This window comes from Seriola aureovittata, chromosome 2 (assembly GCF_021018895.1).
Source record: "Seriola aureovittata isolate HTS-2021-v1 ecotype China chromosome 2, ASM2101889v1, whole genome shotgun sequence".
Taxonomy (NCBI): domain Eukaryota; kingdom Metazoa; phylum Chordata; class Actinopteri; order Carangiformes; family Carangidae; genus Seriola; species Seriola aureovittata.
The window spans coordinates 13,403,616-13,544,195 of NC_079365.1; the positions used below are offsets into that span (position 1 = coordinate 13,403,616).

Sequence of the window (140,580 nt, forward strand, 5' to 3'; positions counted from 1 at the left end):
ATGAATCAGAGCGACGAGGAGGGGTGGGCGTGAGGAGACATCTTTAGTTATCAAAGCAGCAATGTGGAAGACAGTCTGGCCTCCTGCCAAGTGCTCTGGTTAAAAGGGTGGAACTGTCGAGACAGAGAGTAAGACAGAGCGCTGGTGAAAGCACACAGAGGGGCAGAGTGTGTCTCTGAAGGGTAGGGAGTGGCTTGTATGCTGATGAGTGATTGAGAAAGGAAGGGTTCATGTGGGTGGGGTGAGGAGAAAAGAGGGAGGGGGGAGGCGCGAGGATGATGGGATAGCCAGATTGAGTGCATAAAAACCCCCAGCAGTCTTCAGTCGGATGTCCTGTTGCTTCACGAGCATCACCAAGCTCTCTAGCTCTCCATCTTTCCACAGCGACAGAGAACAGAATAAGACCGACCATGAGCCACTCTTCCATGCATTCCTCCACGTCTTACAGGCGCACTTTTGGAAGCCCACACCCCATCTCCATGTCCTCCTACGCCTCTGTGTCCTCCCGTATGCCCGTTTCTGGGGGACGCTATATGCGCTCAGTGTCACCTGCTGTGACATCCCGGGCCACCACCTACCACCAACAGCGTTCCCGCCCCAGCGCTCAGCCACCTCGCCTCTCCTATGACAAGGTGGACTTCACCCTGGCTGAAGCCATCAACCAGGAGTTCCTGACCACCCGCAGCAACGAGAAGGCCGAGCTGCAGGAGCTCAACGACCGCTTTGCCAGCTTCATCGAGAAGGTGCGCTACCTGGAGCAGCAGAATGGTGCACTGCAGCAGGAGCTCAACCAGTTCAAGGGTCAGCAGCAGCACGGCCAGCCCAACCGCGCCACTGAGATCTTCCAGGAGGAGCTGAGGGAGATGAGGCGCCAGATGGACGCCATCGGCAAGGAGAGAGACCAGTACCAGCTGGAGAGGGACAACTTGGCTGAGGACCTGTCCCTGATCAAGCAGAGGTTGGTAACGGCATGATGAGATAAAAAACAAAAGTGTACCATGAAGACATTAAGATTAGTTACATGATTGAAGCTTCGGTCTGAGATAGATACATCCATGATATGACTTTGACTGGAATATGGATTGGGATGGACAGATAAACACAAATAGATAAAGAGACTGTTTGTGTATGGGTGGTAACGTAAGATATTTTGGCTGAAGGATAGGGTAAAGAATAGTGTGAGGAATTCTTTGCCCTTGTCTCGATAAGATCAGAGAATCATTACAATACGACCAGCAACCTTTCCAACACCAAACCATCTTGATTGTTCTCATTATTCGCCTGTTGATTCCATATCGCCCTGTTGTGGGTTTGTCAGTCAATACAAAGGCGTGGGCTTACTGCACTTACCACCAACGCCACCACCACATCCTTCATTGACGTGGTTGTGATATACTGTACACAGTGCACTTTAAGCACAGCGCAGGTAAAGAGTCCCGAGGGGTCTCCCACATAATCAACTAAAGATGGTGGTATAGGGTGTGGCACATCAGCAGACTGGACACCAGAGAGCGGCGGCACGATACAGGACACCGCACTGCATCCGGTGTAACAGACTGCTTCCATGCATGAGTGTACATGTTTATTGAATGTTTTTTGTGAGCCATATTCAACATAAAACAAGGTGTTGACCATGACAGGAAAGTGATAGAAATAGAAAAACATAACACTACTACTTGCAACCAAATTAGATAAGGAAGGTGATGAATGATTTCCTTAAATAACATTAATGTATAGATTTAGAAACATGCACTATTATGTATGTGCAAAGGGAGATGAGATGGGAGAGGAGGAGGATGGACAGACCAGACACAGGGTGGGGCCAGCTGAGGAGTGGGGTGGGGAGTGAGAGAGGAAATGGGACCAGAGGAAGAGAGGTTGGATATCAGGCGTGGTGAGAACAGCGTCAGGAAAAATCAATGCGATTCGATGACTCCATTAGGTGTGTTTTTGAATGTGCTTCTGTGCTGATGGGATGGTGCCAGAGACCCCATTAGAACAAAAGGTTCCCCGTGTAACACAACATGAATTAAAAATGAGGCAGCAGGCCCCACTATATGTGATGCTTTTCCCCACTAATCTACTTTATGTCCAGTCTGGGCATGACTTCTGCCTCACAGGACAAATGGAGCTGGATTCAAGCTGCACATCCGGACTCTGACCACACAGACAGCCAATCAGTCAGAATAAAGTTAGCAGAATAATAGTGAGAATGAGCAAAGTCATGTATCGTACATTGTGATATAATTTGCGATGAGTCATCCGGGTGACTCATGAATTGTAACTGAATTTGCCAAATATAATTTTTTAATTTTAATTTCTTTTACAGACCACTATCATAACGACTATTTAAAATCTTTAAAGAGGGGAAGTGTGTGTACATAACCTTATTGAGTGTGTGTAGATGACCTTATTGACCTGTGGGGGGAACCACATTAGTTGAAAGGATCAGCTGCTGATCCCACTGGGCGCACTCCCAAAACCCTTTTTACAGGAGAGTGAATTAACAAATTGATCCAGAAAGCTTTTTGCCAGCTGATGCCCTGGCGCAACCTTAGACAGAAAGGGTGTTCTTGGTAAAATTTCAATATGTTGTTCTCTCTTTCCATTTGGATAAAAGGAGATTCTGGGTGCTGAAGAAAATCTGTTAATTGAAATATTTTGTCTCACTCTTTGTCCTCAAGGTTGGATGAAGAAACCCAAAAGAGGGCAGATGCTGAGAATAACCTGGTTGCCTTCCGCAAGGTAAACACCCACTGGACCATGATTATCATATTGATTACAGTGTCCTCGGGCACATGTAACAGCTCAAAAGCAACAGCTTTGTTCTATCTTCAACATCTTTAACAATGTAATATGACAGAGCAGATTTCTAAAAAATGGTTTATACAATTATAAACCAGATGTATCCTAGTTGTTGTTGCTGATTTTGGCAACTTATGACATTTCTCTTGCCTTAAAATAGATGGAACTCACAATAATGTGTAAATTGGTTCTTATATAACACACTCTCATAATCATTTCAGCATAATGAAATGTAGTCTCAGTTATCAAAGTATAAAAGAAAACAAACCCATTGATGAGGTGTTTTAGAAATGGATGACATACTGCAATATTTGTGACACACAGTAATTTATGTTTGTCTCATATAAACAACTAGGATGTGGATGATGCCACATTGTCCCGTCTGGAGCTGGAAAGGAAGATTGAGTCTCTGATGGATGAGATTGAATTCCTTAAGAAGCTCCATGATGAAGTAAGTGATGCTACCTCCTGTGCACTTCACTTTTATTGTGTAAATGCAAAAGTCATTTCTTTCAGGAGTCACCTATCACAATATGCTATGGAGAACACACTCTTTTTAAACACTAAAGGCATGTCAGTTCAGATACACTTTTAAAATGTGTGATTTTCTGTACCAGGAGCTTGTCTGCGAAAGCAGGAAGTAATATCTGCAAGGCAAGCAGTAGTTTGAGATGGTGGAGAAGATTGTGTGAGTGCCATCAGCATATACAGTGGCTTCAGGAAGTAATCAGACCCCTCCATGTTTTGCACACTTTGTTGTGTTGTAAACTAACTGAACCCTGTAGGAGATCAGGATTGGTGGTGAAATGCAGAGGGCTGAGTTGCATCATTACACCTAAATAAATGTTTCTGTTTAAGCACAGTTTTGCCAAGTTTTTGCTTTGAGCATTTTGATTTTCTGCCAGTTTCTCTTATGCTTTTTGTCCATTTGCATCCATTTCTTTATTATCAGGAAATCCAGGATGTACAAGTGAGTGTCCAGACCCAGCAGCTGAAGATGGAGGTGGACAGCAGCGCAAGACCCGATTTAACTGGTGCCCTGAGGGACATCAGGGCTCAATATGAGAACATCGCCTTAAAGAACATGCAGGAATCTGAGGACTGGTACAAGTCCAAGGTAGGCAGAGAGACAAACAGAGATGTATTCAGACTGGAACACACAAACACATATTCATTCTTGTTGGCTTCATCTTTTGTTCCTACAGTTTGCCGATTTGACTGAGTCTGCAAAGCGCAACACTGATGCTCTGAGGCAGGCCAAGCAGGAGGCCAATGAGTCCAGGAGGCAGATTCAGTCTCTCAACTGTGAAGTTGATGCAATGAAGAATACGGTGAGGCCAAGTACCACCTGTCATTTTTCTATATTCATCTATTATGCAGTATTCCCTCTGAGAAAACTATTTCACATTTGTTACTGTGCTGTATGTGCTATTGTGGCTTTCAGAATGAAGCTCTGCTGAGGCAGATGCGTGAAATGGAGGACCAGTTTGGCAATGAGATTGGAAACTACCAGGACAATGTGGGCAGACTGGAGGACGAGATCCGCCATCTGAAGGACGAGATGGCTCGCCACCTTCGGGAGTACCAGGACCTCCTCAATGTTAAAATGGCTCTGGACATTGAGATTGCCACTTACCGTAAACTGCTGGAGGGCGAGGAGAGCAGGTGAGGCAGAACATTGTGTGTCTCAGGTCCAGGTTTTTCCTAGAAATTTTGAATTATCAAGTTAGATTTCCCCCTTTTCATTTAAATCATACAAGATGTGATAAAATACAGTTCATTCATCAGCCTTCTCTGTGTGGAGTTCAAGTTAGGTTCCTCTAGATGACCCAGTTTTGTGTCAAATTAAAAACAAAACATGCATGACAGGTGGATTGGAGACTAAATTGCTCGTAGATGTAAATGTGAGTATCCTTTTTCATAACAGGTTGTAAATAACACCAACATTTCATATTCCTGTTTAGGATTACTGTTCCCATCTTAAATATCGGCATGAGCAATCACCTTGGAGAGCGAGGTAAGCTATTTTTTTTTTTTAGATCAAATATAAGATAATGATGAGCTCCATTTTGCTTTTCAATTACATGTTAAATCAATGTCCACTAACAACTGTTGATGTGATTGATAAGTGATGACTCAACTTTTGGAGTGAATCTTAAAAACTGTATCTGAATGTAAAAATCCTTAATCTGACTTTTCATAGACTTTGAACACACTCAAGACAGCGTGAGCAAGAGGACTGTGGTGATAAAGACAGTTGAGACTAGAGATGGAGAGGTACAATGATTTATACAAAAATGACAAGACATAATGCAAAAATAACTAGTTTGATATTATTTGCATTATGGAAATTGTAAGGAACATAAGAGCTAAAGTTACTTACAGATATGAAAATGAATATGAGCTTATCTGACTGTTTCTGTTCCATCAGGTGGTGAAGGAATCCAGGAGGGAGACGGAGAGAGATTCAAGCCGCACTGATAGAACCGACAAGGACGACAAGGACGAGTAAAGGAAAAGTGATTAGAAAATGTAAAGGCCAGTGCCATGGTAGAAAAAAAAAAACATGACAAAAGAGAGAAAAAAACTAAAAAAAAAGAAAAAAAAAAAGAAAACTTATCTATATAGCCCTCATTCCCATTAGTTATGTGTTTATCTGTCTAGCAAAGAGTCTCTCAGTATTGGTGCAATGATGAATGAAGCCCTTTAGACAGTGTCACTTTGGTGCTATTCAAGCCACCCAACTTTTGCTTAACACGTGTCATCTGTAGGGCCAGGCAAAACCACTTTATTAACGTACCACCTGAGGCCTTGATTTACAGTGCAATCCCGTGGAATCCTTAGACGACCACACATTTGTAGCAGAGTATTAAACTACAGGCTTAAATAGCTAGTTTAAATGCAGGATTTTAGAAGTTTGTGTCGTAGATATGACTTACTAACAAACTTGCAGACACTGCCCTTTGGTCAACACACCTTAAAAGACAGACTGAGAATACATTAACATGTTTGCATTTGTTTTAGAAGCTTTGCTATCCTCTTATTGTGCAAACGACCAAGTCACCTAAGACATGGATCATTAACAAACATGTAACACACAGGAAATGCTGACAGTGAAAATATGACAGTTACCAACTGAAAAGGCTTGTGCTGAATGTGCTTCGCAATGCTGTGTGTATCCGGCACGACTGAAGAATGAATATGTAAGTGCAAATAAAGTCAATTGGAGCTAATCTGTGTTGTTTTGTCTGTCCACCTGACTACTTCTGAATTGACAACAATTGCTGTTGTCTTCAATAGTGAGCTACTTTTTCCAGTGGTTTTCATACAAGCCAATGTCAACATAACCTGCACTTTTGTCCAAGAGAACACCCTGTGCTTGTGAGGAGATTGTAGTGCCAAATTACTTCAGACACTGGGTGTGTTCCCCCTGCACAGGCTTGTGCACATACTATTTCTTAGAATTATTTCTAATCATGTATTTAAAGCATGAATTGTCAGTCACATACAATTTCGCGATGGTTCATTCATAAAGCTGTTTTAAAGTTAGACAGCTGTAAAGTGGTGTTTATGGTCCAAAAACTTTAAACATGACCTTACTTCTCTTATCTTTCACCCAAGGCCTGCCTGATTTCTTAAAACCTGGTTGTTCAACGCACTGCCCAAAAGTTCTTCACCTTCAGCAGCTCTCTCTTTTCCACGCTCATGCACCACCTGTTGCTTATCAGGGGAATGACTTCTGCTTAAGGTGGCATCACCAGAGGCAGACGCTCTACCTGGATTAAAAATTGATTGTTGATTCACGCCCCCCTCCCCATAAATCGAATTAGAAAAACGTAAAGTGTCGCACAATCAAAATATCAAGATTAGGAAATAGAGACAGTCCAAACAAACTACACTGAACAATTACAGTAGTAGGACTTTTTTCTTCCTAATACCTCTTTCTGTTGCCCAGAGTGAAACCTCTCAGGCGACACCTTAGCTCAAACTGCAGGTAAATTCCACTGACTTCGCTGAACCCTGGTACACCCAGTCGTCAAACATGGCCTCGGTCCCAATCTCAACCCTGTTCATCTAAACCTAACACACTCATGTCATCGAAAAAGTTTCTTCTGTCGATACACCGCCCGTCAAGGTGTTGCCTGAAATGCAAAACTGAGGGTTGAAACGAGGGGACGTGACGACATTCTACGTCCGCTGTATTGGCGCGAGACTTGTCCAAAACTATCGTTGTACTGATGAGAAAGGACCAAACGCTGTACACGACCGCCTGCTGAACACGGCACCTGTAGAATAACAACATTTAAACTGTCTGGTAACCTACTATGTGTTGTTTTTATTTCTCTAAACCAAGGCAGAAGTCACAGCGCTGTCAGGCTGCTGGAAACAGAAGCTAACGTTAACTAATGGCTACATAACATTAGCGAGCGGAGCTATTGCTAACATAAACTGATATAACATAAACATCGTATCTTATATTATTGGACTATTATTATTGATGCAGTTATGTGTACACCTCTGGCGTTGTAGCTGGCTAAAGAGAAGCTAATTTTAACTACTTTATATCCCGCTGGAGTCAGTACAGTCCTATGATAATATATCATACATCATTACTCATTAATTATACTTAGTATTATTAATCTGAATCTGCAAACTAACTAGAGGAGTAAAAGGAGTAATGTTTGCCTATGAAATGTGGTGTAATAGAAGTATAAACTTAGAAAATTGGAATACTGAGGTAAAGTGCATTTACCTAAAAAATGCACAGTAGTTGAGGAAATGTACTTAGTTATTTTCCACCACTGGGACGTCACTTAACAGTTAAATGTCTAAACAAATGTAGGTAAGCTGTAGACAACTATACACCAAACTCATTTAAAATACTCAAACTTAACAGAGTCAACAAACCTAAGCTGAACAGAACTGAGGATACATAAGGAAAAGTTTGAGATTGCCTCTACTAGGTGTCAGTAAATGACGCGCCAGGGTAAGATGCTTTAACTGCTTACTTACATGTCTTGTTGACCATGTACATTCACTCCTCCTCCTTAGAAATTATTAATTAGATTCTCCTTGAACAACACACAGAAAACTGAAGTTTGTAGTGCAGACAGTTTTTTTGTGATGCTCTCTTGACGTTCATGGAATAGTTAGCTCATCTTTGTCTGAGAAGTAATGTAGTGCCATAAATTTGTGTGTGTCGTTCTTACCATTTCCCTCTTTTTATATCCTAGTGTGTGGCAGATTAGCCTTCATGCTGGCTGATCGTGAATGGACTTACTCAGGATGAATTGTGAACTTCTCGCAACTTGCAGTGCTCTTGGCTATCTGGAGGGAGACACCTATCACAAGGAAATAGACTGTTTGGGTGAGTGTTTTTGAAGTGGTAAAAATGTTTAGATATAATGAATAAGTTATTTATGTTGTTTATTTATGCATTTGTATCTTTTAACTGTGTCCTGTCTCTACATTGCAGAGAGTGTGAAAGACTTGATCAGGTATTTACGCCATGAAGATGACACCCGTGATGTCCGTCAGCAGCTGGGTGCAGGCCAGATTGTACAGAATGACCTTCTACCTATTATCATTCAACATGGACAAGATAAAGGCTTATTTGATGCCTGCATCAGGTAAAAACCCTCATAATACAGTCGTATTGGCTGCATTATTGATACACCAATGCTAGTTTTGCGATAAATTATTGTTACACTGGCACAAAATATTGTTTTAGTATATATGTTGTCATTAGATTTACATAGAAATTTGCCATTTTTCTTTTTCATTTTTGTTATGAAGCTGTACAAGTTGGTAAATGACAAAAATGTTGCTCGTATGACGCTGATATCTGCTTTTTCTCAGGCTCATGGTCAATCTCACCCAGCCTGCCATGCTCTGCTTTGGTAAGGTCCCTGATGACCCAGTGTTTAGACATCACTTTTTGCAAGTGACATCTCATTTACAAGCCTATAAAGAGGTATTGTCTCCTTTAATTGTAAAACCACAATTCATTTTACATGTTTTAATGTATGATAATGTTGGTACAGTGAACATTGTGGAGTTGGATTGTTTTTAGCATGAAAATGTTTTGAAATGAAATGATTATTTATCTGTGTGTCTTTTTATTTCTAGGCATTTGCCAGCGAAAGTGTGTTTGGCATTTTAAGTGAGACATTGTATAACCTTCTGCAACTGGTGAGTGTTTTACTGATAAACATCTTTGCCTCCATCCTTACCTGTTTGTTAGATGATATCAGTAAAATGGTTTCTGTTCCTACCTATCTCTACCCACTTGCCTTCATCTCTTTCAGGACTGGGAGCAGAGACAGGAGGAAGATAACCTGCTAATAGAGAGGATCCTGCTGCTGGTCAGGAATGTACTTCATGTACCTGCAGACCCCTGTGAAGAGAAGGTCTGACTTTGACATGAATGCCAATGTAAAATGTATTGTCAGAAAGACAAGCCCTTTCATTTATCTTTCATCTGAGATAGATGTTATTCCAATCTCTGTCTCTCCCTCTTTCTGTAGAAAGTGGATGATGATGCCAGCATCCATGACAGGCTGCTGTGGGCCATTCACATGAGCGGTTTTGATGACCTGGTCAAGTTCCTGGCGTCGGCCCAGAGTGAGCAGCAGTGGAGTATGCACGTGTTGGAAATTATCTCCCTCATGTTCAGAGATCAGGTTAGACTGAATAATGTATCAGAGGCACACACTGAGATTGTCAGCTGTTTTCTGTGTTTGACCTCTTCTTCTTTTCCCTACAGACGCCAGAGGCTTTGGTGAGCGCTGGTCAGGCTCGTTCAGCAGAGGAGAAGCAGAGAGACTCTCAGGAGCTGGAGGCACTGAGGCAGAGGGAGCAGGCAGCGAAACGTTCTCGCACATTACAAAGAGGAACCAGGTGACTATACAAGCTGATGTTCTCCAGTGTCAAGGTTACAAGATGGCACAGTGGATGTAAAAGATTGTTGTTCACCACCGCTTTAAATGCTCAATTATACTGCAAACCAGGGATAAGAGGTATGCCTACATGACCCAATCAGTCAGTGGGAAGGGAAGCTCTTACAGCACTCAAACCCAAATGACACCTTAGATCAGTAACATGAGTAATCCGCTGCATTTACTTGCACTCTTTTTTTGATATAGAACTCTTCCATGTTAGTTACAGAAATCTTATGTTTGTAATCCTTCTTTTACAGAAAGGCAGGTGAAATACTCCTCAGTCATTATAAAACTTGTTAGAAGTACATGAGTGTGACAAATACCAGTAGACAGAAAAAAATATATGTGTATATTCTATTCTGTTTCACAGTTGATGTTTTTCTTTCAGGCACTCTCGCTTCGGAGGGTCGTATGTAGTCCAAGGTCTCAAGTCAATCGGAGACAAAGATGTGATCTATCACAGAAATCTTCATAATGTAAGTAGTGCAACTCCAGTCATCTGTAATATGAACTTGATCTAACTTGATCTGATCATATGACCTTAAAAAAAAAAAATTTTTAATGCAAGTGTCACGTTTTTTTTTGTAGTTCAAAAATTACACTCATGACACAGGCAAAACAGTGAGACGTGTTCCCAAGAGGAACCGACAGGCCAAGGAATGTAAGGACAAACGCCGTTCAGCCTTAAATGTGCGACTCTTCCTGCGAGAGTTTTGTTTGGACTTCTTGGAGAACTGCTACAATCATCTCATGTACCTGGTCAAGGTAAGTCACTGTAACGTGGATTACTTATTGTATAGTAAATACTTTTTGTAGCAAATGGCACACAGCAATAACATGCTACTCGCACACAAAAGCCTTGTTGGAGTTCTCACATGATTTTAACTGTATACATGTTTGCCTGCAAGTCTTGGATAGATCTATTTCTAAATCTGTCTCTGATATTGTATCTGCTTTTTTTTTTTTTTTTTTTTTTTTTTTTACAATGTCGTTGTGTCGTCTACAGGAAAGTCTGATTCGAGAGCATACTCAGGAACATGATGAAAGCTATTACCTCTGGGCGCTCAGCTTTTTCATGGCCTTCAACCGTGGCAACGGTTTCCGTGCTGACTTAGTTTCTGAGACCATGTCCATCCGTGCTTTTCATTTCATTGAGCGCAACATCACCAACTACTACGAGATGATGCTTACTGACCGCAAAGAGGCAACGTCCTGGTCCCGAAGGTAAGAAGATCATTCAGAAGCAGGTTTTAAGAAAAATGTCAAGTCGATAAATTTGCCTCAGGCTGATGGCACTTGTTTTTCTCTAGGATGCACTTGGCTCTAAAGGCATATCAAGAGCTTCTGCTCACTGTGAATGAGATGGACCGTTCACAGGACGAAAGCATCCGTCAGAGTTGTAACGTAATTAAAAGTAAGATGCTGGGAAGCTCTAGTTCAGATAGAGTCTTAATGTTGTTTTTAAAATGTGAAATATACTATACTCATAATAGTCAATTTAGGTTCTTGTTCCACTTTATCTGAAATATGAGAACGTTTGTGTCATCTATTTATTGTCACCTTCTAGGCAACATATTCTACCTGATGGAATACAGGGAGATTTTCCTGACGTTGCTGAGGAAATTTGACGAAACCAGGCAGCCTCACTCTTACCTCAAAGACTTGGTGGAGTCAACTCATCTCTTCTTGCGCATGTTAGAACGCTTCTGCAAAGGTCGCAAAAACTTGATGGTTCAGGTAAGCTCTTCTAATAAATTTGTAGTGCGTGTGTAAATGTTTGCCATTAGTGCCTGCTCAAAATATTGACATCTAGCTCTGGTCGTTCTGCAGAGGAGGAAGGTGAGACGGAAGAAGTCACGAGGTGAAAAAAATCCACCATCTGTAGAAACTAGTCCCGAAGCCCTGGCGGAGACCTGGAAGATTGTGGAGGAAGATCTGAAGACTTCAGGGTTTCAGGTCAGTGTGAGAATCAACCTCAAGGGGGAGCAGAGAGCACGTATCAGACACTATTCAAGAGCATGTCACATCAAAGAGTTCTTCTAAATTTTGTTTAATAAGGACACTCATAAAGTATCCCAAAAACATATCAGTCCGACATTAATGAATTGATTGAAAAGGGTCAAATTTACCAACACTAAACGCCACTTGTCCGTCTTCTTCGTGCAGTTGTCAGAGTCTTTAACTGAAAGCATCGTGCCATTCGATGCCACATCTGAAACTCCTCTTGAGGAGCAGCGGACTGAGGCTATGGTGCGAGTGCAGGATGCCCTGCAGGCTCGACTGGGACCAGAAGCCCTGGGACTGCTGCGTGCTGCCAGGTCAGTGAGGCTCAACATTATTTTCACTATCAGTTAATCTTTATTTATTTATTTTTTTTTTTTGATTGATTTTGTTCTTGTATCATCTTGAGATGACTTGTTTTGTCCGACCAACACTCCAAACCATTCATTTGGTTTAAAATAACACAAAACTCAAAAAGCAGGGAATCTTAACATTTGTGAAACTGGAACCAGGAAATATCGACAAACCATAACAACTGATCCATTTTCAGAATTGTTGCGGATTAATTTAATTGATTATCAGTTTCGCCTGTAATCCCATCAGTCCCTGAAACTAAACACATGTCTACATCTTTCTTTCTGTTGTTCTCAGGGAGGTGTGGCCAGAAGGAGATGTGTTTGGTTCAGCTGATGTGGAACCTGAGGAGGAACTGGAACTCCTCAAGCAGATCCTGCACGCCAACCTGCCAAGTATGTTTTAAAAATGATCCTAGGGGCCCTTTTCACTAGGACTGCATTCAGTGATTATTTTGAGTATTGATTAATCTGCCAGTTGTTCTCTGCTTGATAACTTGTCAGAATAGTTGGTGATTAATGTTCTTTTGATCAACTACTTGATTAATTGACTAATTGTTGTGGCTCCGCTATATATACTGTACCACTGCATATTTATGACATTCAAACCTTACATTTTAATTTCAGGGTCCTCTCCTCCTGAGCCTGTGGTTGAGGAGGATGATGACGGATTAGAGTTAGAAGAAGAAGAGTTGGAGTCTGTCCAGGTTTCTGAAACGGAGTTCAACTTCCTAGACTTTGTCAAGAGGTGAGGAAAACAGTTAAAGTAACCTTCAGTATATCCAGTCTGAAGTCAGTAGCCTCTTCCGCATCTTCAAACATTTTGTGACCTTACCCTTTTCTTACCCCTCACAGGTTTGCCAGCCCCAATATTGTGCATCCCTACCTCCTCCTATTAAAGTCATACTCAAAAAACACACCTCACACAAACCATTGTATCGCTCGAATGCTGCACCGCCTGGCTGTCGACCTCAAAATGGATGCCCTGCTTTTCCAGCTGTCAGTCTTCAACCTTTTCAACAAAATCCTGAGTGATCCCGCTGCAGCTGCTTACAGGGTACAGTAATAACACGAGAGAAAGAAAGGTTCAGTGTGGCCAAGCAAGCTTTTGGTGACATGAAGTCTACTGTTGATTAGACACAAGAGCTAACTTTTCATACTCTCCTTCACAGGAACTAGTGACGTTTGCCAAGTATGTGCTGAACCGTTTCTTTTCACTGGCAGCACAAAACAACAAGGCATATGTTGAACTGCTGTTCTGGAAAAATGTGGGAGCTGTACGTGAGATGACAGAGGGCTACAGCAAAGAAGGGTTGGTTTCTCTCTGTCTGTGTCTCTGTGTTAAATTTACCATTGTTATCAAGTTATAGGTAAAAGATGCATTTTAATAAACATGTATTACAAAGTAGCAAGTCTTTGGTTCTGTTGTTTTAAATATTGTCTCTCGTCAATAATATGTCAGAGAGGGAAAGAAACCAGCATGGACCGAAGAGGAGGAGGAGGAGTTGCGCAAGCTCTATGAGGAGCACCGCAATTCTGAAGGTTTACTTCCTTTTTGTTTGTTTTTTTGCGCATCTTTTCTGTCTGTCGTGTTAAATGATATGCTCTAGTTGCACACTATGTACTTGACTAAATACTCTGTTACTGACTGTTGATTCCTATGCTTAGTGCCAGATATAGTGGAGACTTTGCTGCCATTACTCAGCAACAGCACCCGCACTCGGCGCCATGTAGTTACACAGCTGGTGCATATGGGTCTGGTGGACAACGCTAAGGAACTGAAGAAACAGAAGTACGTACTAATAGTAAATGTAGTATGTCTGTCACGTTCTTGTGAACGTGATATTTCAGTAAAGCCTTGAGGGAATCACTTGGAATCACAGATGTCTGGACTCAATGATGAGCTGATTAGATTTTGTTGGTCAAAGGTCACTGTGATCTCACAAGACACATTTTCTGCCATAACTCACAAATTTATATGCTACTTATTACACAATTTAACGCAAATGTCTGATAGGATAAAAAAATGAAGTGATGACATTTTATATCCAAATGGTCAAAGGTCAACTTCACTGTGACATCATAATGTACTGCAAAAACACTTCTGGACAGTATTCAACGCTGTAACTCACGAAGGGGCAGTGGCATGCAACTGCGAGGCAGTAATTCTAGTGTTGTTGTTTTTTCTTTTTCTTTTTCAAAGGAAAGGTACCGGGATTGTACTTTGGAAGGAGGAGCAAGAGCAGGAGCTGCGGATGCTGTTTGAGGAGTACAGAGATTCTGACGGTACCAGACTCATTTTGTAGTGCATGAGAAAATGTAGTGGCTGTTTCACTATGCCTCTGTCAGTTTCAGGGATACTTCATGGTTTGTGTGGTGACTGTCTTTATTTGATGAAAAGTAATTGTACTCTTACAGATGTGCTGGGTAATATCCTGAAGAAGCTCACAGCCAAGCGGTCCCGTGCACGTGTGGTGGACAAGTTGCTCAGCATGGGCATGGTGTCTGAGAGAAGAGAACTTTATAAGAAGAGAAGTCGTAAGGCTCAAGGGAAGAGCGCTGGAAAAGGAATGGTAAAGTTACTGTAGATGTACAGCACATAAGTCTTTTTAAAATAGACTATAGAATAGAAGGTGCTTTTGAATGTGATCAAAATATAATGTTCCTATTTATAAAGAATATTGAAAGATGTGGTGTTTCTACATGAGCTGTAATATATTTTCTGCCACAGACTGAAGAAGAGTTCCTAGTAGGACTAACACAAGGTTCCCCAGATGATTCCATGGACAGAGATGATGAAGAGGATGGAGAGGATGAGTCCGAAGAGAATGATGAAGAGGAAGACGAAGAGCACGAGAGGGAAGAATCGCAAAATAGCGCAAGGAGGAGCCAAAGCATGAACTCCACAGTGGAGAGGAGAGCTGATGTTGGCACCATGGTGAATGCTCTGCAACAGGAAGGTGCGACAAAGGCCAAACTACTTGCTGTAGTTTTTAGTAGTTTCAGTTTTTACAGTTTGTGCTCTGTTTTCTCCTGTAAAATATTTGATATGATGGATTACATTTATTTTTCAAGGTAATGCTATAGCCTTGCTGAATGCTAGAGTTTTATTTATTATTTTGTTATGAACTTTCTTAGACAGCAGGAATGAAATACAAGTTTCATGTTGTTGTTGTTATTATATTATTTTATAACAGGCAGGTCTGGACCCCTGTTGTGGCTGCAGAATTGTCTCAACAGAACGGCAAATGATCGTGAAGAAGATGGTAAGTGCTACTGTCCAAAACCCTCAAAAGTATTCATAGCAAACTGTTTTGCACTCGGTTTTATTTCTTAATTGAAAGTTGTTTTAGTTCTTGCGGGAGTGATGTGTGAGTAAATGAAATCGTTGTGGTCCATTCCCACAGGTTTGTCCCAGCCTGTGCCACTGGTCCCCCTGACAGAGGCAAATGAAGACGCCATGGACAACAAGAGCTTCCAGAGGCTGCTACGCAAACTGGGGATGCGAGCACCTGCAAATGAACAGGTGTGTGTGTGGGTTTTTTTCCCCATGATATTTCCCTACCAAATCAGTCATTTCACGTCACTTCCTTTGATCTGCACTTTTTTTTCTCTAAGACAGTTTTGTTGTTTCAGTGTTTGATTGCAAAATAAACTTTAAATAAAGTTGTTGTTGACTGTTTGTTTATCAGGAGTCTTTCTGGAGAATCCCAGCAAAGATCAGCGCATCCCAACTCCGGAGTGCAGCTGCAGCTCTTAGTCCGAGAGAGGATGAACCTAAAGGTGGCGAGGAGCAAGACGGGCCCAGGAGTCCAACTGGAGAACCACAGGAGGAGGCGGAGGAGGAGGAGGAGGGGGAGGTCTCAGGTGAACAGAGGGCTCAGGCTCTTAGAGCTCTGCTGCTCTCACGCAAGAGGAAACACCACGCCTCTGAGCATACAGGTAAGTGTGGGAATTTCATGCTTGATGCTTTGCTGTATCAGATGACAACAGTTAATTACAGCTTTCCCACATAGATAAGTGTTAAGTTGCATACTCAACATAAAACTTGCCTCTTGTATAGCCTGCTTTAGTTAGTCCAGTAGCCAAGAATAAGGAATTAAAAGTGATTATATTCAAGTGTAAAAAGTTGAGGTTCATGCTTCGATTTCCTGAGACTACAGTCACATAGTTCTCACAGTCCGGTGTTGTTTTGGCTTGGAATTAAAAAAGCAATTTTGATTGTAAATAATTGTTCACCCATGGTTAGCATTTCAAAATGCTGAACATTAAAAAGAAGCAAAACACACCCACAAGGTTAAAAATGGAAAGTGTAAAATCACACATAGTAATAAGATTCCTCTGGTGTGTCAGTTTAAAAAATAGTTCAGCTGCCTTAGCAAGATGGGAAACCACCACAACATTGGCTAAAACCTGTGGGATATCTTCTTTTTAGGTGTTTGTAGAGCATTTAAGATGCAGCACCACAGCTTCACACCATTTGAAATCTGTTGTTAGATCTGCTGCTAAATTAAGGAATTAAGGACAGGTCATGGATTAAGATGATGTTTGTTTTTCTGTTTTGTTTTGTTTTAAGCTCCTGTGTCAGATTTCACCCCCGCTGAGGATACAGAAAGTACAGCTGAGAGGTGAGAAATCACCCTATGTTTTTGTTAAACAGTTAAGCCAAACCACAGCTGAGAAATGTCTATTTTTAATACTAAATCTCCTTAATTCGTAATCTATTTCTGCACACATCAGGTCCCAAGGTCCCAAGACTTCAGCTAAAAGAAGCAGAAGCAGAGTGTTGGACGATGATGAGGAGGATGGTATTGTACTCACATTGTTGGAAATCAATCTAGCCACCAGTCTTTTAATATGTTTAAACTTTTAAAACTAAAGGTTCAAAGAGAGACAACGTTAAGTTGCTATTCCTTATATCACGCTAAGTTTAACATCTGTGCCACAGCAGTGTGGGACCAGTAATGAGCCTCTGACAGCAGTGGAGTTCATAACTGAACTGAAGTTCTTGTCTATTTACAGAAGATGACTCCACCATTGCGATGGATATGGACGGTGATGCAGATTCAGACAGGGAGGATCCCTCTGCTCCTGTGAAGCGTCGACGGAAGATGGTCTTAATTGATGAAGAGGAAGATGAGGATTAGTGATGGCCTTTAATGGACTGTAAAAACTACGATCAGGGGAGACATAGAAGCAGCTCTCTGGAGGGTCTGCAGTCCAGACAATGGAAATGCTATTAATGGAATACCAAACAGCCCAAAGGAATAGGCCCTTAGACCTGCCCCAATGTGTGCATAGATCCTATTAAACAATTTAATTTTGTTATCTCTTACTAAGCAATTGATTGGTGCCTTTATGAAGTTCTGGTAAATGAGTTCTGAGTGGTCTTCTCTTTTGTAAGTTCTTTTTCTCTATTGTTGTCTGAGAAAGTTTTGTAACACAGGATTTCATTTATAACTCAACAATTTTATCTTATATCTAAAAGTTGTTGAATGTGTACAAATACTTTTGTACTTGTTAGTCATTTCCACTTTTGACTTTGGATTTCACAGTAAAATACAGACCTAGTTAAAAAAAAAAATTAAAAAGAAAACACTTGTCAAAATAGTGGCTCACTGGGCGCTTTCGTTATCTCACTTTCTTTTCTCCTGCACTGCGTCGTTTTAAACACTAGAGGGCACTTAAATGTTGAATGGTCAGCTTAAATGATTACTGGAGCAATTAACTGGTATGTGTCATGTAGAATATCCCATTAGAGCTCTTGGATATGCTGTATATCACATTAAAATTGAGTTTTGAACAAAGCTTTTATCAGTGTTCCTCTGCAGTGAGTGAGGAAAGGCTTGGGACAGATCACACCACAGTCTTACATTTGATGTGCAATACTGCAAAAATGACGTGAATAAATGTTTTTTTTTGATGGAGCTTTCTTCAACACAGGGATCCTGTATCCTGTGTATGTCTGCAGTCGCTGCCTGTAATTGTCCACGTTTTCCAGCTGTGTCGGCGGTGGTCTCTTGTCCTCACATCTGGACCACGTTAGTAACTTCCTGTCACAGCATCTGCTCTGCCCCCATCCCACAGAGCCAGAGGCAGACCTGACAGTCTTCAGATAGTGCTGTGAGTAAAGCATGTGTGCACAATGGTGTGTGGGTGCTGTTCACTATATAAACTATAGTGAACTTAATCAAAACTATATACTATATTAAAATGGTGATATAAACTTGAAAAATGTAATTCTGTAGCATTCAAGTTTTCTATATATGTATGCAAAACTTGAGTAAAACTGAAAATGAAATTACAATAATCCATTTTGCATTTTCACATACTCATGCAGTGTGGGTGTCCTATGACCATATGAAAATGGAAAAGCTGTCTGACATTTAGTTTTCAAAGTCGTACATTGGACAATATTCAAATATGAATTCAAACTTGAAACTTAAATTACACTATAGCAACCTGATTTTCCTTGAGGCTTGGATGGACTGTGTATTAAAAATACAGGGATGGAAGATTCAATTGTTTTGTAACCAGAAAATAAAAAGAAACGCCTGAGGGCTGTATTCCATACATGTGAGTAACAGATGCATTATGCCAGTCATTGTGCAAACTTTGAGCAAATACAAACCAGGCTTTCGTTAATGAAAAATGAAGACCTGATGTTTCATCTAAGAGCTAAAGAAAGTGACAGAAATCACCCTTGAGTGTTTGGATTGACATTTTCTTCGGCAGTTACATGCTTACACGCAAACAACAGTTCAAACATAATGCTTAGGTTAAAACTTTTAGGTTTTTAGTTGAGAAGACAATCATTTAGTAGCTTTTCTGGAGTTTCCGATCGTATCATATAACACATTTAAGATTAATCTGGACTTTTGAAACAGCAGTTTAAAAAAATCTTATCACAAGAGACAACAACTTGTCAATTGTTACAAGGTTGTAGCAGGCCTTTTCAGTGATTCCCCTGTTGTAGGTTACCTTAGGGCACAGTCTAATTGTTGGGTAAATTCTCAGGAAAATATATTTGTCTGTTCAGTTGTGTGGGCTGGAAAAATCTACCCGATTCATCTGTCACATAATAAATTTTACCATGAACTTGCCTGAGGTAGAACTGAACTTCATATTGCAACACAACAAGAGGAACATGTGGATATCAGGTAGTTGATCTGGGATTGTTTGAAATTTCTCTAAAGTTCAAGATGTTCTTTTGCCTTTGCTTCATTTCATTTTGTGTATTTGTGGATTAAACTGAGGAGCTGTGATTCAGACTTTCGGGGGTTCACTGAAAAGGAGAGAACAGCGTCTTCACTTAGCAGAACTTTTCCAGTTGAAGAATATGAAAAATGAGTCTGCCGCATGTCAACAATGACATCAGTTCTTCACCAGGACGAGCACAAGAAATTACGAACAGTTCAGTTTCTCAGTTATTAAATCAACAGTTTATTTCCATCTCAGCCGTATAGCCAAACACTTGTCTATTGCTAAATCTTCCTGGAAATGTGTTTTCATGATGTGCCAGTGAAATATTGGGTTAGCAGTACAAGGCACGACAAAGGAATAATTTACAATCTGTGCTCAGTAAGTCAAACCTGACTGAATAGATCGTAAAATGGTCTCCATATGTAAACTGTGAACTCCCTGATAGTGGTAAACACTGAGCACGTGGGTGTAGCTGTTGGAACGGTTACTGTTGTGGCCATACAGTCTACAGTCGTTATAAATAAATAAATAAATAAATAAGATCCTGTCCCTGGCACACCACACGCAGCCGCCTCCTCCTCCTCCTCCTCTGCGATACCCTGTGGAGGGGAATGAGGTGCTCCTACAGTCTCAGCACGCACAGCTGTAGCTCTTTCCCTCTGAATGCACCAACACAATCCACAAGGTCCTGTGTCGCCAGTTGGTGCTCTCTGAACACAGCAAATTCCCAGTCCCCTTCAGTGTGTAACTGTACGAATGTAAAAAGGAGAAGAGAATGGGTTGGCCTGTGATTCAACTTGTCCACCTTCACATTCAAATTCTGGTCACTGTCTTAACATGTGAAGCTCATTACAGGCCTGGTATAGACAGTTTTATATGTTAGTTTATGTCTTCACCATTTTGTAAAAACACCAGAATAAAGGGTTTGACTATTCTATTTAATGACTTTATTAATGGATAAAATATTTACTATTGCTTTATGGATCAGTCACAAGTCATTAATTAGGACCACCTCTGGGTTGTCATGTAAAAATAGTCAAGGGTCACAGGTTCCTCGTTTTCTTATAAGCCAACAGAAAAAGTTAGTAAGTTATCTCTAAATATAAAGGCATTAAGAATAATGACTTTTAGTTGTCTCTGTTTGTTTTTTGATATATGTGTATTGTACTGTATGTGTACCCAATACTCCCTAGAAAGCTGTTCTGTTGAGTGAATTATCCTGGAGAAATAAAGTAAACTGAATAGAACTGGATCACTGTAAATTCAACAAACGTATTAATAAATGGTTTTGGCTGCAGCACACAGGAGACAAGAAGTCATACAGTGTTTCGAGTGATTTACTTGTTCAACCAAAACATCTCCAAATACAAAAAAAATGTCCAGCTGGAGGAGGCTAAATGCCAACCACAGACAATCTGGCACCCCAAAATATGTCCTTATTGGTTTAAGTGCTCTACAAAGCCTTAATAAATGTTTTGTTAATTATTAATAAAGCCATCAATTACAATTGACAAACCCTCTATAAAGGGTGCCTCATTAGAAAGGGGTGCCATTAATGTTAACTAGCCTGTATACTGTGTTCTCATATGTGATGATATTGGGGGGAAAAATATTTATGTAACTAATGTTACAAGGTTCTGTGTAACTGGACTGCTATCAGTTCATTATTATTTATTCTATGTCCAACTGAGTACAAAAAAGTATCCCTCCTTTAATCCAATCAGTTTATTACCATTGCCAGATTAACCTGTTAGTGGGTCCCTGGGAAAAAAAAACTTACTGTGGGCTCCCACTGACCCCCCACCTGAATATGAACATTGCAGCCTCCAAGTTCCTATTAAGTCCTGTGCAACCAGACCTCCTGTGCTGAAACAACACGTAACATGTCCTAGTTTGTAGTAATTTGATTAAACAGAACTGTATTTAAGAATATTGTAAGTACCATTCAGTTAATATTGACCCATCTTAGTTGATATTATGCTTTAGTGGTGCAATAATTTAACACATTTGTAACTAATCAAGCTGCCAAATTCAGTGGTGATAGATTAACCTTTGGCTTTTGGGGGACTTGGACAGTTGCCCATTTTCCCCAGTTGGAAATCCAGCCTTGATCTTATGATGTAATAATACTTCCTTAAACAAGGTTTTCTGTGACTTTAATGTTAACACTCAGAAAAAAGAAGAAGAAATTTCATGAAATAAACTTTACAACAAATGGGCTAGATTGTGACGCAGGGTTTCTCTACTAAACCGGGGCCACAGGACGGAGGAGCTGTGAGAGCTCATGTTCTACTTCATTGTACTTAATAAATAATGTAGAAAGAAACTTTATATGAAGTAGACCTGGGGCTTTTGGGGGCCCCAGCCAGTTGTGCACTTTGCCCAGTGTAAGAGGCAGCCTTGTGAAATAGAAGAGCTCAGGTAAAGCTAAACTAGCTCATCAGAGCTGGGGGCCTCATCTGTTGCTTTGCCCCCCCCCCCCCCCCCCCCCCCCCCTCCCGGCAGTTTTCCAACGGACCAACTGACGACGCTGGATGGAGGTTGAGAGGGGACTGCCTCGGAGCACCGGGGGAGAGGAGGGGGGAAAAAAAACTTTTTCTCCTTTGTGTTTTTTAAATGCCGTTTAGGAGAGAAGAGGAGGGGAGGTGTGTGAGGGAGGATCGTTAAGATTTTCCAGAGACTTGTTGGAGTAGTTTGGTGTGGAGTCACCGACGGGAAGAACTCCAACAGTTAGTTTAGCTCCAGAGTCAGACTGACTGTCTGAGAAAGACTGGGGGAATAACTAAACTAACCCTCCTCTCAGGTCAGAGATATAGTTTCACGCTTCAAAAACAGATTTGCATGAGGCGCGGAGAAGAACAAAACGATGTCTTTTAATGTCGATATTGTGTAGTCCGTGATTTTGAAAAGAAGTTGGGAGAAAACCGGTTCTCCCTGGTACCCTACCGCCGCTTTTGTGTTTGTGAGTGGTGGGGTGTTTTTCCTGTTTGACAGGGCCGATAGTCAAGGTTACAGCTGTCCAACACACAGGCTCCTCGGTAAGTTTTCAAAACCACTTTTACTTAAAAAGGACACATTTATTTGTGTGTGTGTGTGTGTGTGTGTGTGTTGCAGATGTGTGTTGCCTCCTCTTCGTTTTAAAGCCTAACATTTGCTTGTATGTTTCTTATTCTGTGTCAGTGGACCTTTGAAACTCCGGTAAGTCCATGCAAACAATAGCTGCGTGTTCATAACCGATGTTGATTGATTATAGATGAGCGATTCCACCCCAGATGCTGCTGACTGATCAGAGCCAAACTCTACAGCTGGAAATGTTTGTAATAACACGTAGCTAGTCAGTCTGACTCAATGGCTGCTCCCCTTCTAAAGCATTTTGCACTTGAGGGACATAATGTAACTTATCCGTCAGTTTTTGAGGACAAAGACATAATGATCCAAGATAATAAGGGCTTTATTGGTGTGCACTGAACCAAGCATTTAGTCCAAAATCTCCCAGCCCTGTGCTTTAATCAGCACTGGCTAACAACTCCAGTTTTTCATTCAGTTATGGAGCAGTTGTGCTGGTGAAAGATGTCAAAAAAAACAAGATAGTAATATGGGTTTGAGATTTGTTTCCTTTACATCTAGTTATTTGGTATTAAACTCCACAGGTTGTTTGACAGATCTGAACACTTAAACAAACTTTTTTATGTATATGTTTACACATCCTCTCTATGCAAACCATATAGAAACGTCCTTCATCTTGTCAGGCAAACATTTGATGCCCCTTTATGGCCCACATAGCGTGCAAAAAGCCCTGGCCTTGTGGTAATGCTGTGTGATCCAGGGTGGGAGTGCCTCTTGGTTTTTCGGGCAGTGTGATGACAGCCTACAGGTCCTGTCTTTACTGGGGAGAGCAGTCTGTAGTTACAGCTTCTCAGTGCACCCCCCCTAACTACTTGACCCACTCTGTCTGCCTGCACCAGATGGTTTTGCCTCTTTGAAAAGGCGAAGAGGAAACCCTTCCCTGCCTTGGGAAAAGAGCGAAGACAGGACAGGAGGCATGAAGAGCAGGGGATGATGAAAGTTAGACTGCACATGTTGTTTTGTATGGTAGCTTTTAATTAGCACGGAGGCAAGGGTCTAGTTTTTATATTGTCTTCGTCTGTAGAGTATGCCAACACCACGCTGACTAAACTTTAACAATTAAACACACAATACGACTTTTAAGAAAACTTAAAGCACTAAACACTAAACTTTATTGAAAATAACTTTAGAAGCTTTCAGGAGAGTGTCAGTGGGGGGACAGCAAGAGCAGCTGACCCGCACAGCAAAGCAGGAATTCCCGTTTTATGAGGAAAAAGCTTTAATTTGAAGTTTGGGTAATTGCTGTGTTTGGATCTGCTTTCTTTTGTAAACACACGCTGTCTTTTTTTCCCCCTTAAGACAACAGGGCCAAAGGCTAAGGTTTATTCTTTTAATTAAGGTATTGACTGGCTGGCCGGCCTTTCTCTCCATCTACTGTTCCAAACTTCATTGAGATGGTGGCATGGTAAACCCTTCATTTTGTTGTATGAAGTAAAAAATAGAATACACAATTCTTTCATTTTAGTTTACATCATAAAAGAAATCTCTTTGACTACAGCTTACTTAAATCCCATATTAGAAAGCTGGGGGATTTCTAGTTTCTCTTTCAGCTGTTGTTTTAGCTGACAAAGATGAACCTCATTGCTTTCTGTGGTTACTGTACTTTAAATGCAGTAGTATTATACAGCGTACATTCTTGAGAAATCAGTAGGAAAAAATGAGAGAATTATGCACAGTATTCTTCAACTTCTTCACTGTCGTTAGTTGTATGTCATACAGATTTTATTTAAGATGGAAGCGATCACAAATGCAAATTCAGTTTCACAATGACGCTGTTGACTAATGATTATTTAGATGAGTTTATCTCAAAAGTCTTCAGTATTGTTTGGGTAGCACTCCAGATCTGTCTGGCCATGTGCTCAGGCCTCCTGCATCTGTATCCTGGACAAATTGATGTACTGATGAGTGATGAGCTTGTCATCAGTAATAGAAGCAGGGAGCATTGAGGGAGAGCTGTACTGTAGAATCTGCACAAGACTCATTGCTGCGGTTAATCTATTAAGGAGACCGCTATGCTCTGTACCAGTGACTCTCTTTTAGGAAAGTGCATCATGGGTGTCAAGAAAGGCAAAACACAAAGTACAATTTAAATAGTGACAGATATTTTATAACAAGTCAAGTCAATTTTTTATTACATAGCGCCAAATCACAACAGAAGTTATCTCCAGGCACTGGATATAGAGCAGGTCCAGACTGTACTCTTTATAACATTGATTACAGAAACCCAACAATTCCCACCAATTGTGGCGTTGCAGAAGAAAATGTATCTGACTTTGTAAGAACTTTTTATATTTTCGTACTTGTGCCCAGCACAGTTAGTAAAGTAACACTCTGAAAGTATCACAGAGGTCATTTTGAGTTTAAATAATGTGTCAAGTTACGGTCCTGAATAGGGCTTTGATGAGGTAAAGGGTAAAGTACAACTCAATACATTAACCTACATTGTACATGTATACATTAACAGGTACCCTATCCCACTCGGGGTGTAGTTGCTGCTTCTTCTTAAATGATTATCGCAGAAACAGGCACGAAGAACAACCTTAGTTTTTGTTGGATTCTGAGATGGAAGGATCTAGAGACTCCTGGGTGTAAGAGAAGCCCCATTGTCACATAGAAACCACATAAAGAACTGATACCAGTCATTTTGAAACATAAATCCATAGGCTACATATAGCTCTTTAAACACTGGTTATAGTTGTGACATGAGTGGGGTGTTGGGTTGGCTTGGAAAATGAAGGACATACATGATATTTTAGGTTCATGAGATCGCTGTAGGAGGTACAATTATTGCAGACTGGAATTTGACAAAGATGGTTAAATGGCTGCTTTAAATGATAGAGCTGCAGTGGAAGTGCTGTAGACATATATAGGCACTGCATGGAGGTCTGAACCACGACTGTGTTCTTACTCCCCTTGGGCCACTATAGCAAACCTATCTACAAATCACCACAATTCAGTCAGTGATTCATTTGATTGTACTGTGGCAGTTTGTGTAAGTAACTCGGTTTCTTTTATACCAGCTCCCAAGAAAACAAACTAAAACAAAAGATTGATAAGAGCTAAACAAAGTTTTAATAAACACTGGGATAGTATTATGATACCCCAGTGAAATGGCTACAGCTTGTCTTCACGGGAAGGTCAGGACATGCCTCAACATGAAAGGGTGTTGGTGCCATGCTCAAGGACACTTCTGCACGATGGATGGGTACATTTAGTTTCTCCACACTAACCTGCTGTTTCTCAGCAGCTTACATTATCCCCAACAAAGTGCTATACTGTCACGCTCTCACTGACATATGGACATCAGACCCCACCACACTGCCTACTAAGTGCTGCTCTCCACCACAAACCCTGATGGAGCGTTGTTGAACTGCCCCTCCTTACTGCACACACTGTACGCTCCTTCCTCTGCTGCTGGATCACAACTCCATCTTATTGCAGCATACAGTGCCAACGGGGTGGATGGATATTAGTCCATGTATGGATTTTACTATGTAAATGACCATGTCTACTTCTGACATACAGTATACAAGCATGCACCATTGACATGTGACTCTCTTCAAAAGGCTCCTCATTGTGTTTCTGGTCTTTTTTCATGCTTCTCTATAAGTAGCTCTGCAGTCTTAAGTTGAAAGGCCTCTATTGTTTAGACTAAAGTCAGACAAGCATGAGATTGAGAGATTATGAGGGAAAAGAAGTGAGATAGTACTAATAAAACATTGCCACAAGTGACCATTATTGGGGTCCAGACAGAGCCACAGGGCAAATGACTGGTACTGAGAATATGTATAAATTTGACTAGTCATTTTTGAATGATCTCCAATTGGAGATAAAAGACTTGAGTTTAAGAGCTACAGCTACCAGTGAGATTGTGGCTGAACAGACTGATTGTCACGTGAACAGCTGCAATTTCTACTCCACATAAAAGCTACAAAATGTTGCAAAATAATATGAATTTTCACAACTCTGAGTAATAGCCAAGATCTGGGAACTCCAACTGTGCTGCGTGCAAAATAAAATGAAGTGGCTCATCTTTAGAAGGGATTTGGGTTCAAGAAAGAGCCATTGCACAATGTACACATTTTTGTGACATGTCTTGTCAGAGAGTAACATTAAATTATGTGTAGGTAAATGCCTGATTTAGAAGTCTAGTAACTGCTTTGGGTTAAGCAGCTGATAACTAGGAAAAGAAACCCTGGCAAGACAGCTGACAGAAGAGAATAGACCTTAAGGAATTGTGGCATCTTAGAGCCATGCAGGGGAAAAGAAGTCCCATGCGTTGAGTGGAAAGAGCAGTGAGGACACATTGGGATCCATTCACTCAAGCCGCATTCAAAGCTTGTTGAATGCAAATGTATTCCATAGTCGACACAATATAGTCAACTTTGTACAAGCACAACAAGGCTTTTTAAAAAAACAGCTGATTTGCATAGGCCACAAACTCTGGTAAGGTTTTGAATCTATGAGTTGGGTCGAGGGAACTGATATCCACTGTAGTGACTTTTAATGCGTTTTAATGCTGTTTTTATTGTGTGTGTATTAAGTTTTTCTTTAGTGTACTTAATATTTGCAGCAATGAGGAAGTGTGAGCGTGAAAGGGTTAATCTGGATTAAAAAATAAAAGGTCTTTAAAGGTATTAGAGCTCTCAGCCACTATTAATGAAAACAACAGGAATCTAAATGGTGTGGTACTCTTGTGACAGGACACACATGGGGCATGTGGAGTTCAGGGCCTCGGGATTTATCAGATATTAATTTGTTGATGGCGAGTTCTTTGTAAACTTGATTTGTTGCTGCCTAAACCGTGTCTAAACTATTTATTAGTGAATCATTTTGGTTTGAATATGGCTGCATGGATCTCAAACCCAGAGTTTATGAATAAGAATCACAAAACCACCAAAAAAAAGTGTAAAATGACTGTCATGTGGTGCTTTGTTCATTGTGCAAGTTGTTTGAGCACACTAACAGTAGTTGCCACGTACAAACACGTCGCTGAAACAGTCTCAATCATGCAAATAGGGGCACATGGTGAGACAATGGCAAGTGTTATATGTAGATTAGCCTGTGAGCCAGACAGATTACAAGCTTATTTGCGTCATATTGCAAGGTCTGCCTTTCCTGCCGTGTCCGTATGGACAACGTGTTTCACTCAGATCCACTCACTCTAAGCAGTGCAAAGACATAGATAGCTGCCTCGTTTTCCCCCTGGCCATATATTCTCAGTTTAAACGTGTTGCCGTTAGTTGAAAAGAAGCTTCAGGTTTGATGATATAGCTCTTTGGTCCTGTCTCTGTTCTGTGCCACAAACACAAAGGTCAGTTCCTGCTGAAACCTGATGTTCCACTTCCTCCTCTGGTCCTGACTTCCTGCTTTGGAGAGACAGGAAGCTCAATAGTGGCCCTTATGATGTCTTAACCAGTATGTTCCAGAGTAAAAGCAGATGTTGTGATTATAGCGGCCATGAGCATAGATCTGTTCATGTTTATACAGTTTTATGCTTAGCACAATACGGCATCCATTTTAATAACTCCCACTGTGACAGTCGTAGCTCCAGTGGTCCCTGTTGTCCAGACTTGATCAGTCTTTCAACTGGTTGGGTGTGTTTAGCTGAAGGTGGCATGATGAATGGCTGCAACTGCAGAGTGCAGACCCTGGTGCATCTCACATTCCTGGTAGATTCTTCCAAGTGAAGTTGTCAGACAGCCAAGCCGTAACACTGCAGATTTTCAGCTGGCCCTGGCCGTCAAGTCGGAGGAGCACTTGCAGAATCCTTGGCTGTGATCACACATGCCCACCCCTTGATTAAACACTCCCATATAAGCTATGTGGGGAACTTGTAGTCGGCCCTGCCTGTCCCTCAGCAGCTGAGCACTCAACTCTGTGCTGCTCAGCCCCCCCGCAGTGTTTGTTCAGGGGGAGTATACTCCTGGGCAAGTTTTTGTTTCAAGGGCAACATAATATTCCAATAGCTCATCTGCAGCTGATACTTATTGTGTATCAACTCTCAGTTCCCATCTGTCGGCTCTTAAGTAAATGTAAGTGATACTTCTGGAGGCCATTATGTGTGTTTTTGCTGAAACTCTCTCATTTGACACTTTTCCAGCCTCTAATGGTGAAGCTAGTCCATGCTGGAAATGAAATTGTTGCAAAATTCCTTACTTTGGTCCAGACTGAAATACCTCAACAATTGTTAAATGAATTTACATGAAATTTAGACATTCATGTTCACCAGTGGATGAATCCTACAGACTTTTTGTCTCTTGTATCACCATGAGGTTGACACTTTTGTTATTGTCTGAAATATTTTGAAAATCTCTTAAACGGTGGCCATTAATATGTGCTACAGATATTTACGCTCCCTGATAAGAATTCCAATAACTTAGATGATCTTCTCACTCGTCATCTACCACTATCATCAGCTCTAAATTTGAATTTGTCCAATTCTTTATGAGCAAAAACCTGGAAAATGATTGCCGTTCCCATTAGCCTTAGCTGTAGTTTGTGTTCAGGGCTGGTTAGTATTAGCATGTTAAGAGACTAAACTTAGATGGTGAACATTGTAGATATCACCTGCAAAAGCATAACAGCATGTTGGCAGTCTGATGCTAGCCACAGCCTCACAGGGCTGCTAGCATGGCTTTAGACTCTTAGTCTTGTTGCTTGTATTGAATTTGTTACCAGGCGACTTCAGCTTGTAGAAAACTCAGCTTAGAAGAGCTGGAAGGACTTTGGGCATTGAGAAACTTCAGTCATTAAGATAGATAGTTGTGTTTCCAGTTAGGACCCCCTCCCTCCATCACTCACCAGCCCTCTGAAGGCAAATACTTGGCACCCCATCTTAAAGCAAACTCTTTGGATCTACCAGTTTCCTTGGTGCTCTCAGCCATCTTTATGTGGTCTCCGTTTTTGTCCGCCTGGTTTCCTCTGAGTGCCACTAGAGGTCACAGCATGGGCCTCACAGGCTTTGTTTAGCCTCATAATGGCTCTATTCTCCCATAGCAGCACAGACTTCCAAGCCTGCTAGACATAGGACACCATTGTGACTCACAGAGGTGGTAACATGAGGAAGATGCACAGAGGCATGAGGGTGTCCATAGGTGCACACGTAGAGTAAAGTAAATAACTGTTTAAGAAAATGATGAAATATTCACTAGTTCACACTCACAGTGTTAGTTTTACTGGTAAGAAGTTCCTTTATTATTGTCTATTAGCGATGATGACTTATTCACATGGTTTCACTAAATGCAATAAGCTGACCACAAAACATCCATTCAAAGTCCTGGTCCACTAGAAGCAAATAGAGAAAGTTGTGGTAAATTTTGTGAGTGTCCAATTACAGTAATTACAGTAAAAATAAGCTACTGTGTAATGTGATATGTCGTCTTTTATTATCTGCCCACAAGACGTTCTAGAGAGCTGTATCCAAATTTGATTCTGCTGTATGTTACTTAAGTTGTGTACATTTAGTTAATTACCTTCACATACACATTATCTGCTATCCAAACTAACCAGGTGACTTTATTCATGTCATGTTGGACATATTTGAGCGGGGCATAATGCTCCAACACGAGCCATATCTGCTCAGGCTTGTTGGTTCATTTGAAATACATAAATGTCTTTTTGGAAGTTCATGTTCCAGTTAGAAATTTTAACAGCTCCATATAGTCGCCTTAACAAAACCTCCCCTTCTTCTCATGTGACTGAATCAACACCAACATGGAGAGGGCGATCACAGAAACGCCCCAAACCAGAGGGAAACAAAAGCCCATAACAGTGAAGTTCCTGTCACTGCCCGTCCTTTTTTTCCAAACCTCTTATCCTGTTCAGGGTCACAGCGGGCCGGAGTCCTCGCTTATTGAGCAAGGGAAGTTCAGTCTGTCACAATATACGGACAACATATGGACAAACCTTTATTTAGACAGACATGGAGACGTAAACTCCACACAGGAAACCCTCTTGTTGCTTTAAGGTGACAGTAACTGAACCACCATGCTGCCCAGACCCGTGTGTGTAGTTTTATATTATCCTGTAGTAGAGTTTGGCTTTTCATCTTAACTTGGCTGGAGTTGATTTGAAGATTATAGTCTAGATGGTATACAGAGATCTTTCCAGTAGCTGCTCATTTTGTTAGAAAAGTTAGATTTTATTTTGGGTCTGTGTCGTTACATGCAGTTTACTGTTTGTCCTGCTGTAGTCAACAGAAAGTCCTAACATTTTATTTTGGCTTATCTCATTAATTTGATGCACAAGTTATTTCATTATCAAAACGTTAGGTTTGTAACAAAAGGCTGAAAATGTCAAATCCTAGTCAGCTGTATACACATAGCTACATTACTACACCCACTACAAATTGTTTTGCATAAATACAGTTAATATTAGGGCTGCAACTAACAGTTATTTTCATTGTCAGTTAATCTGCCAACTGTTTTCTCTGTGAACGGAGTAACTGTCTGTAAAAAGTGGAAAATGCCCATTATCATTTCCCAGAGTCCTGATTTGATCTGATTATCAGTCCAACACCCGAAGATTTTCAGTTTGCTGTATAATATTTTTTAAACATTATTTTCTGTTAATCAACTAATCGTTACAGTTCTAGTCCATATTTTTTTTCTTAAGCTTTATATGCATATCCTCAAAGCAGTAATCAACTCTGTAATGTAACAGACTCTAAACAAAAGACTTTAATTGAACACACATTTGTCCTAAATTCTGTCTTGTCTTTCAGCAAAAGAATGAGTCATTGCTGTTGTCACTGATAGAAAACAGAAAGAAAAAGATAGGAAATACTGAAAGAACTGAGACTAAAGAAAGAAGAGTGACTAAAGAAGAAAAGAAAACTTTCCAATGGGCTTTCATTTTTTCCAAGTAAAGTCACTCATAGGCAGGACACACAAAATTATACAGCCTTGTGTCTGAGAAAAAAGCGGAAACAAAAGTATGTCACATTCCAATGTTAGGGAGAAAATAGATTTAATTTGGGGAAGTTTCAGGTGAAGAAGCAGAGGTGGCAGATCGACACAGGAGAGGAAAAAGAATGATCTGGCAAGTAGCAAAGAGTAAAAGGCCAGACTGAATGTTCCTCGCTGTTTGTCTTGAGTAGAAAACGTGAGTTAGCTGTAATCGGATCTCAGCTGTGGTGAGATCATACACGAGGCCTGCCAGCAGCCTCACAAAGAGCGGTCCACCCATAGGCCTTGAGCCCCACTGCAGCGCCCTGTGGCTCCCTACAGGCCTGCCAGTTTAAATATCATATATAATTTTTCAACAGTACGAGATGGTTTTCAGAGGGCGGTAACATTTGCTGTTCTGCAGTAATTTTGGACAGTGTGTGTCCACTAGTAATTATCATCAATGAAGTGTATGTTTGTATCTTTACAGTAAGCAAGGTGGTGAAGTAAGAGGAACATCCCAGTTATAAAAAAGAAAAAGTTTTCAAATTACTTACAGACAACATTGCTCGGCTCTTTTCTCCTTACCGTGTAATTCTTAAAGGAGAGTTAAAACTAGATTATTTTAATTGTGTTAAAAGCTCATTAAGTGAAGCCAAATTGCTCTTGTCAGGTGACTGACTCTTCATGACTGTCAGAGTTGGATAGGGGTCCTGGCACATGGATTATAGTGACTGAATGAGCTGCTTGTGTGTCTTCCCAGGCATACAGGATTGCACTGAGTTGCATAGTGTTGTGTGTTGAGTTTGTGACAGCTGCATGTACAGAGCGGCGAGGAAGAAGTCACAGTTGACCTGAAGATTACACACTTCACCTTTGCCCCTGGAGTACTTGAGTTTTCTGTGTTGATCAGGATATTTTATTTTAAACTTGACTGAGGTTCAGCCGCACTTTTTTAATCTTTCCTTAGTTAATCAACGTTTTCTCTTCTCTTACAGTCCCCAAACCTGCTCAGATGGACATGAGATAACACCACCAGAAGTTCAACCCTTGTCCGGAGCTTCAGCCAACCCCCGCAACCTCCCATATTCAGCCAGAATGGCAGATCCCACCGGGCTGAGCCCTGAAGGGGCGGGGGCGGGCATATCTGAGGTCAACGCCTGTAGCTTGGAGATAGAGAGGAAGTATGATGTCATCCCTGCAGTCATCTGCTCCATGTGTTGCCTGTTCGGGATCATTTACTGCTTCTTTGGTGAGGATCCCTGCCCTGTTACATCAACTCAAACATAGGATGACATAACACAGTCAAAATGTCACTCACTCTTAATTGTATACATATGCACCAATAGATGTAGATTATTGTTATGTAACGGGGTAATTGCTTTTTATTCTATTCCCGCCAACTCTCAGTTCATCATTGTAGATCTCTTCGGTGTCTCCTCTTCCAGGTTACCGCTGTTTCAAGGCTGTCATGTTCCTGTCAGGCCTGATGTTCGGCTCTGTCATCATTTTCTTGCTGTGCCACAAGGAGCACGTGCTGGACACCCAGCTGAGCGTCGAGGCCAGCGCAGGAATCGGCCTCGGTATAGGCCTGCTGTGCGGTCTGGTCACTATGCTGGTGCGAAGTGTCGGCCTCTTCATGACCGGCCTGCTGCTGGGACTCCTCCTGGCCCTCGCTGCTTTGCTCGTCACTCATCAGTTCTACACTCCCACCACAGTCTGGGTGCCGCTGGGTGCTCTTCTGGGAACCGGCATGCTGTTCGCTGTGCTGACACTGCAGTGGCAGAAGTTCTTCACCATGCTCTCCACGGCTGTGTTCGGGGCAGCTATCATGACTGTGTGTGCTGATTACTTTGTGGAGATGCTGGCACTGGCTACACATGTGTATGAATGCTTGCGCCTCACACCCGGGCCACCTCTCTGCTGGTACAGCTGGGTCATCCTTGGCATCTGGCCCGCCCTCAGCCTCATAGGAGTCCTGGTCCAGTGGAAACTGACAGATGACAGCTTCTCACACACTGAGGGTAAGGATGAAATGTCATGACATGAGTTCTGTTGTAGTGAAGGGTCAGGACCTGTATTTATCAAACTTCTTACACTTATGAATGTGCTAAAGACTAAAAGAAGAAGTAAAAAGTTCTTCACTGAGTGTGAAGAATAAGACACATTTATCCGGCGACGACCTACTTAAATGAAGGAGGATTATTCAAAGGCACTCACATGATTAATCACATCTAGGAGTATTTACCCTACATCTGACCCTTTGTTCTTGCTTTAGGAAAATTCTGGGAAATTATAAATATATCTACTAATAACTATCATGTAAAATTGACAACAATCTAATTTATTGATTACACATAAATGTATAAACAGGGAAATAGAAAATTAAATGGAAACAAAAAGAAAACCAACCTGGAGCAGAAATGCTACTGGCAGATGAGGCACAGCAGAGGAATCAGATAAGGAGAAGTTAGTGCCATACTTACAGTGAAGCTGCATCGTGATGCAAGTGATACAAAGGAAATCAATGCCAGCTTTATTCTTATAAATACTCATGACCACTGCAAGTTCACTCATCTGTCAGTCTCTGTCCTGCAGTCATTTAGTATCTTCTCTTAACCAACCTTACAGACCCCTGTAGCTCTCCTTTAATTTAAGAGCATCTTTAAGTAGTGAAGAATGTCTTGTTTTTATACTTACATTTCTGAATAGGTGTAAAACTGAACAATTTCTACTTTAATCTTTCACTTAGATCCAGAATTTTACTTTATACAGGCCCAGATGTTCTAGTCAGGATTTTACAGGTATGCCTCATTTCATGCCATTGAATTTGCCTTCTCCTCTTAGTTGTTATCAGTCGGCGACAGAAGAGAGTCCAGCTGATGCGGATTCGAGAGAAGGACGCCAAGAAGCGACAGCAGGCAGGTGGGCAGGAAGGCACATACCGTCGTAAACCCACCCCAGTGAAACGTTACGCTGGGGACCTACTGGCACCGGTCAGTGTCACCCAACAATGGCGTGTGCTGTAGTTGCTGATTATTTTTATGTCTACCAGTAAGACCAAAATAGTAAAAAAAAAGAAAAAGAAACAGGCTTGTTTCTAGGTTTTTTTCATGTTGAGACCATTTTTTTTTACCTCACTCATCTCTCCCTGTGTTGTCCTTCCTCTAGAGCTACCTGCAAAGTCTGCGGGACAGACAGATGGGCACAGGCACTTCCCTTAGCAGCCTGGGCACTGCCAACCACACCATGATCGACTTGGACTACGACACCGGCTCCACTGCGCCCCTCACAGCTACAACCCCAGTCGTCAGGGTCTGAGCAACACAGAGATAACAGAGAAGAGACTACTTAATGCTCCTCAACAGTGTCTCCCTAATGTAGAGTAGAACCTATAAACTGCTCCACTCAGCGAAGGGTTTTTATCACCCTTAAACTGATTTGGAGCGAGGATGGATTTTCTCCTATCAGCGTGTGAGTCCTGGGTGTTGGTGAAAGAGAATGCTGCTTTTTTGGGGAGAGAAAGCAGAAGTGTCAAGCTCCTGCTTGGTGACTGCTACAACCACTACAACCACTGTGTTTCTCAGAGAAACACTTAAAAACAGATACTAACAAAGTAAAGTGAGGTCCTCCATTTCCTTACATTGTGTATTAAATACATCACAGCAAGTACGAGCCGCAAAAACAGATGTTTTTCTGTTTTGGTAGTGAATATGACAAATCCATTTGTTTGACATGACATGTACTGTACTAAAAAAGTTAGTCATTGCCATGAAGTGTTGTGTTATTGCCTGTCTTACTGTGTAACTGTGTTGTCATAGGATTTATGATTGTGTGTTACCTTTTTAGATGAAGCATGTTTCATGGTGAGCACATGTAGATGGATACATGGCCATGAGTATGTAAGTGAAGCAAGAACTAAATGATGCAAATAAAATAAACCGTTTGTATTTAAAAAGCTCTTTGCATGAGCTTTTAGCAGGAAGCTTTCTAGCAGCTCTCTAATAATTCTGTCACCTTTTTTGTTTTTTGCAATGTAGCTCCTGTCAGAATACAGTAGGTGAAGATTTAAGACTGTTGCTTGTGGAGTAAACATTTTATAATTTATTTTATATAATGACCATTACCTGGTAGTGTTGGAAAAAAAGGACAAAAAAAAAACAAAGCATGTTTGATGTTAATTTGTAGATTTTTAAATAATTATCCACTTTGTTGTTTGAATATTTTGCAGGGGCACTTGTTACCTGAATGTGTACATACCTGTTGATAGAAATTTCAAAGATAAATAAATGTGTTTGATAAAAAAAAGTTTTTTACTCATCACTTGAGTCAGATCAGTTGCACTGTTTGTCTCTTAGGGCTCTTAGCAACACTGGCAGCATTACTGGCCAGAGTTTTCATAGGCAATAAAGAGGTCATGGGGAGGATTTCCTACTCTGCAATTGGTCGGGGTTGCCATGGCGCTTCTAAAGTTTTTTTTTTTTTGCAGACAAACACAATGCAGGACAGACCGGCCTTTCATCATAGCGAACATTAAATCGTTTTCTATCCTTTTTGTGGGAATGTTGAGCCACTTTTCTGGTGACAGAGCTCTGAATCAGACAGACCATTTTACTGCAGACAGTAGGTTTTGTTTAATGTTACAAAATGTTACATTTTTATTTAAAAAAAATCAGGACACAGATCCATGCCACATGATTTCTCACAGACCAGTGTGATACATGAGATAATGGTGTAAGTGTTTAGTAACAATGAAGGGCAATGAACATACTTAAGAAGTTGGTTCAACAAAACATTACAGTCTGAAGAGAAAAGTGTGCACACTCCCATCATCATATTACATCTTACTGAAAGCATTAAGACATAATCCAACACATATGTTAGAGAGAAAAACAGAAGGCCTCCCTTGATTTCTCCCTGAGATCATAGCTCAGCTTACATAATTCTCACAGTCACAAAAACACACATTTTGTGCTTAAGAAGTAAGCCTCACAGGAATCAGCCTGCTTCAGAGGGAGCGAGTAGCTTGATTGTTATCAGATCCAGTGAAAAATTAAAATCAATTATCACACTATTCTTTTTACCTGTTAGGTGATATTTCACAATTGATCACTGCTATTGAGGTTGCGTGGTTGTCAATGCCTTTGGAGTGGAACCAGCACCCCTGCTGTAGACCTCTTAGCGCATGCTGCCCCCTGATGGTTGCACACCTAGCATCGCATCCAGCGCTCCTTTTTGCTCAGTGGGTATCCTTTCTCGACTCTCAGCAGCTCATTCACTTTCCAGTACTCGTCTCCTTTGAAGAAGAAGATCTTGCCATTGGTCCAGGTGAAGGCGGCGTCCGGACTGGACGGCACTCCAGTGAACAGCATGGAGAGCGGTTTGGGGTAGATGCTTAAGTCATTGTACTGCAGTTCATCCCACTGCCAGTGCTCTGAACCCTAAACAGGCAGACAGAAAAAGATTTGTGATTTCTGCAAGACGAGGTATGAATATTGACCCATTTATATGTGAGAATGCTGCTGCTCCTCATAGTTTGATCATAGATACCTTAATAAAGATCATCTTCTTGTTCCTCTCCAGGAACAAGGCTGCATCAATATTAGGAGGGATCCGTTTCACCTGTTTGGGGTAGCCGTAGTCCAGCAGGAACTTGGTGTACTTCCACACTTTATTTCCTGTGCCCAGAAAGAGTCCAACATTCACACAAGTCCAGAGAACTGAGAGTAGTATTTGCAGTAGCACTAGGCAACAAGTTTACCTTTGAAAAAGTAAGTCTTGTTGGTTCTCTGCGAGTGCACAGCAGCATTCAGGTTCCCAGGGAGTTCCCTCCACAGCCTGTCGATTTTTATGGGTGTGTTGTGTCCCAGATCAGAGATGGTCCACACGTAATCACCACTGAAGGCAAAGGTTTTCCTCCAAGGACCTGATTGAACATACATACAGTGACACATCCTGTGACTTCTCAAGCCTGTTATCAAAATGGTCAACAAATCACCATTGTGAAAACGAGATGTGTATGACTTGCTTCAAAAACAAATATCAAAAAGTTCAGAACTGTATTGTAGCTCACCAGTCTACCCACTCTAAATCCAGTGTGTTTACGTGCTGTGGTCTAAAGTCAAGTCAAACTACAGTGCAGGCAGGTAAGGCTTCTCCTGTAATTACTTCTGTAGCTTACCCAACATGATGGCATCCAGTGCGGCAGTGCAGGGGTCAGGAATGCTCTCAGTATCAAGGCTGCTTTCTGTGGCAAATAGACCGTCTGTGGTTGTTGGGCTGGCTAAAGTGCCGGTGATGCGTTTGCCTATAAAACAGAGAAGATACAAGTTGTAGCATGAATGCCTGCTTTCCTTATTTTGACACTTAAATGCTACCTGAATAATGTTTCATTCCAGACAGATAGAGTTTAAACTGTCAGACTTTTGCATGTGTTACCTTGTGGCCTGTTTTGTTCCAGCCAAGAGTAGAAACAAACTTGTCAGTGGACAAACTATTTAATGTATTTAAACTACCTCTAATTTATCTTTGGTATATTTTGTTGACACTTATTGACCAACATACAAAGCAACACAGGCCTGGAAGCTTATTGTCACTCGTTGTTGAGCTCTAATCTCAAACCACAAAGCAGGACTACAATCATTCCCATAACCACTCTTTTCAGAGGACAAACGATGACAATGACTCCCTCAGCAAGGAGACTAAAGCCTCATGAGGAGGTTCAGGATAGCTCGTTATTATATCTGGAGGTGAAGGTGCTGATGCAATACCATCAATATCATAATGATGGCTCCGCTCCAGTCTCTACACCATCATCTCCTTCTTGACACACTCACCGTATAACGCCTGGATGCCGATCACATCATCTGAATGCAGCCTGAAGTTGACACGGTAACCAGAGTAGACCGGTGCCATCAGAGCACTCCTGAATTGAGAGTGACCCAGGCCGAGGGCGTGGCCGATTTCATGGGCAGCCACAATACGCAGATTAGTACCATAATATGTTCCCTCCGTCCAGAACTCATCCTCGTCAAAATGAACAATACCAGATTCTGGCGACTCAGCATGGGCCAGTACATGACCTGCAGGTGGTACAAACAAACAATTTAAGTTTTGTGTTTCAGGGGCCAAGTGACAGTAAGTCGGCTGTGTTCAATAGTGAAAAAAAAACCTATATTAATAGAGAAAACTCACCACGGCCATCAAACGGGACAGCGCAATAGCCATCTTTCTTATGGAAGGAGATCCTTATGTCTGCTCTGCCGTAGTCGATCTCCCTGAAGGTCAAAGGAGTCACATCACTCCAGTAGGCGAAGGCAGAGCGGATGGCTGCCCTGACATCTGTCTTCTTCATGTCAGGTGTGTAGTTGTAGATGCGGTAGGTCAGACTCCTCTTTCTCCAGCGACCTGAGAGAGAGGGATCGTTTTTTTCTTAAGTCACCACAACAAAACCGTCTTCCTCACCAACACACAAAACTTTCTACAAATATGAGTGAGACAAGACTTAAAGTCTAAGCCAAAATTTCTTCAACGTGAAACTGAAGTGAAAATAGAGTGTGACCAGATAACAGGAATAAATGTTAGTGGTGCTCTAACTTATAACTGATTGTCAAAGCCTGTTTTTGTGTTTTTAAAAGACATATTTGTGTTGTTATTTAAGTTAAATAAATGTTATAACCACTGATGTTCAGACTTTGTGACTCACCCATCACTCTGTATTTGTTAAACTTCTTGTTGAAGGGGTCCTCCATGCCACAGCGTGGCTGTCTCATCACATCCAAGGTAGCTTCATCTAATTCTCCAGTAGATGGCAGATCATTCACCCTCTGGAAAACCCTGGAGGAAGTAGGTGATTGAAAATCTGCAAACTGATTTCACAAAAAAAAAAAGACGACCCACATTTCTCCTCCACTGTATCAGGGAGTAGAGTGACTTGCTACCTGTGTTTCCCCCTGAAAGGGAAATTGTCTATGTTACCTAAGAGCGTCAATGATCTCCTCCAGGTAATGAGGGTCCTGTGGATCAGCAGGGTCATTCAGGTAGCCATATTGCCTCAAATAAGCCTGTAAATGTACAAGCAGAGAAATAAAGCTCTCATGTACTTAAAATAATACTGTAGCCCAACTTATTTAGCACAAAAATGAAATGACCATGTCTGTGTATACATTATATATTCCTGCTTAGATGAGTCAAAAGCATCATGTGAATGTCAGAATTCAAACAGATGACAGAACAAACTCTCATCCTACCGTCGCTTCATCTAATTCTGTCCATTGCACCACTGCACACAATGCTCCACTGAGGTTGAGCACCAGAAGCAGCACCAGCAGCCCTTCGTAGTCCATATTCAAGTTTTCATCAATGGTTTCCGTCTCAGATATCCAGGGCGGATGCTTTAAAGCTGGAGAAGTGCTCGGCAGAGTCCCACAGCAGACTCTGTTTATTCTGTGAGCGCTCCAGCAGTTTTAAACTCAGCCTGGCGCATGAGTCAGACCTGTGGCTACGATGATCCACCTCTGAAGAATGAGGATTACAAGAGCAGCCAATTGACCTACAGCCAACATGTCTGCTGTTAAATTGTACAGCTGTTCAGAGGGGACGTGGAGCTCCAGCAGGAGTCTCAAGCAATTTATAGAGTCGACAGGCTGTAGTCAAGTCTACAGTAGTAGGGTTCAGTTCAGCTTTTTACAAACCACTGAGCAGAGGGCGCTCACCCTGAACAATCACTACCCCATTCCCGTATTATTCCTTCAGGATTATGGCCTTTTTGTTGATCCCCTGCTGTTAATACAGTGGTGTTGTGTCTGAGGTATCACAGTTAAAGGGCCCTAAACCGCAGGAGGTGCTTCACCCTCCATCTTCACATTCCTGTCATCCCCATACACATCCCATTTAAAACAAATATTTGTGTTTGTAATGTAGCCATTATTTTACCCATCCCTGCTGACAGCTAACCAGGAACAGGCATCAAACTGTTTAAATGCAAACAAACAAACAGCCATCAGACAGTGGCTAAAAGGTCACTAAGATGCTCAGTGGGGACCCACAGAGAACTATACCCAACTCTCAAGCTTTTTAGCTTCTTTTAGCTCATTTTTTTTGGTTTGATTTCAGCTCTAACCTGCAACTGTTTTTAGCAACAACAAAAAAAACAAAACAACAAAAGCTCTTGCAAGCCCACTATATGCTATTATCCCATCACCAAAGAAGACAGATAAAGTTAGTGACTACCTAGTGAAGGTCTAGCATGGAGTTGAGAAAAGAGCCAAATATTTTTCTTAGGAGTTGACAGGGACAGTGCTGGAGGGAGAGTGGATACTTAAATAAATTCAGTGGCCAGAAACATGATTCCACTGATAATGTTACTTTGTGTCTGCTGGAACTGTTTTGCTAACATGTTAGCGATAATATAAGGTGATAACATGTCAGGGCTGTGGATTTGTCAGACTTTTGTAGCGTTCTTCTTCTTCCCCATAGAGGCCAGAGATTAGGCTTTAAGTCAACTCTGAATTCTGATGGGAAATATAATTTACATGGTCACACGATTAGAAATGGAGCTTTAAGCATTGAATATTTCTTTTTGATTCCGGCAAATAAAGATTAGTTACCAGTTACAGGTTTATATACTGTATATAATGATGTCAGAGCAATTTATGCATCATATGCCCTTTTATTTTTAAATAATTGAGTAAAGTGTAAAGAAGCTATTCTGCTGGGGCGTCGTGTGGCGTAGTGGTCTAAGCAGGCGCCCCATGTGTAGAGGCTACAGTCCTCGCTGCAGTTGGCCCCGGTTCGAGTCCCGCATCGGACGGCCTTTACTGCACGTCGTTCCCCCTCTCTCTGCCTCCCCATTTCCTGTCTCTCTCCACTATCCTGTCCAATAAAGGCACAAAAGCCCAAAAAAATATACTTTAAAAGAAGCTATTCTGCTGATGCATGTGGTTTAACTTTCAAGAACTGGAAGTACAAGTTTGGGTGCTCAAGTGGGATGACATCTTGTTACCATTTCTGTCAAGGGAAGATAATTTTAGTTGTGGCATTGTCAGCCAAATATAATTCCTGCTAGATTCAGATCATCTGAGGTCAACAGCAGTGTTTTCTGATCACTTAAATTATCCAAACCCTCAAGCAACATGAAGTCCACATAAATAATAAATATTCAGTTTAGGTTGATGTAGTCGTATTCTTACTGAGTATTTGTGCCTAAATTATAACCTTGCAAAGTTTAGGACTGTTGTATGAAAGGGATTTAAATGTAACAGTAGTATTAGCTGGTGAAACAGCTGGTCTCAAGATGTCAGTGCATGGTTAGCATCATGTGGCCTCAGAGGTACACAGACTAAAACCTGAGACAACACAGTAGCACTATAAACTTCCCTTTGTATGCCAACTGCAGAACTTACATCCAAATTTTACAGGAGGGAAGAAAAATAACTTTTTCATCTACTGTCAATAATAATGTGATATGACACCCTAAACTCAGAGCAAAGTAACTGTAGAAAATTTCCATGCTACAGAAGGTGTTAATAGGTCCTGGCATTTATCTGCATATTAGCATTAAGTTAAGAATTACTCATGTAGACAATTAGGCAAGGCTGTTTCCTTTACACTCCCTTTTCCTTCAATCATTTTCACAGAAAAACCTCCAACAGCCGTATTCTGCCTCCATCCACATGCTGCACATTCCTCACTGTATCACAACTTACTGCAGAGTGAAAATAAATGAAAGCTGTTGTGCACTGGTTTGCATTTACCACCAATGTGATACAATTCTCTGTACTTGCTGATCTAGGGAACAGTGAAACTAGTCAGAGTCAGTTTCATCTGCTTCCTGTCACTGTTATGGCAGAATGATTATTAGTGACCATGAGAGAAAAGGAACAGAAAGCAGGAACAAGCAAGACGTGGGAGTACAGTATGCTTGTAGGAAAAGACTGAAAGGAAAAGTGTGATGAAACTGACAACTGCCTCCATGTGTGATCTAAGTATGGGCAAATAGAGCATGTAAAAATATGGTTTTATACAGTGATGCGATTTTTTAAGTCTCATCAAACTAAAGCGAACGGATATTTGTCATTTTGCTGCTGACTTTACTTCCCTTTTTCTTCTGTCATTTCTCCTAAGTCTTGGTGAGTAGTACAATGTTGTACTCATACCAGCATCATGGCAACGTAATAAATGCATTCTCACAGCTTGGGTGAATTGCAGTACTATATAAATGTGCTGTTCTACATCTGTCCGACGCAATTCTGCTTACCACAGTTTTAGTCATTTATGAGTCAGAGACCAGAGAGAAAAGTTTATAACAAACATGACTGCCAGAAAACTTCCCCGGTAGGTCAGTCTCCTCGAGATACTGATAAACAAATGAGTCCCACTGCATTTATCATGTATGGAAACTACGGAAATATACAGGGTTTTATCATATTAAAAAACACCTGCAGTCAGAGAAAACGTGAAAGAACATCCACATCACTTTAATCCTATTCAGGGTAAAAGGCCTTCCTGCCAGCTGCAACATCTTTTTACAGTAAGCTGTCTGAGTCAGTTCATATCCTGTTTTCTCTGTTACCACATCTAACAATCAACAATGTAAAAAAGATAGCTAGAAACCTTCATAAGTTTTACAATTTGAATTTACTTTGGTGCCAAAGACAAAAATCCAGGATATGACCCCCGAATCTAGTATCACAATGTAATAATACATACATTGTAATACATTTCAGACAGGAAAAATCTTTGCAGCTGAAACTTGATTTCTGCATAAAATTATTTGAGATTTCTGAACTGTCCTCAACCGTGGAGGATTATGAGGCAACAGACCCTGCATCACAGATATGTATAGACCTCTCCCACACCTTCTACATAGGAGCAAGACACCCAGACTCAGAGACACAAAAGAACTGGTTGTGTGGTTGTTTTGTGTCTCTTTGTGGTTGTTTTGTGTCTCCTGTGGTTATTTGCAGCTCTTTGACTTTAAATAATTCTAACACACCAAATGTTTTTAAGTTTTTCCATGTCTGTTCACAAAACAACAGCCAGTCTATGTGTTGTATGGTAGTGACTCTAAGCAATAACTGAATCCAATGCCAGTGTAAAATTAGAGCTCTTTATTCATCATCTTCAACGATAATGTTCATTTTACACAAAACAGTGTAATTCAATGCTAATCACAGGGCTGCTTGCCACAAGAGGAATTCAGCGGCTTTGACAGATTCAACTGTCAACATGACTCAGATGAATTAACATTAATATGACTGAAGATCTCAATGACACTGAAAAACAAGCTGTGCACTTATTCCAGTTCAAACAAGTTCTAACAGGGAAGATATTTAGGTAAACAATTTAATTGTGGCTTACATGGTTTTACACATTGTTTGTTACTTTTCTCTATCCTTATAGGGAATCACGTCTTTCTCTAAACCTTTTTTTTTGCTCATCTCAGAAAACGGAAACAAAGCAAAGACCTGTCTTTTTTGACACATCAGGTCAAAGCTGGTTAAGAAATCTCTCTGCAATGTGCTGTAGGCTAAACTTCACCCGGATCTCCACAGTGAGGTCTGGTACTTCATACCAACTGTGACACACTAGGGCACAGACTGAGCACCCGAAGTCACAGTTCACCTGTGATTTGCTAAAAAGCAAGAATTGATGATCTCAGCCATTGACAGATACTTCTAGTAATTTTTCTTTAAGCTACTGAAACTTAGTAGCTTATCTTTTGCAGAGGTAATTGATCAGCGACGCCACAGCTGCAGATAACAAAAAATGTTTTCTACCAGATGTTTTAAAAATTCCTAGATGATTCCACTCTTGGTAAACTGGTAAAAAGAAAAGCAACTCAAGTAGCCTTCATTTAAAGTAATAACTCTATAACAAACTCAAAATGTCTCTATATTTCAGTTAGATTTCATAATATGCATAATAATAAAATTAGGCTTTAAACATGCGTGGTAATCACACAAGCATCTTCGGTGTTAAGAATGTTGTTGATAATGATTAAAAAAAATAAATGTTTTTTGCCCTACAAATCTAAAAGACTCACATGTTCACTTAGAACCAAAGTGTAAGTGACTCATCACTGGATGAGACTTTTGGTTTAGTCGGTCACAGCCTTTAGCTTTACGCTAGGTACCACTGAGAATCTTTCACATCTCAAAGGCAGCACGACTGCATAAATACTTAAAGTCTATGTGTCAAAAATCCTGATGTATTTGTTTTAATACTTTAAAATATTGTGTACTTTGTCTTTATGAAACTGTTTTTTCCTTTAAATATTTTCTTGCTGAGTCCAAGAAATTTAAGACGATGTCCACTCTCTAAACCTCTGCAACTTGGAGGTGGATCCAACCACTGAGTTTACTCCTCATTTTCATCTTCTCTGATCTTCACCTTCACTCTGTGCCAGGCGTTACTCAGGACCCCCCTCAGGTTCCAGATGGGAGGGACTGTGTCTGGCTGCATGTTGTAGCTGTTGTCAACTGCCTTGCAAACTATCTCCAGCTCCTGAGCTTCAGCAGGAAGAGGAGCCGTCACCTCCCAAAGCTTCCAGGCCCAGGCTTGTCCTGGTGGAGGTGAGGGTTCAGGTGCTTGTCCCTTGTCACTGGTCCTCAGCTGGGCCACTTGCCATGTCTTTCCTCCATCTAGAGAAACGTCTACACGTACCACCTCTCTGCCCCCGCCGCTCCAGGCATAACCTTTCACAGTCACCTCTTCTGCACTGCGATCTACCACAGCCCCGTCTGCCGGCGTGGTGACCGCAGACTGGATGGGCAGCTCTTGGATGGCCGGAGCAGACTTGAAGTCCACTGTGTCCCAGTCCGTCCCAGGGGAGAAACCCTTGTAGTCGTTCTGCTGCCAGTGGCTGCTGCTCTCCTCTGTGCTCACTATGATCTTTCCCAGCCATTTAACATTACGTGCACCTACTGTGCCTGGTACCACGACGCGGAGAGGGAAGCCGTGGTCAGCAGGAAGCTCCTCGCCATTCATTTCATAAGCCAGCAGCACATCACCTTCCTCACTAACTGCCTTCTTTAGAGGGATGGACGCACCGTAGGTAGTACCTGTCACATCCTTGTCCAGTCCCTCAAACTGAACATGGCAAGCCCACTTAGCAACATCTGGCCCGTACCCAGCTGCCAGCAGCACATCCCTGAGTTTAGCGCCGCTCCATGTGGCGTTACTGATTGCAGCAATGCCCCAGTTCAGTCCTTTCACCTGCTTTACCTTATTCATCTCAGAACGACGGTTACCTGCACACTGCAGTGTGGCAGTGACAGTGTGTTTGGAGAATTTAGTCTTCAAGTCTTCTAAAGACAGCGTCAGCACCCCTCCAGGTAGTCCCTCCACACTGAGCTGATAAGAAGCTGGGTCTACCTTGGGAACAGGTAAGTGATTTCTCTTGAAGAAGAAAGCAGAGGGGGTGATGTAGCTGTCAGAGAGAATTTCAGGAGGCGGCTCAGCATTGAAAGGCTTGAGGTTGTTGATGTGCAGGACAGGGTGACGCTCTGGGTCAGAAGAGTAGGGGTCAGATGATTTCACAGCCTGCTGCTTCTTCACGTCTTCTGCACTCAGCTCACCAACCTTTTATTAACCGAAGACACAAAAGCTGTATTAGACCCCATCAATGCCTTCATCTAAAAACAGCCTAAAACACATATCAAAAGGCAAAAAGACAAATGACTGTTTGTTTACAAAAAAAATCCACAGGACACATTCAAGCTGAATAAAAAAAAAAAATCCACCAATCAAACAAGCAATTTTCTCACTGGCCACTTGAGGGAGTGCTAAGATTTAACCTACAGCTGTAAATGTTTCCTGAGTATAGCAGTAGACCTTTACATACTTGTCTTCAGGTCTCAAATACAAGATGGACAAAATAAATTACATGAACTTTTCCAGGATAAAAATCAACAGACTTCTCTCAGTAACCCTAATGCAGTTAGAGAGAGCAATGCCATACTGTAGGCTGACATCAATCTTTGTTTCAATTTCTCAAAGACGCCGTGGACGTTGATGAAACTCGTTCCAATCACGAGACCAGTTAACATCTGCTGAAAACCCTTTTTTTCACTGAGGGAGTCCACTGTTAATATTTTACCTATAGCTCACTCATTTCACAGAAAAAACAACAAACTTAAATTGGTTGTAGTCACCAGACCTTTTTTTTTTTTTTTTTTTTTTTAATTATTCATGGTTTTACAGGACAACATGCGTGTCCCCTTTTTAACCTGATGAAAAGTGAAACTAAAGACTTCAATCTTTTTTAAATTATAAAGAGAACCCAAGTTTGTGCTCACCTTATATTCTGAGAGGATTTCCAGCACATGCTCCTGCTTGTGTACAGCATAGAGCGCCCAAAATGGTTCAAGGGCCCCACCCGCAGCCAACAAGATCTTATCACCACCGGGGTGCATGGCCACAAACTCAGTGATGTCATAGACACCACCTTTGTAAGTGACCCACACGCCATCCTGCAGAGAGCGGTGCTTTGTGACTTCTTCCTGGCTGAAGATGGGAAGAGAGGAGGTCTTCTCTATGGTCTGCACTCTGACAGTGTCTGCCTGCTCAGCCTGTAGGAGAGAAGAGACAGGAGAAGAAACCAAATATGAGAGAGTTAAATACCCCAAGATTACATCTATGGCACAACTCTGACTGCATGGTTATTTGGGTTCTTCAGTCACTATTGTAATTGTAATTTTCTGTCATTATGTTAGACCAAAATGCAGGACCACACTACTATGAAACTAGAGGCTTTACTGTTAATTGTGCAAACATAACTGGTCGACCAGATGGTGTTTGTTTGCCAAGCAGCAACAGCACGTTACTGAGCTGTTAATGATTTTAAAAGTTCTTCGAATTGCCCATTACTTGTGGAGGATTGAGATAAAACAAAGTAGAAAAGTGAGAGCTTCTGAAGAAAATGCATGATTTGTACTACTACCACTATTACTATGAGTACTATCACACAGTCTTGTACCAACATTTTGCAGCATCACTGTGTTAATTATTCACATATTTATAGAGGAGAACTCCACTGCTGCTTGGAAAAGTTAACATGTAAACAGGATTTACAATGTTTGAGTAGATGAAAGTCATGTCTGCCCTTATGCCGATTCAGAAATAGATAAAACAAACTCCAAAATTCAGGCTTGGTAAATAATAAATATGAAAAATGACATCCTGACCTATCTAAAGATGCAACTAAATCATTTCTGCATTTATAGTCAGTTGTTTGGAGAGCAGATGTCGTAACCTGTACTTGAATTTCTTCAGTCTGAACTTTTCTTTCCTTCCTCTGAACACATTCTGCTAAGCTCAAGATGTTTATGCATGTTGAGTCACATGAAATGTGAAAGGGAGTGAACCAAGAGTACGACAGGTCACTGCCCTTACAGTAAATAGCAATACGCCATAAAAAGGTGTGAGGGAACACTGTAAATTCTTCTTCCCTAAATTCAATGATATAAAACCATTTAAATTTGCCAAACAATATACTAATTTAGATAGCAGCATATTATATTGTGTGACAAAGGAGTGCAGATAGTGGGTTGCAGGGCCGCAAATAGGTTTCACCTAAATAAGTAGGTGTTTTTACCGTTTTCTTAACTGTGTAGATGTACAATATGTAAAAAATGTCTTGTCTCAATCAGAATCATGTCTTCATTTTGCTTGTTTTGCTGAACATGTTTCAGTGACATTATTTAGTCTTTAGCACAACATAAGCTAATCATAAATTGCATGCTTTTACACATCTTATCTGCTCCCAACCTTGTGCTGATGGAGGCCGTAAGCCAGAACGACCCCCGTACCAGCCAGCAGTCCGGCCAGGCCATATCTCCAGCTGGGACTGTGTGTGTGCTGGTACGATCTCTGGTCGTCGCTGCTGCTGCTACTCCAGAGACGAACTGCACACGATGCCACAGCAGGTGCAACCTGACGCCTATGAAATGAAAAAACTGGGAATGTATTTTTTATGCAGAACAAGCCGAGCTCATTTGGTAGTGATGGTGAATTCACAAAGTGTGAAATAAAACATAAAAAAGGGGATCAACACCATAGTCAGGCCATGTTGAAAATATAAGTAATTTGTTAAACACAGCTCGAGTTGTTCATTTTAGTATCCTTCATCAAACCGAAACCTTTGACTGGGTGGAGTTCATACCAGACAAAAAGCAAATACTTTGTTGGCAGTAAGCCAAGTTAATTTCAAGACATCAGGTATAATACATGTGATAAATGGCCATTTTGTTACAGTACTGTACCTTTGAGTGGTGAGAGGGCCAAATCGAGTCAGGCTGTGGCAACGTCTGAGAAGCAGCATTGCATTGAAGTTCTAGGGAGTAATTGAGTTGAGGAAAAAGGTCATTTCACAGTGTCACAATAAACAGCACCTTACAAAAAAATTTAAAATTAAAAAATAACTGAATTTCTTCTAATTTGAAATATACCACAAAAACCATGGTGAAATTCAATCTGTTGAGTTCAAATTATTTCCCTTTCCTTTTGCTAAGCAGACTGTATAAACATGATTCTGTCTTGCCAGCAGTGCGAATTTGCCAGTTACTGCACCTTGACTACCATTTCTGTCTGTATGACATGTGTGGTGTGTCCTATTCGTGCAAACTAACCTGTATAAAATGATGTGATGCACCATAACATGGACGGTTTCTGCTTTATTGTTAATTTGGCTGTCTGTAATTCCATGCAAAATGTAACTGGAACACTGATGAACATCCACGGACTACAGACCTTTCACAGAAAACATTTACCTACATTTAGCTGGTGGCTAATGTATATTTTCCCGCCCACATTTAGTGTACACAATTGTTCCTGTAAACCGTCAGCAGCTTCATATACTTTTGACAACTAGCCTTACATGTGTTTAAAATGAGCACTGAATTAGATTGTGCATTAGGTCAGACTAGAAAAATATGGAAATTGTACAAGTTAATTTCAGCTTGCAAAGACCTGCAACAGTCCCTCTGAATACAGACTTTGTCATGGAGGCATTAGGACACAGTGAATCTAACATAGCATTGCACTGGAGGCTGTGTATAGTCTAATACAGTTTTTTCAGCATGTTTACTTGTAAAAAAAAAAAAAAAAAAAAAGACCTAGTGAACCTTTAAACCCTTGAACTCTTACTGATCTGACCAATCAGTAGTAACTTCATCCTGCAAAACGAGCCAACCAGAACAGAGAAAAGGAGGAGGAGGTTCAGTTTCCTCTTCCCTAACAGCAGAATCAATGCTGATGTGTAAAGTCATTATAGTAAATACTGACAGACTGTCCAGTGTCCAATTAAGACACTAACTGAAACGTATTACTATTAAATGGGAAATGTAATAAAAATCTGATTTATCTTCTGCTGCTGACAATGTCTTAACATTTTCAAAATAAGGAAAGAAGACTCAGTAACGACTCCAGCTTGAACCAAGGAATGGAACAAACATCTCTAAACTTTTTCTACCTCATGGGTAGGGCCCGCACGTAATGAGGAAAGATCTGTGACTACCTGGAAGATTAAAAGTTTACAGATCTCCGTCTTTAATTGCAGCATCAGACCAAAGTTAACAGCACAAACTTTTCTTGAACAGTATGAAGGCAATCTAAATAGCTAGAAGAAAAGCATTAATGTCACTCATAAAATAACAGATTATGTGGAGGCACGCTGCTTTATCAATTAGTGACACCTGCCTTATCTCTTACAGGTGGCCATTTAGATTACCCGGGGTTATCTCCAACCAACTTTCACTGAGGTAGCTACAAGAATTCCACTAATTTCTTCTTCTTCATTTCCCCCTATTTTTGACTTGTCTCACAACATTTTCAGTAAGAGAAAACAAGTGCTCTCTCATGAAAAGGAATGATAATGTGGAGCCATTGAGCCATATGTTGCCATAGCTGAATTAAAACAATGTCAACCTCAATTTTCATCAAGGAGTACCTGAAGGACTATGTGTGATTGTATTTGTGACATTGATAATCCTACTACCACCTCAGGCAGTGATATGGGTGCTACTATGATGAGTACAAGTACTGAATTCACAGTGGTTCTCTCACATACACACACACAGGTTCACATTTTAATGACTGCAACAGCACCATGGACTTTTAATTCATGGCCTGACCTTAACACTGCAGATATCAAGTAATGTTAATATCATTAATCACAGCCGCCTGTTTTGAGCTGCCATAAAGCTACTGTGGTTTGTCCTACTTGGAAAGGACAACGTGAATGACAGCAAAACTGGACCCAATTTAAATCAGTCAAATCAATCAGTCATTTATGCTTTATCAACTTCTGGCCAGCAACTGCAGTTGGCAACTGGTTGCTGTTGGTAACTGAGCCCGTTAGAGCTTTTAAGCCAAAAACTTTGAACTGAAAATGTCCTCATAGCTCGAAAAGTCCCAGTCTGTCTACTATATTTATTCACCATGACCATCCCAAGGCTTCACTGAAGACAGTGATGTATTACATGTGTACCTCTTTATTTAAAGTCTATAGTACTGTTTACAGTTAAGGAGCAGTTGCAATGTAAATGCTCCGGTCAGGGATGGCAGTTGCAGTGTGTGGTGTCAGGCACTCGAGCCCTCAACACAGTATTACAAAATCATAAATGGTCTACAATTGAAGAAGAAATTAAAACAAAAACAAATAATTTAACGCAGCTATTACGTGTGAAATAAAATGTGTTTGCTAACAACATTTTACTTTACTGTTTTGTGAGGACATTTGGTCAACAACTTACACAACTTATATCATGTAGTTAGCAGCGTGTGCTGGTTGTAGTAGCCTCGTAGAGTTGTGGACAGGTCCTAAAAATATCTTCACTAAGGGTCGCAAACATCTCAGCGAGTTAAGGTAGCGTAAAGATAACCACGTTAGTTGCGGTCCAATGCAGTGAATATCTTAATTAATGAAACTTTAATCTGCTTCAACCTTGACGTTATACGAATACACGTAAGGTCCTTTAGCAACCTTAAATTGCAGCGCTTCATCATCATCCTTGTGGCTAACTTTAGCTAACACTCAAGTTAGCAAGCTTACCATCGACAGCCTGCCTGACCCACTCCTTCAGAGACGTTCATAACAAACAAGAGAAAGCTTTATACCAGTATCTGTTTCTTCAACTGAACCAAACCAAACTAACGTTACTCACTTCTGCTGTGTCAGTCGCTGGCTTGAACCCAGGTGCTCTCCACGATGCACAACCGAACTGATTACCCACGTAACACGGCTCTGAAACGTTACTGACCGTGGGGCGTTCAACACCACTAGTACTTCAGTACCTCGCGCCTCGTCATGCGCCAACCCAAAGGCTCCCTAGTGTACAGATCGCGCCCAAATATAATCGAGTGTAAGGACTGTAACACTTTGAAAAACAAACATTTGGATGGATTAATTAATGGATGAATACTATGAGAAATGTATCTAAGAAATGAAACACTACTTTCTTCTGAGTCACCGTCGATTAAGGATTTATGGTTGTAACTGATGACTTTATTCGTGCTAAAATCGTTCAACAAGCCAGGTTGTAAAAAAAATCCCTTTGATTGGACCACTTCCCTTCAGGAAAAGGGCAAACCCTAACCCCTATCTGGAACAAAATGGATTAAGCAGCCATTAATATACTATCAACATTTATACCATAACTAGGGATAAATACTGGCCAAATTGACTTTTTAAAAAAGAATAAAATCCATACATGCTCCAACACAGTTTTGTTGATTTTCCAAGCTCAGCTTCCAGTATTCAGTCTTTCTAGACGAACAGTGAAGGCACCTCTGTTTACAAGGTAAACACTGACTGACATGCAGAGGGGAAGTGCACCTAAGGTTTGAATAAAACACAAAATTGTCAACTAATAATGGAATATTGCAATATTGTTTTGGCTGTATTAATAAAAACAAAACAGAAGCTTAACTACACTTGAGGGATGATCTGAGAGAGGCACAAATCTCAGCTCACATCCTACAATAACTAAAGATAACCAGGTAAAGTCAGCAGTGCACTTGGATGGCAGACACAAAGATGTAGCTTTCCTCTTTCAGTATGCCTTCAGAAAGGACAGAAGCAAAATGAATGGATGGATGCCGCCAGTGAAGTTGAAAACAGAAAGAAGCAGCATGTGTTCATGTGAAGTAATGTCATGTTTCCCCATTTGGATTTATTTTATTAGTTATCTATCTTCAAAGTAGAACATCATTGCTCTTGCTTGCTGGCATCAGTTGTCAGCCGAGTCAATAAGAAAGTGTTTATCAGGAAACTTTATTGTTATAAGAGAATAGTAAATAGGTGTGTGGTGAAATATAACAATTTCACCAGAGATACTGTAAGTCTAAACGCTATCGCAATGCAAAGTGGAAAGATTAGCAGTAACAGAAGTGAAATTTGTGTTTCTCATGAAACCTTAGTCCACAGTATTTGTTTTCACTTTTGCTTTTCTGAAGAAAACAATTGAGTGATTATTTTTTTAACTAGCATTCTTATGTGGCCCTGCCTATTGTGTTCTCAGATGCATTTTTGTGAGAAATTCTGTAACCCTCACTACTTTTTTCCAAATATACTACTTTTAATAAACAAATGTTACACAATACACCTTTGACTAAGATATACAACTTACTGCTGAATGGAGGAGATACAGACTCAGAAACCTGCATGTCATGAAGATATTTCACACTCAAGCTCCTAAAGGTTGTTTGGTGTGTCTGTTAGTATAACAGGAAGTAGGAACACTGACAAAAAATTCAGAGTCACTACAAATCCAGTGAAAATCTGCTTTGCCTGTCCACAAATTAACATGAGTCTGACAATTCTAACACTAAACCTACAGTTACTGCTGCTCTTTGATGAAGTTTCTTCCCTTGCTGAAAGCCTAGTGTCCTGAAATTACATGTTTGACAAGTATAAGAACAGTGTAGATTTGACCACTGTTGTGTAAAATTTCTGTTTCCTGTGTTTAAACCTGTGGTATAAACTTTGCAAGGTTATGTCTTTCACTGGATTCCAGTGAAAACATAATCTCTGGCACCAAGGGAGCTAGGATTGAGTTGCTATGGCAACAACAGATTCACTGTCTGTGTTTTGATGACAATATTTCCAACCCTGATGCTACATTTTTACAGTCATAGTGAAGTATATTTGTAATGTTCTGGGGTAATGATATATGCAGTTAAAATGGGCTTCTTAGTTACTTACTTGTGTGAATGGACCAGAACATCCTGTTGCACAGTGAAACATACTGCAGACAAAACGTTCCTGAAGCTCAGGGCGAAGGTACAGATCTGTCAGATATTTCCGCATACTGTGCTACAATAGGGCCACGCTCAAACTTTACACACACCTTAAATAAATGTTTGTCTAGTGTGCTATTTGTGCAGTTGGGAGCTATCTGTGTATCTGAGCTGTACGTTTTAAATATCCTGAATATTTTGTTGTTGTGGAATTCCCTTTTTTAATACATTTCTGAATGATACTGGGCCCAAAAATATTGTTTGTGCATTTTATATATTTTTGTACTGTTTTGCAGTTAATTATGTGTCTAACAAACTGCCTTGAAATAGCAGCAGTATTGCAGCATGACCAGTCCAGAATTACAAAAAGTTTCAGACTAAAAGTTCAATGAATTAAGTGAAATAAGAGTTAGTTTCAAGCAGAACAGTGTGGATATTTGCCTCTCTGTAGAGAAATTATGTCACTTACAGTATGTGCATGTTTAAAACCTGGTATGGTACCCTTGCTGTCTGTCTTGACAGGGCTCTCTAGCACTACCTACTGTCTGAACTTCTTCCACAAGAAAAACAAAGAGAAACAGATATTTGTTTTCCCCCATAATCTCCCCATCCTCATCTTGATAACAAACATACTATTAACACCAAATTGCTCAAGTTCAGTGAAATCTTATCAAAATACAGTATATCTGATGCATCGATATTTACTAGATTTGACTGTGTGGCAGATTCAAGAGGCTTAAACTGATTTCCTTTAACAGGATACGTAAGATATTAACAGTCAGTCTCACTGATCTGTTAAACCACTGCCTGTTTTTATATATTAAAATAAATCGAGGACTTGTGTGAGTCACCTGAGAGTTGCATTATCTGCCTATTCTAAGTGTAGAGGAAATCTCCTTGATTATGTGATAATTAGTAGATTATCCTGTGTATTTCATTTTTGCATGAACTGCTTGTTTACAGAGAGAGAGAACGACAGAATCCTTCCTAAATGCACGGCGTGTTGTATCACACAGTAAAGTTTTTAACTTCAGAAACTTCAGAACATTGTGTATACAAGTTTAATATCTTGAAAAAGCTTTACTACAGAATTTAAATACAATATTCTGAAAAACTGGAAAAAAACAAAACAAGGCTCTACCATGAGAGTATCTACATTACAACATGAAAAATGTTCAAACATCAAGTAAAAACCTGTCACTATTTTGCTCCAGGATTTAGCTGTAGCCTGTTTACAATTCACATTTCATGTTTACATGGCCTTTGTCAATCCGATTCTTCACAACACTGCTGTGCTTTTCAAGAACAGCTGACTGGTCCATTCGTCTGCCAGTATATCCTGTATATTGATTCGTCTGCTGGGCGGCTGGCATTCACTGCTGTGTCATTTTGGCTGCTTCAGCTTTTATTAGTGAGATGAGTTCCAGGTTAATTAGAAACACAAAGCGAAGACCTGCAATCTGAAGAGACAGATACAGAACATTATCGCCATGCCTCACTCAGCACCATGACCTGGTATGACCAGTACCAAATATAACATGGTAGTTTCATTTGAAATCTTATACAACTTGGTTGGACCACACACCTCCACCACTGAATTGTTATTGAGTTTCCACTTGTTGCCCGACAGGACTGGTCTGCCATCTATGTAGATGGGTCGTCTGCCCTCATTGGCAATGAAGAAATCTCCATTATTCTTCAGTTTAATAATTCCTGTAAATGTCAACAACATATACGGTAACCATATTATATATATATTTTTTAAATTAAATCGTCATGATTTGGAGATGATTTGTAGTTATGTTTTCTGTCACCAACGTCACACAAATGATGTTAACTGAAACACTCACTAAGCTTCAACACAAGAATAAAACCGATAAAAGAAACAAATAGAGATCTAAAATCAGCAGTCTGTTTATAACATAATAATTCCGATGGTCGAAATGCAAGTTTGTATTCATTATCAGTGCACAACAGTGTTGCATACAAACTGACCTCAAAAAATGTAACAGTTGTGGTAATCATTAAACCAAATAATCTCAAAAATCGAAATCAAAAATGCTCCAGAGTTCAATATTGGGAATGTTTGACTAGTTTTTGTTCTGTTGTTTCCATTCTCTCAGGGGCTTTCAGTTACAAACAGGAAAATATATTTAGAGTGTTGTTTTGCATGTGATGTTATAGCCTGACAAGGTACGAGTTTAATCACCTTGTTTTCTTGATATTTTCCAGGCAGGTCCCTCGAGCGACAGATCAACATCTATCTGTTTGTCCTTAGTCGCCCTGCCCAACGTAATCTGTGTGAACAAGAATCAAAAAATAATTAGCATCACATGGAAAACTACTCAGATAAAATAAACCTTTCACTGTTTCCTTCATTTTTCTACTCACAAACATGACATCTCTGCATTACTTCTCTGTAACTACTGAGAAAAGTAAGGAAGGAGGAAAGTACCTCTCGTGATCTCATGAGGTAGCGCACCATTCGTCCTCGTAGTGCTGCCAGTGTCTGGTTGTCAAAGTCAGGCATGCTCATCCCTGGTGACACAGACACATGTGAACACAAATAAATTCTTCCAGACTGGATTCCTTAAAACAAATACACCCGAAACAGCTGTCTGCTTGTGCTTGGCAAATGAAACTTTACGCACCTGTGATACTGTCCACGAGAACCTGCCAACGAGGCAGCTCCTGCTCTAACTGTCTGATCTCCCTTTTCTGGTGGCGATCAGAAATCATCAGCTCTGAAAAGAAAGAGAAGGAGACTTTACATTCATGTTATACAGTGACAATAAAATCCATTACAACATTTCTGGCTGTGATAACAATCTAATGTAGTGTCTTGACAATAACACGACATTAGAACCATAACTAAACCACACTGTGACTTCCGCTTTGTCATTAGGCCAAGTGATAAAACGGAGCTTCACCTTCCCTTCCCAAGTGACATATCCAATGTAACTTATGCTGAGCAAGATGAAGTGTGTACAACTTGTGTCTTTATAATGATTTCTTACCATGTTCCAAAACCTCATCTCTGCTCTCCCTGTGTGAAAAGAAACATGATCAGCATTGAAAATTTGTACATATATTATACATTTACTACACACATCAGTAGCAAAAACCATAAGATGATAAGATGAATAATGCAAACTGAAAGACTGTCTTACTTTAATTTTACATCATCGACCATCTGTTCAGCATCAGAGAAGTTGAGGACCTGGTCACCTTTAGGGAGAGGCTGGACTGCAACACACAATTAAGACAACATGTTTCACATTGTTTCAGAAAACCACCTCAGCTCCAACTCCTTCTCATACATTCAATAAATTGCATAATTTCCATCGTAAATTTCATCTACTACAGATGTTGGCATATTGTATTTCATCCAGTAAGACTTCATTACTGCCTGATTTCTCTGTGGCCAGCTATCCAGATTTTTATTATTAATCATTTAAAGAAGCATAATCAGTTCTAAAAGGTGATCATTAATGTGCTAAATAGCTGTAATAAAACTAAGAGGAAAGTCACAACTACTGGTTGAAATCAATAAGACATAAGACAGAGCAGGCACAGTGGCAGTTCACTGCAGTTGTAATATTAGTAATATTATACCAAAATGAAAACTTCTTATTAATTTTGACTGCCATTCTAGTTATCCCAATTAAGAGTTGAATAACCTGGTTGTGTGTAGAGATGAAACAGTCAAAATATATTTAACCTCTTTCATTACAATGACTCTCTGTTTGGGTTAATATCATTTGTTTTGTTTAACCATTTTAAATATTGGTTAAAAGCAAATGCAAGTCTGCCTAAGCTGATCGGATGAATGTGTTACTTGCAGCAATTCACCCTTCATTCATCATTCTAACTAGATACACAGAATGATGAGTCTGGCTTGCCCTCTGTTCATTTCATAATAGAGGGTTTTCCAAGTATAACTGACTACATACTATCAGATGTCAAACTGTCACTTTACTGGCAGGATGGTGCCTTTAATTGTCAAATGTGGGCAATGAAACTCACCACTCTGGTCATCCAGTAGGTAGTACTGCTTTAACAGCTGCCAGTGCACCAGCAGGCTCTTGGGAGTGCGAGATGGGTGAAAGACACCAGGGTGTTTGCTCAGAAGGTCCTGGAAAACGTCCAGTTTCGGCTGACTAGTCTGTTCGATGACAAACGTAATACAAAACCACTTGTGAGTACAAATGTGTAAATTCATGAGATGACAATGTTCTAAAAGTAATACTTTTACGTACTGAACCGATCTTGGCCAGCAGTGCCTCCTCAGCCTGACTGAAGAGAGCTTTACTTTGAATTGCTGCAATGGCCTCTGGGTGAAGCTGCCGCATGGCCTGCCATGCCAGCCTAAAAATACAAACAACAGAAAGAATGTGATTCAAAGGTAATAAAAGGGTAAAGCGGTCAACAAAAAGTGAAGTATAAGTACTTGGACAGGAAGGTAAAGTTGTTGTCTGCTTAGTCTCTTACTTTGAGATGACGGGATCGTACAGCAGAGCGTACCACCTCTCTTTAATTTCCCGCAAAGTGAAACGACAGCTGAACTTGACACCCAGATGAACAGAGGTTAGATCTGTGGTCTAGAAAGAGATACATACAAAATACAAGATTGGTGTTGTGCACGTCTAACACTGGTGCTTCATAAAATGGCAAACAGATTCATACAATAAACGTTGTCAACAATATACATGCATACACACATATATATATATATATATATATATACATACACACACGTACTGAACCGCTATATATACGTACTGAACCGATATATATATATATATATAACGATTTTAAGGTTTGCACTCACTTGCAACACTGCATTTATAAGGAGCAGATCATCAGTGGGTTTCCATCGTCCAAGGTCTTTTGTAATATGTAGAGGTTGCTTGCTTTTCTTCACTCTTTTGGTGATAGGTGCAGGGTTTATTACCATGGTGAGAGGCGGTGTGAGAGCAGTTCCTGACTTTGTCACCTGACAAAGAGTGTCAAAGGCACAAACATTATCCATCAAACTTCTGTGAGCTATAGCTTAGTCATTGCTTCCTGAGGGAATCTGTGGATTTTATGGTCATACGTACCTTTTTTTTCTCACTCGATGAAGGTTCACTCCCTGAACAGCGAACAGGCTCTATGACAGGAGGGCCTTTGACTCTACTTGATGACTTTACAAGACTGCTTTCCACCAGCTCATCATCAAACTTCTTTCTCTTTATTGACCTGAAGACATTATTTTGTCAACATTTATAAAGCAGTTCCTAATTTTTCAAACTGCACTACATCAAATATTTTGAACAGCACTACACATCACATCTATTTTCTTATTTTATTAATGAATTCTTTACTGCCAAGAAAACTAGGCTTATATACAACTTGACTAACGGTAAAATATACAAGCAAATATATCAAACCTGGAGGAACTTCTGCGTTTTGGAACACCACTGCCAAATGCTTGTGTTGCTGTCCTTTTCACATCTTTTACTCCGAGCGACTCCTCGTCCTCTGACCGACTCTGGGCACCAGCAACTGCCATAGATGCACCAACTCCAGGGTCACCTGCTTGCATCTGTTCAGTCACAACATAAATCCCCAATGGAAATAATTTAGTAACGTCTCGGCTCAGAGCAGCAGGAGTCAGCCACTTTTTCTGGGGCACACCTTATACATTTAACAGCAAGTAAAGCAAGGAATAATGTGGAACGCGTCGATCTGCGTTCACCAGTTTAGCCATTTATAGTATCCCTTGATAGTGAACATCTTAACACTGTATGCCAACATGTTGTTTCAGCTTTAACTTAAGTAGATACATAAGGTACAAGCCTGGACTTCGTCTCAAAATTTTGTGAGACCCATTTCCAGGCTGTGCTTTAGTTTTGCAGTTATTGGAGTCATGGGAATTGGCAGGCTAATCAACTTAGCCATGTCTTTTGTTTACATCTGACGTTAGCCATAGCCTCTCCTGTTGCCTTCAATATCTAATATCTAATATGAAATGAATAGCACAGGCGGGCAAGAAAGCCAATCCAGACAACACTGTAGCACAGTCTGTCTTCATCTCCAACTTAATTTGACCCAAATAAAACTGGTTTATGTTGGTTAGCTAGCATTAGCTTAGCTAGCACAATGTTCTCGCGCTAGCTACAGTTAGTTCATTTGCCAGCTAATACGACCAGCTACCCAGTCTTGTGACTCACCTTTCAGCGTTATTTTCCGAAGTTGTGATATCCTATCCGTTAACCGGAGTCTGTATAATCTATTAATGCCTTTTATCAACACCTCACTGCTAGCTACATGGTCACTTGGCTAAATTGATTTGACGTATGCCTGTTAGCTAGCATTAGCTTCTCTGCTGTTTTCTTCCTGTGAGGTTTGATTGGAGCTTTACCGCCGCCTCCTGGACTGGAGTGTAGACCTGGATCGACTGTATATATAGATTAATAATTTACATGAAATCCACACCTACCGTAAGTATTTCAAAATGAGTGACTTGTCCCGTTTTTTTTGCTTTATTTTCTGACGACCTTAAAACTAGCTGTTTGCTGATCTATCAAAAAAATAGAGTTGCATTTAGCGCAATGACATTGTCATGATATCATGACTTCCTTCCTTCTGTGCCCAATAGCAGGCTACTACTACTAGTAGTAGTACATGGGGCCACAATTACTAGTACTTGCACCCCATAAAATGTATTAACATATAAATTTGTATAAATAAATAAATAATTAGAATTAACTGATTTAAAATCAACTGAAATCACGTTTTCAGTAATCCAAGAACCACCTCATCATTACCTACCATAACCTTCAGAATCATAAAGGACCATGGGGGCACGACAGGAAATGGTGCTGTTAGACTTACAGTTATTCTTCCAGTGATTCTTTTTCCTTTTCCCAACAGGAAACTAAAACTTTCCCAGTGTAGCTGTATAGTTCTTCCAATGCCTGTGCATGTTTACCCAGTATAGCGTAGCAAAAACAGCATTTCTCTCAACCTTAGTGGCGTTTCTCCCATGATGCATTACTTCATAGTCAAATACTGATCATATAGTCTTTAGTACTTCCATGTCAAATTTTTAGTAAGTGCAGTGCACAGAACTAATATACATACAGGTGAATGCTACAAGAAATACATTTACAGATCTGATGTCACATTTTGAATTAATTTCTAGTGTTAAATAGCATGACTTATGTTTTGAGGTGGATCTTCAGTTTAATGTTAAACATAATTCTTCACCGTCTAAAGGACAGGTAGATGTACTGTAATAAACAAGGCAGTGAAGTGATTTTTGTCCAAATTATTGACCCACAGCTGCTGCGCCACAGCTCACACTCAGTCCACATGTCACACACGATCTTTGTTACTCAGCAATGTGTTTTCTAGAAATTACTGCCTACGTGCCCTGTGGTTGTTCACTGGCATCAAACTAATGACTATTACAAAGTGTTTGATGGGTTAGACCTAATCTGATGCAGCTGATGGTGTTAAAGGAGATTTAAATGCTTGGGTAGGCATCGTGTTAACACAAAAGAAACAAGTGATTTTATGGATATAAACTGGATTCTCATTAATTAGCCTAAATAAAATCAACAAATAGGCACAGGTGCAACTTGAAACCTTTTATTGACATTTACAGACATTGTTTCAAAATGTGTTAAATTAAAATAAATACAGAAACTTACCAAGTTTACAAAATGGCGGTATATCACTCATAAGTTTAGATGTAAAATAAAACAAATTAAAGACAGATAAAATTGCATTGTGCTACATTGATGAATTGTTGCATATATGTACATTTTAAAGACAATACAGTCAGATTTACAAAGCCTGAGTGCAGAATGGCCTATACTTTTCAGATTTCAGTGGTATATTCCTATACAGGAATAATTTCAACAGCTGCCATTTTTTTAATAGGAAACCAGTCACTAAAAGCTTTTTACCAAAAGCACCTTATAAAATACAGTTTGATCAATATATTGAACATCATATCTACACAACTCTGTCACAGCAGCTAAATAAGAGCTGGAGGTATTAGAAACAGTGTCTCCATGTGCCAGTCTGGGACTCTGCTAATACTCTTGAATAATTACAGCACACTGTATGTCTCAGACTCAGAGAAAAATGTAACGTGCCTCTCAATACATTGTAATGACATTTACAGGAAATGAAATGTTTGCATAATCAGGACACACAGGAAATTGCTGATACTGGTGTACTGTGTGAATTTACTGTGTGTATTTAAGAGTGCACAAGATCAGAGTTTATAATCAGATCTAGGAAGGGGTTACCAGATCCAGAGAAATATCAGCTTCAAATACTGGCATACATATTCCATGATATGGAAAATGGTCTTACTCATTTTACGGATAAAATTAAAAGTCTGTTGAAATGTGTTAGAGATCAATGGCTTGCTTGTGGCCTCTGTGCAAATAAGTGCTTAATGGTCATTTTTATTTAAAAAAAAAACAAACAAACACAGTATTAAATATGGAGTTACACCGCGCCCAGTGGAAAACCTGAGTGATGAGCCGCCACTCCTCATCCTTCGTTCATTTGTCCTTCTCCACATGTCAGCCTGTACAAACGAGGTTAAAGGTACGGAGGGCTTTGACCTTTGATGTGTCGAAGGTTGAACTTCCACTCTGACATGATCCACTGTGTGCAGCAGGCTCACGGTTCCTGTTATAACTCCGCCTGCTAGTGCTCCAGAAACCACTGCTGAGAGACTCACGTTCATGTTCATGTAACTGATCAGCTCAGGAGAGTAGGTCACCGTTCGATAAACTGGAGGCTAATGACATTTTCAGGAACTAGAAGCGTCCGTGTCATAGGCTTCACGGAAACCCCTTCTGGATCTGGCTTCACATCAAACTCTATTAGGATCTAATGAGATCAGAAACGGAGGAAACAGATTTACTACAGGGTGACTAAAATTTAAAAAAAATAAAATGAAGTGGTCATCATGTGATAAATGTTGGTGAGTGACTCTTAATTGAAATACCTTGATTAAATAATCAAGTTAAATCATTAGGAGCTGCATTTGCACAGTGACTTAAAATTCCTTCTTTTAGTTTCTCACATTATTCCAAGAAATGTGCAGCAAACTGATGTGCTGGTAATACAGCAGTTTATGAAAAAAATATATGTTTAAACATTTTTTGATGACATGAAAACAGTTTAAAGCTGTTTTGAATACATGCATTGTGACTGTAATGAACAGTAAATCGACCTGGATTTACTACCTTTTTGTTTATTTCATTAAAACTAGAGACTCAGTCTGGATTAAATCCAGATTTGGCTCCTCCTATTGTAAAAAGATACTAAATTCAGTCAAAGTCAACTCACCCTTGCAAGAGCAAGATAGAGCTCCAGCTCAGCAATACGACGACCTATGCAGCTGCGTTTTCCCACCCCAAACGGTACAGAGGCGTATGGGTGATGAGTGTTGTCCTTGTTCAACCATCGATGAGGCTGGAATTCATCTGGATTTGGAAACACGGCTGGATCCCGTGATGTTGCAAAGTGGCACAGGGTGATCAGAGTCTGGATGGAGAGATTTTATCATCAGATATGTGTTGATGAATAATTAACATAAAACATCACAGGGTATCAATGAGTGTAGATTGATGGGGGAAAAAATCAATTTAAACGATTTTAGCATAAGGCTGTGACAAAAAATGTAAAAAAAAAAAAAAAAAGGGAAGGTTTGTGAATATTAAGTCCCTGTATTTGCTCAACACACTTACATTTTTAGGGATGAGGTAGCCTCCAACCTGGATGTCTTTCTCTGTAATTACTCTAGCATTTGCAGGAATAACAGGGTACAACCTGAAAAATGAAAAATGAAGGCATGATTAGCTTGTACATTAGTAATAAGATGTTTGGTAGGAAAATAACAACAACCTCTTGGTTTATACCTAAGCACTTCTTTGACTGTGGCTTTTAGGAGAGGCATGCGAGCCACATCCGCCGCCTCCGGTATCCTTCGACCCTCCAGTACAGTCAACACCTCGTCCCGGAGCGAGGCCTGCACCTCAGGGTGACGGGACAGCTCATACAAGGACCAGGACATAGTGCTGGAGATCTGAAACGTGAGAGTAAGACATCAGTTTGAAAAATCTGTTGTTCAGGATCTGGTGAAGAAGAGGACAGAGGGATCGTACTAACCGTGTCGACTCCTGCCAGAAGCAGCTCCGTGACGTTGCTGTAGACAGTCTTCATGGGCAGACCCGTCTTGGACAGGAAGTAGGTGAGATAACGACCCTCCACCTTCTCTCCACGAGCAACTTTCTCTGCTTCGGCTGTCAAGCGCTGGTCGATGTAACCTTTTGCTACAGGCACAGATATTATGGGCCATTATGACAATGAAGGTAAATGTGAAATAAACTCCCTCACTCAAGGATACTGCACAGTGTGTGTATTCCAAATTCAAGGAAAAATAACACAACTGTTTGGTTGATTACAACCACAATTTGATCATCATGACTGGTGTTCAAGATCAAGACTTCACATTTGTTACAGTGCAGATGGTCTCGTAGTGCGTGAGGGTTAAGGCCTTTAATCTCCTGCTTCCTGATCCAGTGTAGGTCAGCGTGATTATTTTAAACATGTTCAATTTTGACGTCTCAGATCTGGATAAGTCTTAATGTACTGTAAGAGTGAGTGGGCCGACAAACCCAGTGCTAAGTAGAAACCAGCAACAGCCAATGGGGACTGAGCAGAACGGAAGGAATTTAATTACATGAATTGTGGAAAGACATGAATTATGTTCCATCCCCATGTTTGTTTTGGTCGCATGTTGTAGTGAGGTGCTCACTTGTGTGGTGCGTCTTTAGTTTGAATATTAACTGAGGCTTCTGTGTTTTGTATTTGTATTGTTCACAAGCAGGCATATATCGTCCTGCCATTTCCTAACACCGAATTCAAATGATGCAATATGAGAAATAACCTACCAAAATCAAACATGTAGTCCCAGCACTGACAGAAGATGTTCCAGGGTTTAGGGAACAGCTGGTGCAACCAGCTTGGCATGGCCATTGTAAGAAGCGTCATCACAAACATGGTGTTGATTGACTGGATGAAACGCTCTGTCTCTTCAGGAACAACCGGATCCAGGCAACCAATTCTGGATTCAAACAACACAGAGGAAATGCCTGTTGGAAAAAAAAAAAAGAAAGAAAAAAATTAAATAAGGAGTTTCAAGTTGTCAGCTGCTCCATCATAATAACAGAGCTCAGAAATAACTTTATGGTTATATTAAGCAATACTAAGAAACAACAATATAACAAAGAAGGGGTGGGGGGGTGGGTTGAAGAACATGGATGGAATATTAGCCGCTTTAAAAGTGGAATCAAAACAACCAACATGCAAAATATCTTTGATGGGTTAATGTACTTATTTCTTTAAATTGTTGACTTATACATTTGTTGTAAATACAAGCCAGAAAGTTTAAATTGTTTGGATCTTTCAGATTAGACTATGAAGGGTTAACTGGTGACAATGATAGGCAATTAGACAGTTGTTTTCCTTTGGCAACATTTAGTTTCTTCCTAATTGTCACAGTCTAGTTCTTGGCCCAGCTTCCATTCAACAACACAGCCGTTTTGGCGACGGTAGAGTAAATGTTTGAGATATATGCGTGCAACCACGCAGGATTGACTCTGTGTTTAGTCTGCAAAAACTTGGGAGAGGAAAATGAATGAATGTAGGTCTCTTTTCCTGCAGGATTAACTGTTCAGGAGCCTTGAGGCTGAGAGCAAGTTTCATTTTTTTTTTTTATTCTGATCTGTGTATCCGCAGACCATTTTCTTTCTTTCTCAAACTGAGAAACTTGATCGCAAATATGTGGAAAGTTCTGCCTCTTAAATCACATTTGGAAAACCATGTACTCAGGAAAGGTGCAGTGGTGGAAAGTAACAAAGTACATTCACTGAAGTACAGTTTGAAGGTACTTGTTCTTTACCTGAGCATTTCCATTTTTACTACTACTACTTCTGCCCGATTTCATTTAGAGGGTTTATTGTTCTTTTTACACTGTTACATTTATCTGACAGCTGTAGGTACTTAACATACAAAACATATGATCTGTTCATAAAATATATTGCAGTTATAGGTTAAACTATTCAGAAGTATCTAATGTAGTTTAAATTAGTGTTTTAACATTAAATGATGCTTACACAGTAATATATCAATTACAATTACCCAATAAATACGGTATAATATTTATAATAACATAAAACTCCATTCTGGCCATTCTACTTTATGAGTAATTTTACTTTTGATGCTTCCAGTATATTTTCCTAATAATACTACTGTGTTCTTATTTAAGTATAACTTTACTTTACCTGTAATGGAATATTTTTATTTTGCAGTATTACAACTTTTATTCATCACTGTGAAGGTGAGATGAAGGTTACTTGTAGCAGCTCTAAGGAGGAATGTTGAAATTATTATAGCATGTCAGGCTTTGACAGGCATGTATGTTTCAAATGTCAGTGATATCACATGTTATTGCTTTCTGCATGCGGCTGGCACTAATTACCAATGTTTACATGGTGTGGTGCACCCTGTGGTGATGCGTGACATTTCCACGCATCAGACTACATGAACACTTACCCTCAAGGCCGAAGCGATAGAACTCGCTGGCGATATCAGTGACGAGGCCTTGAGGACGTCTGCTGAGGCGAAGTTTGGCAATGAGGTCACTGACCACGCTGTTGAGGGTTTTGTCATAGGCTTCCACCGCCTTTGGCCGCAGCATGTGCTTCCCCAGGAGACTTCTGACCGCCTGCCACTCCTCCCCCTCACTAGGAACACACACAGAGTAAGGCTGAATACTGACAGGCATCTGTGCATACAGCTGAACTGTAGTACTTTATGGTTTCAAGAGGGAGTGTCTAACTGCTGCTTTGAAAGGGTTTTCTCCACTGTACTTCATTCACAATCAGCAAAAAAACAAACTTGATGTATACATTCAGTATACACAGTAAGACAGGAAATAATTGCAAGTTTTGTTAAGTCTGACTTCTAAATATTACACTTTTTTTAATCTTAGTTTGTGGTTAAAGCAATTACCTCTTTAGTTATGTTTTTTGGATTTCCTGGATCAAAATAGTTTCATGTAAGTGAATCAAATAAGTTGAGGAGAGGATGGTCGATGTCTGAGCACCTCATCTTTGTTGTAGTCACTCATCTCATTTACATCACATACCACATGTTACATTTGGTTTATCATTGTGTTGTGATTTAGGGTTTCTGAGAGGGGAGAGGACAGAAAAGTTGCCACAAGTCAGAATACATGCAAGTGGTTATGCAACACTCACGATGTCAGGAGTCCGTAGTGATGTCCTCTGAGCTTCCTGTAGTCCTTCCAGGAGGAAAGGTCAGAGCGCATTGGGTGCTGACCCTCCTGCCTCAGTACCTGCTCGATGAGCGCTGGGTCAGCCACGTGAACTGTGAGGATGGGGCCAAAGCTGGCCTTCCACATCGGGCCGTACCGCTGCACTCCTTCCAGCTGGAACATGAGACAGAGGCTTGACCTTGTAAAAACACTGCAGGCTAAAAGATGACTGGCATCATCTTTGACTGCACTCTCTTTTAGTTCAAAGCCAAGTGCCGAGATAAAGATGCCTGCAGGCTTTTCTAAACTACTAATGATTAGATAATTTTCAGTGAGGATATATAACTTAGGCACAGTTTGATCAGCCAAATCATATTCACTTAGCAGACATTTTGATAGAAGATGGGTAAATTACTTAAGTTTTTTACAGACCTACTGCACAGTGGATGAGCAGTAATAGAAAAATCTAAGAAAAAACAATGAGTGGAGAAATATAACTAATGCAGATGCTCCCACACAGGTGCACTGCATGGTACATAGATGGCAGGAGCTTCAGTCACTAAGACTGCTCAGCTGGCTCGTGTTTCAATAGGAACAATCACTTAAGTGACATCTGCATTTGGATCTATGGGAAAGACGTCAGTAAGCAGGGTCCGATGTTGTGGTCAGGAATGGTACAGGTGTAAATGCTTGACCCCTACAGTGAGGGGATCCAGGGGCTCTGTTATGCCGTGGGGGGCATTTCGCTGGCATGTTTTGGACCCACTTGTCGGCTCAGAGGGTAGGATCACTGCAAATCAATACAAAGATGCTCTGAGTGAGCACCTTTATCCTATGATGAAACATTTCTATCCTGATGAGAGTAGTCTCTTCCAGGCTGACAATACCCCCATCCACAGGGCACGAGGGGTCACTGCGTGGTTTGATGAGTTTGAAAATGATGTGAATCATATGTTATGGCTTTCGCAGTCACCAGATCTCAACCCAACTGAACTGGGAGATTTTGAACCGATGTGCACACCACCACCATCAAAAAGACCAAATGAGGGATTATCTGGGAAGAATGTTGTTCATCCCTCCAGTAGAGTTCAGAGACTTGTAGAATCAATGTTAAGGTGCATTTACGCTGTTCTGGCAGTACAACATTTGGTGGCCCAACACCTTACTAAGACACTTTATGTTGGTTTTTCATTTGTCACCCGTCTGTATTTTAAACATTATAAATCAGTGGATACAGAGAACATCACTGTCCAATTACTTCTCGAAAGGGAGGTTTTTAGATTAAAGCCCTCCTTCACTCACTGCTTTTATACTGGAAGGCTTTTTTTCCCCATTCATCTGCTGTGCTCACCTTACATCTTACACAACATCACATCTAGCTTGAAAGCCAATCATGGTGCAGTATGCAGCTTACACAAGTGGGAAACCCTTCAGTGCACATGGACTTTTTAAGTGAAGTAGGAGACGTTTTGTGTCTAGTGAGTGAACATTTGCATTTTCGTAGATTTTTCACTGGGGTTGGAGGAGCAGCCTAGATGTGTTTATTAATAAGTTTTATCTAGTAAATTTAGGATCTTTGTGGAAAAAAAACACACAAATTAATACTCAAAGCAGAGTTTTTCTAAATATCTTAAAACATATCTGGAGGGACTTTTTAAGCACTAATATTCAAATAAGAAATGCAGCTCATTCTTTACCGCCACCTATCAATCAAATAAGTTTTTTTAAGAAATCTATTAATAATGCCATTGAACCACCTGTGTATCAGTATTTTTTCTTCACCTGTCCACTATGATGCAGCCGGAGCTGTACGCATTTCTATTAAAAATGCAGGCATTGTAAATATTCGTGTTTTGGCTCCTCTTTAACTTCATCCATGTTGAACTTCATCATCCTACCTGTAACTCGTGCAGCCGTGACAGCCCCCGTTTGGCGAACAAGTCCCAGGCGAAGCTGGCGAACGACGGTCCGGGCATGTAGTCCAGCGTCCTCACCGCCTGCTGCTTGGTGCCCTCCGGACCTGCTGATGCGCCCTCAGCCCATCTCTCCATCCACTTGACCAGGGGGAAGGCGCTCCGGCCGGATACTCTAAGAGCTTGCTGCAGCATCTTTCTCACAAAGATCATGGAGCGGTGGCCGGACGCGGATCCCTTGGTTGTCGGGGCTCATTTTGGTTTCCCCGGCTGGAGCCTCTATTTATAACGCGCGACCTGCTCCGCGAACCTGCGGAGATAAAGCTGTAAATTTTCTTATTCTGGGCCAATCATGGGTGTAAATCCAGCGCAAGCCCCGCCCGGATGAGACTGGGAAGGCGTGAGCTGAGAAGAAGGTGTGTCCAATCAGAGGGCTGAGCTCAGACCATCCCAGAGACAGCACACGTGGAGGTCCTGGATGAATAATACATGACTTCCCCGTTACTGTTCAGGCTTATCTCTTCTTCTGTGAAGCACTTTGCTCTCTGATAGTGCAGCAGACTGACATATTTAGAGCGATCACGCACTTGTGGATATGTTGTCTTGTGATCTTCAAGGCCAATGTTATTATAGATCCAATGTATTTAAAAGAGAGAAACCAGGTCTGTTTGACAGAGATAAGAGGGCTGGAGGTTAGTTCCACCTTAAAAAGACAGATCAAAACCAAGCAGAAACAGTCACTCTAAGTGCCACAAATTTTGACTTGGCCATGCAAACTAAGTCCCATCAACAGGCTATAAGAAGAATAAGTTTGTAGAGGGTGTACATCCACAAAGACAATGGAACATTATTTTAAGTTTAAAAAGGAAAAATAGGCAGGGATTCCCTGTCTCTTTTCCAGACCTGCTGGTGCTTTGTTTACTCAGCTATAACCAATTCTTTTTCTGACTTGGTGGCTTTCCTAGCGAGGGAGAAAATCCTGACCTGATTTCATTCAAACTGGAAGTTGTCCAAAGCACCATGTGTGTGGACTGTGAAGTAACAACCCCAGGGCTGTACTCAGAATCTGCTTTGACATTTGATCCCACATTTCGTATGCTCTAACTAGAAATCTAGAGATCACCCAGTTTCAGAGAAACACAGAGGAGCGACTGACAATCCTAAGCTATAAAATAATGAGGCATAATGGAAAGCATCTGCAGTTCCAGTGGGACGAGTGTGTTTCATCTCTTACTGTATTTTTCATATCCACTATCATATATTCAAACATATCTATTGCTTACAGGATGAGCCTTTAATTTTCAAGAAGGTCCTGACATGATATTACATTTGATCAACTATTGGGAGGTGCACAGAAAACATGTAAAAGGCTAAAATAGGTTAATGTCAAACCATCAAAAGAGAATTTTTTATAATTTCTCTAGACACTGAGGGATCAGAGAGACAAATCTGATCAAAGTGGATTAATGAATACTTGTAAATACTGTAAAAACTGCTTGAAATAAACATCGTCATTAAAATGAATATATTCAAAGTGAATATAAACATAAATACATCCATGTAAACTATAGTAAATAACATTTAAAAGTAAAAAGATTGCACATAGTAAAATTTATGACACACAATATCAGCATAATTCAAAATAGGTAGCAGCAACTGGATGACAGGTTTTTCCCTGACATTAAAAGAGAAACATTGCCTGGACCTGGATGCCTGGACCTCAGTTTCGTTTTTTAATATCAGCACAAAGATTATTTAACTGGCTGGCAGTCAAACTGGCTATTTGACTGGCTGTTTAGTGCCAAGAAACACATGCAATCCTATACTGTACTTTTTCAATGATGATTGTGTGTAATTTTTCTGAAATATATGATTAATAATCATCCTGCTACCTATAACCCCAATAAAACGTCATAACCATTTTCAATCATAAGTTATGATGACAATATATCAGCCAAATGCTACAGTCTTACAGGTGCGTATATAAATGTGTGCACCCTGAAGGAGAAAGAAATATGGGTTGGTGCTTGAAAATGAGCCCGGCAGCCTAGAAGTAGTTCCAAAAATGAGATATTAGCTTTTTTCTCTCTCTCCTTATAATGATGTGCAGCATAACAGCAGTCCAACATATTATTTATGCAGGAGTATCCTGTAGATTTACTACAGTGTTACAGGCCTGTGCCCTGTGATGTGCACACTTAGTAATGAACAGGCAGCGAGGAGTTTTGCTAAGTGAAACAGTGATTCAGAGAAATTTATTTCAGAGAAGTTCTTCACACTGCAACATCACATGTCCTGCCAATCTGCTGCCAGGTTAAAGGGTCACTTCTGACATGATGCATGACATTTTGATTTTAGCAGTTAGTTGGTGGTGTGGGATCTAGTGCAGAACACTTGCTCATTGTGTTTTGATCTTTATTTTCTGGGCTAATCTCATGTGTCTACAAAGGTCAAGTAAAGTGTGCATGGTTTATCTGGCTGGGGGCTAAACTAAATTTGTGCTAAAAAAACTGAACAACCCAAGTTGTTCGATGCTTCTGGGCTAGTTTTGGTGCAATTTACATGGACCTACTGGTGTGCATTTGTCTGCATGGAAAGATAGGATAGAACATTTCAGGAAATTTACTCTAATAGGTCTGCTCTGCAGACTGGCAGGTGCAAGAAAACTATACACATAACAAAAGCATGAACAAGAAAACTAGCAGCAGAAAGACACTGACATAACAAAGTTAGATAAGACTGCACCTTGGTGATCATAGTTAACGAACATGACATCGATGCAAACACTTGACAACAGCTCCAGCTGCATTGAGCAAAACCTCAAGGTGAAAAGGGTTGAACTGGAAGACCATTTTAAAGTACTTCAGCAATCCCCACAGATTTGACCTCACTATTTACAGTACGTGACCTGAACATGTGATTCAGACTTCAGATTTCAACCTTCGATGTTTGGTAATAAGGATGAAAGTGCAGCATAGAGCAAAGATCAAGCCCACTCTGTCAGAAAACGTCTATACACGAGACTTCCTGAGTGGAAGATGCCGAGTTATCATCAAGAGAGAAAGATAAACAGTGACCTCTGAAATTTACATGAACACATAAACAACTTTTAAACCAGGTCACCTGGTTTAAAAGTTGGTCTTATTCAATACACTGCAAACAAATCAAACCCAAGATATTTTATCGGTCTGCTGATAAGAAATTTGGATTTTTTGACATCAGGCTGCATATATAACTGCAATGAAAATGTATATCACAAAAACTCTTTGCACTTCTTGCTTTTAGCTTTTCTAGGAAAGATGCACATATCTTCACATTTTTGCTTTGGCACAAACGCTCAGATACTCATCTTCAGAAAGAAACTGAACAAGAAACTGGTACTTGAAGACCACACAAGAAGCTGACACAAATTAAACTCTCCCCAAAGCGCGACATTTTTAATTAATCTGTCCGTGCCTGAGGAACTGGGGGATTAATAAAATATTGATTATTAAAAACATAGTAAGAAATCCAATGAAAGAATGGCTTCTTTGTGCTGTCGTGCAGTAATGACTGATGTGGCCCAGTTATAGATCATGCTATAGAGTGTGGCAGGGATAGCCTGAGAGGTATTTTCCTTTACTGTATTGGCCCCGTGCCCAGAAGGGGCAGACTCCCAGACTAGTGTGTTAAAGTTCATGGCTGCAGTCTGCCTGTCTGGGTGGTATCAGAGAACTGTCTTTACACACACACACAAAGGTTTGATTGTGTATCATGAAGGTATCTTTTCAAGGTGGAAGTTTGTGCTTACAAAGTGAGTTGTAATTTCTCATATAACTCCTCAAGACAGTCCAGTTTCTAAGTCCAACACACACACACACACACACACACCACACACACACACACACACACACACACACACACACACACACACAAAAATTGGGAGGGTGTTCTCAGACTTTTGGAGCCCATTGTATGTATATATTTTACTGTAATTGTGGGGGCATGTAATTGACATATTGCATTCCCTAGCCCATTACCTTACCCTTAACCATTACAACTGAATGCCTAAACCCCTACCCCCAACTCCCAACAACCCAAACCTGATCCTTACCCTAAAACCAAGTTGTAAGTCTCAAACAGCCATCTAAACTCAGGCAGTTCAGTATTTTATGGATATGTGTATATGTGCCCGGAGGTGCACACCTGTGTGTGTCGTGGTTGTGTTAACTGTTGTCCCTCAGTGAGTAAGGTGTGTTCTTGATTTATGCCAAATCTGTTTATCCATTAGTTTTAGATGACTATAAACAGTTGAACCATTACTTTTACTATTACAGCCTCTCTGCTCACTTGCTAACCAGCTTACATGCACCGTGAGGTGTTTGTGTAACCAGTGACTCATGCTGGTGGAAAGCAGTTTACTGGTGTAAATATAGTAAATACCAGCATCACAGGAATGTGTTATGATTTTATTTTATTTATTATAAGTTTAGTTAAGGTCATTAGTTAGCTTTCCCCTGACAACTGCCCAAATATCCATTTTAGAATTTACAGTACAATTAGTTTATGATAGCCTTTGGGAATCACAACATTAGGACATAATCACTCAAACAATAACCACAATTTCAGTGATTGAGACAAGCTCTAATGGGTGAAACTGGCTCGGAGTCCTGGAGTATTAATTTATACCTTCATGTTGTATTAAGTTGCTCTTCACTGTTTGGAAACCAGTTCAGGATTGAGAGTGATTACAGAGTCACTTACAACAACAGCTGCTTGTGAACATACAGCATATGATGATGCGGTAATGAAGAATAAAACTAGAGCAGTGAAATTACTGAATAATGATTTTTATTGACATATATGCGGTAATTGATAAAGGCTGTGCAGTTTAAAAAAAATATCTTCATGTCATGAATGAATGTGTGTTTAAAGTGTGGTGAAGGACATCTGTTAAATTAAGAACACATCTGGACACCAGATGTGCCCTCTCCACCTTAGTGATGGCAAAACATGTGATTGATTAAAGACTTTCTTTGTTCCTGAGCCGTATGTGACACACCTACTGTATGTAATGACACAGGAAATTCTCTGCAATGATTTTTCACTAAAATCTATAATATACGCTCCGCCTGGGAGTCTGCGCAGGAAAACCAACGAAAGAGTGAGTGTGAATCATCCTTTTGTAGTAGTTACATCAATAACATCAAATCACATCTGTTGGATGAAGCTGTACATAAGCAAAAATGGTTTTTAAGCTGCTGTCCTCCACATTCTTCCCGGCCAGATGTATTGTACAGTGACACTCTGACTACATGCCTTGTCTACATCTTGCTGATCGTTCTCCTGCCAGGACATATACTACTAGTTGATTGATACATTCTTCATCTCTATGGTTTTAATTATTCTTCCCACTTTAAAGTATCTCTGGATTTGCTTTCCTCTGAGGCTTGTTTTTACTGTGGAGTCTTAGCTTTTATATAGCATGTTTTATATAGTACTTAACATACAAGGAGAATTTTCATTGAAATGTGGCCATTAGTTTCGGAAAAAGTGTTGACAGGCAGATGAACCGATGGGCATCATAAACCCCCATGCCAAAAACAAAGTGGAGAAGAAATTTTTTTAAAAGGTCAAATGAAAGACAGATCCAGAGTCACTCTGTTTGTCGCTCCGAAGACAAACAGAGCTACAAACTCACTTTGTTATACAACGGACAAAGTACAGATTCACCCTAACCTATAGCCAGCATGCAGCAGGTTATCTTCAGCAGGCAGTCATTATGGTGACCTGATGCAAACTGACTTAAATAATGAAGCAGTCATGATGTCATGAGATGCAGGTGTAAACTGTTACAGAGGGCTGTAGCTGCTCTCCACTTCAAGTTAATTACTGGCGTCCATCAGCAGCAAAGTTTACTTTGAAAAGTTTGAACAGATCACATTTCCTACTATTCATCGTATACATATGACATAAACCGGACTTGCAATAAAGAGAACTGTATTGTTTCAATAGTGGGTACGACTCTTGTGACGGAAATTGCCTTAATTTGACTCTTTCTCAGAGGGTTGGTTTACTCTTCTGACTTAAAGATTTTTTTATTTATTTTGATGTCAAGGTTTTCGAAGAGTTTGCTCCATTAAATGTAATGGAAACTAGTACCAAGATACTGTGCAGCATGAAGCCTGAATGAAAGAGATACCTGTGCCTTTGGACTTTCTTACATAAAAGTGATTGATTTTACCCCTGAAAAAAGTTTGTTTGAAATGAAAGGGGACAAAGCAATGAACACCAGGGTAGAACCAAAGCCTGAAGTGACTGTGTCAAGGCTTCTGTTTCCATTTATAAAACTAATATCTACTACATTTCTATTTTACAAGACACATTATTTTTTCCAGTGTCCAATTAAATGTTCTTTTGTGGAGCAAGTTTTAAACCCATCATCAACATTGTAATAACATATCAGCAGAAAAGATAGTAAGACCCTGATGCCGGATGTTACATGTAATTTCTGTAACCTTAAATTATCCCATGAAAAATAAGGTGCAAGGCAAATATAAGGAAAACAAAGTATGTTTTTTTTTAAATAAAGTCCAGCATAAAAAGTGGGAGGAGAAAACTGAAATATGACATGAATGTTTCTTGAAGAGATGAGACTGCAACAAATGACAGGATGACAGGGAATGATTCTTCAGCTGTCACTTAAGCAGAGAAGTTATTCTTGCCCGAGGGGAGATTTTAGGTAAAGAAAAAATGATAAAGTCATAGCAGGAAAGGGGTACAGGCTGCTGTCTGAAGTTCAGTGATCATCATTTTTTCTCCTTAGAAGTCACAAGCAGTATGGGGTGAACCAAGGACAATTGGGAGAAGATTAATACAAAGTGAACAGTTCTTTGTTGGGTTGAAGGGACTGAAAAAATGAGGTTGGAACCTCAGGCCAGGAGTGGTTTCTCATTAGTCCAGACCTGAAAAGCCCAAGTAAGAAAGGATTTGATGCTGAATTCAAGCCTGCAGGGTGGCAGAGTCGCTCTGATGTGGTTGTGTAGAATCTCACCGGGGTTGTTAATGCTGTGGGAACGAACAAGGCAAGCTTTTCTGTGGAAGTACAACAGCTCAGTCTGGTTTAGGCTGATCTTGAGGTGGCGGGCAAACATCCAGCTGGAGACCTCAACTAGGAAGCAGAGATATTGTACACACCTCAATCTCAGTATCAGGGAGGAAAAGAAAATGTAGTCAGGTGCCAGTGGCTTGGAAAAGTAGAAAATGTTAGAGATAGTATTCTTGACTTGTGCTGGAGTCTGGTGGTTAACAGCATCAACGGCTTTATACAAAGTCTAGGAGGATGAAAACTGAGGAATTACAGATAGTTGAAAGTTATATGAGAGCACTGATCTGTTAGACTATAAGTATAAAGCAAACAGTCAGGTAGCTTAGCTTAGTATTAGGACTGAAAACAGGAGGAAACAGCTCCAACTCCACCTACCAGCACCTAAAGCTCAACAATAAATGTGTTAAATCTTGTTTGTTTAATGTGTACAAAATCCACTGTGTAGAAACAAATTGTGATTTTATGTTGTAGGTTATTTCAGGAAGTTCCTGCTCCAGTGCAAGAAATTGTCCAGCACATAACTTCACCATACCGGCTGCTGGTAGGAGGATTGTGTTACCTAGCTAGCTACCCGATTCCTCATGTTTCCAGTCTGCACTAAGTTATACTTAGCTAAGATAAGCTAAGCCAAGCTAACCTGCTCATGGCTGTAACTTTTATCACACAGGTAATGGTGGTAAATCTTTTTCATATTAATCTTCTCATCTAATTCTCACCAAGAAAGTAAATAAGCGTATTTCTCACAATATCAAACTGTACTGCTTTAACGTGGCAGGAGTGAGAGCAGCTTGAAGCCAAATCATTTGCAAAAGAGAAGGAAGGTGACAATGAAATTAGTGACTTACGTTTAAACACATCACAGTATAAAATGGTTGGAACAGTGGTGGATGGCTGCCTCTGTAAACACGTTCAGAGGGGCATTAACCTTTGACCTCGATAACATTCTGACGTTCAGGTGCAACAAATTCTTTGGGTATGAGGCAAATGCATCATCTACATTGCTTTACTAGTTTTGCCAAATGCTAATCATTAAGTTTCTCTCTCTGTGTTTCCCCTGCAGTGCATTTAATTAAACTCTTATTCGATGACCTGATGGTACTAAAATGTTACATGGGCTGACTCAACAGGCTTTGTTACCACATGGCAATCATAAGTGATAACAGAACAGCGGCTCACTACACTAGACTGGTTAACGCTTTCACACCATAAAAGATTCTGTGAATACTTCCTGTATTTACCGAAGAATACATAGACTTGAGGAAATAAACCTTCAGAAGAACAGTCTGGTAAAAACTTAACACAAGGTAAACTTACTTGGAATTTCTAAAGCTTTCAGTCACATCTGGTGGGCCTCCTCAGCACATGTAGCTGCTCGCTTGTTATGGAGAGCCATGAGATGTGGCTAAAAGCTCCAGAAACACAGAGTAAATGGACATTGGGTCAAGTTTTCTTTTCTTTTGGCCACAGAGTCAAGAGATTATTTCTGTTTTTGTGATATGATGAACATGGTATTGTAACGATTACAACCCATCTATCTACAATAAAATATAACATAGGTGATGTGAAAACATTATCGTGTTATGTGTTGTTGTTTTGGGAAAGGTTTTGAATGTGAACATCACTGCTAGATAGCAGCTATTTATGCCTGCTTTGTTTCTGTCAGTCAAACCATTTATTATTTAATGATTAATGCTGTACATGACACACTCATCTCCATATCCTTATAATAAAAATGTTAATTGAGCAATTATTTTCTCCCCTCATGGCTTAACTAATTATTTTATAGCTATCCAATAAATAACAGATGAGTACAGAGGAAGAATGCTTCACTTTCAAGAGTTTCAACTATTTTCATTATGGGTCTGAGCAAATACTGCTGTACGTGTGTATTTTACATTTATGTTCATCATGTGTTCACAGATGAACTTAGGCGAACATGCTCATGGGAAATAAGCACATATTGTGTTGTAGACCTAAGGCTATTGAGAGATGAGAAAATTAAACATACTGTCTTCATACTGCACAGACACAGATGCTGTTTCAGGACAATTCTTCTCTCAATACTGGAGGTAATCTATATTTTTATATCACTTAGGAGTTGTGCAAAAGAAATTGATTGGAAAGCTGTTATTATGAAAAGGACAAAAAGCACAAACTGTGATTTGGTATACTGTTGTATGATTTGGAAAGTTTCAGAAAACAAATTTTACTGTAACCTTAGTAAAGAGCACAAAAGTGAAGTGTTCTTTAATATTATTAATATGATTTTTAGTTTGAGTCCTCCAATTACTTTCTGCAATCATATAAAGTTTTCCAGTGTCTGGGTTTCTATCATTAAGGCATGTGCTGTCCTGTTCTTAATCACCACCCCCTGCAGCAGCAAAAGAGCTTCAAACCTGCACTGTCCCGTTTCTAAACTCCTGACAGACAAAACTACCAATGTGTAATATACAGCTAAAATCATGAAATGAGCAGAGAAAGCCACAGTTTCTGTTACAAACTCTTTTGATCCATACCAGACACGTCTAGAAGATAATACCAGACAGATAATAAGTGATAATTGAATTAAATTTAAACTATATTTCGAAAGAACAATTAAGTAATCTCCAAGTGTCTTTAAGTATAAAAGCTGTAATTAAATGATCGTCTATCATCTAAAAACTTGACTATTTCACAGTCATTCCTTTGAATTTGAACACCGTGTGCTGCATTCAATTCATATAGGACGTGCCGCAGCAGACTGGTTTATTTTTACACCATATAATGACCCAAAGCAAACAAGCAACTCAGTAATCCAATTCAGATTCAGTCGCCAATACTGTGAATTAATACCAGGAAGTTCATATAATCACAATGAGTCATTTCAAATTGCTTTCAAATTAATAGGAAAAACCAAGGCTCTGTCTCTTGAGGCAGGATTACAAAAGATAGCTGGATATCTGTGCTCAGTAAAACCTAAACTCCTCTTCAAATCTAGGACATCGACTGAAGTTAAAAGCAACTAATCTGGGGTTTATTTTAATAGCGAACTTCGTCGTCCAGTTTTGTGATAAAGGTCCCAAAATAACTGCAACACAAAATTACAATATATAGTTGTTTCAGTTCATTTACAAAGTGTGTAAATGAACAGTAAAGTTGTTTTACTGAAAGAATTACAGTTTAACTGCAGGAATTTACAGCAAATCCAAAACAGCACCGATAATTCTGGCAAAACAAATGGAAGAAAATATTTTTTTTAAAAAGAGGCAATAATTAAAAAAAACCTTGACAAAAGAGCTTGCAAGTCTAGTCTGAAGAGATCCATTTATGATTTACTTGCCTTGTGCCTTGTGCTGTCTTTTGTGAGCTGAGGAATGAAATATGTACATTGTGTGAAAAAAAAAAAAAAACTCAAACAAATCCTCCGTCAGGAAATGATGTAAATGTTTGTTCACATATTCCAGAAAATAAAATAAAAAACACCACTGTTCATCTGCCTGGGGAACAAACCACAGCCTCTCCACAGAGCAGTATCACCCATGCAGTCTGTGTCTGAATGACTGCGTAAGACCATTATTCCAGCTTCCTGCACGTCCAAACTGTTTGGTCTTAGTTTGAATCCTCAATCCTCCGGAAAACTGCGAGGAAATTCTTCCCTCCGTTTCTCTGCACTTTCTTTCCTTCTTCTGTACACGTACCCAAACGAGTTATGATGACGTCGCCAACCTGCCAAGAGAAGATTGTTTCTTTAAGCAGATTGGACACATTCACATTAAGAGATGCAGAGAAAGTTAACTCAATTAAACTTAAAAAAATATATAGATATATTAAGTATTAAAAAAAGTAACTAAACAAAACTTATTTTGTCTTATGCTGACTGACTGTCGTAGTAGTTCGACAGTCGCAGATGTAATTCTGAGTTGGAGATGTCAAGAATTTCTGACAGCTACGATATCCCTCTTGTGCCAAGGATCTAGTTAGCAAAGTGAAACCAAATATCAAATAATAACAAGTGATTCAGCTAATTCAAAGGAATACTTAGACATTTTGGGAAACATGTCATGTATCAGTTTTCTTCCTGCGCGTTAGATGAGAAGTTTGATACCACTCTCATGTCTGTACAGTAAATATGAAGCTACCACTGGCAGATGGCTAACTTAGCTTAGCCAGAGCAGCTGCAACATAACCTGAGAAGACTGAGAAGTTATTGGTCCAGTACTGGTCCCCGTACTGGTCCCTGTACGTAAAACAGTGAACTATTGTTTTTACTCTCTGGTCTTTGTAAGGATTAAACAAACAAGATGTAGCATCTTAATTAGTGAGCTTCAGACATGCTGGTGGGCAGGTTTCGTTACCTCACAGAGAGCAGAGCCAGACCAGCTGTTTCCCCCTGTTTCAAGGAGGTTTTTCTGTCCTTCCCATTCTGCTATCATCGTGTGAATGTCTAAGCTAAGCTGACTAGCTGCTGGATGTAGCTACATATGAAATGTAGACAAATGAGAGTGGGATTCAGTTTCTCATCTGAAGTGTATGTCCCAAAATCTCAGACTAATCCCTTCAGAGAATTTAAGATCATGAATTGACCTCTTTTACTCCAAGAAGCAGATAAATGTTGCCATGACCCCTAAACACAGAGATGAAAAGCTCCTTGTCAACGTACCAGTTCTTCATCAGGGACACGTGTAAACAGTGGATGTTCAGTGAAGTGCTTCACCATCCAGAGGTGGACTTCCTCCACATCTGTGATGGTATACACCAAACCCTGATATGACCAGACAAACATGCGAGGTTATGAACACACTTCTGGGAATGAAACAAGTTAATCATGCATCACTGGTGGCTGAACATGGATCCATTTAATAATAAGAATGATAAAGAAAATGAAATACAAACGGTTTTGTCCTCAGATTTTTTTTTTTTTTTTAACTTCTTTTTAATCTTTTTTAACATTTTTAAACATTTCAGCTTCAGAGTTAAGTGGTTTCTTCATCACCTCTGGAGAGCAATGGTCCATGTTAAAAAGATAAAAATAACCTACAGACAACACAGAGGTTAATCACCTGTTACTGTAGTTTACTTTGGAGGCTGTACAGATAACATTACTAGAACAAAGATTTCTAAGAAAAATCAGCAATGGCACAGATTTCCACACCAGTACGTGTGTGTCTGTGTGTTGTCAGCACAGATTCGTGTTAATCACACCTGTTTCCTCTTTCAGGTGTAGTCTGACAACAATTTAGATTTAAAAGATAGTCCCTTATAAACAACTGACTCAGGTCAATTTTGATGTGAAAATGCCTCTATAAATGAGCACTGTCTTGACAGCTTCCCCACCCACCAGCACAGTTACAGCTGTGTGCCAATGCTGAAGGCTCTTGCAGAACTTATGCACGCGCGCACACACGCGCGCGCGCGCACGCACACACACACACACACAGAAATGCCAGAGTTAAAGTGATAAAGCCAAATTTAGACACAATCCTTCCATTGTTTCCTACAACCTCCATCAACGCTCGCACCCTATTCAAATGTCCCACTGCTGCCCTGACAGCTGTGGCAGGCCGGAGCAGGGTGTGTACAGACATCAACCAGCTGCAGGCCACACCAGTTGCTCAATTTTATTTCAGTGAATTCATGGATTTCTGCATACTGCTATCGACTGATAAGATGACGACAAGAGGTTTTTTTTGCTGTACTTAGGCCGACCTGACCCTATAAAACAAGTCTATACTCATATTGTAATTCACAATTTTTTCTGTTCATCCAAAAGTTAAAAAATGATTCAGTCGAGTAAAACACCACAGATAGAAGCAGAAATTCTATGTGTGAACTTGGCCGCAACTAGTGCTCCAACTAGGAACTATTTTCACCATTAATTAACCTGTCATCATTTACGCAATTAATCTATTATTTCCTATTACATAAAATTTCAGAAATGTACTTTCTCAGAGGTAACTTTGAGGTAACACAGTTCCAGACCCAAAGGTTTTCAGTTTACTACAATATACAACATGTCACCTCTGGTGAGATTTCAGAAGCTGAAACCAGTGAATATATGAAACTTTTGTATAAAAAAATAACATAAACAATTATCAAAATTATCCTTGTTGATCAACTAATTATTTTACTACTAGCTGCAATGGGTCTGACTCATGTACATACCCCGACTCTCAGTGTGTAGGCATACTCTGCCAGCAACGTGGGACTAATGATCCTCCATTTGTGCTTGGTCTTCTTAAAGTGCGGGTCAGGGAAGAGGAAGAACATCTTACTGAGCTGAAAGAAAAAGGGAACAAACAGAAACAGTGAAGCATGTACAGAAAAAAATGTTTCCTTTTAACTCTAGTCATTCTCAAACACAAGATGAAAACTAAACTTTTTATCTACATTCATAGTATGGTTCTATAATGTTTAAATGTCATCGCTTCAATGTGGCCTCCTTAACATTTTGTGGTTGATTGTTAAGCAGCGTGGATTGCAAAACTGGAATTTCCCTCGATTTATTTTTTCTCCATAAAGTTCCCCCCATGTCTCTGTTTTTTGACAAGTGTACAAGTGCCGGCTCCATTGATATTAGTCTGGCTGATACATTAAAAACCATTCCAGAAACTTTTTATTAGTTAAAATAAATAATGTCAGGTATAGACGGAAAGATGTGGGGATAATCACTGGGGACTGCTGCAGCCTCAGGGGCCTCTTCAGTGCTGATGGCAGATGGAAAAACCTTTACACTTTGAATTATTTTTGGGTTACAAAACCTGCTAAGATGAGGGGAAAAAAATAGAAAAGTATGTCACGTCTTTAGAATATGCTGTTTCAACACTTGAATCAATTCATGCATGTGAGAGGGATTGGGACTAAATTTTGAGCACTAGTCTGGGTGGTCGTCTTTTATTTCTCCACTTTGAAGAAATCTGGCTCTTGAAGACAGTTTTGTTCTAATCATGAGTGAGGAAGACAACTAATACTAAAGATGCTGGAAAAATGTTCAACTTGGATAAATTCATATGATTTAAGAGATGTGGTTTAGGAAATAGTTGACGGGAGTGACGCTGTCTGCAGAATAAAACACCTTAATGTCAATGCAAACTCAAGCCAAAGTTCTTTGTTCAAATTGGACAGAGTTCCTCTCGCATACTACAAATCTCAACTTGGCAAGAAGCCTCAGCTCAAGCTGTACAAATAATAGCCATATTATTTAAAAGGCACTTTAGAAAAATGAAATCAATGTATGTGTTTTTATTTGAAACAACTTTGTAATATGCATCCATAAATGTGTCAGTGTTACAGCAACTACTTTCCTCATTCATTTCTTAGTTTATACTCTCTCAGGGCATTTGAGGTGAAGTTTTTTATCCAGTGTACCTAAATTAACCCTGGTATACTAAGCCCACTGTGTAATCTAATGCGAGTTTCAACAAGTCATAGATTACCGCAGCTAATTGGAACGGATAAATGGCGTTTTGCACTGCTCCTTACTCAGCTGATGCGATGCCTTGCGTGTCAGTCAATAACCCCATTGTTGTGAAATCCTAGATTTATTGAGCAATCGGTATAATTAAATTCAGTCCATATGTCAAACATGTGGAAAGTAATTATTTTTAACGTTTAGCCTCAAATTCTTTTTACCTTGGCACTGCCATGATGGACTGTCAGCTTGAATTTAAGGTTATTATTGGCTATGCCGGATAAACTATTAAAGAACTTTTGGGCTTTTGGGCTTTTTGTATAGGAATAAATTCAGGGGAGTCAACAATATTTGGATACATTAACATCATATTCTGTATTTTTCTATATACAAGTGCATTCAGAAAGTATTCAGACCCCGTAACTTTTTTCTCTTCACGAGAATGGCAGTGTTTGATGTGGGACAACACTACCCTGTTGAAATACACACACTACACCACAAAGTATTCTGTACTCACAAGGTACTACATGTCAGTATACTGACTGAAGTATCTGATTTGAGACACAGACACAGTCTGTGCAGCACTTGCCAACATGAACCAGTGTGCATCGTCTGTCAGACCACACTAGCAACGGGCATAGAGCTCAACAACTACATAATGACATCATCAACTTAATGTCTTGGATTACTTAGACAACACGGGACACATTTACATTGTTACCAGTTTACCTACAGTCCTACTGATAATGTCAACTGTATAACTGTAACATGATCAAATCTCAACTGTGTGCAGGTCTGTATTAGTCTTTATACCACGGCCACCAAGAATCCTTGATTCTGATTGGCTGGCAGGTGAGGATTGACTTTTAAATACTGGACAGTATAACTACACACCTATGATGAAGGTGCTCTAAATTAATGCGGCATTATTAAATTGTAAGTAAAGACTGCAACAGTGAGGCTCAGCTGAACAGCTTGGAGCCTGTGCTCAGTTTGATATTTGCATGTATCTAGATGTAACAAATCAATGAACAGCAGAAGAAGAAAAGAGGGCATCAGAAATAACATTAGGGGCATGATTACCATTATTGAGGCTTAAAATGACTTTAACTGTATCCTTATTGTTTCATTTTGCAATAAAATTGTGAGAATGACTGGAACACTTGAAAATATTTAATGAGTTTTAAACAGAAAACTAGGAAAAACCAAATCTTTATAATACTTGTTTGAACTCAAACTGTATTCATACACATCCAAACTCATATCAACACTTCTGGAATGGATCAATTCATGTGAGAAAGAGCAGTGGCCGGCTGTATTTGTCAAACTGCAACCTCTTGTGAAAGTTAATAATTATCGGCTGGATTGTATTAATTCTTGTGATCTCAAGAACAAACATTCCTGAAGGGACTGCTCATCAGTGAGTGTTATGCATCCCCTACCCCAGCAGCCAATCAGGAGCAAGAAACACTCCCATCTTTTCTGTCCGCAGCAAACGCACAAAAGCAGACCTACCTGTCCTTTACAGAAGAAGTTGGGGAGGTACTTCATTGCATTACTACGAATGCAGGCGATGTTCTGGTAGCTTCCAGGTTCAGAGGCACGCAATGATTGGATACGATCCTGGACGTAATCCGACACTTTGACCCGGATCTCCATGCCCAGCATAAGCTTGTCTGGGAAAAGTGGAGATAACGCCACTGAAAGAAAGTAAAAGATGCACAAGAGACACGCACAAAGACATTAACAAAGTGGATATAAGGACAGTGTAGAGCAACGCTATGACCTGTGCACACTCCAGGTGGTCGGATCAGTGACATAACTACCTAAAAGCCCCCCGTATCCACATCCAATGTCTGCAAACTCTACTCGCGGGGTCTCTTTCTCACACAGGTCTCCAGTGAAGAAGTCTGGATACAGCTCGGACCAGTCCATGTCCTCCGGACACAAAGGACTGAGGAGAAAAGAGGATGAAACAGTACGTTGTTGTGAACAGTTCTCAATGAAACTATGTTCTTCTGCAGAAATAGTCCCCATGAAACCTTTGGACAGTGTTTTCTCTAGATTACTCGGCATTACAGGGATTTTGTTTCTGAAAAGAGATGGTGCTGAGGATTTTTTAAATGCAGCTGTTGTGTTATAAATACAAATTTAACAAATATGTAAAATCCTTGGCTAATAAAACCACAACTTTCTGCATGACTCGCTGCCACTAGGGGGTAAAAAGTAAGTAAATATGGGCCAGTTTCTTCTTTTTACATTTATAAATGCACAGCTGGGACATTCACGCTAGCAGATGCTGACACAAAGCGAAACGGGCACGGTATAGTGTAGCCTACACTGCCTTAATACCCACACTATATATAGGTATTAAACTAAGACACATGGACATCACTCACTAGTCAAACGTGTGGTGAGCCATCGGGTTTGAATGCGCTCGCTGTCTGTAGTATCGCTTCTGCGGCATTGACGTCATGTTGGATTAAAATACAAACTTTACTCTCGACAAAATGTTCAGTCTGTCACGTAAATATTAAATAAACACAGGAACGTGTACTGCTACAGAGTCACGTTGGTTTCCAGTTCACCACCGGTTGTCAGTCGCGGGGATTATACGTCATCGCTAGGCGTCCTCTCCGTGTTGCCAGGTTTGTTAATTTTACACGTATCGTATTTCAGGTCACTTAATAAAATTGGAGGATTGAAATTTCTTCTTATCACGGACTTCAATATTGATAAACTACCTGTATCATTTCCGCAAACAAATATTATAGTGGAAAATTTTATGTTTAAGCAACTTTTCACCTCATACCACTATACTCTGGAATAATAGATGAATTTACCAGAATAAATCTTCATTATAGGAAGATTGGTATGAAGACTATGGTCTGACTTAGTGGATACTTGAAGTAATTTATCAGATTATGAACAATTCTACACTAAACATATTTTAAACCCCTTCAAAGTGAGACTTTTTTTAAATTATAAAGCACTTCCCTGAGAATTTGTGTTTCTGACAAAAAAAATAAAATGGCACACCGATGTATACAGCTGCAACTGACCCCACTGTCAACCATAACCCTAATTCAGGGAATTTCAATCCTGGACAAGGAATGTGATAATGCTTTTATAATAAACAAATAAAATTAAAATGAATAAACTAAGAACAATGTAATCAACTTTCCCTATACCCTCAAAAACAAAAGAAATACACCTCAAAATTACTTAACATTAATTCTTCTAAAGAATTACTTGGGTTACATTTTTTGTAATATTGATGATAACGTGCTCACTTTGTGAAAATTATATTATGATTATTATAATGATATACAGACACAATGTCAAGTGACAGTCAAGTTTGCTTTGCATTATGTAGGCTTAAACCTCACCTTCTGGTTTTTAGTGTTGACACCACCACACAGTCAGTGATTATTTTCATTCTGTTGTGTATTGAATGGAGATGCTGCAGTTCCCTCTGGACGTCGCCTCTGTCATCTCCAATATTCTCCCCATTTCACTCTGTGACACATTACAGTTAAATCCTGGTGTATTACTTTGTCAGACTTAGACAGAAAGCCGCCCGAACAATTGCTTCTGTGCCTCAGTTTAAGTTATGAGACTATTTTTTTGATACAGTTCTAGAAATACACCATAGACTAACAGAATGAGAAGAAATATGAATCTGACTTTTGCATTTTGAAATATGGTTTTATTTGGTTGTTGACAGTGAATAGAGAGAGTGAGGAATGACATGTGACAAAGAAATCTCCCCTTTTGTCTGCATCATCTTTAAAAAAAAATGTCCAGAGAGGACAACTTTTTGTTGGCTTTCTAATGTCTGATCCATCAGCGCAGCTCCAATTAAAAACAGATCAAATCTACCAGATCAGGAATACGTAGAATAAATTAAGGGTGCTGGGGCCATTGTTGTGGTGGTCGCATGAGAAGGAGCACAATAATTTTCACAAGCAATGTTTTCCCCTTGCTCAATATTTCTCATTGTCCACTTTGAGCTCAGGGAGAATCTGTGAAAAAGTCATCGGCAGTGTTTATGTGACAGATTAGGATTCTCTTTGTATTAAATCCCAATCAACACTTTTATCTCCTCCTTAAACATCAGAGGACATTTGTCTGTATATACCCAGCCTCATACAGTGGTCACCCTCATGACCACCTCATGGTTGGCGCTGTGCAGGTTGTTGGGTCTTAACTGGCTGAGGATGTGCAAAATAGTATAGCCACAGTGGTGGTGGAGAATAGTCCTGACATGCCGACTCGCCCTCTGTCCGCTGTCTGTGACAGTGTGAGGAGAGTTCCTCTCAACACGATCAGCGCCTTTACTGCTGGAACTGATGGGGTCATCTAAGTCCTTCGCTTTCTCGTAATTCAGCACTTTCCACTGCTGGTTCACAGCCTGCCAACGCTTAAAGATCCGGTAAACAGATGATCCTTCATGGATTATAAGGCCTGGGTGTAAAGGACAAAGGGAGGGGGGAGGTCAGGGGCAGGAAGCAGGGTTACATATAGACAAACAGTTGTTTGTGAAGGAGTATCAGGGAGTACTAAAAGCTACAGAAGGTACACAGTTAATAAGAACTATGAGGTCTCAAAAATGAAAATATTACATAAACTAGACTGTTTGTATATCGGACTGATGTTAGGTGAATCACATGTTCATCATAATCCCTTCACAAGAAGAAAAAAGGAGGCGACAGAACGCAACAAACATGTTCATGCAAAACAAATGTAATTCGTTTCATTAGTGTCCATGCAATTAGAATAAACAAAAATGCAAATGTCTTAACTGAAAACTAAATTGCCAATACTGTGTTGTCTAAAGGATCTAAAGCTTCTGATAATTTCATAGGACATTTCCTGAGAGAAACTATGTCATTATACTAATTATAGGGAAAATAGGACTTTACTTGAAAGAACTGTCCTGTTTAAATCTAAGTAAATATTCATTCATTAATCATTCTGAAATGAAATACTGACTGAAAGACTCTCTAAGTATCAATTAATTGGAATAAATTACCTGGATGCATAGTCACTGTCGCTATATTCCTTACAATAACTACCAAATTAAACATTTTTTACCAGGAAACGTCTATGAAATTATTAGGAAATTATGTATGTATAGTAGAGTTACCACCCAACATGGCAGCCGCAGTATCTCCGTCTTACCTATACAAACTATGTCCATGAAGCCGTACATGCCGTAGCATATCTGAAAGAGAAGGTCCTGCCGCTGCCATTTGGCTGAGGGGCTGAGAGACGACCACACCAACCAGGAGATACTGGCGAAGAGGAACAAAGAGCCCAGGATAATGGCTGCAATCTGCACCTTCTCGATCACAGTCAGAGAGATGGCCTGCCACTAGAAACAGACAGAGTGAGACACAAAAAAATGGGCCGAGGCCCCAAAAATAGTAAAATTCTTCCTGATTGTATGAGATAATAGTTTGTCTTTACAAACAATGTTGTTTACACAAAGATGTTCCTCTAAAGACACTGTGCTTCCAAATAGCCACATTTAATTGCAACACACATTCCCTTAATGTTTCTGTGATTTCAGAGTAAAATCAGTGAGTTTCAGCCTGACTCGATAATGAACCTTAACACACTTTTCTTTGCTTTTCTGAAGCAGGATACATTGCAGAAACTTGTCTGCCTAAATAAGATAGATCAGATTACTTCATTAGCATGTAGGGTCTTGAGATCTAATTTCTCTAACAAGTTAAAACTTCTGCCGCTTGTTTGAAAGAACTCCGTGTTTTAGTGCCACCTGAGACAAACACTAAATAAATCTTGAAACAGAGAGGAACTCATGCACAAGCAGTGTGGTTGAAGTGAATGAAAACATGTGTATTATGCATGATATTCCACTTTTTAAGAATGATGTAAAAAGTGGATTTACAGAACATCAAAAACTGCTATTTTCTCTTCAGTATAAAACGTCTGTGGCTCAGCAGATAGTGAAGATTGTGTGTTTAGGGTTGATAGTTCGAGCCCTGGTTTCCACATGTCAGGACACTAAACTGCATTGCTCCTGATGGCCAGCCCAGCATTGCACGTGGTTGAATGAGAGGCACATTGTAATCTGCTTTGTGCTAGCGGCTGTGAAAACTGTGTATAAGATCAAATATACTGAAGCTTTTCTTTTCCATCAGAGTTCATAGATAGTAAAAACTAGTGTGCTAGCTCCCTCCGGCAGTGTGGTGTCAGTGCTGGTTTTTAATGCCATTCATCAACTGAGAGGCGGCTTACATCTTCTTCTGCTTCATTTTTTACTATCCTCAGTTCACTCTGGGCTTCTGAGTGCAGATCACTACACATTCAAAGCGCTGTAACTATGGTGCTGTAGCCTAGTTTTTACATTGATGATGAAAATTACAGTATATCTATGCAAATCCAAAAATCAATTGGTCCAAGTCATACATCCTGTACAATGTCATTTCTTCCAGTTATTGCAGCTTTTTGAAAGAGGTCAAACGTTTCATTCTTCATATGTAGATGACTGACTGGTTGATGTTACTGCTGTAAAATGCAGGCATCGCCCAGCCCAAAGTGCACCTGACAGGACAAGCATTTCATCTGATAATATCTGTGTTTCATCATTCAGAGGCTGAAATCATTCAGTGACACTGTCTGTGGGTCTGCTGTCCATATGCCACACTCTCCGGCTGAATCACGTGCCAACTCTTTGAGATGAGTGCATTTGTTCTTGGCATCCTCCTATAAATCCTCACCACTTTCCTCTTCTCCATTCGTCCATAAAAAACAAAAAACAAAAACAGTATTAATAGCTCCTCTATCTGCCAAAAGACAAAGCTAATGTGCTTCCTGCAGGGAATGGGCGCTTGTTGCTTGGACAAAGTCGGTCCAAAAATGATCGTGGGGGTGGTGGTAATGTAAACACTGCACGGCCTCTGCTGTATGCCTGTACATTCACCTTATCGTCAATGACCCCTTAATGTGATTACGATGCTTTTCTGCCACCAATCACTCGAAACTGGCAACGTTAAGTTTGTGCATGGCCTTCTGCCACAGAGCCAAGGATTTCATTCAGCTCCTTTAAATGTTTATACAGAGACAGAGGGGCAGAGGACAGAGACACTGACTGACTGTACCTGCAGTGGGTTCTTGGTGCTGATGGCCAGGACCTGGTACTTGAAGTAGCAGAGTTCACAGCTCCAGGAGCCCCTCTCACTGATCCAGCGGATAAGGCAGGACTGGTGAGTACAGCGCACAGAGCCGTCACAGCGACAGGGGCTCAACAGCTCCCCCTGCAGGACACAAACAGCAGCTGCATGAGACACACAGACGACTCACAAAGGCTGCTGTTATTGAATCTGCCTGTTAAAAGATCTGATTTGGTGGAGATGAGGGTAAAAATAAAGATAAAAATTGTTATCATAGATGGCTCAGCTTGTAAATCCCCAGCACTGACACTGTTACTGTCAGATTTTTATCTACTGAAGATAGTGTTTGAGGGCATTGTATTAGGTGTTGTTTGTGTCAGGAAGCAAGAGATTAAAAAAAGAGAGACAACAGCTTGGAGCAAACACTGACAGATATCATCAATATGAGACTATACTGTATGTATTCAAAGAGAATAATAAGTGTTGGCCAATGGTTGGCTTTAGTTTTTCCTTTTTTGTTGTCACCCAACACATTTTTGGGGTTTAGTCGAACTTAACATTAGCTTATTAATAATAATGAAATATACAATTATGATCAACTGCAAATAATGAAAATTTGTATATGTCACAAATTGAACAGTGTTTCACAACGGTATGGTTTTATCACCTACAGTACATGGAGCTTCCTTATAAACCTTAATTCTGACACCTAAAGAGTATCGGCGATGACAGTGTTCATCGTCTCCGGTGAGAAGAGAAGCTGAGGTGATAAGATCAAAGCTCCCACATCCCTGCTACGAATAATCTTTGCTTTCTTTTGCCAACTGGCTTCTGTTCTTTTGCAGTTCTTGTGAGTTGATTTAAAAAACCAGAGCTTCACTTTTTACAACAATTTTCTGAGATTTTCTAAAGTGTATTTGACTTTGACAGTTATGTGATAAAATGAACTCTCTCTCAAAAGCAACTCTGTCATACAGCTGTTGTCTGCTTGCTGCAGTAATATGAGACCTATAAACAAAAGAACTGATCACTTCTCTTCACTTTTTTTCTGCCATTCATTAGTTTGCCTCTTTCACTGCCTGTGCAGCTACCCTCGCAGCGTTGAACCGTCTCCATCAGTGGCGTATATACAGCCGTAGGATTCTGTATCTCAGAACCATCTCAGATATTATTGGCTCTCCGTCCTCTCTCTGGCAGCATCTTTCCAACATCCTTGCAAAGCTCCCTGTCTTTCCCAGCTTCACTTTCTTTTTGTCCTACTTTGAATATTGTTTGTCTTGCCAAGAAACTATTTTGCGCCAGCTGCTGTAGCACTGTCGAGAGGAAAATCTAGTTCTGCTGCAATTTAACACGCTGTTGTGATACGCTACTGATTAATCTCACACAAATGGCTGATTAGATTCCCTGCAAAACACCTGTTACTTTCTTTTTGTGGGGAAGTAACGAGGAACCCTGAACAAGGCTTTACTCCTGATTAAATTTCATACTGTAGTGAAAATGAAATGAACTAATTCACACAACTCAGCATGACACAGGTTGAGCAATATTTTGAAGCTTTTAGACGACTGAATGTGAGTTGTGTAGCTGCACTAAATGTGAACCTCTCCAAGAATGGAGTAGAAGTGCACGCATCCATAGCTGCCTGCTTAATCTCTGAAAGCTGACGGTGGTACAGTGCTGTGGGGCTTCTTATCAAAGAGCAAATCAGGCGCCTAAAATAGAACATTTGAATGTCAGGACATGTCTGAACATCACTGCCAGTCAGTTTTCTTCCTTCGTGGCAGCAATACAGTGGGTTTTTCACCATTATGAACTGTCTAGGAATAGTTCCACAAACATGACAGTGAATTCATCTGATTGCCCGGATTGCTGAGTCACCAGATCTCAGTCCAGATGAGCGTTTGGATTTTTGGAGGCAATGATCGGCTCCAAAACCGACACACTTGCAGAAAATACTGGAGGACAGAAATTCTGAGAAACGCTTTTGCCACTTGGTCCTCCAGTTAATTATGGCTAATTAGGGAATAAAAGCAAGGCACCTCATTATTATGAAGATATTTCAAGCATCACGTGAAATGAATGCATAGCTATGTGCTGGGTTGAAAGAAAAATTTCACTATTGATGTTCTCAGCTGGATATCAATCTAACCAGGACTGCATAACCAATCAAAGGATGCACACATGCCTTTATAAGCCGAGCTGCAGACACTCAAAACATGAATCGAAACTTAATAATGTGAGAGATTATGACGCTTTTATTTTCATATGTTTGACTATCTGCTGCTTAACTTCTGCTCGCTTCTCCCCTCGTGTCATTTTCCTGCAGCCTCAAAAGAAATCACAGGACATCTGGCGCAGGTTTTTGTTGTCAGTATGAGGCTCCCTAAGGCTCCCGGACTGACAAGGCTCTTGCACATCTCAATTTATTTTCTGTCTGACTCTTGGTGATGTGCTAGGTCTTTAATCAGCTGGATATCTGGAGGGGAAACAAAAACTTTGAGCAAAGTCTGTCTCTTCAAGGTTGATTTCATCCGTCAGATTTGCCGCACTCAGATCTCCACATCTTGGATTACATTAACTTTTCTTCTCCTTTTTAAAATAACATTTAATTTCTATTTATCAAGTTTGCTCTCCTTCAGCTGTACTGTGCCTGACCTCCCTGTAGCCTAAAGGAATGATCAAAGGCTTGATCCCTGCATTAATGGTTCCTGCTGAAGAGTCCTTCAGCAAGTTATTGAACTCATACTGCCTCCCTCACTCAAATCCCTCTGAATAATAATGAGTATAAATAAGCAGCTGCTGAAAAATTGTCTTTTATGTCGAGGAATCATTCTGTGAAGCTTTTCTTCGATGCTGTTTTCTTAAAGAAATGGCCTAATTTTGTGCATCAGATGCTGAATATATTACTGCGAGGAATTTACTTGTTCAAATGATAAATACACAGTTCCCCCTGCTTCTCTCCAGGTTGTTCTTAACTGATGTCCTTCATCTGCTTTTTTCAGATCACTGTTGATAGATTACTTCCTTTTCTTTTTTTGTTTTATTGTAGTCATTCTACATTTTTACTTCAGATCAGATCAGACTTGATGCACACTTACAGATGATCTGAAACAGTTGTATAATGTATAATGGATGTATAATGGCACATCAACTGAATTTGTTTGCAGAGCAAAATAGCCTAAAGTGACACTCCACTGATTTTACATGATCAGTTCAGTTGTTTTGAGGACCACAGCTCGGCCATGTGAAAACAGCTGTATCATGTCTCCTGTGGCTCTGAAGGAGCTTTTTTCTCAAGTTTGAGAAAATCACCCTTTGGCTAATTCATAACAGAAATCCTGCTTTCTAAACCGGAAGTGTTGGAAAAGACATTGCCACTTTCCAGGGAGGGATATGCTCAAATAAAGATGACACGGGTTCATTAGCTACTGGAAATGTAAGATCCAGTGTTATTGCAACTTGACCCAAACTAGTCAGCTCTGGTAGTCTCCTCTCTGCTGCTTCGATTTGGATGATTCCTTTTTAAATCTGTCTTTTAAAAGTCCCCCAAATTTGGAGCTGTGCAAGTGACTGAAAACACATCACCTGGCTCCATAGCCTTCATCTGTAGATATAATATTGAACATAAAGTGGGTAAACCAGTGCACAAACATTTGCATTTGAATGTGCTGTGCTGTTCTCAGTGTGTTGCCTGGTGCATTAGTTTTCCTGAAAGGTCTTTTCAAAGTTAATTTTGATGATGCCAGATGTCTCTGTGGACCCAGAGGAGCAGTGGACATGGCAGGGTGACCTGCTTAAAGACTCTCCCTCCATCTGAGTGCCACGTGTTTTGTTGAGCCTTTTGTCCTGCTGAGATGCCCATGAGCGCACCAGAACCTTGAAGGGTCAGCTTCTCAGTAGGACCCACCAGGATCCTACTGAGAAGCCGCCCCCCTTGTTCAAGTACAATAAGCCACATTAATACCTCTATTGCATAACTTTACCTTCTCTGGCCCCTGGAAGCAGATCCGGCACTGCGGTGATCGCGTCCCGCTCTCTGAGAGACTCGGGAGGGAAGCAGCGTCCAGGCCCCCTCCCTGGGGTTTGGCTCCTTCTTTATCCTCAAATGCCAGGCTGCGTGGCCGGGGGTCAGAGCCGTAATATTCCTCCTCGTCGTCCCGGTGAGAGCAGTTCAGCGGCGGCCAACCACAGTCTCCTATAGCGAGCCCTCGCATCCTGGTCTGTGTGTCTGTGCCTGTATCAGTCCCCCTGCTTGATCCAGAGCGCATCAGTAGCAACACTTTGAGTTCATTGAAAAAAATCCGGATCCGATACTTAAACATTCTTCAGCAGCTTTACTACACAGGCACAACTGCCCTGTGAAACAACACACAGCTTGACTGTGGTAGGTCCATCAGATCATTATTATTATTATTATTATTATTATTATTATTATTATTATTATTGCATTCGATCCACCTGGTTTAACAGCACAGTTCACATCCTGTTAAATAAAATACAGGTCTCGGTCAAAAACGCGTGCGAAAAACATGATAGGCTATTAGATCAGCCCATAGGTCTTTGCATATCCTGTTGTTATAGCATGTGCACCGCAATCCAGCCAATAGGGAGGGATTATTTTTCATGGACACAGGCGTTTTTTCTTTCGGGATTCAATGGACGGTGAGAGCCACAAACTGCGCGGGCACCATCATTAAAGTCAGTGGGGTCCAGCAGCGTCCTGTCATGCCTACATTTTCACTCCGGTTGTTTGTTGGGTTCCCAGGGTTCAACCGGGTCCCCTCGGTGCTTTAAATCAGCAGGAGCTGTCCAGGGCTTGCAGCAAAATGTTGGGAGTCTATTCCTCTTAAGGGAGAAGCAGAGAGGGTGTCTGAGGGGGGTTGATATTAAATCCTATTAACAACTAAGTCAAATCCGATTTATGTTTGAGTTTCTCATTTACCTACAGGGGAGATGAAATTACAGGAGGTGACAAGCGTGTCTCCTTTGTTGTCTCGCAGTGGCATCCATCAGTTCACTACTGTTTCCTCTTGTCTCCTCTTCTTCGCTGTAGCCTTGGATCTTTCTTTCTTTCTTTCTTTCTTTCTTTCTTTCTTTCTTTCTTTCTTTCTTTCTTTCTTTCTTTCTTTGTTGGGCTGGCACATCGAGCGGATTTTACCCCACACCCCCCCACCTCAGGCAGCCCAGTCACAAAGTTACAGTCCAGCTGCTTTGCACGTTAGAGATGGAAGCGAAAAAAAGAGAAATCTGACGGGCAACAAATCCTCGACAACTTGCCACAGCCACCTCTCCCTTCTTTTCCCCATCCATCTCTGCGCCACCGTTCAGGAGGAGCGACAGGAACATGGATTCCTGCAAACACAAGGTGAGCCGACAGCAGGCTGCAACTCTTCCTTGCAACTCTTGTTAAAAACAAGCGATCATCATCATCATCATCATCATCATCACCATCATTGAGTCAAATTAAGACCTTCGTGGATCAGTGAGAATAAAAATGCCACTTCACATGGCGGGCTGTAGCGATGTGTCTCTCCCTCCTCATAAATCTGCGGGATGCTAAAACTTGATTTCATCTGGTTTTCAGGCAGAAAGCACAAACTCCCCCATGTTTACAGTCACAGAAGCAATTTTCCCGTTAAAAACATCCTCGTGCGTGCAGCTCCATCCACACTGAGCTGTGGCGTGCAGATAGAGGTGGCTGTCCGAGGTGCTGATGTTCACGTGACGTATTGTAAACAACCAGTGTGTGTGTGTGTGTGTGTGTGTGTGTGTGTGTGTGTGTGTGTTTCATCACCTCATGCATGGTGTCATAAGACTCTGATAAATAGAACAAAGACTCTCCAGGGGTTGTGCACAATAGATCCACCGTCACCATACATCTGTCAGATAATAGTTTCAGAGGAGTGTGTCTGCTGTTTATTATCAGGCAAACAGTAAGCTACAAAAAGAAAGACGTTGCAGCCTTGTTGTTTGCTGAGTTTTCTTTTTATAAAGTGGCTAAACATTTGATCATTATGAAATAATCATTATGTAAAAGAAAGAAAAAAAACATCTGCTGTCTTTACAACAATCAGCATTTAATATCAGAAAAATTATATAACAGAGGCATTTTATTCATAAAATCTGTCCCTGACTTTCTTCAGTACCAGTCTACAGCCAGAAATTCCTCTTCTTCTTATCATTATTATAAGTACTTCTCTAGAGTTCCAGTATGCTTGAGGTGTGTTGTGGTGCACAGATGATTAAGTTCATGTTAAAATTTTCATTTTTCCTCCAGTATCAAACTTTGAAATGTAACTTAATACATTTCTAGATTTGCCTAGATCCAATTTTTCATCTTAACTAAAGTGCCTGAGCAGCTGGTGACTTTGTTTTGTTCAGAATCATTAGAGGCTTTGTGGTCAATCTAGTTATCAACAATTTGTTGAATGTTTAGAGAAATTGCCCAGGAAATTGACAAGAAGTGATGTTTAATTTGTTTATTATCTCCAGAAATTCTTAATGAATATTCTTGTGATTCATTTATATAATTGGTTTTTGCATTGCGTTTCAGGCACAATGCAAAGACAACAGTGGGTGGTAATAATAATAACTCACCATTTTTCAAAAACAGAGTATAAACAGATTAAAATATGAAAAGAAGACTACAAAATAAGATAACGAAAGAAATGAAATATATAAAGACGGATCCAAGGTCTTGACAGATTAATAGAGAGATGATGACATGTCTTTATGTTTCTAATGGTGCCATAAAGAATTGCATTAAAGTAGTACAACCTAGAATTTGGTGGAAGATAACATGTCCCATTTGAAATATGCAGTTTGAGGTTTACAATAGGAGGAAACAGATGAAGTATAGTGAGGGGAAATATCTGTTACAGTCTTTGAGTGATAATCATGGGGTAAAACCGGCAGTGTTACAGAAAAGACACTTTGCAGTTTGGAAAAAATTTGGGCCAATTATAGTAACGTCAGGGTTGTCACATCATCACACAGAATATAAATACTACCATCACAGAACTGGATCGTGTGTGTGTGTGTGTGTCATCATCTGTATGATAATGCGGCGTCTGAGGGCTGTTAGTGCTTTGTAGTAAACATTACTGCAGAGCCACGGGCCCTTTTATGTCCTGAGTGAGCTGATGCAACGAGATCCCTGAAGGAGCCCATCACTTCAAAGAGGATGTAAACAAACATGTCAAACCCACAGTAATTATCATTCACAGATTTATAGTGATAGAAACGTGTTCCGATACATCCTCACTATCACCTACTTATGGTCATATCACCTGCACCAGTTCGGATGCAGGTGACTGTAGTGACTATTTATCACATCTGCAGTGATCACACAGCTGGGAAACAGCTGCCATCACTTTACCTTCTCTATGCTGCTGCTGCTTATTCTTTTATATTAATCTCAAATCTCAAATTACCTAATTTAAAGGTCTGTGGGTGAAAAATACTGATTATTTATTTTCTGTTGCCAGTGACATTGTTATTGAAACATAAATATATAAAATATTGATAAATAGGTCTATACAACAGCAGTAAACGGAACACTTAATGCATCACAATGTTTTTTTGTTACTGAAAACCATAATATATCTAAGGATGTGTATGTGACAGTGGAAATGCTTAATATGTGATGATGGAGAAAGGTTGATATTTATAAATGGAAGTATTTAAATGTGCCATTTCTTATTTTATATGTATTTAAAATGTGTTTTGTAAATATTTTCCATTACTCTTGTCTTATTATTTCTTTACCATGAATCTAGTTTTATAAAAATTTATTATCTGTTTTTCACATCATCACTCAAAAATGAAACATCACAATATAAACACATGGTAGAAAAACATATCAAGATGGGAATGAACCTTTTCCACAGAAGACATTTTGACATGTCACAGTAGAAGAATAAATTAAAAGTAAATATTGCTGAATTTGATTTAGCTCCTTCAGTTTCAGGCTGCTTGTTTTGTGTGTGCTGGCTCTTTGTGATTTAATCTTCAGCTGGTGGGGGAGAAAGCCCCACAGTAACTTAACATTTTGAGAGAAGCACTGCCTTGTTTTAAACTTTTTTCCCCAGCTAGCAAGACAGTCCGATGCCACTGTCACTGCACTACATTCCTATCCACCCTAGTGCGGATACAGACAGCGCTTACTTTCCTCCCCTCTAGCAGGAACACAAATGTCGTGGCTGGAAAGAAAACTGTAAAAGATCTGAAAGACTGCAATGCATTTGTTGTGCAGGTCACCAGAATTCATAAACCAGAACTGACCAATTAGGATTTTATTCATAGACAACCACAAATGCACCATTCATGTTTTTCTGCGATCACATGTTGTTTTCAAAGTTTGCAGACATTAAGCAGTTTGTGTGTAAGCAATAAACATCCACAAAGGAACAAAAATCAACCTTTAATGAGTCTTTGCCTTCCATGTGTGCTCTTATTGTTGGTTGTTACTGAGTCACAAACTCCTGGCACGCCAGTTACAGTAAATACATAAGTGTATGTATTCACGTGATTGATGCACAATTTCCTGAAAGCATAGATGCCATCATTAGTGTGGACTGACGGATTATTGTGACTGACGGACACTGGCTACAGGTCTGACAAATATCCAAAATGATGTATTTTTAAATGTGTTATTGTAGTAAAAACCTATAGCCGAGTGTTATCTTACATCAGCTCATATCAGTTTATGAAGTCATGAAACAGTGGGCGATGTCCTGACATTTATAATCTGTAGCCAATTGGAGAAGCCACTGTGATGATGAATGAGCACTGTTTTTATTTCTATAACAAATTTACTAATCTAAAACTAGAAATCTTAATCATTTAAATACTCAGAGTAGAATATAAGAGGGTTAGATTTTTGTTTTTTTATTTTTTTATTATTGCAAGATGTCCCAGTCCAATAAAGCAAAGTTGTCCAGGGCACAACCCCCTAATCCAAAATGAAACTTTAACAACAACATGAGTTCAGCGAAAATGAGGGAGAGGATGGTCTTTTTTTTTTTGTTTTCTTTACACTTTATTCTCACATAACTTTTCTTTTTAAAGGCCTACTTCATGTTTTGTGGAATAAACAATGAAGTTATGTTACAAACATGGAAGATTATTAGATACAGTGAAACTTGTAAATCTATGTATAAGTAGCTTACACTCATTTATCTTGATGTATTCAAGTATTCTGTTTTGGGGACATTCTTTTCCACCTTTCATTTCTTTCACTTTCTTGTTTTCTTTTATTACAACCGTTTTCATTTTGGTAACTACAGTTTGTTCTATTGCACCAACAACAGTAAAAATAGGATGAATTTTAGATTATGAACCAATGAGTAATTGAATTAATGAAGTAGACTGATGACAATGAATTTAAAAATCTGTCACAGATTCAATGAAAATGTGCAGTTTTCAAATATAGGCTCAAAGCTTATTTGTTCATTCAAACTACTATTTATTTGGTATATTGTGACATTTCTGTCTGCGTGTGAGTAGCAACTGATTGACACATAATACATTATAATCTATATTTTTTTTTACCTGTTTTCTTTTGCATATTGTGCTGATGCATTAATAATTCCTTTATCGTGTTTTTTTTCTTTTCTCAACAATAACCTTTAATTTTAGATGCTATTGTTTTATCTATTTCTTGGTAAGATGTTTATGGGTCCATTTGGAGGTTTTTTTTCAGTCTCACCAGCACCATCCATTTTAATGGTGTCATGTTTGGTTTTTGTTTGTTTGTTTTTTGTTGTATTTTGTTACTTTTGCAAATAAATACACTAAATTAAACTAAGAAAACATTTATATAGTTAAACATAGTTGTAATAAATAAAAAACATGTCTTCATAAAAGTTAGAATTGCTGACAAATAGGCAACTAATAAAAACACTACACTCTTACAATTACCTTATCCACTATAAGGTAATTGTAAGAGCCTATATGTTTATATAGACTACTGCTAATAAATGCTAAATAAGGGGACTTCAAGTGTTACCACTGAAATTATAGGTGTGTGATATACAACATGCAGGCTTATTTCTAGTATTTAGACAGACAGACAAAAAGCACGACTCTCTATAAAATATATACATTACTTTATGATTATTGTCACTTGAAAGTTAATATACCACAGCAGAGCTTTAGGTTCTTCCTACATGATGTGCCGCTGAATATTTTTGGCTCCGCCTCCTCCAGGAGTTGCGAGAATCAACAGGAAGCGACAACCCAAAAAGAGTGCAGGCTGGAAGAAGAAGAAAAAAAACACAGAGTGGAGGCCTGAATCATATCGCTTGATTGGCTTCTTCACATCAGATCCACCACCGGGCTGTAAACCTCGGCCTGGACCCGACCTGCCACTCCTGACCCGTTCCTGTAGGAGTCAGGCAATACGTGGCAGATTAATGAGCATGTCCTCCTCATAGAGCTGAAGTACCTGCCACAGAGAAGAAACAGGCGAGGTTAGTCCACTGTCTCAACTGTCGTTTTCATGAAACTGATTGTGATTCACGTGTATGTTTGTGCGTGTGTGTGTGTGTGTTTGTGTGTGTGTGTATGTGAAGTGTGTGCGCGCGCGCGCGCTTGTGGGTGTGAGATACTTTGGCAGCGGACGTTTATGTAATGTGAGGCGCTATAGGTGGGGGAAGAAATGCAAGTTGCAGGCGGTGATCTGTCTCATCCGCTCCCGTCTGTACTTTGCTTGTTTCCCTCCGCCACGTCACTGAACATGTAGGCGAGGAGGAAAAGTGTGGCCTGTTGTTGCTGCACTTTGTTGCCAGTTTAATTAACAAAGGAGCAGATATGGAGGGGCCACCACGTGTCGGGATATAAGAGGGCTTTTCCGTCTGTCCTCCTCCTCTGCCCTGCTTCTTCTCTCCGCCTCCGCCCACCGGCCTTCATTGCCCGGCTACGACTTGGACTCGATCAAGAACATAAATGAATGAAAAGTGTGGGGGAAACGTGAGCTTCCGCCTGCATGACAAATCAATACTGACAGACTCTGCTGGTGATCAATAGCTGCCGATACAGACGGACAGGTTAATGACCTCAGTGTCAGTGAAACTTCCAGATGTTGTGCTTCAATCTCTCTCTCTCTCTCTCTGTCTCTCTGTCTGTCTGTCTGTTTCTGTTGGTGTGAGCGTTGCTCTTTCACTGCAAAGGAAATGAGGAGATGTTTTCAGGGTGACAAGTCGTGTACAGGCTGACCACTTCCTGTAGGACCAGAGGACGTTTGTCATGAAGACCACAACAAGCCTGATCATTCATTATATGAGACAGTGACAGGCTTTCAACAGGCTATTTCTGTAATGCAGTGGAATAGTTTCAGTTATTTTCAACCTAAATTGTTGTTTTGTTCTGTTTCGCCCTGTTGTGAAATCAAGGACACTGGCAGGGATTAGAGCCTGACATATAAACTTGCTGGACGACTTTACTGCTGGAAAGTAAGTTAGTCCATTTACTCAAGAACTGTAATTAAGTACAGTTTTGAGGAACAGGTACTATACTTGAGTATTTCCATTTTTTGCTACTTACTTTGATACTTCCTCTCAACTTCATTTCAGACAATATATTGTACTTTCTACTGCGCTACATTTGTTTTACAGCTTTAGTTACTAGTTACTAAAGATTAAAAATTAAACCAGTAGTTTCCAATCTTTCTGGTTTCTGACATCTAACAAAAACCAGTCAGTAGTCTGGTTCACATTTCAGTTAACAGCTCCACCACATAGTGATTTTTTCCCTCTAAACTTCTCACATGGTTTCATTTCAATAAATGTTCAAATTATCCAATATCTCACAAAAAGATTAGAGAAAAATTCCAAAATTTGAAAACAGATTTGTGTATCAGAACTTTGTTTTATCTTTTTTCCTCTCCCATTAATCATCTCACCGCCCCGCAGATTTAACTGGTGTCCCTGTAAATAACCATATAATAACTGTAAACAGCCTACTTATTTGCTTTTACTTAATTAGGATTGTTCATGCAGGATTGATTTGTAAGAGAGTGTGTTTAAATTGCTGTATTGGTACTTTTACTTCAGTAAAGGAAGTGAATACTTCTTCCTCAACAGCAGATATTGGCTGATCACAGATATATTGCCATCAGCATGCATGTTGACAAAAAAAGGCAATTTTATTTTTCAACTGTTGGTCATAATTGTAACCAAATATAAGGAAAATTATGCATTTTGGTAAAAAAAAAAAAAAAAGAAAGAGAGGAAATATACTCAAACTATAAAATATTGATACTGGTATCAGCCTTTAAAAATCCATTGTTGGTTGAGCTCTATTAGGAATAAAACAAAAAATAGAGTAACTTTGAGCAGTTTGACATTTTGACAGCAAAGGCCAGGAAATTCACCCTTTTTCACAGCCCCTTCCTCCTCCTCCTCCTCCTCCTCCTCCTCCTCGTCCGCTCTTCTCAAGTATTTTTTTGTATTTGTCGGACTTTGTGTCCCTTTGTGGCTGTGCAGCCTCCCACAGCAGTTGCCACACAACCTGCAGAGGAATGTTGCACTCACACAATGAGCTGTGGACGGTAAACACCTTAAAATCAGCTGCAGCTTCACTTTTACTGGACACTCAACATCTGGAAAGTATGTGCAATATATCATCAAAATAGTTTGTCTTAAAGAAGGAAAATGTAGTGCTGCACTGAGATATTATCACCCTCAGCTTTTAAGATACTGAGTATATTTTGACATATAATATGTACAAAACATATATGCAGTAGTTTTTGTTTTTTTTATTACAGATTGCACTGTCATGCAATGTTTTGGAAAACTGTATTTTCAAACAACGAAAAAAATGCTTCCAGGTATCCTTTAAAATTGAAAATACATAACTAATTTTAATTGATATTAATCTTTAATGCTTTTCAGTTTTTGAAATGGTTTGACTGTTGTACAGTTTGTTATCTATAGGCATTTTAGAACTATGAATTTAATGAAATTCTACATTTGTATTATAACATTTATATTGTAAAAAATAAATGTTTAACATCTTCATTTCTACTTTGTCAGAAAACGGATGTGTATGAGCCACAGTTCTGAAAATACAGATTGCTAAGCAAGTTGTCTATGTGTAGTTTCAAACTGTGAAGTGATGAAACAATTTTTTTCTTATTTAAAGTGTCAGTTCATTAACTTTCTGCGTGGTTGTAGCAAAACCACAAAGAAAGAGAGTCAGATATTTTTCTGAATGTGTATGTAGTTAATTGCAGTAGTGAAGTTATAGTTCACTGGTTGCATCTAAATGTGTGCGGGGATTTGAATGAAGCACAATCAGTGAAGTGTGTTGAAAACTTGTCGTCATTTTAGAATCAAAAATCACAGATCTTTATTTTCTTGAAATTAAAGGAGAGATTTTTATTAAAGATGTCATGGATGTAAAGTCTGCCGCTCAGAAAAGTAAAACATTCAGCAATGTTAAAAAAAAAAAATTCCTGGGGTTTGTTCTTTTTTTTGTCGGAGAGGAAGCTTTATTTGTAGTGTAATTCACAGCTGAGTTTCCACATGAATATTTTTGGCAGGATTTTTTGCAGATACAAAGGAATGCCGGCAGATTCTTGTCCGCAGACACTCTGACTCAACTTTCCTTGTATGAGAGGAAGAAATGTGGTGCGTTCAGCACGAATAATGCAACATCACTTCCTCTTATCAACAATAGTTTATATTAACCACTTCAATAATTGTGGTTTGGCAGCATACATATGTTACTCAAACACTTGGCCATAACAACCCGAAGCCCTGTGCTAACATCATTTTCCCCTTCACTAGTATCTTAGCACAGTATTGACGCCTATAGATACCTTGACATATCAAGAACTCATGTCAGGTTTTGAATCTTACTTAAATATCTGCTCACATCAAATCTTAGTTAGTAGAACAGTTGACCGCAGCTCTCGTGAGATTTGCATGCAGATCCAAAAGGTTGTAAATATGAGTCACCAAATCATCCTATAATTTTGAAAATCAGTGCTGAAAGGTGAACGCACTGTTAGACTCAGCAGTGACTCTGCTTTTATCTGTATTCTTACTCCAGGCGCATGAGGCAAACGTTTATAAAAAGTTAAAGTCCAGATATGCCCTTTAGCCGTTTTTACAGCATTAAAGTTTGGAGTACCAGCTTTAAATCCTCCTCCTCACAAAATGAGGAGTGAGGTATACAACAGGAGAGAATGAATTCCTTGTTGAAGTGTTTGGCTTTCAGTGGATTGTGTTTCTGCTCTTTTGTTACTGTACTTTTCTCTGCAGAAACTATTTAACTCCAGCCCTGCTCCATCTCTTTCGCACTTTTTCTGCCTTAACAAGTCCACTGTGATCATGTTTTTTACACAGTCTGACACTGTTTACTATTGGCAGTTGAAAGTTTTGTATTTTATTGATATTGTTATGACACATTTTCTACCTGAAGCCAAATTTAAGTTGTATATAAGTATATGTCTGCAACGAACAATTATTGTCTTTACTGAATAATCAGCCGATTATTTTCTCAAATAATATATTAATTGTTTTGTCAATAAAATGTCAAAAAAAGTAGTGAAAAAGGCCCAAGGAGACATTGAGATTACTATTATTGTATCCAACCAACAGTTAAAATCCCAAGGACATTAAGTTTACTCTGATATTTGAAAAACAAACCATCAAAGCCTCACATTCAATGTTTTGAAAATGATTTGAAACGAATCAAACAAATCAAAGATTTCTGTCAAATAATTTGTTGTTGGTCAACTCATGAGTAAATCACCTAATTGTTTCACCTTTGATCACATACATTTTTCTGAGTGTGGTATCAGTTCCATCCATGTTAGCCGAAGATATTCACATGAGCCTAAGTTTAAGATACTGTTAAGCTTTTCAAAATCACATAAAAACTGGGCAGGTAACAACCATGGATCTGTGTATTAAATGGTCTAAATTGAGTTTAGGAGGTGAAGAGGTGAGGGGGTGATGGGACAGGCTGACGCATGTCCAGGGGAAGTCTACTGGTGTGACAAATCAGACGGGCGGAGACTTAAACAAATGGAAGGAAGGCGCTCGATGATACCTGGCAGGAGACGGCAGGGATGGGTGGAGTTTGTGGAGAAGTCATTGAAAAGTGATGAGCGAGTGGACAAAAAGCTGTTTGGTTTGAGTGGTTGAAGGCGCTTCCTGTGTTGGCCGAGTGGCGGCCAAAAGTCTCATGTTAAGTGTATTTGCTTTAAAGTGGCGTGCCATTCAGTGAGTCATTTGATTTCTTTGAGGAGGTCAGGTACTTTGTCCTGCAGCTCGTGGATTATAAAACATTTGTTGAATATGAGTGAAAATATGTCACACTTTCCAACACTTGGCACCTAAAGTACCTGGAGGGCTCTTATGAGGCTTCACTGTAGAGGCCAGCACAAGTAGCTATAAAATGTTGTGCACTATGCTGCAAGCATAGTTGCCTTCTGCTGCCAGAATGGCTGAAATATACTGATTTTTAATTTCGTGTCTATATTTTGTTAAAGCTGAACCAATCAATATTTTATATTGACAATGAGTCAAATTACTACTTTTATTTTGAAATCGGTCACTTTTAGTAATGAACCCACAGAGAATAATCACCTGACTCTGCAGTTCTGCCCATAACTTCACTGTTTTTGTTCTCACTTCCCTCATCAGTGTCAGCGCTACCAGCCCAGCGCCAAACAGCAGGCAAAGTTAGAAACTAACTAAAAAGCTTTTTTTTTTAAAGTGTTTAATTCGACATTCCGATTCAGATATTTTATCCATAAACAGTTTTTCAGTCATATTTTCAGAAAATCTTATCATATCACAATATGCACTGATATCATAAGATAAAATGACACCTTCTGTGTTAGAAGATTTTATTCATATAACCCAATCCAAACAGCTGAAACAGTATTTTTGTAACTGCAAATGTTGTACATTCAGCACAGAACCAGAATGGCCCAGTCAGCTCCCTGGCACATCCAGCAGGTTGTTGAGCTGTACAGCATCTCTCTCTTTGAAGCAGCCTCTCCTGTATGCAGCAGTACCATAACCACTACGCACTGGTTGATATTTGTTTTACAGACTGAGCTTGAGCAGGAAAAAAAAACTGTTATCCTCCTTCGTAAAGACGAGAGACAGGGGTTTATTGCTCGGTACGTTGAAAGCTGCTGTGACTGATTGCTAAATGAAGCCCCCCCCCCCCCCCCCCCACACACACACACACACACACACACACACACACACACACACACACACACACACACACACACACTGGTGCATCCTGCAGCCGAGGAGTCATTGAAGAGCTCCAGGAATGACAACACTGTACTAACAAGCTGAGGCCATTGGGGTGCAAAAGCTTGAATAAATTTAAATGAATAAAATGAAAGGCAGTGCTGCCACAGGTGAAATTAGACACATTTCACGGCGTTTAGAGAACTTGTGGAAACATGGGTAGAATAGATTTTCATGTGTAAACTGCCTGGCTGAAAATAGATTTTATATTCGTTCAAAAAATGATGCAAGCACGAGAGCTGTTGTGAGGAGCGCCCGTAAATTTTGGATGGGAAAGGTCTGGAGCGAAACGACAAAGAATTTCAGCTTCTGCAAAGTGTTACTCTGAGGACGGTTCTGTCGTTACGGCTGAGGAGAGAAGTGTATATTTTTCCAGGACGGAGAGTTCATGTAGAGCCCATTATACTGTTACGCTGTTTGTTCTTTCGGTTTTTGTTTTTTTGTTTGCCATGCTGGCAGAGTGGCTCTCTTCGTTGGTCCAATCTGAAATATCTCAACAACTAATGGATGAATTGCATTGAAATTTTGTACAGCTTTTTATGGTCCCCAGTGGATAAATACTTGTTACTTTGGTGACCACTTGGCTTTTCCTCTGGTGCCAGTGTGAGGTTGACATTTGTGTTTTTTTAGCAGCTTTTTAACAGCTGTTTATCTCAGATCTGTTAACTTGACTTTGGGGATTATTATTTTTGTCGGATGTTTTTGTGTCTTGTCTTTCCGTATTATTTTTTCTGTTACCTTCTGTTTTCTTTTTTAATCTATAAATGAATCATACACAGTTATCTGTTGCGATAACACATTCAATTTTTGTTGCAAATATACTTTCTATACTTATTCTATACTTAGCTGTGAACTTGGTAGGGTTGAGTCAAGGGATGTTTTCGTAGGACAGTGGGAGTGAGACCAAAGGAGATAATTAATTATTTTCATTACAAGCATTCATAGTTTCTGCATCTAATCTGTGTGTTGTGTGTGTCTCTCAGTCTGTCTGAGCTTGGCCATGGCCCACGCCACCAGTATCCAGTATGAGCCAGTGGCAGAGATCGGAGGAGGCGCTTACGGGACTGTATATAAGGCCAGAGACACGGAGAGCGGGCAGTTTGTTGCTCTGAAGAGCGTGCGTGTCCAGACGGATCAAAATGGCCTGCCCATCTCCACGGTCAGAGAGGTGGCTCTGTTGAGAAGGCTGGAGCAGTTTGACCACCCAAATGTAGTCAGGTAAGTGTTTTTTTGTTTTTTTTTTCAGTATTTCAGTCTATGTCATCTGTAATCCACTGACTAAACCTCTCACAGAAGTCACAGTATTTATTCTACATGCCAGGCTCATGGATGTATGTGCCACCCAGAGGTCAGACCAGGAGACTAAAGTCACTCTGGTCTTTGAGCATGTGGACCAAGACCTCAAGACGTACCTCGAGAGAGCTCCAGCTCCCGGCTTATCTCCTGGCCGCATTAAAGTGAGAAACAGTATCTAAAGTAAACTGCATAATTTGTGAAATTCGTCACAAGATAGAAACAGTATGAGCCTTTTGTTAGTCAGGCATAGAAGCCCGATTTCGAAAGTTAATCTGTTTTTTTTATATTTGGAGTCATTTAAAGTATGCCTGTGTGTGTGCGTGTGTGGTTTTTTTTTTCTTTTGCAGGACTTGATGAGGCAGTTGCTGTGTGGTCTTACATTCCTTCACTCTAACCGCGTGATGCACAGAGACCTGAAACCAGAGAATATTCTGGTAACCAGCCAGGGCCAGGTGAAGCTAGCTGACTTTGGGCTAGCCAGGATCTACAGCTGCCACATGGCTCTCACTCCTGTGGTACGGACGCACCTGGACCATGCAGTGCCAGTACTTTATCGTGTCATTTGTACAGCATTTTTTCAAAGCATAGTATCATTTTTTTTTAAAGATATTTAGATTTTAACCATTCATACAGCATTTATTTCAGTTCAAAAACAAATCAACCTTTAGCCGTTGAAAATTTGACTGAGATAACTAATCTATTAAGTCGCAGTTAAATTCTTCATTGATGATACATGAACATTAACCCTGTGAATACAAGACATGACCAACTTCACGTCCATGTCAAATCTTGGATTGAGCTTCCTTGAATTCATACCAAAGGATCAGTTTTAACAAGACTAAGAGTCGACAGCCACCCTAGCAGCTGTGTGAGCATACTGACATGTTCGCAGTGATTGTGCTAACATGGTGTTGTTGTTTAGAGGGTAGCTAATGTTTACCAGGCTCACAGTCTTAGCTAAGACTGTTAACATTTGCTCAACACAATGTACAGCTTGATATTCATACTGTAGTGAAATGTATTTAAAAAACTGGCCACCTGAGAGTTTTGTAAACTGCTGTCGAAACACTGAAGTTAAATTATGGCAATTTTCATCACTAACAAGCCAAAACCTGCCAAGCCACCAGTATAGTACTTTAATATGATCCCTGTGAATGTTACTATCTACACGTACTAGTGTTGATGGACTCTATATTTGTGTCTCCCAGGTGGTGACACTGTGGTATCGCCCTCCTGAGGTGCTGCTACAGTCCAGTTACGCCACACCTGTGGACATCTGGAGCACTGGCTGCATCTTTGCTGAGATGTTCCGACGCAAGTGAGTCAGCAGAGTCATTTTCAGATTAAAAAAAGAGACGCACTAACGTTCTTCATGTTAGTGTGTCTGTTATGATGAGATTATAATCTCTGTATTTGTAACAAACACATTTTGATACATTTGGTGAAAAGAGAGGCTTTGGACAGTGCATTAGATTTTGACGTTGACCTGAGTCAAAGTGAGTTGTGATTTCTCATATAACTCCTCAAGACAGTCCAGAGTTTCTAAATCTAACACACACACACACAAACACATACACATACACACACACACACACACACACACACACATAAACATACACATACACATACACACACACACACACATACACATACACACACACACACACACACACACACACACATACACACACACACACACGCACACACAACCACCGTTTACCTTTCCAAATACATTTGATTTACATTGATTTGATTTAACAAATATGTTTTGGAGGAAACTCTTGCTTTATTCCGTATCCTGCACATAAATCATAGGAAAGGAAGCTAGGGCATATGGGATGTCTCGCCTCTTATTTGTTGTTCGGTATGGGTTACTAAAACACTGTAGGTGAGTTTAGGGAAAGACCGTGACTTTGGTTAAATATTGACAAAAGTCTTGTCCCGTCTTGTACTTTAAGTCACGCTTTAGTTGCCCTGAGTGAAAACAAATGAAATACATTTGCAGCAAACAGCTTGAAAATACATTCAATATGAACATCTCCGTGTTATGTTTGAATAAAAACTCCACCCCTAGGCTCGTCTCATTGCCTATAGTAGGGATACTGGTGATGCGAGTGTCCAGATTTTATCTGTAAATGAATCACATTATGAGGTTATCTGTGGCTCTGGGGAAATCTGCTCCGAGCCTCAGGCTGTCGGAAGGTGAATTGTTGAAAAACAGCAGGGCTTTGCCAGACACGATGTTACAGCAAAATCTAAATCTAGTCTACTTCAGTCTTACCCCTCTTCAAGAAAGCATACAAACATAAAAACTGCTGTAATACAGAATTTAATTCAACTTCAAAGGTCAGACCCCCTTACTAGTTTTTCAAGACTGCCCCAAACTCGAAAATTGAGTTGCCGCTGGAGGGGGTCAGGTATCTCTTGCAGGCCAATAGAAACCCAGCTCACGGACAATGACCTGCTCCTTCACTAGTGTTGGTGCAAAAGTCATAATCAGTGAATTTAGAGACAAGACATGATAGTAAGTATTTTGTGACTGGTTTGCCTGAGGTGATGTGTGGCGGAAAGCTTTAAAGTCACCAGACTGCTCTACATCATCTTCCAGATCAGCTCAGTGATACACACAGTAGCTCCATCTACTGGTAGAAGTGACACTTTGCATGACGACATTGGTTCAGCTTGGGTAAAGATATTCATGCCTCACAATTATTGCTTTGTTTGCTTAGACCGTTGTTCTGTGGTGAATCAGAAGTGGATCAACTTGGGAAAATTTTTGAGTGAGTAACACACAGCTTCCATCACGTTTAGCCGACTAAGACATGTATTGGTAGATGGATTCATATTATACTTGTTTCAATGAAAATAATATGTGATTTCAGAGTTATTGGCTTGCCACCAGAGGACGAGTGGCCGACTGACGTCACACTGTCAAGAAAAAACTTCCCCCCTCTCATGCCTCGCCCAATTGCTGACTTTGTTTCAGAGATAAATGAGCAGGGGGCACAATTATTGCTGGTAAGATTCGGTTTGGAACTTGAAAAATGTTTTAATTATAGTGAAAGTCCATCCTGCCTGGTAACTCACTGTCAGCTGTAAACAGAGTTGGAATCAGGACAGTAACAGATAAGTCACCTCAGACTCCAGAAGAAGTCTGGTGATAATCAACACAAGCCACCAGAATTTCACTGGTGCAGTATTGGAAAATGTTGAATTGTCAGCTGGTTGAGTTAGAGAACAGAGAAATAAAACCTCAGCTTTTCTTATAGATTGCTATTTAATTCACCAACTGATGTTAAAAAAATAAAAAAAATAAAATGCACAGTAAATGTTGCTTATCTGGGGCTGAACCAGTGACTTCAAAATACCTTTTAAAGTAAATGGTATATTTATTTTTGCTTCTCCATATAATTGTAGAAAATATAGTTTTAGTGCAAAATAATAGAAACACAATATCAGACAGCAGCTTGTTGAAATAACTAAATTTTATCAACTAAATCTTAATGACGCAATGAAGCTAAGGAGTCATATTAGCAAATTTTTTGTGACTATTCATTTTGTTCTTTTTCATGAATTTCCTCTTTATATGTTAAAGCAATAGTGTGACCCCTTTTCAACCAGGAACTGCCTGGAGTTTCTGCTGGTTGCCTAGCAACAAGTGCATAAACCTGGTGCATAAACCATTTTTTAAAATCCATTTCTTTACTTTTTTGTGCAGATTAAACAAACAAGATATAATATGATAATTAATAAGCTTTAGAGGTGCTGGATGTGGATTGTGGATTTTGTTACCTATGCGCAGAGTCAGGCTAGCTGTTTCCCCCAGTTTCCAGTCTTTATGCTAAGCTAAGCTAAGCTAACAAGCTTCTTGCTGTAGCGTCATATTTACCATACAGCCTCCTCATCTAAGTGTTGACAAGAGAGTGAATAAGGGTATTTCTCAGAATGTCAAAATATTCCATCAAGACCTGAAATTTGACAGTGACACAGCTCTAACATCCTGCTATCCTTTCATCCACAGAACATGCTGACGTTTGACCCCTTGAAACGAATATCCGCCCTGAATGCACTAGAACATCCATATTTCCAGGACGAGGAGACATTGACTCAGACAAAAAGCTGAAATGATGCATAGAAACATGCAACGAGAGGTAACAGTGTCTAAGCTTCAGTCCTGGCCTAACCTTAAAGGATTTCAATTTAATTCAGTGCATTGCCTTTCAAGATGTCTGGGTTGTGCTGTGGGATATTATTTTGTTACTCCTGCATCAAAAAAGGATTAAAGCCTGAGAAATGGGATAAAAAATGAAGAGGAGTGAACCTAAGGATCACTGGCAAGCTTTCCAACATGTAAATGTCACAGTTAATGATGGTAACATATCATGTCTTCAAGGACAGTACCAGTGTTTTTGATGTTTGATTTCTGCATCAGTCTCATCAGCAGGGACTCATGAATAGAAACGTCTGTCATCTCCTCTCAAATGTTGCTCTTGTTACCTTTGTACAGTGTTTAGACAGAAGGAAGCAGAGATGTCATCTTTTGTTGTCACAGACTGAAAGAAATCTGACAGAAGTGACACCTCAGAGGGTTAAATCAACCAGTCGTTTGGAATTGACTGTATTTCTGACAGAAATAAATCTGTATGAACATTATTAAACACAACTGTATTTAGATTGTAAACAAAAGCAACAATAGTCTAAAGTAGCAGAACAAAAACGCACAACAACGAAATATATGACAAAAATACTGGTACTGCTCTTAAACAATTGTTTTGTTTATTGGTGGACTGAAAGATTGAACCTCATTTTACTTTTAACATTTTTTTCTCCATTGCTAAAACCATCTGAAATCAACCAGCACTGCAACTACAAATGAATAAAACACAGTTTTAATCACATTGAGACTTCATTTGTGTATTATTATACAGATGGTAGTCCATATGAAACAAATAAATGTGATTCTATGAAAACTGAAATGGACTGAAATATTTTGTGAAAAACACAAATTCTAACAAAAAAAATCAAAAACACCTAGTCATAGCCTGTTAATGAATGTGGCTGTCAAAATCAGCCAGAGATGTTTTCTTTTTGATTTTTGCGGGTGAGTTGTTTTTGTATTTCACAAAGGGATACTCAAACGATTTAGTATTACACATCTGTTAAGTTAAGGGGGTTACAAAAGACAGATGTTACAAAAAAGACATCATGCAGCAGAAGCTGAGATTTTTTCACAGACTGAGTAGTACTCTACATGATTAGTTGATTGGAAATTCCCCTTTTAAATTATTTGAATTTTTCACTGCGGTCACAAGTCAACTGACCAATCTGATGAATTAACTACTACTACAAAAGTGAAGTAAATACATAGATAGATACTTTATTTATCCCCTAGGGGAAATTCATGTGTCCATTAGCTCATTAGCTCAAAATACTCTCAAGATTGTCATAATGAAATGCACAAACAAATATTCAAATGAGCGATTCAAATATTCACACACAGCATAATTTAACCACTTTTGAACAGAGCCACACTAGCTTTTTCCCCATGTTTCCAGTCTCTTTGCTAAGCTAAGCTAACCTGCTGCTGGCTGTAGTTACTACATCTACTGTAGAGACATGAGAGTGATATTCTCATTTAACACATTACCCAAAATGTTGAACTGTTCCTTTATGTAATTAACTCCACCCAGCAACACTTGAGAGTGCTATGATAAAACTTTAAAAGTGTTGCTTGTTTTGTCTTATTCCATAATAAGCAAATGGCTACAGTGGCACTATTACATCAAAATAAAAATTCTACAAATTGATACAAAACAACTGTAAATCAAAGACCAATCCAGGGTTCAAAAGATATCACCCAGCTCACACACAGGATCAGGGAGCTTGATGCTTAAGAGGGTAAAAAATACCTGATACCTCAATACCTGATTTTTGAACCATTTTCTAGATGTGGACAGGTTTATGATGATGGTACAAACACAGAGGTAAGACAGGCTGCGCCCCGAAGAGAGATGGTGTAGTAAACAAACATGATTTTATGAGCTATTTTGTGCATTTTCTTGTATTTCCATTTTTTTCCTTCCCTCCTTTCTATCTAATTCTAATGTCCTGTATTTATTTATCCAAACCCTTTATTCCCATAAGTATTTCAGTTTTCTCTCCATTTCTTCTGATGCAATTTAATCACTTCATTCAGCTCCCTCTCTTTACATTGAGTTTTTATTCTCTTTAACATCTAACTATTCTTTTTCTATTGTATTTCCTATTGCAGTCATGCACAGACATCCAGATTTTTCCCTTCTGTGCATCCTCACTTGTTTCTCTCTCAGAGGGGACAGACTGTGAGGCAGGGAGAGAAAGCAGGAGCTGCCCATAAATTGCTTTGGAAAAAGAGAGGAGAGAGAGAGAGAGAGAGAGAGAGAGAGAGAGAGAGAGAGAGAGAGATGGAGACAGAGCAGATGCATTGGCAGAAGCAGAGCTGAGGTTTTTTTTTTTTTTTTTTTTTCTTCTCCCTCCTGTCTCTTTTGTTGTGTCGGCACAGATAAACATCTGATGAACGTGGGCAAGGACCACCACCACCTCACTGCAAGCCTCTCATTCCCAACCCGCTTGCTAGAGCTGAATCCCAGTGTGGAGCTGGCTGTGCGGCAGGCTAACGGCGGGCTAGCGGGGGGTTGCAAGGCTCTGTGGCAGCGAGAAGAGGAGGGGAAAAAAAGGAGGAGGGGCTGTGGTGAGCTGGTGGGCTTCCTCTGCCTCACAGACACATTTTATTGACTTGCTAATTGGATGAGGCACTCGGAGGAGAGGATGCGGTGACCGAGAGGAGCTGTTCTCCAGAGCAGGAATATAGGCAGAAGGAAGCATTGCTTGGGTTGCGTAAATCCGGCTACTTTATCTCTTTTATTTTAATTATCTGGAGACATAACAGATGTTTTTCAGCATCTCCCAGTGACCCTCACACCGTGCATACATAATTTTATGCATGACATTGTCGAATTGAGGCTCCAGCTGCCAGACGCTTCGTGACAAGTGAATGATTTCCATTTTGATGTCTTTTCACCCTGCTCCCTCTCACCTGTTTTTCTCTCGGACTCATCAGCTGGAGCTCTTTTTTTGTCAGCCTTGTTTGATGTGCCATTTGATATGAACGGCAATCTGATGGCAAGATAAAATTCCTCATCAGATGAAATGTACAAGGAGCCGTGCAATGGCTTTTCTTCAGGAAAAATGAAGGTATGATATGGGCGAAAGCCAAGACACATACTGTAGTAAGGTGGCATTATTCAACCAGTATTAATTTTAGTCCTAGTCAAGAAATGGATCAACCCAATGTATTGACTGTTGCATAATTCCAGTATGAAATCTGAGGCTAAGACATCAACACTGTAGAAGGAAATGCCTTCTTATATCTATCCATGTGTCTACCTGTCAGATTTGTACAAAATAAATGAGTTTAAGAGGGAAAGCTAAGGAGACACAGGCAAGGATTATGAATGAATCAGTGGTAGAGACCAGTAGTAGCGGTGTGCATTGAAGAGGATTAATGGAGGCATTAGAAAAAATGGTCTAGACTTGTTTCACCACTGGGTCAGCCTTTTAAATATATTCTGGAAATTTGCAATTCACAGGATTCCTCTTCACTGACTGCTTGTGTCTTTATAAAAGGAAAGTAGGATACCAGACATAAGCCTGATGTCAGACCTAATCAGCAACACAAGGTTTGATCATGTGTCTGTGTCTTATCTTAGATCTTCTTTCTCCTCTGCTTCAGTCTTGTCCCTGTTGCCATAACTGAGATGTGCAAGTCTGGCTAGGTCAGAGAGCAGGTGCCACTGTGCTGAGGTCTGCTGTCCCAATGAGCAAAGCAGGCAACCCACAGAAACGCACCACCTACCTCATTTCCCTCACTCTGGTGAAGGTTGAGGCTGTGCCAGAGGATGTAGCAGGGAACCAGAAGGAGGCTCTTCCAGAGGGGGAAGGGAGCCCTAAGAAGGATGAGGAGAAGGAGGAGGTGAGCAATGTCCCCGATAAGGAGGGAGGACTTGTATGTGTGGAAGTGGTGGGAAAAGAAAACACACAGGTGGAATATGAAGTGGAACAGGTGCAGGTCAAGTATGGCAGCCCCACAGAGAGCAGAGGGAAGCCTGAGAGGAGGGAAACTCACGGACACCAAAAAGACATCGCAGCAACTGGTAAAAGCAAAGACACTTCTTTCGTGCATCCACCCCTTAGGCAAATGGTCAAAGTGTATGCAGGAACGTCCTCTGAGGGAACTGTGCGCAGAGAGGGACCTCGCTCAGATGCCATGCGCCCTAAGACGGAGCTCTACAGGGAGCCCCCCATGCTGTTCCTAAAGGGTGAAAATGGAGCAGACCTTAACAGTCGCTCACGTTGCAGCCTCCCTTTCTCCGTCCCGCCGCAAGTCAGCCAGCGTCCTGAAGTCCTGATGAGGTCACATGCAGGAGGCAACTCTGCATGCTGGAGGGAACTCAGAGAGGCCAATACCAGCCTGTATCACTCTGCTAAGACTTTGGACCGAAGGGATAACCGTATGGGGGACCAGTCTCCCTTAATGGCAGCTACAACTCTTGGGCCTTACAGGGCGTCCTGGGCCGACAGCGACGGAAGGGGCACGCTCATTCGCCCCGGAGCTCCCATAAGCGGAGGATTTTCAGGCCTAATGACCCGGGACAGTCCTCAGGGGGAGAGGTTTAAGACAGTTACTGTTTCCCTGCCTGCACCTCCTGCCACAGATGTGTCCAGGCCTCAGAGAAAAGGTACAAGTCGTACCCTGGACAACAGTGACCTACATTCCCTCTCTGAGGACCTGAAGAAGGGGAAGGAGGGCCAGGCAGGAACAATCCAGCGAGCTCCTCCTCGTGACCGCAAGATGCTTAAGTTCATCAGTGGGATTTTCACCAAAAGTACAGCTGTTCCACCCAGTGTCAACACTACACCGCCCCTCTATCCAGCTGTGGAGAGGGGCTCGAGTGAGGAGGAAGGTAAGTTCACTTTCTGCGTGTTCTGCACCTGCACACAGAACTTCATGTCAGACTTTGAATGTAAAATCAACCCAATATTTTATATGAGCATTTCCGTTCAGATCGTTTCATACATTTGACTCTGCTTCTAGAGATGCAAGTGGTTTTGAGACCCACAGTGCTGCAAGTACCGAGAAAAAAAAAAAAAAAAAATGAAGAGGAAAACAGTAAAGAGGCAGTTTAATCTGGTCACACGAACCAGCAGAGCATCGTTCACACAACTCTGCAGAAGAGATGCAAAACTCCTCGTCCATGAGAATTTGATAACGCTTTCAGAAAACACTATCACCATCCGCTGTTTCAGTTCATCCATCACTGCTCACTTGGGTTGAAATTAAGCGACTGAGAAGACCATTTTGTTCAATCTGATTAAACAGGGTCACGTATTTATTACCATTTACACATTTACATTGCCCCCTCTGGAGTTGTGTGGCCCTGAACCAAAAAAAATCTGCTCCCACTTTGTCATGGTAATGTTCTTATACAATTCACAAATGTATTTATTTTGGGCAGTTGCTGGGAATTACATCTCCCAGATATTCAATTATCTGGTGTGCGTGAATATATTATTCATATTTTCATAGAAAGTGGATTTGAATGTGGTTATACCACTAATATAAAGGAAGAGTCCTTTGTGATTATCATCTGTTAAAATAAGCTGTTGTTAAGTTCATTCTCTTACACTATCTGCATGTTCTTCCTTTGCTTAGAGAGGAGTGGAGAAGTTAACGTGAGCAGCAGGTGGTAACTGAAAGCTTTACAGCTGAACACTGTAAGTGTTTGCGACATGATGGCCAATAAGTTAATAACATGTAGGGCAAAGACGCACGTTAATGCCCCAGCTGCCAATCTTTCCTGTCTTTGGTGAAACAGCTCTGCTGTTTTGTTACAGCCCCGAGCTCTCAGTGTATCTGAAACTACATGTAATGCCTACACAACTTAAAATAACTATGTTTGGTGAGAATGCCGTCAGATCGAATAAAATGGGGCTCCTTACAACACACCTCTCTAAAGAGGAAAAAAAAACACAGGATGATCTTCCACTTAAAGCTGCAGAAGGGTCAGGTTTCTACAGGAACTTCACATCTGTAAGACTCATGTGGCATTTATCCTCTTAATTTTTTAACTGTGTCATGGTAAACCAAAAGGGAAAACCAGAGCTCAGATTCCATAATGATCTGCAGTCACTTATTTGATTAGTCAACTGACAGAAAATTAATGGACTGAAGTTAAACTAATGAATAAATATATTTTTTATAAAATATATTTTGATAATCAGTTAAACGTCAAAGTCATTTTAAAGTAAATTATTCTCTGGAGACATTTTCTAGTTACAGCTTCTCAAATGTGAGGAATTGCTGTTTTTCTGTGTCTGACAGCAAACTGAGCCATTTTGGGTTTTGGATCAGTGTTCAGACTAAACAAGATATTTGGAGATGTCACATTGGAATTTAGACATTTTCATGGGCATGTTTTCACTATTTTCTGACAATTTATAGACAAAGATATCAATTAGTCAAGACAATAATTACATTAATCATATTAATTGATAATGAAAACCATTGTTAGTTGCAGCCCTTTAATGATCACTAGATTTGCTATAAAAATGTAAACACATGTCAAGATAAATCATCATCCTTGAAAAACAAAAGCTGGATCTGTTGCTAAAGATCCTAGAGAAATCAATGGAATATTATGCAGCTGTAATTAAATGCAACTGTTGCTAAGGTAAAGATATGGCAACCACTCAAAATAAGATAAAACCATATATAATTAGATTTTTGAAATAAATGTTAAAGGCAAAGTTTCAAAAGTTAGTACAGAGTGTTCTTTATCTGTGAGTCATACTTATGCTTCACTGTAGGTGCTACAATAGTGAATAATGAAGACTGTAAAATGCTGTGATCTGTCTCTGTACCTTGTACCTAATGGTTTGGATATCTGTTTTTGGGGAATTCCTCAAACCCCTGACACTTAAACAAACACAAATTAGATCAGTTTTGTCAAAAACTATAAGGACGCTTCATGAAATATTAAGGCTTCTCTATTTTGAAGTAAACGAAATGATGCAACTTTATCAATCTTCAATCTTTATTAACATATTCTAAAGACAATCATCTTTGACAGAGAGTGTAGGATTGGAGTAAGCTCTGAATAATTTGTCAGGAGTAAGTGGGACATGAATAATTAAGGTTGGGGATACACAGAGCTGTGTTCATCGGAGGAGCGAGGAGAGCGGGAACCTGCTGCTTCCTGCTCTGTGCATAGAGTTAATCAGTCTACAAATGGACCCTATTCATTCGTCGACGCTACATTGTGTTTAAGTGTTTGTGAGCAGCATAGTCAACATCATGTCATATTGAACCTGTAATTTAAGCATTTATCTTGGTATTTTGATGACAGATGAGCGTTATTGATCACATTTGATTTAGAAAATATTGATCAGCATTGTCAAGAATGTCAGAGACACACAGCAGCATATTTTCAGCATCATGTGTGCACCAGTGGACATCATGTCTCTATCCCTCTCACACACACGTCGCTGTATCCGTGAGAGACCATTTATTGTATAGAGACCTGGGCTGGAGGCTTCTGGAAAATGGAGTTGCCATGGCAACAGCAAGCCGTGAGAGATGCTATTTGGTCTGTGGCGTGACGCTGTTGATGGAGGGGAGTGTGGGCGTGGGGATAGCCCAAAGATGGGGATGAGGGAGAGTCGACGGGGTTTAAAGTTAGGATCTGTGTCCCCAGAGAGCCGGGCCGATACCACGGCCCCGCCCGAGCACAGCGTGACCCGACAGCTTCAGAGTGTGTGTGTGCTAACAGTACCTATGTCGTTGTCTCTGATGGTGTGAGTCCTACATCGATGGACATCTGTAAGCACTTTCGCAGTGTTGCCAAGAGTGTGTGAGTGAGTGGTTGCTTCCACACTGGCGGGCATTTGTCTTTGTCTGTTCAGCCTCAAATCTGCAGATGTGCGTGATGTCCTTCGCGGCTTTGTGTGTATATGAGTGTGTGTGTGTGCGTGTGTTTGCGTGTTTGTGTGTGTGCGAGCGTGCGTGCGTGCGTGCGTGTGTGTGTATATGAGTGTGTGTGTGTTTGTGTGTTTGTGTACGTGTGTGTGTGTGTGTGTGTGTGTGCTTGTTTTATTAAAAGGTCCATTCACAGAGGCACCTTTGCTGTGATTCTACTGAGGGTAAGCCTAAGGCACTCAAAGCACAATGTTTAGTGCAACCTCTCAACAAAAAGTCCTTTAAAATGTAAGAAATATCTGTCAGTAGTAAAAAACTGAAAATAATATAATTATATTCTTGACACTAGTGGACTTATCTGTCTTAGTATCTTGAAACAAGATAGAATGACACTATTTTTTTCAAAGCCAGTCCATCATAATGTATGAGCTTTCAAGAGAACTTTATGGCTGAATATAAGAGAGTAAGTGATTGAGCAGACATACTGTATATCTATGACCACAAAATTAAATTAAAGACTGAGCTATGGGAGTGATAAAAAATAAGAAATATAGCTGCAAGCAGTACCTCTTTTGCGCTTATTACTGGAATTTAAATAGTAATTCGTTATACTACTGGAAAAACTATTATTACTGTCACGCATTATTAGTCAACACTGGTCTCCGTATTGTTCATTGTGACAAAATTACAAAATGAACCTCAGCTGTGTGTGCAAGTCATCAAAATTCATAAATATGACAGGTGAATGACAATAAAGCAATTTTTCAAATATGTTGTGACATGACCAGTAAATTTTACAATGCCCCAACATTCATCCAATGACATTATTTCCATTGTAGGCCTACGTTAACAACACACCTAATAATTAATAGTTTATTTTACTACAAAATGAATTCAAGAGGATAAATTACACAAATCTATGCACTTCACTTTATGTTTATATAAGCAAGGCCACAAGGGCAGAGGCTTCCATTCTCAAAAAACAATAACTAGTTTCAAATTAAAGCACCCTTAAAATGCTACACTGTAAGGCCATATGGAAAAGATTTGTTACAAACATAGTTCAACATAGATATCTACCAATTTTTGTGATGACTGGACAAACTCATTTGTTTATGGCACAATTAGGACCAGGCTCGTGCACATGTTTGGAGCTGGTGTCACCCCCTATTGAGCAATGTCAAATTAGTTTTACACAAGTGATTCAAAATTGTTATTAAATATATCCTGCAAGTTTTGTAAGGTTCGGATAAACATGTTCTCATTTGTAAATTGATTTGTGCTAGGTTATGCCAATTTCTTGGCCTCCTAGTGGTAGATTTGAATAACATTTTCAGGGTATGTTTTTTTACTTAATCATGTGGACTCATCCTGCAAGTATTGTGATGACTGGCCCAACAGTTGTTGACATGACCCTTTTAAAATTCATTGGTCAATATCATGAAAACCAAACAAGATATCAACAAGCTTTATTCAGCTTTTGATAAGCCTGGTCCAATAATGATGCACAGACTTTTTAGTAGCGATCAGACAGTTTAGGAGGACATGTCAAAAATGTGCATGTGCTCCAAATTTGATGACATTCTGTCCATCAGGTTTCAGGTACACATTTTTTGATATTTGTGGCAACCCCTATGGGTCGTCCTCAAAATGCTTTGAAGGGCCTATTCCCAAACATGGCCTGAAGATATCTACCAAAATGTACTATTGTAATACTGTAACCTTAGTGTCTATATGTCCTTTATGAATTTTTGTTAAAAGAATAAGCCTTTTTTGCCATGTTTTACTTTCAGCATCAAAAATGATGAAGATTATTTACTGAACTGACTGCTAAAGAGACACAATAAATCAGCACGGCTGGAAGATCATTATGATAACAGTTAACCAGTGAAGCAGATATATTTGAGTATAATCTCAGTAATCTCACAGCTATTTATCATCATGACACTTGGAACATAATGTGAGCGTTTAATATTAACACTCAGTCATCATGTAGTTGCTGCCAAGTCGATGCCCTTATCTCTAAGAAACAAAGCCAGAAAACCAACATAAGCACAACTCTGTTTGAATTTTAAGTGCTCAATAGATAATAATAGATATTTTAAGTAATGTTAAAGTTAAATTGTAATTTACATGCAAATTCACATGGTGTTAATTTACAATAGAAACATAGCACCTCTTTCAGCCATCTTTCTTTGTACCATGGTTTTATAATAAATGCCTAGATGTAAGAAATTTATTGTGCAATTCAAAGACTTTTGAAGAACCAAGGATGAGTTTGCTCATCTTGACATGCTGCCTCACCTTAAAGATGACGTAACTGTAAATGTAACTAGATGAGTCACTTTACACCAGCTATCATCTATTGTTTGTTTTAAGAGCCATTTCTGTTCTGTCTGATACAAAATAAAGCTCCACGTAAACCAAAATCCCACTATTGATCCTTCAGTATTAAAACATCCATCTTAACAAGGCATTTGGTCTCAGATTCTGCCTTCAATGCTTTTTTCTTGTTTATTCATTATTCACTATCCTCAGTGCTGTTTTCCCTTTTTATGAAATATTTTAGAAATATTGGTCAGTAATGTAACAGTGCAGGATAAATCAGATTGTTGCACTAGCATTAAGACTCTGGCTAACTCATTTAGACACAATAGTAACTTAAACCATTTTAAATGAAAATGCAAAAATGCTGCATTAACAAATCATTTTTATTTTAGGTATTTTAGATTTAGTTTAAGTTGTTTTCTTGTTTCTGATGCATATCCACTTCTTTCAGAAGTCTATTTCAGACAGGTTTCATTTTCTCGATACCACAGAGCACCCATATTCTGCCGTCTTTCAGTTGACACTGACTTCTATAAAATTCATGAAATGAGGGATGTACTCATTTGTACTTGGAATAAGATGAATTATCTCACCACAGCTGGCTGAATTCTTTCTATTGCTTTCAGTCTTCAAAACTGAGTAAAAGAATAAATGACTTGTTAGAGGTTTTCTGCCAGGTAACCACAATAAGAGGCAAAAAAGTGGCATGCCTAACATTGTTAGGGTAAACTAAAGATATCTGGCATGCTCGCTAACTCGTGTAGACATGCACATTTGTACACTTGATTGAATTTGCTGGGAGCTGCAGCCTCTCTGCACCCAGTGGGGAGGCTTGGACACCCTGACTCTCCTCGCTGTGCTGTGTCCACAGACATTAACTTAGCCAACAGGCCACAGTAACTCTTTTCATTCAAATGAATGCTGTGGCAATAGGTCTGTTTGTCAACGTACCCTGACTTGTAAAGAAGATAGGATTCTTCTTTGTTAATTTACAGAAATAGGTCTATGTCTTGTTTAGCTTAGCTTAGAAAGATACTCTATACCTTTCTCAACTGTCTCTGCTGAAAGCGGGTGGTATGGTTAGCTTAGTTAGCATGTTAAACATGCTTTCTAACAACATCTTCAGCATTCGAGCCCTTTCTCCACCAACCTCAGCAGTGCTGTCCTCAGTTTGAAATTTGAAAATTCTTTTTTCGAAAACCCAGGTGACATGTGGCTGTATTTGGTAGGTAACATGATACAACAAGTAAAGATGCCAGTTTTGCAGTTGTTCAAACATGTCACATATTTTTTCACTTTTACTTGAGTCTAACCACCTTTGTTTCCTGTTTATACCATTTCAGATCTCCTATATGACACTATTTTAAAAAATGTATGTTTATGTTAATTTATGTGGAGTGTTTAGCCTAGCCTAGCCTAGCCTAGCCTTGCTTGGCCTAGCCTAGCCTAGCCTAGAGTGGAAGCAGAGGGAAACTGTTAGCCCAAATATTACCGCTGTTGAAAGTTCAAATAACTTCCAGCAACTCCGAAGTTGTCTTCTTTGTAGTTTGTATTCTGTATCTTGGTGTAAAGAAAATTACCAACACATCAGGGCGTTGAATTGCTGAGCATATTTTTAACTTTTTATTAATAAATCCCCCACCCCCTTTTTGTTCTCTCTGTGAATTTGTTTCTTCAGCTGCATGCACCAGCAGTCAAGAATGGACCATGAACCAACCTGTGCAAGAGCTTCACCTGGTAAGCATGAGGACATAGCTTTTACAAACTGTTCAGTGCGATTTTATACTAAATGAATATTTTCTTTCTCTCTGTCTATTTTTGTGTATGGTCTCCAGGGTGTTTTGGGAGGTCTGTGCAGTGGGAAGTCTGCTCTGGTCCACAGACACCTGACAGGAAGTTACCTGCCACTGGAAAACGCTGAGGGTTGGTTTCACATATCGTCATCTACAGCCTTTATGTGTGTTTTTTCTGTCACGCTGTTGAAACCTGACAATATACCTTTATCACAGCAGACATTTTGACTTGGCATACACAGGTGTAACAGATAACATTAATAGTGGCCGATCCACCACCAGGGGCATGCTAATAATTGTATTAGTTATACAGGTGCTTTTCCTGCTATAACAAGTGGAAATGCTTGCTGAGAAAGACATTTACAGTGGCTATTGTTTATCCCCATATTTTCAGGACGCCAGTATATTAAGGATGTCCTAGTGGATGGACAGAGCCACCTGTTGATAATCAGAGAAGAAACTGAACTCCCTGGTTCTCAGGTGGGTAAAGAACTGACCTGAACTTGAATATAATGGACAACTAATTACACTTTGTATAAATTAGTCTTTACTCTTAGCACGCTCTTGTGTAATTGAGTGCTATTCTTCTTCTTCCTTTTCCTTAGTTTGCAAGTTGGGTGGATGCAGTTATCTTGGTGTTCAGTCTGGAAAATGAGTCGAGCTTCCAGGAAGTTTACAAAATCTACCACCAGCTTGCCATCTACCGACCTGTCACTGAGATACCTTTTGTAGTAGTTGGCACTCAGGGTAAGACACTCAGACACAACATGTGCTTTCATTCAAATGTTTGCAGAGGTGACATCTTGCTGTATCTGTTGTTTGTTCTTTTTCTAGATAAGATCAGCAGCACCAACCCCAGAGTAATAGATGATGCCAGGGCCAGACAGCTGTGCTCAGATGTGCGGCGCTGCACTTACTATGAAACCTGTGCAACATACGGCCTCAACGTGAACAGAGTCTTCACTGATGGTATGTGTCCAGGTGAAAGCCAGACTGCAACATGGAGCATACTGCTGAAGAAGAAGCAGATATATGAAAGATTATGTGTCTGTTTAGAGGGCTAACATTTATTTTTTGGTTCCACAGCTGCTCAGAAGATCATGGCAGCCAAGAAGCAAGCTGCTCTACTGGCTTCCTGTAAATCTCTCCCAAACTCTCCCAGTCACTCTGGAGGATCCACCCCAGTGTCAGGTGTCTTTCCAGGACAGGTAAAACTGTTAAAGACCATATGTTCCACATTGAGCAAAGTTGGACCATTTATCTTTTCTTACTGAGTGTGTTGTGTATTTCAGGTTTTTGTTGTCAGGCTTTTTTCATAGGCTGTATGCACATTGTTGTATCAAACTCAATTATCTCGCTCTCCTGTTCACCTCCCCCCTCTTATGCTGCTCTGCCTCGTTCCTCTCTTTAAGGCCAGTAACGGTGGTCAGAGCAGTGATTACTCCTCATCACTTCCCTCCACCCCTGTGATCAGTCATAAGGAGATCGGCAGGACAGCCAGAGGGGAGAAACAAGACAGTGCCACGCCTGGGTCAGTGCGAAGCGCCACCCGAAGACGCACCTCTCGATTTGCGGTACATATTGATCAAGTGATTGTTTTTTAGGGACACAAGCTTCAAGTGTGGTTTGGCACTATTTACTTTCCCTTTATTCTCTTTCTCTTTGTTACTTTTACCTCACATTTCACTCGGTTTCCATGTTAAAAAAACTCATGAAACTGTGAGCACTTGTCAAGATGCCACGCAGATAAAGATAAACCAAGGCTCAGCGGAAGAATGCTATTGATAAACCTATAGTCACAGTAAGAGACTTTACTCTTTCATACAGTTTATTCACCTTAATATACAAAAACTTACTCACTCATATCCACAGTGAACAGTTTGCTCACAGGGCCCATAAAGTAGGAGTGGGAGGTATAACCAGTGTAAAAAGCACAACGGTAGAGAGATGCACCGTGATATGGATATGGCTCTACTGTTATAGGATGTCTTTTATTTGTCAAAACAACACACATTATCAGATAAGAGGGGATGGGTGAAGAGGCTCATCACACCGCATTAGTCTGTGGAAATTTGCATTCTCCTCAATGTTTGACTTTTGAAAACCAAAGCATAGATCAAGCAGTCTTTTTGCAAAAAGAAAGAAATTCATATCTAAGAAATACCCATAACTTGGTACGGGATTTGACTATGAAACTTAGGAACTTTATTTAAAAAATTCAACACCACATTTTGATCAATGTTTGGCAGAATGGTGAATAGATAATATGAAGTCAGTGGCTGAAGCCTATGTGAAGCCTATGTTAGTTTTTTATTTTTATTGGTAACACGGTTTTTGATCAGTCTCTTGCTGGTAAGACTTGATGGGGTTATCTGACATTGCATTTAGAAGAATTTTGAAACAAAAGATTAAACCTGCATTTATTGATTTTCAGCCCCTAGGGAGCAGGGCAATGAACTGAAAGCACAACTTCGTCCGTATGTTGTTTGTTGCTGGGCAGGTAGTGCACAGTGGGATTAAGAGGCTTCGATGAGTCGATGAGAGCAGTGAGAGAGAATTCACATGTTAACGTTTCAAGCTTTAAAACCAGAACAGTGAGCTGAAAGATGCTAAAATACTCCAAGTTGGGTGATATGTACATTTGTCCCTATGAGTGACCCCTTTCAGATTACTAGTAAGCTTTTGTTAATTTGATAATATTGATATTAATGCAAATGGGACTGGTACTAAACTAATTTCTATGGAAATCAGTTACATTTATAAGCCAGTCTTTACAGGCAAAATATCTTTTATGGCTTTTTTTTTTAAATGCACAGTTATTCATAGGGGAAAGGCTCAATGCGTTATGAGTTAGAATTAATATTTTTAACCAATCACCCCATTCTTGCCTCTGATGTTATTGCTTTTTCGTCTAGGGCCGGAGAGGCAGTGATTCAAACAGAAGAAGTGCAGACTATAAAGGAGATCTGGGCAGTGGGCGCTCCATTCCCATCAAACAGGTAGGACACAGATTTGCACTTGATACAGAATCAAATATCATGTATCTAATGACCCTCTGCAGAGGACATCACACCAGCAGTCTCTCCAAATCAAAGGTGTGAAGGCAGTTTCATCACGTGGAGCGGTGAGGTGTGATCTCTCAAATTGCCCTGATGAATAGTTGGTGGGTCTTGTTGGCAGCCTGCAATCGTGTGCCGCCGAAATATGTTAGATGAACACGCGAGACTTTAGCAATAAATTCTCACTCTCGGGTTTTGTCACCTCCATCAGGGCTTCCTGCTGAAGCGCAGTGGAAGCTCACTCAACAAAGAGTGGAAGAAGAAGTATGTCACACTGTCCAACGATGGCATACTGTCCTATCACTCCAGTGTCAATGTGAGTCACTGTGTTGAGTCCCCAAAGCATTATGCTGCTGAAAGCACCACTGACGGCTGGTGGCTGATGGTAATGGCGGATGTTTGGTTTGACAGGACTACATGCTGAACACCCCGGGGAAAGAGATGGACCTGCTGCGAGTGACGGTGAAGGTGCCGGGAAAGCGACCGCCCCGTGCTGTACCTGCCGGCGGCCCTCCAGTCGGGCTCAATGGGCGGGTCAAAGACCCTGAGGGTCTCAGCCCAGGTCAAAGAATAAACATTTTTCCTGCATTGTACACCATGAGAGGATGAGGGCAATTCTAATTTTAGATGCCACACAAAAATGTATTTAAATCTGGGCATAAGTATAAAACATAAACTACAACAAGTCTAACAACTATTTTCCAATTATCAGAGGAATTATAGAAATAAAACTCACTTACACAAAGTGCTTCAAAGTGCACCCATGAAGAGGCTGAAATCTGAAAAGATTGATTGAAAGTCCTGAGTTGAAATCTCCTCGATGGTTCTTTTCTTTGTGAAGCACGGGTGCATGTGAGTGGGTGAAACAGAACCTGATGACATGAGTAGAAATGAGCAAAGTAATGTTAAAAGAAAAAAAAAAAGATAAAGAGGCAAGGGTTGGGGCGAAGGAATCAGGGCTCAGAACTACAGTCAGTGCATGGTCCTTTGGATTTTAAGACTTTTTTGTGAGGAGGGGGGGTCAAGCCTCTGTACCAGAGTGGGAAAGAAATTGCAAGAGAATGCGAAACCTTAACAAAAGAGCATCATAAGGGGTTTTACAAGTTTTGCAAGAGTGTGTGAAACACTTCACCATTTATTTAGTAATACTCTGTATCTTTTGTTTTCTTTGGTATATATATATATATGTATATATATATATATATATATATATATATATATATATATATAGAGAGAGAGAGAGTCAGTGATGTATTTATTTAAATCACAGAAACTCAGATTACATTTAATGTTTGCCTAAATAACTCTGTTATTAAGTACATGCTTTTTGTTGTCTCTTTAGTCCCTGTAAGTGCCAGTAGTCTCCTGCAAGTGGAGGAAATGGAAGGCCTGGGCGGTGCACTCTTCCTGAGGAGTAACAGAGGGGTGCAGCGATGTCCTTCCACATTATCTAACCATGCTCAAAGTGTTGGTGAGTAAAGGACCTCAGTATGTGCATGACTTAAAATCATCCATGTGTTTGCACCAGATTCATATAACTTGGTGCATTGGTCCTGTGCTCTTGTGCCTAGACTCTGCAGTTGAGGGAGTCTCCAGCTCCTCCTCCACCAAAGATGTTGGCTCTGCCTCCCCAGTGACTGACAGGAAGAAGCATCGCAGGAAGAAGAGCATGAACCAGAAAGGAGATGCAACCACTGGCCAAGCAGATGGTAACACTGGAACAACTCCAGCAAATGTGTTTTTCCGTTCAGCATTCAGCAAGCTCAATAATAAAGACAGCAATCATATTCTGAGATTTTTTATATGATGTTAATCATGAAAAAACAATAGTAATAATTGATAACTTTTATATTACATCTAATGTGCTTTCAACATGTAACATTTTTTGTTTCCTCTCTGTCTCTTTTGCTTTTTCGTGACTTCTTCTGCAGCCAAGCGCAAAATGTGGAAACTGAAAAGCTTTGGTAGCTTAAGAAACGTAAGCAAGACAGGTAATGTTGATCTGTCGAACTTCATCTTTCAAACTCTGCCTGACCCTCTGTACACGTCAGTCTGTCGGCTTGGGTTCCTTTCACATCACGGAGGGATATTATATCATATCAAGCTTTGTTGTAGCATGGCTAAATTAAACTGTAAAATATGCAATTGGTATTCTTCACAGATACATTTTGTCTTCCTTCATGAATGCAAAATTTATCATATGGGTCAGGGGTTTGGTTATATTTGAACAGTTCACTGATACAAAAAGAAAAATGATGGTCCAACACGGATGCTTAACTGCATTGATACATGCAAACTTAAACCCTTTCGTTCATAATGCTGCAGAAACGTCTGCATTCGGGGGACTGGCTTAACTTTCTACATGGGCAAAATGACTTCCACTGAAAAATCTATGTGGTGTGTTCATGTTTTTCTGTGTCAGATGAGGATAACTTTGACTTCCTCATCGTGTCGAGCACTGGCCAGACATGGCACTTTGAAGCCCAGAGTGTGGAGGAGAGGGATTCCTGGGTCCAAGCCATCGAGAGCCAGATCCTGGCCAGTCTGCAGCTGTGTGAGAGCAGCAAAAACAAGGCAAGACAGAACAAAAGGCATTCAGTGTATTTTCTATAGACAATGCATTCAATGTATTTTACAATGATAATTCTTTTTTAACTGTATTGTCATTAATTACCTTCATTAATTATGTCTGTACTGGGTTTGTAACCCACAATTCATCATTTAACTGGTGTGGCTGATCTTCCTCACTGCAGTAAAACACAGTAAACATTCACATTAATGCATAAAAAGACAGTAAAGAGCCTTTTACATACTTATGCACATACATAATTCTCTATCAACATACTGTGTATGTCTGAACATGTATATTGACATTAATACACCAATGTACCTGTACACATTAAATCTGTTCATTGCCTATATGATATCACAGCACAGCTATTTAGCCAATCTTGTTTCAAAACAGTCTATATTGCCTCTTATTTTATGAGATTTTTTTTCTATGCTTTTATGCTTCACCAGTTCTATTATTCTCAATATTCTAAGTAAATACTTTCCCTTTTGGCCATTTTTTCAGGAGGCATTACACCTGATAAGATCATTTAAAAAAATCTGGATCCATGGAAATGTTCATAATACATTCTTTTTCACTAATCTAATACATGACACATGATCTAAATATGTGGGCGAGGTCTGTATAGATTTCTCCCATCAACACAGATGCAAACGAATCATATTTATTGATTACTCCCACATATGTTGTAATGCATCTTCATCTGTTTCCTACGGGCACATCTCCTTGTGTGTGTGTGTCCCAGTGCAGTGATAATGTAACTCACAAAGGACAAAATATTAATGAATATGATAACAACTCAAGATGTGCCTTTTTTAGTATTACGTGTACCTGCTTGCATGGAGATGGGCCGAGTCATACACCTGAGGTTTGTTTTTATGCAAATCAGGTGGTGCAGCGCAATATTGGGACCCATATTGGCATGAAATTGTGTCTGCGCTTCCATCTGCTCAGACCGCCTCTTATTGCAAGTCAACAGTATAATTCTTAAGGCTTTAGTTGCCAGAGGCACACACACGGCATAAATACTTTATATAATAAAATCATTTTGGGCAACAGGATGTGTTTGCTGAATGAGACCTGAGCTCCATCAAGGACATAAACAATATTCCAACACAGATTTGTTTGGACAGTCCAAACCAATATTTATATTTATATATAGTTTTGTTAACTGCTAAAACTGAGCATTGATTGGCTTAAAAAATTATTGGAGGATCATTGTGCAAATATCCAGTACATGTATGCAAATATAAATGAAGGCAATCATCCTATTTTTGCAAGCAAAATATAGACAGCAGATAGTAATCGTGGAAATGTATATTTTGTACTACAGGTTGCAGCAGTTGTAGCCAAACTGAGTTTTTATCTTTTTTTTTCTCAAAAAAAAGCAGCATTGTTTATGTGAGGCGATTTCACTATCTCCTGAAATGTAAACTGAAATTTAGAAGCGGCATTATCTGCTCGCTAATCTCATTGTATGCTATATATTTACACCCTGGGACTCCTGGATGAGAAGAGCTTTCTCTTAGGAAGACTCTTCTCAATCCATTAGGAAACTGCAGCTAATGCGATCGGCCATTACCAAAGTGCTGTATGTGCCAAACTAACAAATGGGCTAGGATGGTTTCTGTTCTTGAGTGGGGAGTACGTCCTGGTGTGGAATTAGTTCAGTCATCTCTAAAAATTATAATTGCCACTAATATGATGATTCTGAATGATTACCTAAATCCCATGATGCATGTCTTTATGAGAATAGTATGTCCTAGGAGGCCAAAACCCTTCATTTTACAGCTTTAAATGGTCATTATAATGATTATAGCCATCTACCACAGCTTTTTCACTGGGAGATTTGGAGATGATAATCATTGTTATTAGTAATGAGAGCACTTAGCGGAGCTAATATCACAGAGGGGCGCTTTCTGGTGTTTTTTTCATTTTATTCATATACTGTGTGTTTTCTACAGGCTCGCAAGAACAGCCAGAGTGAAGCTGTGGCTCTGCAGGCGATCCGCAACGCAAAGGGCAACAACTTCTGTGTTGATTGTGATGCACCAAGTGAGTAACACACTCTAACAGCTTTTCTCCTCCTTGTACATGTCCATACGCGTGTGTGGTTTTGGTACATTTCCCATCTTGTCTCATTTCAACCCTGTATGTATGTGTCATCTCTCCAGACTACCCTTGTTATTTTCTCTTTTAGTCATTTTTTTAGTTTCAAAAGTCTGTGAAATAAGAATCAACCAGGTTTGAGACTGAGAGGAATGTGGAGAATTGAATTTATGGAGCGCTTGAAGCATTATTACACTAGAACAAACCTGGTCAGTCAGTGTGGAGAGTGGGTGTGACCACTGGATAGTCAGGTTTGGAAAGTTACAAGAAAATGTCTCACTATCTAAAACCAGCTTCACAGCTTTCTGACTCTCCTAAGAACAGTTCATTTGGACTTTATATTAACATTTAACATATTCTAAAACCTAGTTGCTTGTTATTTATTGAGGTGTTGCAGTCACATAATGGCCCTGGTGTACATGCACTGAACACTGAATTGATCGAGTGACTATGCATGTACTATAACTCTAAATAAAGCAAAAATCCCTGTTTTCTGTGTGTGCCTGTGTGTGTGTGTGTGTGTGTGTGGGTGTGTGTGTGTGTGTGTGTGTGTTAGCGTGTTTCCCAACCATATTTATTATATTCACAGGAAAACTGAGTTTAAATTTTTCTTCATTATTGTATTCATGTTGTATAATTGTTGAACTTTTAAAGGTAAGTTAAAACAACTGTCTGAGTCCTTCAACTCAAACTCACGACCTGAATGCTTTATTGAATCTGAATTGAGTTGTCATCCTTGAAATAATTTTTTACTTGTGTAAGCAAAACTTTCGGCCAAAAGAATGGCTACACTGTTAAGTGCAAGGTAAATTAGTCCATTAGGGAAGGACGTGCAAATATTGTCCAATTTCAGTCCAACACATGAGCAATGGGCTGCGATGCAAACCTTCGCTTTTAGGAAATGTAATCAGCAAAATTTCACTCATACTCCAGAATTAAAATCAGTGTCTTAGAAATCACTAAACCGAACAAAAATAGATTAAACGCTGAATATTCTTCTGATGTTGGAACACTTTAAAAGGCCAGAGTTTCAGGGGAATATAATGTTTGGCTCACTGGCCACAGATTTAACAGCCCTGCTTTAAAACTTGTCCAAACAGGATTTCACACAACTTCAGACACTTTCATGGCATGACATGGCCAAACAATTCAGATGGTAGAAATCTGTCAACCATATTGCACATAGTTTCAAATGTAGTGTCAGCCTAATTTGTTTGTGTGTACTCTCCCTCTCCCAAGATCCGACCTGGGCCAGTCTGAACCTGGGCGCTCTAATATGCATCGAGTGTTCAGGAATCCACAGGAACTTGGGAACCCATCTGACGCGTGTTCGCTCCCTGGACCTTGACGATCTGCCACGAGAGATGACTCTGGTTCTCCGTGCCATCGGCAACCACATGGTCAACAGTATATGGGAGGCGCGCACACTGGGGCGGCGTAAACCAGCACCAGATGCTACACGGTAAGGAAGGAGGGTAAAAACAGACCAACGTGTTATGAGATGTAACGTTATTGATGCGACATGGGGCAGCACTGATCTAGTTCAATGTTTTACATCATGCGGGTATGAGCTGCTTACAATTATGTGTCTGAGTGTACAAGTTGTTTTACATTCTTGAACAGAAGAAAAGACAAGAAGCTGTAAATGTATTTCACCTTTCTTTCTGTTTCTCTGCTTTCGTTGCTGGTTCAGGGAAGAGCGGGAGTCTTGGATCAGAGCCAAATATGAGCAGAAACTGTTTGTGGCGCCGTTGCCTCCTCCCACTCCCAGTGAGGGCCCAGACATCACACTATCTGGCCGTCTTCTGTTGGCAGTGATGGAGCACAACCTCCCCAGGCTGCTGCTCCTTTTGGCCCACTGCACTAAGGAGGACATTAATGCACCTCTCAGCCTGGCCCTCTCCTCCAGGTCGCTCTTAGCGCTGCGACTGCCCGGCTCTGCCCTGCACGCTGCCTGTCAGCAGGCTGATGTGGTGATGACGCAGCTTCTTGTTTGGGTGCGTTTCCCTCCCTATCTGTTTTACCTCACTGTGATTCTTCATAATTTTGATGTAGTAAACACCAAAGAACTGCAATACACAGCGACAGAGACACGTTGCACTGAATGAACAGAATAGACAAAGTGTAAAACGATTTTAAATGTCGACGTCCACAGCAAAAATAATAATGTTACCCTTCAATAACCTCTAAGTAATAGGCTCAGCAAGAAAGAAAAGATGCTGAATAAATAACTCAGCAGACCACTCAAGGTGATGTGTGTGTGTGTGTGTGTGTGTGTGTGTGTGTGTGTGTGTGTTGGCGTGTGTGTGAAAGGCACTAAAGCTTACTGAGTCACATCTTGTTGGGATAATTTAAGGCAGCCTTGTCAGGTTTTAGGCCTCAGAGACCACAGGCCATTTATTCCATGTGATAAAATGTGGAATATGGGGTAATTACATAGTCTGATCCAGTTTTTGATCTTCTTTTTCTCTTTGTGTTCAGTATGGCTGTGATGTTCGGTGTCGGGACGCTCAGGGGCAGACAGCGTTGGCTCTGGCTCGCTGTTCTGGCAGCCAGGAGTGCGTCGACATCTTGCTCCAGTACGGATGCCTAAATGAACCGTCCCCCTCCGTCGCCACGACAGTCGGTTTCGCTGCATCCTCTACATCCAGCTTCCCTGTTGCTATGACGCCTAGCCTGACGGTTGCCACGACACTCAAGATCTCGCACAAGAGCGGTGGCACCAGCTTGAGCTACAGCACTTCCAGAAGAGCAGTGTCATAATGGAAATATGGTGTGGTATAAAGTGTGTGAGTGTGTGTGAGTGTGTGTAAGAGTGTGTAAGAGTGTGTGTGTGTGTGTGTGTGTGTGTGTGTGTGTGTGTGTGTGTGTGTGTGTCTGTGTGTGTGTGTGTGTGTGTGTGCGCGCGTGCATGTTTGTGTGGGATGAAAACACTCATTGTTAATCACACAGGCACATTCAGTCTGCTACAATGATTTAACCAAAACAAAAAGAGAAATTTTCCTGACTACACATGACATGGCGTTCAGATTTAATAGGAATGTATTGCACTGTATACCAGCTGGTTTGATTCACATTTCCTCATGCAGTCAGTATTCAACTTTATTCTCCACTCTACTGAGGATGGAAATCTGCCTTTGGCCTCAAACAGCTTAAGTGAGCATCTAGAGCCCAGAAATAAGGAACTGCAATAAGTTTACTCTTTGAAAGATGGACGTCTCTATTTTCAAGTCTGTCTTGCTTGAAATCCCGGTGTCAAACACATCCATACTTCTTCTTCTACTTTATTGACCACGAATGTTTTAAATTCAGAGTGCGTATACTGTGTTACGTTCAACACAGCTGGTCGTTCAGTGCATAAATAATGTTGTGTAAGTTGATTAAAAAAAACAAAACAAAAAAAAACTTTACAATGGTTGGAAAAGAAAGGTTGTTTTAAAGATAATCAAAATAACTGTATAGAGATACATTGATAAAAATACTATAATATTCTAAAGATTTAAAAGTGCTTCATTTTCCAGATTGTTATTGTATGATTTGTACAGTTGGTTCTGTGTATAAAACTCAAAGGGTTATTCATAGCTGCTCAGAGATTTACTGCACAGCCTCTTGGTTTGGTTTTCCTTTGACTACCACCTGATTAACTCTTTGACGTCCACGACTGAGATTTCTATGTTATGTTTACATCACTGTGTGTGACATAAACACTGCACATGATGTGTGCGTCATGGCAGCAGGTCATTACCGTGGCGAGTGTAATACTAGACGTGTACACGAAGAAGTGAAATGCCTCCATTTTGACTGAATGTATATGAAAACAGATGGTTTGAGTTCATTATTTCAAACACTAACATGTGTTTTCCAGATGTTACTGTTTTATTTTTTAATTGACTAATATTCCTGCTGTGACTAATAGACATTGAAAGTAATAGGTTTAATAGATCAAATGTTGTGATCTACAAAACTGGGCCTTTGAATGACTATGATTATATTTACAAGTGGCTGAAAACCAACGTGAACTAGAAGAATGTTGCCCAAAGTAATATTTAAAAAGAAGGCATAAAAAACAACCCTCCTGCAGTACTGTGTGTATTTTGTGTTGATCTGAAGACGCTGAGTGTACTTGTCTGTGATGTAAGCATCTCTCTCCATTTGTATTTTTTTACTCATGCAATGGTTCATAGAGCATTCATTACCAATACACTAAGGCTACTGCCCAAGCTGTGGTGTTTTGTTCAGAGTTGTGTGTGTTTTTGTGTCTGGGCTCTTAGCAGACCATTTTCAAAAGGCAAGCTGAGTTGTTTTATATATATATATATAGATATTTATATCTATATATATATAGATATATATACGTTTGTCCAGATTTGGTTATTCACTTACCTATTTTGACCTTTAAATATACTGTAGAATTTACTCCTGGGAGGATACGAGAGGCTCCAGCTCACAGGAGCATCATGCAGTGTAGTTACATCTCATATGCTGGTGTGCAGAAGGTTCATGTTTCAAACTGAGCTGAGAGCATCATTTTGTAGACAGGTGGGAGTCCTCCAGTAGCCAGAGGACATCACTTAACACTCTTCTAGCATTTGAATGTGAGGTGTTTTGGATCACACCAGCTCTTGTTAAAGGCCCCTACTGGCTTCGACCTACTTCTTTCTAGGTTGAAGTCATGGACTCATTTTTATTCCATCATACCATCTCTGAGATGGTTTCACTTTCATGGAGTTGTGAAGTGATTTTTCTGGGGAAACACATGTAAAGACAAATGTGATGTAAACACAATAACTAGAAGGCAAATGGTGCCAATATGGGGATGTTTTGTAGATTTATAGATGTTGGTGTTCAGGAACTATATAAAAAACATGAGGTTGGTATATATGATATGGAATAATGATATATGAATGATATAGATATAGAATTAACTCTATCCAATTGCAATACAATAATCCTGTGCTTGTTACAGATCGCAATGCATGAAAGAGAAAACCCAGCTTTGTGTTTTCCCTTAAATACTGACATTGATTCAATCCACTTCTGACATGTTTGTGTTTACATTGCTGTGAAAGCTTCAAACTCGGGCCTCGGCTCTGGAACATGTACACAACTCGAAAAGAACAAGAAATGTTTTACTCAGAGTTTAATCCAGCGTACATTTGTAAACATGATTGTTGATAATCTTCTAAAAGAAAAATGAATGCAAAGTTACTGTTGACAGGACAAAGATTTCAGTGTAATGGAAACATTTTTGTTGGGCTTTTTATGCGTTTTTGAAGTTTACTGCTTGACATAAGTGCTGGTGTTTATCTTCTTGGTCCATTTTGGACCATTTTTATATGCCAACACAAAACTGCTCTGCACCGAGTTTGGTGTACACTGTATGAGAAAACTAAACTGAGACTGACATATCTAGAGAAAATAATCTATAAAGAGTGAATGTACAATAATAATTAGCAGAGACGATCAGTTTCATCTTAAAATAAAACAAAATTTCCTCTCCGCTCACAATTTAAAGCAAGGCTGCTGTGATTATGTCAGTTTTCTGGTTTTTGTTTTTGTTTTGTTTTCTGTAATTTATCTGGTGTGTAATTTCGTTAAAATAATCTTGAATTCACTCTCACAATCTTATTCCTCCTCATCTCCCCTCCCCTGCCTCTGTTTGTCTACTCAGCTCAAAGTGAAATCCTCATGGTAATCTTATCAAGAATGTGTGCCAGGAGGACTGGGACAGGGGAGGGAGGACTAAACAAGGACAAAAATGACTGTTTCATCACTGAGAATGCATTTTATAGGAACACATGTACTGTTGATGCCATAGTCACCTGTTGGACTTACAACCATCTCAATCTCTAAAACTGAGATTTAAACCGCAGCTAAGTTAAACCTTTCAGTTTCAGGCAACAAAAGGAGACTGTTTGTACTTACATCTGCAGCAGCCTATAGTATTTTACTCACATATTTACAGTCAGTGGTAGGTTTCCAGTAGTGTTAAGGCATCCAAAAAAGTGAAAGTGTCTTTGATGAAATGACCAGTCTGGTATGCTTTTTGTGAAAATAGGTTTTAATACACCTGATCATCAGATCATCAGTATTGATAATACATTCCTCAATAAACAACATTTCCAATGGCTTTACCTATTCATTTAATAATCACAGAAGATTTTTAAATAATCAATTTCTTCTTCTTTTTGATATATGTGTCTAAAGATATAAGGTAACAGGATTTGATGCTTCATCTACACCATTATGTTTGTGCTATTAATTTTGAATCTGCACTCTGCAACATTTTCATGTAAAACTACAACAGCCTTATCAAACATTGGTGCTGAACAGGACATGAATATTGTATTGTTCCTAATTGATACCCTGTAGATTTGTCTAGTTAGCCCAGATTATTTCCTTCCCAAGTGTTGTCACTGATGGGGAAGAGGGAGTCAGAAATCAGTATTTAAAAGCGAAACCAAAATCTTTTTCCCATGCAGCAGACTTCCACTGATGGAAAGCTGGAAAAATGAAGGATGAATGTGTTGAGAAAACATGTTTTCCTGGACACCTTCATTTTTTTGTCAGAGGTGCTAATTTACATCACCTCATATGATTTTATTTCTGCAATCCTGTATTTCTGGCTGTCACTCAAAGCTGCATTGGTGCTGGCAAAACTTTAAATGGAAACAAAAGAAACCCATTAACAACAGCAATGAGTTGCCAAGAAAAGTTTTCTTCCTGTCTGCAAATTACAGCTCGTCACTCAAAATAAAGACAGAGTCACATTGTGCAGCAGAGAATAATGTGGAGGGTAAATACTCAGACAGCACATAAATCATATAGAAATTAACAGCAAATTTTCACAGCTTCTTAATATTGATTTGCTGTGGCGTTAAGTATGGTATAGTGAGACTCCTCTTGTATTAAATGACAAGTGGACGAGTGAATCTTTGAACTAGGCAAAGATGTTAGCGATGAACTCTCGGAAACGTTTAGCGTACTGCTCTGGATGAACTGTGGAGATTTCTGCTCCAGCCTGTAAAAACACACACACGAGACACAGTCGATTAGAAATAACTTGACAGGAAATCAAATAATTTCTTTACACTTAGCAGGATAGAGATGAAAGCGTGCATACTGTATGCAAAGCAATCCCTTTAAAGAACACTGATCTCTCACCCCGTGTTTGACAGCCTTGGCAGCGTGAGCAGCTTTTTTCTTGGTGTCATACTGTGTCAGCACGTCAATCAAACCCATAAAATACACCTCTCTCTGGGGTGCACCTGCATGGGAGTGATTCACAGCATTGGGTGGGTGATATTGATCTGCAAGTAGGATCTTATCTGCTGCAGCCCAGCGTGAAATGAGGTCTGGGTGTATTACAGCCTTGAGCTCCTATAACCTACTTAAATTCACCAGAGATATCTCAGCTGTCAGGACTCACCTACAGCGCTCTGAATAGCGTACACATCCACATAAGGGTCAAACTCCCCGGGACCCATGGGTTTGAAGGAGTTCATGTAGCCAGCAATGCCCTCTGGTGAGGTGGAGCTTGGGGCAGGAGCCAGGCCGTTTTCCTCCTCCCCTTCCTCGTCATAGGATGACTCCATCTCCTCTTCCTCCTCCTCCTCCTCCTCAGCCCGCTCGACATCATGGATGCCCAGCAGAAGGCTGTAGTCCATCATCCTCATATGTACCAGAAACTGCAGAAAGAGGACATGCACGCTCGTCGAATCAGAAGAAAACATTGACGGGAATGATTCCTTAAACTCGCCTTTCTTACCTCAGTATCTCTGATGAGCTTGTCCATGATCTTCTCTTTCTCCTCGTCACTCACATAAACTTTTTGCATGTTATTCCTGAAGTCCACGTCCTTGTAAGTGGGCAGTTCTTTCACCTGTAAATACAGAGTGAAGGTTGACTGAATTACATGCAGCATAAAAATCACAAAGTGAACACAGTATTCATTAGCATTTTTCTCATTAACAGCCTTCCTATTTCCAGTGACATAAAAGTCAAACAATATTACCCCAAAAATTGTTTTCAGAATCCACAGTTTGAAAAGATCAAAGGTTTCTGCAGTTATTTAAACTCTATCCATTCAACCAGCTACTTAACAGCATTTTATCTAGGTCAGAGACGCTCCAGGCCAAACAGAGGGCCTCTGATGTTATTTAAAGTCATTTGATAAGAGATTTTACAGTGCAAACACTTTTGGAAAAACCACACTGGTAAACTAAACAATAACAATAAGATACAACAGAAACTGTAATTTTCACACACGGCTGTCAGTCACACATTTGAAAAAGAACCTTTCTCTGGTTTGCGGTGAGAGATACAGCACTGTACGTCCACACCTTCAGACAGCTGCAGAGTCGACTTCAGACTCTTCTCAGTCATACTAATATGATATGATGATAATATGAATCAAAAACATTCAAATCTGTTAAAGGGACCCTTCACTAATTTTACATGTGAAGATAAGTTAACACGTCAGGAGAAATGATATCTTCAGGGTTATGAGGGTTGTGTCTCACAAGCTAGGGGCATGAAATTGAAATAAAGATCCTACCAAATCAACAAGCATTATGGGAAATGTAGTAATTTGGGTTTGGAGTTTGACTAATACTAAAATTCAGGATATCTCTGCCTCTGCTGCTTTGAGTCATCGCAGTGAATCATTTTAAAAACTGAAGAGCA

General features: G+C 40.0%; 12 protein-coding genes across 19 annotated transcripts in view; 5 read left to right on the top strand and 7 right to left on the bottom strand.

Annotated features, from left to right (window-relative positions):
* The first annotated feature begins 240 nt into the window (after positions 1-240).
* On the top strand, positions 241-6,038 carry prph (peripherin). The gene is made up of 9 exons (XM_056403657.1): positions 241-958; positions 2,685-2,745; positions 3,161-3,256; positions 3,758-3,922; positions 4,011-4,136; positions 4,250-4,470; positions 4,770-4,822; positions 5,009-5,082; positions 5,237-6,038. Exons 1-9 carry the CDS (start codon positions 411-413, stop codon positions 5,315-5,317), a joined length of 1,425 nt encoding a protein of 474 aa, XP_056259632.1. The 5' UTR covers positions 241-410; the 3' UTR covers positions 5,318-6,038.
* Positions 6,039-7,013: 975 nt separating this feature from the next.
* Positions 7,014-20,595, top strand: timeless (timeless circadian clock). Of its 2 annotated transcripts, none has more exons than XM_056403637.1 (30): positions 7,014-7,120; positions 8,040-8,173; positions 8,282-8,435; positions 8,665-8,779; positions 8,935-8,997; positions 9,114-9,215; positions 9,333-9,488; positions 9,572-9,705; positions 10,135-10,222; positions 10,335-10,511; positions 10,753-10,970; positions 11,057-11,160; positions 11,314-11,483; positions 11,577-11,702; positions 11,913-12,064; positions 12,399-12,496; positions 12,728-12,848; positions 12,956-13,157; positions 13,273-13,412; positions 13,563-13,642; positions 13,769-13,892; positions 14,304-14,386; positions 14,519-14,673; positions 14,832-15,060; positions 15,298-15,366; positions 15,508-15,626; positions 15,793-16,042; positions 16,677-16,728; positions 16,841-16,908; positions 17,123-20,595. In XM_056403637.1, the coding sequence occupies exons 2-30, from the start codon at positions 8,077-8,079 to the stop codon at positions 17,245-17,247; spliced, it is 3,771 nt and encodes a 1,256-aa protein (XP_056259612.1). In that variant the 5' UTR covers positions 7,014-7,120; positions 8,040-8,076; the 3' UTR covers positions 17,248-20,595. The 2 variants fall into 2 exon arrangements, with proteins under 2 accessions (XP_056259612.1, XP_056259620.1); XM_056403645.1 differs by lacking the exon at positions 7,014-7,120 and adding an exon at positions 7,709-7,792.
* Positions 20,596-21,836: 1,241 nt separating this feature from the next.
* LOC130187756 (transmembrane protein 198-like) lies at positions 21,837-35,625 on the top strand. 2 transcript variants are annotated; one of them, XM_056405644.1, is made up of 5 exons: positions 21,837-22,341; positions 32,316-32,569; positions 32,766-33,341; positions 34,165-34,242; positions 34,489-35,625. In XM_056405644.1, exons 2-5 carry the CDS (start codon positions 32,416-32,418, stop codon positions 34,539-34,541), a joined length of 861 nt encoding a protein of 286 aa, XP_056261619.1. In that variant the 5' UTR covers positions 21,837-22,341; positions 32,316-32,415; the 3' UTR covers positions 34,542-35,625. The 2 variants fall into 2 exon arrangements, with proteins under 2 accessions (XP_056261619.1, XP_056261612.1); XM_056405637.1 differs by having other exon boundaries at positions 21,838-22,341; positions 34,165-34,313.
* Positions 35,626-35,939: 314 nt separating this feature from the next.
* mmp19 (matrix metallopeptidase 19) lies at positions 35,940-39,759 on the bottom strand. The gene is made up of 9 exons (XM_056405624.1): positions 39,567-39,759; positions 39,295-39,380; positions 39,023-39,153; positions 38,512-38,724; positions 38,154-38,399; positions 37,499-37,624; positions 37,079-37,243; positions 36,868-36,995; positions 35,940-36,758 (listed from the first exon to the last, which is right to left on the bottom strand). Exons 1-9 carry the CDS (start codon positions 39,660-39,662, stop codon positions 36,528-36,530), a joined length of 1,422 nt encoding a protein of 473 aa, XP_056261599.1. The 5' UTR covers positions 39,663-39,759; the 3' UTR covers positions 35,940-36,527.
* Positions 39,760-43,412: 3,653 nt separating this feature from the next.
* suox (sulfite oxidase) lies at positions 43,413-53,608 on the bottom strand. 2 transcript variants are annotated; one of them, XM_056403197.1, is made up of 5 exons: positions 53,522-53,608; positions 48,582-48,652; positions 48,088-48,259; positions 46,617-46,889; positions 43,413-45,900 (listed from the first exon to the last, which is right to left on the bottom strand). In XM_056403197.1, exons 1-5 carry the CDS (start codon positions 53,561-53,563, stop codon positions 44,677-44,679), a joined length of 1,782 nt encoding a protein of 593 aa, XP_056259172.1. In that variant the 5' UTR covers positions 53,564-53,608; the 3' UTR covers positions 43,413-44,676. The 2 variants fall into 2 exon arrangements, with proteins under 2 accessions (XP_056259172.1, XP_056259180.1); XM_056403205.1 differs by lacking the exon at positions 53,522-53,608 and adding an exon at positions 51,483-51,617.
* A 995-nt stretch (positions 53,609-54,603) lies between these two features.
* mcrs1 (microspherule protein 1) lies at positions 54,604-59,931 on the bottom strand. Its single transcript, XM_056405815.1, has 14 exons — positions 59,772-59,931; positions 58,989-59,143; positions 58,659-58,797; positions 58,388-58,552; positions 58,048-58,157; positions 57,816-57,924; positions 57,583-57,721; positions 56,727-56,802; positions 56,574-56,602; positions 56,208-56,300; positions 56,012-56,094; positions 55,766-55,853; positions 55,142-55,269; positions 54,604-55,016 (listed from the first exon to the last, which is right to left on the bottom strand). Exons 2-14 carry the CDS (start codon positions 59,141-59,143, stop codon positions 54,930-54,932), a joined length of 1,401 nt encoding a protein of 466 aa, XP_056261790.1. The 5' UTR covers positions 59,772-59,931; the 3' UTR covers positions 54,604-54,929.
* Positions 59,932-61,178: 1,247 nt separating this feature from the next.
* On the bottom strand, positions 61,179-69,127 carry LOC130187868 (25-hydroxyvitamin D-1 alpha hydroxylase, mitochondrial). Its single transcript, XM_056405802.1, has 9 exons — positions 68,812-69,127; positions 66,897-67,087; positions 66,190-66,380; positions 64,527-64,727; positions 63,742-63,905; positions 63,492-63,658; positions 63,321-63,402; positions 62,920-63,117; positions 61,179-62,457 (listed from the first exon to the last, which is right to left on the bottom strand). The coding sequence occupies exons 1-9, from the start codon at positions 69,037-69,039 to the stop codon at positions 62,344-62,346; spliced, it is 1,536 nt and encodes a 511-aa protein (XP_056261777.1). The 5' UTR covers positions 69,040-69,127; the 3' UTR covers positions 61,179-62,343.
* A 4,507-nt stretch (positions 69,128-73,634) lies between these two features.
* mettl1 (methyltransferase 1, tRNA methylguanosine) lies at positions 73,635-85,905 on the bottom strand. The gene is made up of 6 exons (XM_056365134.1): positions 85,700-85,905; positions 85,127-85,254; positions 84,816-85,000; positions 82,055-82,168; positions 80,553-80,654; positions 73,635-79,618 (listed from the first exon to the last, which is right to left on the bottom strand). Exons 1-6 carry the CDS (start codon positions 85,774-85,776, stop codon positions 79,502-79,504), a joined length of 723 nt encoding a protein of 240 aa, XP_056221109.1. The 5' UTR covers positions 85,777-85,905; the 3' UTR covers positions 73,635-79,501.
* A 1,089-nt stretch (positions 85,906-86,994) lies between these two features.
* LOC130176398 (E3 ubiquitin-protein ligase MARCHF9-like) lies at positions 86,995-96,158 on the bottom strand. Its single transcript, XM_056387478.1, has 4 exons — positions 94,426-96,158; positions 90,431-90,586; positions 88,485-88,677; positions 86,995-87,767 (listed from the first exon to the last, which is right to left on the bottom strand). The coding sequence occupies exons 1-4, from the start codon at positions 94,762-94,764 to the stop codon at positions 87,448-87,450; spliced, it is 1,008 nt and encodes a 335-aa protein (XP_056243453.1). The 5' UTR covers positions 94,765-96,158; the 3' UTR covers positions 86,995-87,447.
* A 4,491-nt stretch (positions 96,159-100,649) lies between these two features.
* On the top strand, positions 100,650-112,997 carry cdk4 (cyclin dependent kinase 4). Its single transcript, XM_056364191.1, has 8 exons — positions 100,650-100,914; positions 107,709-107,943; positions 108,047-108,182; positions 108,369-108,536; positions 109,230-109,339; positions 110,751-110,801; positions 110,904-111,039; positions 112,043-112,997. The coding sequence occupies exons 2-8, from the start codon at positions 107,726-107,728 to the stop codon at positions 112,142-112,144; spliced, it is 921 nt and encodes a 306-aa protein (XP_056220166.1). The 5' UTR covers positions 100,650-100,914; positions 107,709-107,725; the 3' UTR covers positions 112,145-112,997.
* A 1,516-nt stretch (positions 112,998-114,513) lies between these two features.
* On the top strand, positions 114,514-136,121 carry LOC130186162 (arf-GAP with GTPase, ANK repeat and PH domain-containing protein 1-like). 2 transcript variants are annotated; one of them, XM_056402962.1, is made up of 20 exons: positions 114,514-115,254; positions 115,770-117,023; positions 124,041-124,099; positions 124,198-124,285; positions 124,550-124,635; positions 124,761-124,902; positions 124,990-125,124; positions 125,242-125,363; positions 125,568-125,729; positions 127,071-127,154; positions 127,426-127,530; positions 127,626-127,776; positions 128,557-128,685; positions 128,786-128,923; positions 129,146-129,205; positions 129,637-129,788; positions 131,751-131,841; positions 133,135-133,357; positions 133,589-133,892; positions 134,377-136,121. In XM_056402962.1, exons 2-20 carry the CDS (start codon positions 115,877-115,879, stop codon positions 134,656-134,658), a joined length of 3,660 nt encoding a protein of 1,219 aa, XP_056258937.1. In that variant the 5' UTR covers positions 114,514-115,254; positions 115,770-115,876; the 3' UTR covers positions 134,659-136,121. The 2 variants fall into 2 exon arrangements, with proteins under 2 accessions (XP_056258937.1, XP_056258928.1); XM_056402953.1 differs by having other exon boundaries at positions 115,793-117,023.
* Positions 136,122-137,935: 1,814 nt separating this feature from the next.
* LOC130186173 (phosphatidylinositol 5-phosphate 4-kinase type-2 gamma-like) overlaps positions 137,936-140,580 on the bottom strand; it is a 9,219-nt gene continuing 6,574 nt past the window's right edge. For 3 of the 4 annotated variants that reach the window (XM_056402993.1, XM_056402976.1, XM_056403002.1), the window contains 4 exons: positions 139,664-139,777; positions 139,325-139,583; positions 139,060-139,163; positions 137,936-138,916 (listed from right to left, as the gene is read on the bottom strand). In XM_056402993.1, coding sequence (XP_056258968.1) covers positions 138,836-138,916; positions 139,060-139,163; positions 139,325-139,583; positions 139,664-139,777 — 558 coding nt within the window. In that variant the 3' untranslated portion in view covers positions 137,936-138,835. The remainder of the gene's footprint in view (positions 138,917-139,059; positions 139,164-139,324; positions 139,584-139,663; positions 139,778-140,580) is intronic. The other variant, XM_056402985.1, reaches the window with a different exon arrangement.

Excerpts from the sequence above, each read along its gene's own strand:
- prph (XM_056403657.1), top strand. The coding sequence starts at position 411 with ATGAGCCACTCTTCCATGCATTCCTCCACGTCTTACAGGCGCACTTTT. Across the intron at positions 3,923-4,010 it reads AGGACTGGTACAAGTCCAAG|TTTGCCGATTTGACTGAGTC; the intron begins GTAGGCAGAGAG and ends TTGTTCCTACAG. Across the intron at positions 4,823-5,008 it reads CAATCACCTTGGAGAGCGAG|ACTTTGAACACACTCAAGAC; the intron begins GTAAGCTATTTT and ends GACTTTTCATAG.
- timeless (XM_056403637.1), top strand. The coding sequence starts at position 8,077 with ATGGACTTACTCAGGATGAATTGTGAACTTCTCGCAACTTGCAGTGCT. Across the intron at positions 12,497-12,727 it reads CCTGCACGCCAACCTGCCAA|GGTCCTCTCCTCCTGAGCCT; the intron begins GTATGTTTTAAA and ends TTTTAATTTCAG. Across the intron at positions 16,043-16,676 it reads CCACGCCTCTGAGCATACAG|CTCCTGTGTCAGATTTCACC; the intron begins GTAAGTGTGGGA and ends TTTTGTTTTAAG.
- LOC130187756 (XM_056405637.1), top strand. The coding sequence starts at position 32,416 with ATGGCAGATCCCACCGGGCTGAGCCCTGAAGGGGCGGGGGCGGGCATA. Across the intron at positions 32,570-32,765 it reads GATCATTTACTGCTTCTTTG|GTTACCGCTGTTTCAAGGCT; the intron begins GTGAGGATCCCT and ends CTCCTCTTCCAG. Across the intron at positions 33,342-34,164 it reads CAGCTTCTCACACACTGAGG|TTGTTATCAGTCGGCGACAG; the intron begins GTAAGGATGAAA and ends TTCTCCTCTTAG.
- mmp19 (XM_056405624.1), bottom strand. The coding sequence starts at position 39,662 with ATGGACTACGAAGGGCTGCTGGTGCTGCTTCTGGTGCTCAACCTCAGT. Across the intron at positions 37,244-37,498 it reads ACTGGATGCCATCATGTTGG|GTCCTTGGAGGAAAACCTTT; the intron begins GTAAGCTACAGA and ends ATGTTCAATCAG. Across the intron at positions 36,759-36,867 it reads AGAAGATGATCTTTATTAAG|GGTTCAGAGCACTGGCAGTG; the intron begins GTATCTATGATC and ends CTGCCTGTTTAG.
- suox (XM_056403197.1), bottom strand. The coding sequence starts at position 53,563 with ATGTTTCACTGTGCAACAGGATGTTCTGGTCCATTCACACAA. Across the intron at positions 46,890-48,087 it reads ACGGCCTCCATCAGCACAAG|GCTGAGCAGGCAGACACTGT; the intron begins GTTGGGAGCAGA and ends TCTCTCCTACAG. Across the intron at positions 45,901-46,616 it reads AAATCCTCTCAGAATATAAG|GTTGGTGAGCTGAGTGCAGA; the intron begins GTGAGCACAAAC and ends GGTTAATAAAAG.
- mcrs1 (XM_056405815.1), bottom strand. The coding sequence starts at position 59,143 with ATGCAAGCAGGTGACCCTGGAGTTGGTGCATCTATGGCAGTTGCTGGT. Across the intron at positions 58,553-58,658 it reads CATCGAGTGAGAAAAAAAAG|GTGACAAAGTCAGGAACTGC; the intron begins GTACGTATGACC and ends ACTCTTTGTCAG. Across the intron at positions 55,017-55,141 it reads ATAACAATTCAGTGGTGGAG|ATTGCAGGTCTTCGCTTTGT; the intron begins GTGTGTGGTCCA and ends CTGTCTCTTCAG.
- LOC130187868 (XM_056405802.1), bottom strand. The coding sequence starts at position 69,039 with ATGATCTTTGTGAGAAAGATGCTGCAGCAAGCTCTTAGAGTATCCGGC. Across the intron at positions 63,403-63,491 it reads ACAGTCAAAGAAGTGCTTAG|GTTGTACCCTGTTATTCCTG; the intron begins GTATAAACCAAG and ends TTCATTTTTCAG. Across the intron at positions 63,118-63,320 it reads GCTACCTCATCCCTAAAAAT|ACTCTGATCACCCTGTGCCA; the intron begins GTAAGTGTGTTG and ends CTCTCCATCCAG.
- mettl1 (XM_056365134.1), bottom strand. The coding sequence starts at position 85,776 with ATGACGTCAATGCCGCAGAAGCGATACTACAGACAGCGAGCGCATTCA. Across the intron at positions 85,255-85,699 it reads GCTCACCACACGTTTGACTA|TCCTTTGTGTCCGGAGGACA; the intron begins GTGAGTGATGTC and ends TTTTCTCCTCAG. Across the intron at positions 82,169-84,815 it reads ACTTCTTCTGTAAAGGACAG|CTCAGTAAGATGTTCTTCCT; the intron begins GTAGGTCTGCTT and ends TTTTTCTTTCAG.
- LOC130176398 (XM_056387478.1), bottom strand. The coding sequence starts at position 94,764 with ATGTTTAAGTATCGGATCCGGATTTTTTTCAATGAACTCAAAGTGTTG. Across the intron at positions 88,678-90,430 it reads GCACCAAGAACCCACTGCAG|TGGCAGGCCATCTCTCTGAC; the intron begins GTACAGTCAGTC and ends GTCTGTTTCTAG. Across the intron at positions 87,768-88,484 it reads CATGGACATAGTTTGTATAG|GCCTTATAATCCATGAAGGA; the intron begins GTAAGACGGAGA and ends CTTTACACCCAG.
- cdk4 (XM_056364191.1), top strand. The coding sequence starts at position 107,726 with ATGGCCCACGCCACCAGTATCCAGTATGAGCCAGTGGCAGAGATCGGA. Across the intron at positions 108,537-109,229 it reads ACATGGCTCTCACTCCTGTG|GTGGTGACACTGTGGTATCG; the intron begins GTACGGACGCAC and ends TGTGTCTCCCAG. Across the intron at positions 109,340-110,750 it reads GCTGAGATGTTCCGACGCAA|ACCGTTGTTCTGTGGTGAAT; the intron begins GTGAGTCAGCAG and ends TTGTTTGCTTAG.
- LOC130186162 (XM_056402962.1), top strand. The coding sequence starts at position 115,877 with ATGAGCAAAGCAGGCAACCCACAGAAACGCACCACCTACCTCATTTCC. Across the intron at positions 124,100-124,197 it reads CTGTGCAAGAGCTTCACCTG|GGTGTTTTGGGAGGTCTGTG; the intron begins GTAAGCATGAGG and ends TATGGTCTCCAG. Across the intron at positions 127,155-127,425 it reads GCTCCATTCCCATCAAACAG|GGCTTCCTGCTGAAGCGCAG; the intron begins GTAGGACACAGA and ends CACCTCCATCAG.